We start from the raw sequence: 142,390 nt of genomic DNA, 5'->3' as shown, positions 1-142,390 counted from the left end.
AACAATATACAATTGTTCAAACACATTAGTACATTTTCATAAATCACAAGATTTCACCTTCAGTTTTTGGTTTCATTTTTGATGATAAAATACTTCAAACTTTTATCAAAACAGGAAGAAAAAAAAATACATGGACGGTGCTTACCAGTTCTCCATTCCAAAGTTTTTCCACATGGCTGTCTTGCAGGGAAAACTCTACAAGCATTTCAGGACAAAGGTTGGAGGCAGAGACTTCCATGGATATCCATCCCACAAAAAATATCTCAAATTTTTTGGTAACGAATCAAGGCCACCTGGAAGGCTTACAGATTTAATTCCCTTGTGATCTCGAAAAGCAAGTAACCTTTGGTTTGGCATCTTTTCAAATGTTTTAGGGCTTAAATTTATATGTCTAGATTCTGTAGCATCTAAAAATATAGCTTCCACGATCTTTGTTTCCTGAAAAATAAAAAAATAAAATATGAATGTTAGTACTTAGTATTTCTGTAGTAAGCAGCATAATCTGTATAGAAAATATGTGTTTAGGAAGGAAAGTCAGGGTATCATTTTCATACTCTATTATTTTTCAATACATCATAAACTTCCTTAGGATCCCACAATCTACTGCATTGTCCGCACTGATTTAATATTTTTGTCATCCTATCCTTTTTGTCCTTTGAAAAAGCATGCAATGTCCAGAAATATGTTTTTCTCTTTATCATCTAATTCATTATAACTCCATCTCATTATCCTATCGATTTCTACATTGGGAATTTCCTTCAGTTTAGCTATAATGCACAGTTCCATTCTATTTCACTTTTGCAACAAAGAAATGATCCCAAAACTTTTAGAGCTAAAGGGTTGCGTTTGGCGTAATCAATCACTCTTTCTGAGAGATCCACATATCCCTCCTTAAGTAAGACTTTGTCAAAAGCATTCAAGGTGAAAAGATGGACGGAGTTTTGAGAGTTCATTTCTTTTAACTTGATGAATTTTGTCAATTCCTCCACTAACCAACACATGCTAATCCCTTGTCGTTACAATGATTATGCAATCAGCTCCTAGCCAACCATTCCCCACTCCAATCAAGTTTTGTAGAAGTTTTGAAGTATGAACATTATCAAGTACAATGAAAGATTTCATGCGTTTGAGTCTTCTCATGACCATGGATGGTATAACTTTGGTAGTGTCAATATCAAAATCTTCCTTTAGTAACTTAGAAAGAAGTTTATTGCATGTGAAATTGATTCCATATGCCTTTTTGATACTTCTGTCACATTTTCTAAGAAGCAATTGCCTTCATACTTGAAAGAGACCCTTTGAAACAAAGCAGCAGCAAAGGCTGTACCTATTTTATGCAGTTAAGAGTCTTACCTATATGCCCCCCATGCCCCAAAGTCTAATGGTTTGAACTTCTATTGAATCAATTTTTTTTTTATTAAAGACTGAATGCTGCAATAGTTTTCAATTACATGTAAGCTCATTTGTGTACTTGTGATTCAATTTTCCCTATACAACTCTGGTAATGTCTTTAATCAAGTCAGGTTCAGTCCTAACATATGTAAAAAATTATCAAATACAGTAGTTAATACATATATCAAGTGAATTGCATGCAAACCAAAGATAAACTTCAATTCATCATCTGAATCTTAAAATTAAAATATTTGGGAAAACTAACAAGTATTCATACATCACACGAGTCACTTTCATATTAATGAATGTTCAATAAACAGAAGAGCAATAGTCTTAAATTAACATAGCAATAGTCATAAACAATAGGGTAACCAAGAATATAATATACGTTGATTTCTACATGTTTTAAGATGGCATATATAAACAATTAATTATTTGATCAAACCAAAATTATAACAAACGTAACACTAATGATTAAAAAGGTAAAACACATAGTAAATAATACAGTGGTAGAATGAAAACCAGATAAATTAGCTGCTTCAAAAAGAGCTTTCTTCCAATTTTGCATCATCTTATGATCATTGCCTTGCTTCACAGTTTGATTGATTTGGCCAGCTCTCTTTTAAATTGGTTATATTTATTTGGCTTATTTATATGTTTAGTCCCTGTAAATAGGGGTCCCTTGAGTTTTAGTCCAAAAATTTGCTAATCCTTACAATTTTGCCGTGTGCAAATGTTAATCACTTAAGTTTTGGTCCCGAGCTCATAATCTCGTTGAATTGGTAGTGATTTACTGACGTGTCCAGTTTTGACCGGAATAAGTAGTTGTGTGACTCAGAATTCTTGGTTTGAATGTATGAAAAATGATGCCAATGATTTAATTGGATGTAGATTGATCTGTTCTAACAGCAGGTTGGTCTTATATTGCGTGCACTGGGTTTTATCAACAACCGCTTATCCCGGTTTGGACACGTCGGCTAATCACTAGCACCTCAACGAGATTATGAGTTCTGGGACCAAAACTTAAGTGATTAAATTTGTAGGACAAAATTGAAAGGATTGGCAAATTCTGAGACCAAAATTCAAGTGATCCTTATTTATAGAGACTGAACATATAAATAAGCATCTTTATTTAAGGGTCTTGCTAACCATTGCCCTCACGGCAATGGTTAAGGAATCTACAATTATAAATTTTGTCTTGGAAATATAAGATGTTACTTTTGATAAAGTAATGATTGTACAACTTTTCCATGAAAGCTTACTTATTTTAGATGCTTAACCATTGCCCTTAGGGCACTAGTTAGCATTCTCCTTTGTTTAATTATTTTTAATTATTTTGTTTGCAACTTTCAATATAAATTTGAGACATGCGCAATTTTCAATCCATGACACTTCATCCAGTATCATTATTAGTAGGAACCTTTTCACCCATTAATCTAACTCATTCATCGGTTGTTTTAAACTCTTATATTTGGATATTATAAATTTCAAACACTCATTCAACATTTTTATTTCTCTATCTATCTTTTCATATCACATGTTGTTGGGTCATGGAGGCATTCAGGAGGATCACCTACATTAGACTTAGAACAATCACATAAGAAAGTTGGATTCCACAGTTTAACGCAAAACATTAAGACAATCCTATCATTTATAAAGTATTCAAGCTCCATATTTTAACCGATGTGAGCATGAGACTTTTAACTCACACTTCCTACACAACAATTTTATCTCTCAAGTAAGTTTATCAGTTTATCATACTCACTCCTTAAACATAAGAGGTGTACATCAAACATTTTTAAATTATTTTAGATTGATTTAAAAAATATATTTTGGGATCGATTTAGATCTACACGGATCTTTATTATTAATTATATACCAACTACCAACCTTTCTCGAAAGACCCGCTTCAGATGGATCACTTATGGCAAGTTTTGCCATGAAAATGTTGCATGAAAAGTTTTAGTAGGTGTGTGAACATGTGACATGTTTAAAAAATAAGTAACGGCTAATATTTTTTTAGTAAGCTTTCACATGATCATCTCATGTACGTGCGATGCTTCTATAAATATGTGTAGCCCATATGAGCTCTACATCAAAAGTATTCTGAAAGAAAGATAGAAGAAAAGAATCGGGTATGGAAGTAGCCAAGGTACTGCACATGAATGGAGGGGCTGGAGAAACCAGCTATGCAAACAACTCCTTAGTTCAGGTATTTATTTTCTTTTATAGCAAAGTTTAGGTATTTTATACATACTTTGTAAGAGAAATGTTAGGATCACACTCTCTAACACACTTCTTTAAAATGACACATCGCTCCTTGATTGAGGTAAATAAGAATTTGGCAATGACAACTGCATATCATCAATAAAAGATAGTAGAGTTATCCATGTTGACTTGATATCAATCAAAATGATTAATTTACCTTACATTGCTAATGTTAAATAGTATAAGATAAATAAATGACTTTGATTGATATCAATTGAGCATAGATAACTCCATCTACCTTTTATTGATGGATTAATAAGAATTTGTTTTTTTTATTTGTTACTTGCTAACCGGAGTAAACAAAAAAAAATGGAAAAAGAAAGAAAGCATGACATTGAGAGAGTTGTCAGATCTGGATTTTTATCTTCTGACTCCCAAGTCCCAATATGATCCATACCCGATTTTATTATTATTTTACAACATAATTGTTTATAAATTGTTAAATACAATTCAATGGAAAATATACTTTGTTAATGCAACCAAACGGTGGAATATAATTTGCTTCTCCAACTTACAAAGTTTTTATGTCTAAGAGCTACGAATATTTACGATGAAGAAATTCATTTTTAAGTTTTTAAGTAAGTCTTATATGTAGATGTCACTTATTTATAATATTTTAATAATATTTTTTTAAGGGTAATAATAATATTTAATAAGTATTCAATATCTGAAATGTAGCACCCCAATTTTTTTTAAATAGATCTCATTAATAACTTTGGGTCATGCTAAGGGTACATGTTAAAGATTCCACGATTAGCAAGTATTTATTAAGAAAAATTAATAATCAAAATTTTATGAAATAAATATGGTACAATCTCTGATACATAATTTCTATCGTTGATATCTTAACATGTCCCTTTAGAGTACATATTAACATTTCACAATAACTTTATATCATCTATGTCAATAATTATATATCATTATATATATTTAATATTCTAATATTAAAAAAGTGTGGATCAGAGAGAGAAGAGTCTTATTGTAATATCTCATCTCAATTAGTACCTTTTTTCCTTTCCAATAGGAGTACTTATGTACTATTATGCCCTCAGAATTGAAAACTCACTCTTTAAAGATGATCTAACAAAGTTTGGAGGAGATGTACAACAAGTTGCAACAACCCAAATAATAATAAATAAAGTAAAATAAGTTAAAATATATATATCTCTCAAGTCTCTCTATAACCGGTGAAACCGGTTAGTAGGTAACAATTAAAAGAATGGGGTGATGTGTCATCAATAGATCAATGTGTTTAAAGGAGTGTTTAAGAGCAACTTTAGTGCTTGTTCTACACACTGTTCTCTAAGCACAAGAACACAACAATTTTGTTCTATGCATTGGAGGAGGGTGACGTGGATGACAGCTTGGAGAACGGTTCTTGTGGGGGAACTAGTTCTTGCAGGTTCTGCGTCAGAGAAAAGAAAGCAAAGAGAGAGAAAAGAGGAAAAGAAAAGGAAAAGAAGGGTGGGGAGTGGGGACACGCTGGGGAAAGAGAAAGGGAAATGAGTTTAAGTTTTTGAAAAATAATAAGCATTGAAATAAATAAAAATATGTGGGGCCAATTGTGGGACCCTATAATGTAAGTTAAGAACACAAATATTGTTCTTTGCATTGGAGTAAAAATGAAAGGATGTTCTTAATACACATGTGGCACCTTTGGACCCTACCAAAATGCTTCAAGAACACAAATATGGTTCTAGCATTGGAGATGCTCTAAGAATGTGTAACCCTACCATCTCTCAGTTTTGCAAATCTTTACTTCTCAAAGTGTGTGTACATATATACTTTCTCATCCATAATTATAAAATTACTTGCAAAAAGTTGTCTGTCCTTAAATATAAAATCATATATAAATTTTTAGATATATTTATTGCTCTTTTTTTAAAATATATCTCTTATTAATACCGTCGATTTGTTTTGAATGTAAAAAATTAACATTGGATGTATTTATACACAAATGATAATTTAATAATAGTCATACACATTTGAGACAAATTTATTACTCTAAAAACTTTTTTAATACGTATGGTTGTTGTTAGAGTTACCGCAAAAATACCACTTGGATGTGTGTGTAGTGTCGGAGAATAGGAAGGAGAAAAAATAATATAAAGTGTTAATAGTGTTTTATCCCCCTGTAATATAGGTCATTTTCGGTTTTTCCCTCTGTAAATTTTTTTTTATTTACCCCCGTAAAAAAAATTGTTTGGGAATACCCCCTAATAGATCATTCTAAAACGAAAATTTTTGCAAAAAAAAAAAAAAAAAATTGGTTTTTGAATGACCTATTAGGAGTATTCCAAAACAATTTTTTTTACAGGGGGTAAACAAAAAAAATTACAGGGGAAAAACCGGAAATAACCTATATTACAGGGGTAAAACACCATTAACCCTAATATAAAAATTGAAATCTTATATACATAAGGTATTGGTGCTGAATTTTTATCTAAGAAAGTGGACAAACTCTCCCTAAATTTTATAACGTTGTCGGATGCCCAAAGCTAAATTCGAACCCAACTAAACTAAGTTAATATCAGATCAAAGAAGCTCATAGTTGTAATTAGAAAAATGTACTTGTTTGCTCCTAATTTTATGCGTCGATTGTATGTATACAGCGAAAGGTAATATATTTGACAAAACCTTTGAGAGATGAAGCCATAACCAACATGTACAACAACACACTCTCCAAAAGCTTGACAATTGCAGACTTGGGTTGCTCTTCTGGATCAAACACTTTTTTGGTGATCTCAGATATTATCAAGGTTGTGGAAAAGCTTTGTCGAAAGCTTAATCATAAATCTCCCGAATATATGATATTTTTGAATGATCTACCAGGAAATGACTTCAACAACATATTTAAGTCCCTTGACACTTTCAAAGAAAAACTACGTCATGAAATGGGGACTGAAATGGGTCCATGCTTCTTCTCAGGAGTTCCTGCTTCCTTTTATGGTAGAATTTTTCCTAGTCAAAGTTTACATTTTGTTCATTCCTCTTACAGCCTTCATTGGTTATCTAAGGTTTGTTTATATTAACTTATTTCCTTGTTTCTTTCTCATATCATGTGCATTTAATCATAGGAGGGTATAGATATGTGGAGTTAATATAGATATTTTTGTTGATTGGTGATTAATTAGGTTCCCGAAGGTGTAGACAGCAACAAGGGCAACATTTATATAGCCAGAACAAGCCCCTTGAATGTCCTCAAGGCTTACTACAAGCAATTTCAAATAGATTTCTCTCTTTTTCTCAAGTGTCGTGCCGAAGAAATAGTTGAAGGGGGTTGTATGATTATAACATTTGTAGGAAGAAAAAGTGACAATCCAAGAAGCAAGGAGTGTTGTTATATTTGGGAACTTATGGCTATGGCTCTTAATGATATGGTCTTGGAGGTAAAGTATGATACACATTTTTTTTACGGCAAATTTTATTAATAATCAAGTTCCTATAAGATAAATAGAGACCGAATAGCCAAAAACTACAAAGCAAGTGTGTTGTATATAGACGGAACACCTAAAAGAAAACTCATAAAAACACCAATACAGACACCACCTAATTAGCGCTACCATCAACACCAATAAGAAACTAACTACCCATAAAAGTATGATACATCTAGAAATGAAAATATGGAAGGTCACTAAAATGGGTCACAACCTATCCTACATTAGGTCTAACTAGACCCAGGGCCGTTCCTACGAATCCGGAGGCTCGGTTCTGTAAATCAAAAGAGGCTCGTAATAAAATAAAAACGTATTTTTTTTAAAAGAACAATGTTCTATTTAAAATTTTCAAAAGATAAATACAAGGTGCCGTATATATTCGATACACCCAAAGGTGAAAATTACTACCGTATACATGAGGAACCTCAAACCACCCTCCAAAAAAAACACCCACCTAACACCAAAAACAAGAGGACCCAATTCTAATAGGCTAAAACAAGACAACAGAAGAGGAAAAGGAAATCAAATCAGGGAAGAAGAAAAGGAAAGTCCGATGGAGTGATGGTGATGGAACGCGTGATATCAGAGAGAGAAAGATAATGAGGATTTTTTTAATGGGGTAGTACTTATAGTAGTACTATTGGGCTATAATTTTTTTTTTAGGCCCATACCTTGGAGAGGTCCGGTTCCATTGAGCTCCTTGCACACCCCAAGGTCCGGCCCTGACTAGACCTGATGTGAGCATTTCAAACATTAGTTTTGATCTTTTGCCGTTTGTAAATATTTCAAATGTTAATTTGACGATATTAATAAGAATTATGAAATGTATGCTGCAGGGAATCATAAAAGAAGAGAAACTCAATACTTTCAACATTCATATATATTATCCATCTCCATCTGAAGTGAAATTGGAAGTTATTACTGAAGGATCATTTGTCATGAATCAACTCAAGATATCTGAAGTAATTTGGGATGCTCGTGATGATTTTGAATCCGAATTGTCTGAATCACTTGGAGATGATGGATACAATGTGGCACAATGCATGAGAGCTTTGGCTGAACCTTTGCTAGTTAGTCATTTTGGTGAAGGTGTTGTTAAAGATATTTTTAACCGCTATAAAAAATATTTAACTGATCGAAACTCTAAAGAGAGAACAAGGTTCATCAATATCACCATATTATTGACTAAAAGATCATGAGCAAGAACATTTTTGGTCGAGGTTTATATTTTGGTTCAAAATATTCAAAGTTATGTGGTTGGTTCGCATTAGTATTTAGTTAGGAAATTATGATGGAAAAAAAAAAAAGGAATATTTATGTAGAGGCTACTAGTTACTAGTTGTGATATATGCTCTTGATTGTAAGATAAAATTATGGAAAATGCTACTTCTCAAGAAAAATAGCTTCAAGAATTTTTCAAGAAATAGTTGTCAAATTTTAATTGGATGATTTATTTGTCTACTTCCTATTTTTCAGCCACACCTCCTTGAATTGTGGCAAATAGTGCATTGTGATTGGCTATTCTTTATTCTTGAAGAATTCTTGATGTTATTTTTCTAGAGATATAGCATTGTTCTAAAATTATTTATCACTAGCGCAAAAATTGGATTTTAAGTTGGTTTTTAAAGCCCTTTTTAAGCCGGTTTTGAACTAACTTAAGACGTTTTGTCATAGTATACAGTTTATGACAATTTGAAAATCGTCTTCAAATTAAATGTTCGAATCCAGTTTAGTATGCTTTATATTTTTAATTTTATTATTCTCCCAATTTTTTATTTAAATTTTGTTATTCTTAACTTTTTTTTTTACAAAAAATATTTATTTAATATTTTTATCAGTTCATTCCACAAGCCTGGTTGACCAACCCAACCCATAAAAGTCCAATGGTTGATCCAAGAAACAGAGAGTCATTTCTTTCATGATTTTTTACAGTTCAATCCATGCTAAATACATGTCCGGTGTGTCGGTCCCATTTTGACTACTTTAGCTAAAAATGCAATTAACCCTACGATAAACTAGATATGAATTTTATTAAGAGAAACTGAATTGGAAGTGACATTTTTTTGTTTTGAAGATCTAAAACATATAAGAATCGAATATGGGCAAAAAAACATGTAGGTATAGCAAAAAAAATGAATTTAAAGACTCAACTCTAGAAAAATGAATTTTGAGCGAAAAACAATACGTTCTGATCAAGGGTGCGTTTAGTTTGGATCTGTTGAGTATTTGGGTATTGGCTTCATTGTTGATAAAACAAATACTCGTGTATGTTGGATACGATGTTCCAACATCTTGGCACGGTTCAGTGTGTCTGGTTCATGTGGCTTGGTTTACGCAATCTTTATCTCAGTAAGGAAACATCGCCCTATTTCTTGTTCACCAAGCAGCGCGTTATTGCCCAGAATAAACTGGAAGATTTGTTTCTAAAATATAAACAATATTTTAGATTTCCTTGGTGGTGGTTATGGAAGTTCCTAGAAATGTTCCTACTTTTTAGGAGTTACCATATTTGTAAAATATATTTTCAAAACAGATTTTAGAAAATATATTTTCTGGAGAATATTTGTTTCAACATATTTCTGAAGAGAATATTTGATACAAATATATGTTTAGCCTATTACGAAAATGTCCATGCTTTGAAAGGCTATATAAGGAAGACTTGTACCCTAGTTTTATTTACCAATTCAAGAATATTGGATTGAGTCATTAGGGTTTCAACTCGTGCCATATTTGTGAGCCTCTCTTTGTATAACCTTGATGCATCGAGATGGACCTTTAGTTGAGTTGTAATTTATCAAAACCATCGATTTGTAAAAGAATAGATTTTTAGGGTTTTGAGTCGTCTTCTATGTATTCTACTCTTGTATCATGTTGATGCAGGTTTAGAATCTTTACTGTGTTCTTTCTTGTGTCGTGTTAGATACTTGTTTAGGACTGGTTTTGTGAGCATTGATACTCTTGTTCATCAAACCAAAGTTGTGAAACAAGGTTTGGTTGTTTGTGTTGGAAGGTAACTTCTATTTTATTGTGTTTGAGGTCTGATAGGTCACTGGGGCAGTGACTGACCATTAGGATAGTGAGATGGGATCTCAGATCTAGGAGTTCCTAGGTTGAAGTCTAGACGGGTAGGTCCTAGGTCATATAGTGTAAACGAGGAGTTTGCTGAGAGCTATTAAATAAGGACTACACTAGTGGATTTCCTTCCTGGCTTGTTAGCCCCTAGATGTAAGCGTGTTGTGCTGAACTGGGTCAACAAACTCTCTGTGCCTTTTACTTCCCTGTCGTTTATTTTGCTGTTTGTTTATGCTTACTGCCAGAATGATGTTGAAACATTAAACGGAACATCTGCTTCCTGCGGATCTGGATCTGAAACATCACATAAAAACAGCTTATAACTGATGTGCTAAAATTCTATATCTGTTATATTTGCCTTGATCTGTCTGTTTTCTGCTAGCTCGATGTTAAAACATTTTACTCGACATTCTGATCATAACATCGTATAAAACACATGAAAGCTAGCCTTCCGAAATTTCAATTGGTATCAGAGTAGGCACCCGACCTGCTACTAAGTGAGCTCCAGGGAAGATAAATTCTGGACTCTTGGACAGAATCAAGGAAAGAGGTATTTGAATTGTTCTTTCATACATATGCCTATTAAAAATGGAGTAGTATGTTTTTGGGGTGATAGTCTGTTGTTGATGGGGAGCACTACTTTTGACTGGCCTGATGATGTCTTGATACTGATTTATTAAAGTATGGCTGGATGTGGTATGTGTATTATGGTGAACTGATGTCGTACCATATGTTCTAACACCCTACTGTGAGAATTTATTTTATCTCTGATATTGGTTGCTGGTGGGGGTTTATTTCTCTCTGAATTTCTCTGTGAGGCTGGGTTCTATCTCTATTCTGCTGTATATGTCTCTGATGTTCTTAGAAACGCTTCAACATGTCCAACTATGCTTTACTATTATTTTAAAGATGTTCTTTTGAAGTAATGCTGAAGTTTGTTACTCTCCTTCAAGATAAGTTCTTGTGTTTAAATGAAAGAAGAAGTTGGTGTCAAAGGTTCTAACTATGTGTGGAGGAAGGAATTGTTAAAAGAATTTAATGTTGAACAAGAGGTTCCAACACTGGGATATTGTAGTACTATTGAGATTCTGAAGAACACCATGCTGAATAGTGGGATGTTGTTCCTTGAAGGAAATCTGGTGTATGTCTCTCATGTTGTTGACTATCCTCTGAGCAAGAAGTTCCAAAAAGCCTATGTTAGAAGAGAACGTGTCAACTTCTTTCACAACACCATCAGAAAGTTTCTTGGGGTTGAAGAGATCAATATACCTGAGCTAGAGGTGACTGATAATCAGGATTGCTGCAGCAAACTAGTTCCCTACCACTCATTCCACTGATATTGCCACATGGTTGGGTAAGTTTGTTTATGCTATAGGTTCTAAAGGCTAAAATGAATTTTTGTGCTTATATCTTTGAACAAACTATTTAGCATGATGAACCTTATGTTGTTATGTCCCCCATAGCTTTACTGCCTTGTTGAGTAGTATTATTTCAGACCAGCACCTTGTATTAAGACTGTCAATGTTATTGCTAAGAAGAGGGAATCTCCTCTCATGTTGCCCTATAAGTGGTTTTGGTGCGGATTATGTTCCAGACATTGTTGGAACATCTGGAAGTGCTCTTGCTGCAGGTCTGATATCTTCTGAGGTAGATGGTTGAAAGTATTCTGTTCTGTCATTTCTGCATGATAGTATTCTATTTGTGTGCACTCTGGAACATTCATGTTTTTGCTGATGCCATGCTGATGTTCCCAATAAAGTTGAAACATCTCATCTGTCTAAATCTCATTTTGGCTCTTGGAGTTCTTCCTGTAGCATGTACTTGGTCTGTAATCCTTATGGTATTCTGTACTTTGATTGGCCTTCTGGTTCTATGCAATTTTGGACGACATGGTATTATGCTATTTTGTGATCTTCTGGTACCTCCTGAAGTATATATATGCATGAAGAACTTAAGAAAGACTTACATAATTCTTGATCAAGAATACAGAAAAGAAGGGACAGACAAGACTTTGTTTGTCAAAGAAGAAAAGGGGAGACTTATGACAGCCCAGATATATGTAGATAATATTGTGTTTGGAGGAATGTCGAACCAGATGGTCCAACATTTTTTTCATCAAATACAATCTGAATTTGGAACGTGACTTATGGGAGAACTGACTTACCTTCTTGGTATACAAGTCAAACAGATGGAAGACACCATATTTATTTTCCAAAGTGAGTATGCAAAGATATTTGGCATGGATGATAAATGGCACAAGAGAACAACAGTCGCCACTCACTTGAAGTTGTCAAAAGATGTAAAAGGGGTTGATGTTGATCAAATCATGTATTGAAGCATGATTGGAAATCTGTTATATCTCACTTCAAGAATCAAGTCATGTACTGAAGCATGATTGGAAGTCTGTTGTATCTCACGTCAAGCATCAAATCATGTACTGAAGCATGATTGAACGTCTGCTTTTATCTTACTGCAAGCAGACCTGATATAACCTTTGATGTAGGGATTTGTGCCAGATAGCAAGCTGAGCTGAAAGATGAGTCATCTGACTCAAGTGAAAAGGATTCTGAAGCACATCAATGGGACTAGTGACTATGACTTTCTATACTTCCATAGTGAGAATTCCAAATTTATTGCATATTGTGATAATGACTGGGTAGGCAGTGCAGATGACAGAAAAAGTACTCCTGGGGGTTTGTATAGCACAGCAGGACTAAGCATATTGACATACATCATCACTTAATTAGGGATCTTGTTGAAAGGAAGGTAGTAACTCTTGAGCATGACTATTGAAGAACAATTGGCTGACATTCATACAAAGACGGTATTCTCTGGCATATTTTGTGGCTAAAAAGGGGGAGAAAAATGGCAGATGGTGTAAAGATGTTGTCACTGAAGTTGAAACATCTTGAAGTTTTGTTATTGCTGTATGTGAGAGTTTGTGAAGATGTTGTCATTGAAGCTGAAACATCTTGAAGTTCTGCTATGAGAATTTGTTCTTCTCAGACCTTCTGTTGTACATGTTCCCTGATGATGTTCTTTAGAATACAGGAACATGTCTAGAAAGACTATGTGTAGATGTTGGCTCTCATGTTGCAACATCTTGATGGTTTGATAGGTCTTCATGATAATCTGAGAATCTGTTCTCAATAATTTTGTGTTTTGTACATGTTCCATGCTGACATTCTCTGATATGTTGGAACATGTCTATGAAGACTGGTGTAGATGTTAGCACTTGTGCTAAAACATCTCTATGCTTCTGAGAACTCTGGTTTTCTCAGATGATGTACATGTTCCCTGCAAATGCTATATTCAACGTTGGAACATGTCTGTGAGACTCTGTGCAGATGTTGGCACTTAAGCTGCAACATCTTGGTGTAATTCTGAGAATTTATCTTTCTTAGAATTCTTAGTGTACAGGTTCCCTACTACTCTCTTATATTATGGAATCTGTCTGAATGACTTCTTAAAGTCAAAGTTGATGTGTGTGACCTTTGATAGGTCTGCTAGCATGTATCTGCTGATAAAGTTGCTAGTGTGTGAATATTCCTAGAATGTCTTATGCCCAGATCTGCATTAAGAGCTTTTGTACGTCCAGATTTTCTATATGCATGTATTCAGGGGGAGTAATGGAATATTCTTGTAAGTAGTCACTCATGAGATATTATATTCAGGGGCAGTGATACTTCTATGTGTGCTTGTGCTAAGTCCAAGCTGGTTGAAGGATGTTGAGTCAAAGGTTTAAACATCTGCATCTATCACTTGTAAGTTTGGGAACTTGTGTTTCCTGACTTCTGTTGCTGTTGGTGATATGTATCTGAAGACATCCTAGTCTGTCACATGTAAGTATAGGAACTTAGGTTTCTGTGCTTCTATGGTTGGTGGGTGACAGTACTCTGTAGGTATGGGAAATTTATTTTTTCCCTTGCCTCTGTGTGTGGCAGGTACTCCTGTCTGATGTGCTAAAGGATGTTGGAACATCCTTTGTCTGTAGCATTGGAACTTGTTTTTCCTCTGCTCTTGAGAGATCTTGCTTCTCTCCACTTCTGTGTTGGAGGTTATCTTCCTTGACTGTAGCTTTGGAATTTATTTTTCCTCTGCTCTTGAGAGAAATTGGTTCTCTCTTCATCATCTGTACAAGAACTTAGGTTCCCTAGGTGTAGCTCAGGAATTTATTTTTCCTTAGCTCATGAGACTATGCTACTGATCTGATCTGCTGCTGCATGTCTCTGATCCAGTGTAATACCTCTGCCAGCTTAAGTTGTGATTGAAGATCTGTGAGGTATTCTATGTATGCACACTTTGTTTTTTCTTCTAGAGTGATACTATCTGCTACTTATTCTTCTTGAATATGTGTTCGTGATGACTTGAGGAAGTGTATCTATGGTGTCTCTTTGGATTTTGTGTGCTAGCTGTTTCTTCATAGGTGTGTGCTCATGCTTTTGGAGGAATGGTATTTTTTATGTATCCCTCAGTTTCATAAGAATTGGGCTTAATTTGTTTTAGCCAAAAATTTGCCAAAGGGGGAGATTGTTGGGTATTTGAATTGACTGCATTGTTGCTAAAACAAATATCCATATTCTGTAAGTTGGAACCAATGTTCTAACATGTAGATAGCATCCCTGCAAGATGCTGATAATGTGCTGGATGATGATACAACATGTTGTTTTATCTTGGTTTTCGGGTGTCAAACATTGATTATGTTTGGACCTTTTTAACCTTTGATATCTCATTTTTTCTCGGGAAGGGAAAAAATAAGCAAAACCCTTGAGAATCGAGGTCCGGGAGTTGTTTTCGCTACGGGAAGGTGTTAGGCACCCATAACGACTATAGTATCCTATAGGAACCGTCTTTATTTTCTACGCGCGCGCTTTATTTTTAAATGCTATTTGAAAAGTGATATTTGCACCTAAGAGTTTACTAAGTCAAGAATTGGAGGGAGAAGAAAGTGTTTGAATTTTTATTTTATTTGAATTGAAGGAATTTTGATTCCTTGCCTACGTACCCGGTTAAGGGATCAAATCCACCGTAATTCTCTTCCAAAAAAATGTTTTTGTTTTTGTTGGTTGATTTTAAGTTTGAAAATTGGAATTTTGAAGAATGGAGATTGAGAGGCTTCATGAGCATTAAGATTTAAGAAAAAGTGGGGTTTGATTAGTGATTTTGGAAAAAAGTCAAGTATGATTAATTTTCATTGAAATTTGATTAAGAAAATAAAGAGAAAATGCAAAGGAGTTTTGACTCCTATATTTTTTGGAAAAGGTTTTCAAGTGATGTTGTTCGAGTTTTTTTGGAAAATTGATTTTTCTAAGTGTAAATCCTAAGCATTCATATAAACATGCAATCCTAAACATACATCTAAACATGCATAACCTAAGCATACATCTAAAAATATCTATGTGATGTGTGTGCATGTGTCGGTGCTTGTGTCGGTGTACATCATTAGAGTCCATTGTCCTTTACATCATGCCCTAGATACATGCTATGGCTTTGCAAGAATTTAAAAGCATAAGAAAAAATTACAAAATTCCTAGGTTTTACATTCTAATCTTGGCAAAATTTAAAGTGCAAGAAATAAGAGATGAAAATATGATGTGAAACGCTATGGAAATGAGACATGAAAACAAAAAAAAGGTTAGTAGCATAAGTGAAATAGAAACAACATACTAAAGGCATAGTAAAGTAAATGTAACTTGAAAATGAGGTAACAAGAGAAATTAACTAAAAGTGATAAAAGAGACTTGTCGTTTTAATACTATTCTAAGGTATGGTTAAAGGCCTAAATCCTCATGATATTAGAGAAGTTTTGAGTGACTTAGTTCAAGGAAAAAACATGAGAATTGGGGTCATTAACTATACCAAAGATCATAAAGATTACAAGTTCTTTATACACCTTATTTCACAAGATAGTTTCACATTATTCACCAACATAAAATTCACACAAAACAACTATACCAAGACAGCAAGCATACACCACATTTAATAGGCAAGCTCACTCCAAAGATTACATATTCAAGGTCACATTTATGCACCAAAATTCAAGAATAAAATCACATCACAACTTTCACAAGAAACATAACAAAAAGTGCACAAATTAACAAAACAAGAACACATATATTTTGGAAGCAAGTTTCAATAGGTAATTACATTCCACAAGCAGGTATCAAATGCCAAAAATTGATCACAACAATCACACAAAAAAAAACCTTTAGAGATCTTTATCAAGATTTGAAGCAAAATTAACACATGGAATTAACAAAAGATCAAAATATTTTTCATATGTTGTGATCAAGATTTAACATGCAAAATACACCAAAATTCATCAAAAGACACAAGAAAATTATTAGAAATTTTGTGGAATTTTCAAGAAGCTTTGAACATGAGCAGAGGTGTGAAAATCAGTTTGCGATATACAAATAGCAAAAAAAATCACAAAAATGAAATTAACAACACACAAGGGCCCAAGCCCAAAGGAAAACGGGTTCTGGATCATCCAAACGCACCAGGGGCGTTGGATTGATCCAGTTTCCTCCTAACTCTAGATCTAACAGTTGAAAACAAGAAGGAGCATGGTAAGATCAAGGACGTGCACACATGGAATCAAAAGGGAAGGTAAGTAGGACAAGATGCATCACGTACAGGAAACAAGCACAAATCAACAAGTCCTTCTTTCTCTTCTCACGTATTACCCTCTCTATACTTCTTCTTCTTCGTTTTCAGAAAAACCAGTCCGGCAAGTTAGAACATTCCGACGCGGTGGCCGGTGACGCACCGCCGCGCCGGAATTTCGAATCAACTCCTCTTTGAAAACGAAATTAAAATCCGAAATCCTTTTTTACTCTGAAATCAAATCCGGCGCTAATTTTTCCAAAGAAACGCGAAACAGAGGCTAGATCTACGATTTGAAAACGAAAATTGCTTTAACGGAACAAAGAAAAAGAGACGAAGTGAGAACGTTACCTTTACTGCCTTTCCTTCTTCCAATTTCGAACCAGTAGTATTGCTGGAACGTGTTCGAAATCTTCGAATCTTGCTTCTGTTCCTTCTCCCCTTTATTCTCTCCTGAAATTCGATTTGAACAGTTCGCCTTGGATTCCTCGCGAGGTTCGAATGTTGTGATTCGGTGTTGTTGTGAAAACGGCTTTGATTTGGTTCCCTCTGTTCTTGGCTGCAATTCACGGGTTGACAGTGATAAAACACCTTTTCTGCCATTTGTGTTGTTCGCGGCGTGAAGATGATAGTGGTTTCGGTGTGTAATTCGGATTTGTGAGGATTTGTGAGAATTCGGATTTGTGCGGATTTGAATTTGTGAATCGGTGATGAAGGTTGAGGGTTTTGGTAGTGGTGATGGTGAATTTTCTTGAGGTTGAAGATGATGATGAAGATTTGGTTATGGAGGATTCAAGGTTTTGGTTATGGAGGTTGGTGGTTGAAGGTTTGTGTTGATTGAAGATTGGTGATGATGATTGTTGAAGGTGAAGGTTGGTTTATGGAGATTGAAGATGAAGTTTGGTTATGGAGGTTTTGAAGGTTTTTGTGGTGGTTTGTGGAGGTTGAAGTGAGGTTGTTAGGGTGGTGGAAGTAGTTTGTTATGGTGGAGGAAGTTAGTTAGAAGGGAGGGAAAATTGAGAGAAAATAATTATGGATTTTGTGATTTTTTGTGGAGTTTTTGTGTGAAATGATTAGTGTCTTGACCTTGACCAATGGGACCCCTTATATAGGCTAGCTCATTGGCCTTGGGCCAATAGGATAGAGACATGTGGCACTTGAAAAGTTAGTTGGACTAAAAATGGACCAAAAGGCAAATAACAAGACTCTAAGGACTAAAATGTAAAAAAAATTAACTAAAATTGAATTAAAAGAGTAATTTGAAAATTAACGTAAAGTGAAACCAATTAAAAACACAAAAAGGACTAAAATGAACCAACTACGTAAATGAGGTACTTCAAAGTAACCTCTCTCTGTCAAAATTTTATGTGAAAAGACCAAAACGCCCCTGGGGACTAAAATGACTCAAAACGACTCAAATGCAATTTAAAAATGGTTTTTTAGCAGGGAATCAAAGCAAGAGTTTATACAAGCAAATTAAAAAGACTCAGAGACAATTTTTAGAGATTAAAAGGAATTTGAACACAGGAAATGACTAAAATGCCCCTAGGGGCTAAACTAACTCAAAGTGACTTCGAATGTAATTTTTGAAATGGATTTTGACATGAGATTGAAACAAGGACTTAGTCAAACCAATTGAAAAGACTCAAACAATTTTTAAAGACTAAAATGAGTTTGAATGCAGGAAATGACCAAAATACCTTTTTCATGAATTTTGTAAATAATATTGAAATAAAACGCAAAGAAACATGCAATTGATCAGGGACAAATTCCAATGACTTGAAATGCAAGAAAAGAAGAATTGAGCTAGTATTTTTAGGTCCAAAATTAGGGTATAACACATGTCCATTTGCAAATGTGATACTTTTCTTCATGGTTGCGAATGAAGAAATGTATGTGTGGTATCTCTCTACCTTGTTCTAAATGGTCTCAGGTTGTTTTAACAACAAAGGGGGAGATTGTTGAGTATTTGGGTATTGACTTCATTGTTGATAAAACAAATACTCATGTATGTTGGATACGATGTTCCAACATCTTGGCACGGTTCAGTGTGCCCGGTTCATGTGGCTTGGTTTACGCAATCTTTATCTCAGTAAGGAAACCTCACCCTATTTCTTGTTCACCAAGCAGCGCGTTATTGCCCAGAATAAACTGGAAGATTTGTTTCTAAAATATAAACAATATTTTAGATTTCCTTGGTGGTGGTTATGGAAGTTCCTAGAAATGTTCCTACTTTTTAGGAGTTACCATATTTGTAAAATATATTTTCAAAACAGATTTTAGAAAATATATTTTCTGGAGAATATTTGTTTCAACATATTTCTGAAGAGAATATTTGATACAAATATATGTTTAGCCTATTACGAAAATGTCCATGCTTTGAAAGGCTATATAAGGAAGACTTGTACCCTAGTTTTATTTACCAATTCAAGAATATTGGATTGAGTCATTAGGGTTTCAACTCGTGCCATATTTGTGAGCCTCTCTTTGTATAACCTTGATGCATCGAGATGGACCTTTAGTTGAGTTGTAATTTATCAAAACCATCGATTTGTAAAAGAATAGATTTTTAGGGTTTTGAGTCGTCTTCTATGTATTCTACTCTTGTATCATGTTGATGCAGGTTTAGAATCTTTACTGTGTTCTTTCTTGTGTCGTGTTAGATACTTGTTTAGGACTGGTTTTGTGAGCATTGATACTCTTGTTCATCAAACCAAAGTTGTGAAACAAGGTTTGGTTGTTTGTGTTGGAAGGTAACTTCTATTTTATTGTGTTTGAGGTCTGATAGGTCACTGGGGCAGTGACTGACCATTAGGATAGTGAGATGGGATCTCAGATCTAGGAGTTCCTAGGTTGAAGTCTAGACGGGTAGGTCCTAGGTCATATAGTGTAAACGAGGAGTTTGCTGAGAGCTATTAAATAAGGACTACACTAGTGGATTTCCTTCCTGGCTTGTTAGCCCCTAGATGTAAGCGTGTTGTGCTGAACTGGGTCAACAAACTCTCTGTGCCTTTTACTTCCCTGTCGTTTATTTTGCTGTTTGTTTATGCTTACTGCTAGAATGATGTTGAAACATTAAACGGAACATCTGCTTCCTGCGGATCTGGATCTGAAACATCACATAAAAACAGCTTATAACTGATGTGCTAAAATTCTATATCTGTTATATTTGCCTTGATCTGTCTGTTTTCTGCTAGCTCGATGTTAAAACATTTTACTCGACATTCTGATCATAACATCGTATAAAACACATGAAAGCTAGCCTTCCGGAATTTCAGGACCACCTAATGTTTTGGTCCAACTTACACCAATTTTTTGTAGCTTCATTCAAATGAGATACATGGATTTTATAATAGTCTTAGCACACATAATTACTCTCTTACTCTTTCAATTTCTCACACCATACACGTTCTCTCTCTTTCTCATTAGTTCATTTCTCTTTCTGCCTTTCTTCTTCTCTCTCTCATCAACACAATCTTAGATCCAACCTCACCATTTCTACAATTCAACCATAAACCACTACCACTCCACTCCTCAAGTTCTTCTTCCTTTTAATCTTTTCACTGTTGAATTAAACTTCGAGAATTATTATTAGATTGAATAGATCCTTCATTGGTTGAGACTTTGAATTTTCAACATTATTATTGGATTAAATTTCAGAAATTTTCAGTTTACTACCAGCTTGAGAATCAATATATTGACTAGCTTATGTTTCTAGAGATCAACCAATGGCAAGGATGTCTAATATGGATGTTTATACTTCAATATTTTTTTGTTTTTTTTAGATTATATGTCTTCCTGCATTACCCAGAACAAAAGACAATTTTGTTGTTGTGGATGAACCAAAAGAAACAAATTATTAAATTTTTTTTTTGGGTACAAAAGAGGGCCAGAGGCCCAAAAGAAAACTAAGAAGCTATCCGAACATTCCTAGGCATAGAAGCGCCAGAGATGTCATCAAAAAGAAGTCTACGGAGCTCACTGGATGGATTCTCCATTATGATACAATTAAAAGAGTCTAGAGAAAAGCTAAAGTTAGCCAACCAATCAGCACATCGATTACCCTCCCTCCAGGTATGACGAAATCGGACTTGCCAATCCAAAGCCAGGATTTTTCGAATGCGTTGCACCAATATGGGAACTGAGCCACTAAACTTGCAGTTTTCTGTAACCATGTCAATCAAGATTTTAGAATCACTTTCAACAATGAGTTGCGGAATTTTATCTCGCCAAGCCATCTCCAAACCAACATACATGCCCCACATTTCAGGATGAAGTGCATCACAAACTCCAATCTTTCGAATGTAGCCTTTTAGCCATCTCCCTTCAGTGTCGCGAAAGAGGCCACCACAGCCTGAATATTCTCCAATTCCTTTGCAAGCACCATCACTATTGAGTTTTATCCAACCTTCATGGGGTTTCTTCCAACCTATGTAGATTGTCTCCTTCATTGGAAAATTGCGATGAAGTTGTTGATTTGAACACAAATCTATCTTTTGAACGAAATTTTGGATCACCAAGACAGGGTTATTCGGTTGTTGAAAATTCTCTTCAAAATTAGCTTTGTTTCTCCACGTCCACATGAACCAACAAGTGGTCATGAAAGTTGTCTTCCAATTTGTACTATGACCACCAATACCCTCCTTACTGATGTTATCAAAAATCCAATTCCTGCAATCAAAAGTAAAGAAATCAGTCATAAAGTTAGACGGAACCAAACGGAGCCATACCTGAGTAGCGTAGACACATCCACGAAGCACATGAATGGTAGTCTCATCATTTCTCCCACATCTAGTACAAATTGGAGATATACCCACTCCCCACTTGCTTCTCCGAAAGTTGGTAAGGATGCGCTCCTGAGCTGCCAACCAGATGAAAGTTTGTATACGGTGTGGTCCTTTCCAATCCCACAAAGATTTCCAATTGCCCTCTGGAGCATGGATATCCCCATGTTGCAACCTATAAGCACTTTGCAACCTCTGGAACAATGAATCAAGGAGATTTTACATCTAATTAGATTACTTGAGTGCTTCCTCTCACAATTAGATTTTACACTTTTAATTGAGTGATAAAACCTGTAAGTTATACCATTACACCTTTAATTTAACAATGGTTGGTGAAAGAAAAACATACTATGAAGAACACCATAGAGAGTAGGAAGAGATGAAAGAAAGAGTGTTTGCAATGAGACTATGAGAGAGAAAGGGTTGATGGCTTGTATTTTGTGTGGGTGAACCACAATAAGATATGGTGGGATGGTCAAATCTAATGGTGAAAAAAAGTGGTCCAACTTGGACCAATACTTTAGGTGGTCCAATCTAAAATCACCCTCCGATCAATATCTACCATCGAATATTACATTATGATATAGATGGCTGCTCTTTTGTTCCCCACGAATGCGTAAACCATTCATGATATAACTTTCGAATAAGGGGTAATTTTAATTTGGACCACTTGAAGTATTGGTCCAACTTGGACCTATACAATGTAAGGCATTGATTTATTAATAATATATTCTAACATACAAGATTGAACGCGGAGGACCTGTACAGCAGGTTGCAAGTTCATCTATACCCACATGCCTTTGCTTGTACTGGATAAAAAAAAATCACATGTAGTTGGGCCGGGTTAAATTTTGCTGGAAAAAATTAAGGGGTCAACATATGGGATGAATAATAAAAGAAAAAATAAAAAAAATAACTGGATATGTGAAAATATAATGCACATGTAGTAAAAAAAAATTCTGGGCCGCATAAAATATGCAAGGTCCGGGGTTCGAACCCTAGCCACCACAAAAAAAAAAATTTATGGGCACAGTAATAGGCGTAGATATCCCCCAAAAAAAAATTAAAAAAAGAAATGAATTGAGGTCACCCATCCTAGTACTACTCTCGCCCAAGCACGCTTAACTGCGGAGTTCTGATGGGATCCGGTGCATTAGTGTATCCCCAAAAAAAATTAAAAAAAGAAATGAATTGACATATATATTAAAATTTAAGAAATTATTCATTAATACTTATAATTTTTTCTTGGTTGATAAACAAAATGACAATACGTACTTGAAAACTCTCACACACGCACATAAGTGAAGCAGTTGGTGTTTGAATGGAACCCCGTCACGGTTAATAAATATTTAACTATAAATGAATTTTATTAGTTTTGTATGGTTTTTTTTTTCGGGTTGAATAATATAATTTGAAATTAGTTTTAAATATTGGAATTGTTTTTAGATAATGATGGTTATTGTTTCGATGATATACACAACCTGATATATGAGCATATAAAAAAAATTGGGAGTGAATTTTTTTTATAAATATAAATTTTTAGAGTTTAAGTTCAAATTTCTTGTAAAAAAAATTATTTTAGACACAATGAGAATAATTTTTTTTTTTGAAGAAACAATGAGAATATTTTTCTTAGTTCAAGTTTTTCGGAATTAAATACTACGCAGATTTTAAGTTGAACAAAGAAACTTGAACTTTGTGGAAATTAAGTCTTTTATATATTTTTCATAATACTTGATGACACACATGCTCTCGATTTTCAGAATATTTTATCAATTCAAACACAACACCCTAATTTAGACGGGCCCACTTATACAATAACGTGCTTTTCCAATTTAGATTGAATAACATGTACAGAAGCCACTGTTTTATCTTATGGTGTGGTGAGAATCTTTTGTACCGGATCTAAACCTACAGTGGCAGGTCATTTCAATGGTTCAAGTTGGACCAAAATAATAAGTGGTCCAAACTAAATGGACCCTTCGAATAACACATTTTTTATGTTTTTAAAGACTTCGGTATAGAAGATAACTTCTAAACAATGTTTTTCACATCAAAGAGCATATCATATAGGGGTGAAAATAGCAACAATCTAGGATATATACACGAAAATTGAGCTCTAAACGGCCCAGCCCATTTCCATTCTGTTCCTCCCTCCTTCACAAATCTCTGCAACTTCAAATTCCATCATTCCCAACAACAATAAAGCTTCAATCTTTGAACAATTTTTTGCCTCCTGAGCTTAGCACTCGCATTCAAATTTCATTTTCACCTTCTTCATCCAGATCTCATACAACGGTGCCAACAAAATCTAATTTTTCATCTTAATTATTTCAAAGCCCCGATTTTGATTTTGATTTTTATTTTGATTTTGATTCATTTTGTGTAGATAAAGATGAATCCAGACGCTGTAAAGTCAACTCTCACTAATCTCGCATTTGGAAACGTAATTGCAGCAGCTGCTCGTAATTATCAAAAGGTAAATTTTTTAATTCTGAGCTTCACAAATTCATACCTTTTTCATAATTGGGTCAAATTTCCCTTGTTTGTTATTTTATGTAGTAAAAATATTATCTTTACATGATTTTTTATTCACTTTGTATCTATTCATTTACTAAATTTTATATTTATTATTAATGCTATTGTTCCGCTATACGCATTAGCGTTGTAGTGTAGTGAAATTTGAACAAACCACTATTTTCTGTGATCTGTGATTGACAACATTGATTGGAAGTCATTAGCACTATATGTTTAACTAATTCATGAATTTTGTTACTGTTTATGATATTATTAACACCTGTTATATGATCCCTGTAGGAATTGCTTAGTGAAGAAAAGGCAGCACAATCTAGTTCTGTAAATGAGGAGGTTGATCTTGATGATTTGATGGATGTATGTTTCGTAAACTTCTGAATCTCATCATATATGTATGTGTGCTAGTATTTAGGACCTATGTATTTTCATGAGCTATGCATATGATTGTTAATGATTTAATCATTTACAATGTCTCTTATTTTATATGGAATGTATATGTGCACGAAGAAATCAAGAAACATCTAAATACAGACTATGATAGAGGTACTTAGGACCTTTATATATGCAAGTGTCATTTGGTTGACTGGAAATACTAGATGGTCTCATCGGTATGAATGAAGTTTGATACGTTTTCTTTGCAAGGAAATTCAAATACTTTTGGTTTGTGATAAGTCCTTCTTCAGAAGACCATGTTTCTTAGAATTTGTTTGCTCGCCACCTATTTAACTTCTGAATTTAAAATTGAATTCTAATTAGGCCACAAACTAATGCTTCCACCTATAACTTATATAGGCATGGTTGCAAGCAAACTTATTTCCACATTACTTGTGCTGTTGACTACAAAGGGAATTGTGTCATATTCTGCCGATAGCCCATTTGCTTTACTTTGTTTTGCTACATTTGTAGTTTGCAGCCTGTACACTTCCTTGGAAGTCTTGAATCACTTTGAAATACCTGCATCATAAGCCACTTTTACACATCTGACCTTTTGTGTGCAGGCAATTAATTGCATAATCTATGATATTAGTTGGTCATTACTTTAATGTGTAATTACTCTACTGTCCTTTTCCAATTTGTGATTACTGCAGTGCGCAGACATTATTTTCTTCTATTTAATTTTTTGGTTAGTGTTAATTTATATGATAGTCTATTCATCCTTCAGGGAGTAGTAGGCTAGTAGCAATTGCATTTTGTTCTATTTAGCTATGCATTTAGTAATGATATGGATTTGATAACTTCAATTGCACCAGTCCTCCTTTGTCTTGTTGGGAAATTCTTATTAATTTGTTTATCCTTATCTTATGAATAGAAACAAATATTAGATGGGTCAGCATGTAAGGGTAGATAGGTCACTCGCTGAACGAGATGTTTGCTTCATTTTTTTTTTCATAAGGTCCCATGTCTAGTTAATTAATCCTAGAAAAAATGTTAAATCTGATATAGATAAAAATACGAAGATTTGTGATGAAATGGGTTTCTATTTCTCATTCTATTCTTGCTATGTATTTTTTAAACCATTCATCAGCTGCTCTAGTTGATGAGATGCACTAATTTCTATAGATTCATATGTTTCCTTTTGTGACCCACAGAGCTATAATCCATTGAAATCACCTTAATTGCAAACTGAAAGTTTAACTTGTAAATGTGGCGGGTAACCCTGTAACAATCCCCGTTAGCAGAAACAGTCAAAATTGAAAGGTACTAACACACCCTTCGCGTTAATGTGTTTGAAACTTGTGAATGAATGTCTTTCTTATGGAAGCATGGATCCCATCTTCCTGTCAAACACTTCTCAATCTCAACAATAGTCTAATGAACAGAAATATCACAAAAAAGGTGCACAGAAATATTACAGAACAACCTCATGTGAGAATAAACAAAAATAAATGTGAAAGATTGGATTATTGTCTCTTTGACTATAGTCTTGTGTGAGACTTTCAGAGCAAGCTTGACCTTTCTGCAAGAGATCTGTGTATTTTGCCTTTCTGTAGACAGAACAGGCCTGAAGAAATGCAGCAACATGCTGAAAAATGAAAGGATCCATATGTCAGCGTGTATTTCTACATAGATTTAGGTTTTGAATTCACCATTACGGAAAGATTTGGGAGAAGGGAATACTCTGGATAGCCATGTGTTTGTGTAAAGAGGTGTATGTGGCTTTGAATTATTATGCATTGTGTGTGGTTTTCAAAATGTTATTTCATCGATCTGGTAATCATGGGGAGAAGAGCTTATACATAGCAACGTAGATATCTATTTTGTTGAACTCACTTGAGCTAGCCTGGTGGTGTTGGCTTAGGACTTTGGAGTGTGTTTCTCTCAAGGTCTCAAGTTCGACTCTCCCCAGTGCCAATTTCGGTGCACTGGTTTGGCTTCTTCAGAAGAAGAAAAAAAGATATCTATTTTGTTGTATTTTCAATTGGGCCTTCTTTTGATAAATTTTTTACGGGTCTTTAAATGCCAGCTACTTGCCTTTGGTAAAGGCCCAGATAGCGCCAAAGCCTGTTTTATGTGAGTGTTATTTTATGGAAAAGGCCCAGATAGAGCTAAAGCCTGTTTTGCATGAGTGTTATTTTATGGAAAAGGTTTTGCAGTTGTAGAAGTGTGTTGCGAAAGCTAGTGAGAGTGAGCTTGACACTTGTAAAAAGTTAACCCAAGAATGCCTTATATATTGTATATTGTATTTAATATAGATATAGACATGTATAGAATTATAGATATAAATATGAATATAGATACCCATTATTCTGATTTAAGGTTTATGTACAATTGTGATGTCAGGATCCTGAATTGGAAAAATTGCATGCAGACAGGATTGCAGCTTTTAAGGTAGTGACCTCCATACATACAAGGATGCATCATGATATTTTATTCACTTTTCTGTTTTTACACCTTTTATATATAGAATACCTCGTTATTCATGATTATATTTGTTTTTGAGTCATGCTATTGCTAACTAGAATACCTTTTATGCTATTGCTAACTAGAAAAGAAAAAAAGAAAATTTTATATTGGAAACATCATTTTTTACACTTTTAAGACTTTGACTACTCAAGTTCCAAGATATTCATACTATATTAGTTTCCTTAACTAATGCCCCAGGGGCACTAATTTTTCTTTGTTTTTTTTATAGAGAGAAGCAGAGAAACGGGAGGCATGGAAGAAGAAAGGTCATGGTGAATTTAGAGAGGTAACTGAAGGGGATTTCTTGGGTGAAGTCACTGGAAGTGAAAAAGTGATTTGTCATTTCTATCATAAGGAGTTCTACCGATGCAAGTATGCCCTTTTACTATTGTTCGTTGAATCTAACATCTGACTCCATCCCTTGACATGTGAAGTAACAATTTCATGTGAACCTTTGTGTTGCATCAATATATGCTTTCAGGATAATGGATAAGCACTTAAAGTCCCTTTCAACAAAGCATATTGATACAAAGTTCATCAGGCTTGATGCAGAGGTCAGCATGAACACTTACATAGATATATTTAGTGTTTTCTCAGAGTTGAGTCAATGCAACTGTATAATTTTACATATGATTTTAATGCAAATGTTTGTCTTAGCAATTCAGTAAAAATGTTGACTATTGAAAATGAAATGCAGAATGCACCGTTCTTTGTTGCAAAATTGGCAATCAAGACTTTGCCTTGTGTCATACTGTTCAGGTGAGGACTAAAATCTTTTACTTCTTGAATTTTTCGGCTATTTAAGTGCTTTCTTTGTTAAGTCTAAAAAACAGATGAGTGGATTTTAGAATCCTAAAGAGAATATTTAATCTTCATACTGCACCCCTTCTAAATAAAAATGATATCTTATCGTGTGCATTGAAGCTAATTGTTGCTTCATGGTAGTGGTTAGCCTGGCTAAAATAAAACGCTACTTGTTAAATAAGGATATAGTTGATTTGTTATATCAATTTAATTAACTAGGGTGTTTCTTTTTTCAGACAAGGAGTTGCAGTAGATAGATTGGTAGGGTTTCAAGATCTTGGAGCGAAAGACGATTTTTCCACAAGAGCACTGGAGGTTCTGCTGATAAAGAAAGGTACTGTTTCTGTATGTCCTCCATTCCTTTTCATTTGTTAGTGTGTCTGGAAAGTTTTTTTAACTGTCATTTGACAGGTATTATTGCCGAGAAAAAAGATGTGGATGAAGAAGATCAAGAATACGATGAAAGTAAACGTAAATCCGTTAGATCTTCGGCGGCTGCTGATTCTGATTCTGATTCTGATTAAAATGAATCATCCGGCGGCATCATGAAAGAAATAGAGTGGAGTTTGTTTTGTCCAATATCCTTTTGGATTTCTGGCTTGTATAATCGCTGTTACATTTTCTTGTTTGCTTATAACTTATAAGGGCTTTTTAATGTATTACATTCCTAGGTTTGCTAAAAAATGTATTACATTCCTAGGTAGAGTGTAACACCACTTCTGTATGAACCTCTTTAAGGTTGTCAAATGTTGGAGAGCTTCATTTGTAACGAAGGAGGCTTTTTTTCTTCCTTTCAAAAATTGATCTATTCAACTATAAGTAAATTTTAGGGTGTCTCCTTTAGTTCAAAATATAGATACTCAATTTTTAAAATTTATCAAATTTAGTAAGATGTGGAAAATTCAGTCTTTCTTGTCTGTTAAAAAAAAAAAAGACTCTGGAGAAGTCATGAGTATTCATGCAATGTGCTAAGTTTCTTTTTAATTCAGTTCAGTTAAGTATTGAAAACTTATAATTGAGTGTACGTATATAGCCAATTTGCAATGACAAACAAATATGGAATAAGTATGCAGCAGATACAAATGCAAACTCAAAACAAAGTGATTCTTACATACTCAATTCATACCACAATTGTGCTCATTTTGCACATGAAAGAAAGACTATAAAGAGAATACAATCAAATTGATTATATATTTGCACATGAAAGAAAAACTATAAAGAGAATACAATCAAATTGATTATATAAAATATTGATGTATTTACTATTATCATAACTACAAAGTGAGATATAGCATTTTTTTGAGAGGTATAAAGTGAGATATATTGAATTGAGAGAAATGCGAATAATTAGAAGCATAATTAAAAAAAAATATTACATTAAAAATTAAAACAATAATTTTTTTCTTTTCAAATATGTCAATTGGTTGTAGGATATAGGAATGTTGTTCTTATACTCTCCATCTCTTATTAAGTGTCTTTAAAGATAATGTATATGCTTTATGGAAATGATTATTTATATCAATTTTCAATGGAAATATATTAATACTAAAAATTTCCTCATTGCAACCTAGTGGTTGGTTTTGTTTGAGTTCGACCCCAAATTTTTACCATTCCTCATCCCCATGTGCACGTTTGTGTGGTCACTAAACCATGTATCTATAAAAGAGAAAAAATAATAGGAATAAAATATCTTTTAATCTCATTCATAATTAAGTTGCTATTAGTTTTGCTAAAAAAAATTGCTATTAGTTATCCACCATTTTTTTTATCTCAATCTTGTTCTCTCTGATCTTATTTATAAACAAAAATAAATATAATCCGGTAAAACAGAGTCTTGTTCTCTCTTATCTTATTTATAAACAAATACTTCCTCCGTTTCAAAATGAGTGTCGCTTTAGCCAAAAAAATTGTTTCAAAATGAATGTCACTTTCAGTTTCCAATGCAATAATAACTTTTTCTTTTCAATTGTACCCTCCAATTAATACTCTTCACACTACTTCTAAAGTATTACTTTTAAAACCAACCAATAGTTAATAAGGATAGTTTGGTAAAATAACCATTCTATTTCTTTTAATCATTGCATTTCTTAATATGTGTGTAAACACCTAAAACGACACTCATTTTGAAACGGAGGGAGTAGTAATTATAGCAGTTTAGTAGCCTTAAATATAAGGAAAAGTCGTCAAATCCAACATTGTTAAATATCCTTATTCCAAAGTTACCCTCATTAACTCTCATATTTTCTAAGATGAAATCATAGTCCCAGTGTAAATGTAATGTGGTGATTATTGAACTAGTAAATAAATAATAGTACTAATTAAAACTTAGTTCTTTTTACAAAATCAAGACTATTAAAATGATAGAGATTTCTTTTGTATAAGGACAATATTCTCAAGGAAGCTCTTTACAGTTTTAATTAAAAATGAACAAAAGAAATATTTTTATCCTGATTGTATTCTCTTTATAGTTTTTAAGAAATCTCCCTGTAACTTGAACAAAGAAATTTCTCTATAAACAATATACAATAAGGATAAAGTGATTTTTTTTTTTGTATAACATACCCCTCCATACTCGTTTATAAAGAAAAATATCCGATTTCACGTTTGTTAAGAACAAATTATGATTTTTTTCTTGATATCATATGTTAAAAAGAAAATACATTTATTAACCTACCCTTAGAAAAAATCTCCTTCACACAAAGTAATTTCAAATTAATTTATGAGTATTTTTGTAATAATAATTTCAAACATAAATAAACTAATTAACATTAAAATTGTTTTATAACAATGTTTATGATTGAGTCTTAGTGTAGAAACTATTACGACCTTGATAAGGATGCAAAAGCTCTCCTCAACATTCAACATTGCTAGATTCTCTAGTTAAGCTGAAAAGAACTTGTTGTGTAAGTGTAAGTTTAGACATTTAGTTAACACTTCTAGAATAGAGAATTTATATGAAACAAATATTTTGAAAGGTGCGTGGAAATTGGTAAGACATCATAATATGAATGGAATAACCTTAAACTTCGTAACTTACATGCATGTCTGTCATTGTGACTAAATCTTCTAGAATTAGCAAAAAATGTCTGAATGAATGAATTAACATCTATGTATGTATGACTTGGTCATTGATGTCGTGGAAGCCTCACTGTCTTCAAAACAAATGACACTATTTTCAGAATTGCATTCTCTTCTTATAACTTGTCTCTTTTTCTCTTTCCACCGTCCTCTTCTCTTTTCTAGAGGTGCCATTTTTTTTTCTTCACCTTCTCTTCCTTTTTGCACTTACTTTGTAATTCCCAGTTTCATCTTATTTTCAGCTTTTGATTCATGTTATGTTATGTTATGTCCCTATTTCTTATTTTAATTTCACAATTGTTTGTTTATATTACAAAACATCTTTTTTTTTTTTTAATAATATATCATTCTCTTAGATAAGATAATTACTTGTTCTTAATATTCTTAAATCAATGTTAATGTTATCAATATACCAATTCTATCAAAAAATTTAAAAATGGATCCTATATAGTCACAATTGTAATTTAAAACCTCGTTATAAAACGAAGGTTTTAAATCAATGTTGCGGTCATTGATATTGTGAAGAATTACAGTCAAATATTGTAGAGAATTGCGGTCAAATGCGGCTGATATAGTCTCAATCGCTGTCGCATTGTGATTGCATAGACATAAAAAATCTAATGTCAAAACCAAGATTGTGGTGGCGAATCTTTATTTAAAATCTTGTTTATAATTCTAATGTGTTTGTATGGTTTTAATATGGATTGATTGTTGTTATTATTGTTGTTGCATGGTGGTTAATTGAATGTGAATTGTTGGGGTTGCATTGCATGCAGGGCATTTGGGAGAGCATTGTTTCTCTCTGCAGTTGTAGGATGAGACGTTAATTCTCCTGAATACGAAGCAGAAGCGACAACTAAAAAGACTAAACACAATGTCTATGTCTGATATTCAATCTCCCAAAGGTTTCGTCTCAATCCATATCTCTTTCTCAAAAAACATGCCTCTTACAAAATCTTTATATTGTATTCATTGTTTGAATATATTGCAGCTCTTGACAAGATTGACCGTGTTGGATCGTTGAAAAAGATGCTGAGGGATTCCCTCACAAGGAGGAGTAGGCGTAGCAGTAGTAAGGTTATGTCAGTTGAAATCGAGGATATCCGCGACGCTGATGATTTGAAAGCCGTTGATGAATTCCGTCAGGCTCTTGTATTGGATGAATTGCTCCCTGAGAAGCATGATGACTATCATATGCTGCTCAGGTCATTTCACTTTTTTTCTTGCTCTCTTTGAAACTGATTATATGTTATCATACCAATGTGCTACTGATTATTTGTTAATAAGTTGAAAATGGTAGAGGTTATTCATCTTTAAGAAATGCTAGCTAAATATTTTCCCAAATATTTTTTGGTACCGCATGTATTTGAGTGTCTCATCAAATAAGGTCAGACACTATTTAAGATGTGTTTGGTTAAACAGCTTAATTAGGCATTTGTTAGTAAGTTGTCCTAGGGAGATTATGTAAGGGCTTATCTGTAAGCTAACCTAAAGGATATTGAAACAGGCTCAAAACATGTGATATCGTGAGTTATTTTTATTAAGTATACATAAACACTGATACGGATGTTTGATTTAATCCTCAATGATGTAGTCTAGCCATATGAAATAGGACACTGAAGGCGAATTGAGGAGAACCAAGGGTTTGATCACCGCGGTTAACAGATCCTTCCCCCTAACAAACTAACCGCTAGCATTTTCTCATGAAAACAAATTAAAATAGATATTTGTGCAAGGAAATGAGACTAATATGTTCTTTCAACCTCCCTTAACAAGGAGTAAGACCGCATAATTTAAAGAAACCTATGTAGATATTGCTCAATAATACAGAGTATGTTAAGAAAGGGAAGCATTTTGTGCATGAGTAATAAGGATAACTAAGTAAACCTACTTGTTCAAAAGAAAATCTATAAGAATATTCTGATATGTCTATGCTTTTTTTTCTGAACAGATTCCTTAGGGCAAGGAAATTTGAAATTGATAAATCAAAGCAAATGTGGTCTGACATGCTTCAGTGGAGGAAAGAGTTTGGAACTGATACCATTGTTGAGGTATATGTATATGTTCATAAATAATGTTTTCCACAAGACTTAAGGGGATTCAATCCCCAGTTTTTTTTTTTCTTCATATATCTATACTTATTTTTGTGCCTTTTATTCTAGGATTTTGAATTCGAGGAACTTGAGGAAGTGTTGCAATATTATCCTCATGGAAATCATGGAGTAGATAAAGAAGGAAGACCAATCTACATTGAGAGGTTGGGACAAGTTGATGCCACCAAGTTGTTGCAAGTCACAACAATGGATCGATATATCAAATACCATGTCAAGGAATTTGAGAGAACATTTGATCTCAAGTTTCCAGCTTGTACCATTGCTGCAAAGAAACACATAGATCAAAGCACCACCATTTTGGATGTGCAAGGAGTGGTATGCAGATATGATATTGATTATTTCTATAAGCCAAGCAGCAGTGTTGTTAAATAGCGGCTATAGCAGCGCTATAGCATAGCATGATTTGAACAAATTGCTATAGTTCTGCGTTATGCTATTTAGTAAAAAGTATTGTCAAATAGTTACTATAGCAATGTCATGTAGTGGAATTTGAACAAACTGCTTAAAATATTGTTCTAATGTCACAGGGGCTTAAGAACTTCAACAAACAAGCCAGGGAGCTTATCACACGCCTTCAGAAGATTGACGGTGACAATTATCCTGAAGTATGTATTTGATCTAATTCGTTACTTTAGATTTCGAGAATTTTTTTTGTTGAAATTTTTTTATGCAAATAAATATTGTGGATTACTACCGAGTTGTAATATCATAAAATTGCTTGATTCACTGCAGACCTTGAATCGCATGTTCATCATCAATGCAGGTTCTGGATTCAGAATGTTGTGGAACACTGTTAAATCTTTCCTTGACCCAAAGACCACCGCAAAAATCCATGTGAGAAGATACATAGATCATATCTTAATAAGTTTTGCTTGTATTTCAAGAAATGGAATTTTGTTTATCTAATTGAACTTATAATTCATCAGGTTCTTGGCAACAAGTACCAAAGCAAATTGCTTGAAATAATTGATGCAAGGTGAATATAATTTATAACATCGAAGTACTTGATTTCCTTCATTTCATCACTATTTTCAATTATTTTCCTATTCCACACAACTTTCATGTTCATTTGTTTTGCTTTGCCAGTGAATTGCCCGAGTTTTTAGGAGGTACTTGTACCTGCGCTGATCAAGGAGGCTGCATGCGTTCTGATAAGGGTCCATGGAAGGATCCAGAAATAATTAGGGTGAGCTTGCAAACCATCTTTTTATTTTGCGATGATTCTCACCCCGCTCAGCTACTAAAAAAACTCACATATTTTCAGAAGTGTACTTCCGGATACAATAAAATATCGGAAAGTTTACTTCTAGCGGACACAAAAGTAGTGTATTTCCGGATGTGTACATCTGAAATTATGTTGGAGGTGGAGAAACTTTTCCCCTTATTGATTTCCGTTGATAATTGTGTTATATATGAACTTGCAGATGGTTCAGAATGGCGAACACAAAACCTCAAGGAAAATTGAGGCTCCTATCGTTGAAGAGAAAACTTCTGAGGTGTGGCATCTTATTTTGAGCTCTTTGTTCAAACATTTGGACTTTTATTTGTTTTTTTTTTAATACTTTTCACTTCTAAAAATCAATTTCTTATTTTTTGTATGTATAGGAAAGCCAGGCTTCCAAAATGGAGGCGGTTTTCACTGCACAATTGTCTACTGTCTATGCCAAGGTATATTAGTATATACTCCGTAACAAAACATACGAAAAAAGTAATACATGTATTTGGTCTAAATTTAGACATATACATGTACTTGTTGTAATGAATAAAAATATTATTCCAATAAAAACTACATGTTATATTGATATGTGAGTATCTTCTTTTGGTATTGTGTGCAATTTATTTTGATAGTTTTGTTTAATGTGGCCATTGAATCATAAAGAAGACAACACATTTTGGATGTTTCATTTTTATATACCATTCCTATGTATTGTATGTGTTTCTTAGCTTACTCTTGAGTACAAAATTGTGGATAAACTTAACAGGCCCCTTCTTCAAAAGCTTGCAACTATGAGGATTTGGTCCCTGTGGCTGATAAAACTGCTTGGCAGATGGTGGAAAAAACGAAGTCATTTGCAGTACCAAAAGGTACATATATGTAGATATGCATGTCTTTCTTTGTTAGTTAACTCTATTTTACATTATCTATTGTTTCCTTTATTTTGGTTTTTAACCCTCCGATTCTTAGAGGAATAGGTTATGGTTCGTCTTTCAACATAACTATTAAAAAAGTCTCGGATATAGTTATTTTAAACATTACTTCGTTTTGTGAACTGAACTGTGTGTTTTTGCGATCCGTTTGACAGCTGAAGTAGAAGCTTTGACGGTGCCTGATTCGTGCAAGATTCACGAAAAAGTGAACTCACAGATTTTCACCGGCATGATGGCCTTTGTGATGGGACTCATAACCATGGTGAGAATGACACGAAACATGCCGAAGAGGCTCACTGATGCCAACTTCTACTCAAATTCTGCTTACTCTGGTGGTGACTTTAAAAGTGAAGACTCTAGTGACCATTTGACCAACCCTACCATTTCTGCTCAAGAGTTTATGACTGTTATGAAGCGAATGGCTGAGTTGGAAGATAAAATGGGCAACATGAACACAACTACTTGCATGCCACCTGAGAAGGAAGAAATGCTTAATGCTGCTATAAGTCGCGCTGATGCTCTTGAGCAAGAACTTATGGCAACCAAGAAGGTAAGTAAACAACCATTAACTTCTAATATGATTTTTAAGATCCTTTATCTCTTATTGCACATTTGTTTTAAATTAATGCCACGGTCGCTCTAATATTGAATCTTTGATATTGCAAAAAAATATAGACAAATGTGGTTAACGTGATCGCAATTTTAGACTCGATACCATTGCAAAGACTTCAAAATTCTTTAAGTTGAGACCACAATTGTTATGCAGCAATTTAAAAGATCTAGATTGTGTGCTGTAAAAAAAACATTGTTTACTCGTAGTAAACGATCACGGTCATTAATTTGAGATCAGACAAATCAAATTACACAATAACAAAATCAACTATAAACAATCCCAGTCGTTAATTTGAGATCAGATAGTCATATTATGATTGGCTTGGTAAATGCACCAAATCCAAATTTAAAACTATGATTGCACTAAATTATACAATTTTTTTACTATATCATAAAAATAATGTTCAAATATGAAGTGCCATTTTGTTAGTATATATAATAATGTTTGGCCTTTGATAGGCTTTGGAGGATTCACTTGCCAAGCAAGAGGAACTTTCAGCTTACATTGAGAAAAAGAAAAAGAAGAAGAAGTTGGTACGTATACTATGCATACTCATATTAATTAATAAACATTGACTTAGCTTAATTATAGTAGTAATTGTTTATTTTATTTAATTTAATTTTGTTTGATATATTTTGTATTTTTTTTAATGCAGTTTCAATGGGCATGAGCTCTGAATAACATTGGGGATTAAATTATACTTTCAACTTTCCAAAGACTTCCCAAAATGCCCTCCTCCTATGTATAATGTTCGAAATATTCGAACTCATTCATTAATAATAGATGTACCAGAAATTAAATTTCATCGTGAAGTACTATAGTCTAGGGTAGGACTTGCTCTCTTTGTATATAAAAAGCTTGATGCACATTGTATGCAGAAGCCAGTTCTATTTTGGACATACGGTACACGAATGAATATTCTATAGTATTAAATTAGATAGATAGCATTTTTTATTTTATGGATTGTTAAAAGTTATTCTATTGTGTTTATTCTTTAAAATTTTATGCATTATTTATTTATTTTAATTGTTTGATTTAATAGTAAATGTGATTGAACCGGTTAAATCATGATTCAAAAGTCTCGTTTCCACCTTCACTCTTTTACAACAAGACAACATTGATTTTACTCTTATTTAACAAAAATGCAACGTGACTAGAAGTTGAGTGTAACTAATTCTTTGTCATAAAAAAAAAAAAAAAAAAAAAAACTAATTCAGATCTCATGCCACAATTATTTTACTACTGTACTTGCTTATAGGGAAGAAAATAAGCTGAAATGTTTCAACATGTAGTTGGTAAAAATGGTAAAATAAAATAATTTCTTTCATTTTGACTCATCTGTATATAATATAAGATCTGCAGCTCAAAAAGCTTTTCTGACTTAATTTCTGGTTAGCTAAAGCATATACTACTAACAAAATGTAAAGGGTGCTGATCTCTTAGCACAACTATGAATAATGATGCGTAAGAAAGAGGCACAAGACACAAGCCTAGTGCTAGTGCTGGTCTCTATTGTGTTTTTAAAACATTTCAAAAGTTACAAGTCTCAGATATATTATGGTTTATGGTTTTGTGAATTTTAAGTCTTTTAACCTTCTATGAAACTTGTAACTTTTGAACTCCTTTAAGATGTTCTAAAAATTATGTATATAAGGACTTAAAAGCTCACAAAATCGTTCTAACTGGGACTCGTATAACTTTTGAATATTCTAAAACCACAACATTTTCTGCTACTTAACTTTCTTGTAGTGGCCTCTCCCAAAAATTAAACTTTCTTGCATAATGGGACTAAGCCTCCTCAATAGGTTAGACAACATAATGAATCAATGTTCGAATAGAGACTAGATTGGTACCACATTTAGTGTTTAAAATGCATAGAATATAATTAATTACTTTCGATTGGAGAAACCTATGAAAAAGGTTCTAAATTTGTGTTTTACTCTCTCAACACACTTATAAAGTGTCTATTTAAAATTCAATTTAGACCTAGAAATATATGAACCACAACCCTAATAGTGGCCTTCCTTCGCATCAACTTCATTTATGAAATTCTCAACCTCTACCTGCCATATGAACAAGAGAAATGATATTTGAACATCCATTTGGTGACAATTTTCTTTTTCATACTCACATTATTTTTTACTTTATCTCTCTATTGCTATGGTTTCCGTGTCAATGCCTACTTTTACTTTGTAAATTATGGTTGTCAAATAAGTTGTCAACCAAATTGGTTGTTCAAATAACACTCATCTATGAACAAAGGGATTATAAGTCTGCAATAACCAGAAATGAAAAAAAATTGTTTAATTCTTCTAAATATTTTTTTTTAGGAGTTTTTCTAAATTTTTTAATTACTCAAATGTTTTATGTAAAATCAGAAAAAACATACTATTTTTTTTTTCAAGTGGTCTAGTGGCTAGAAATTCATCGTTTTAAGGTGAATAAATAATGTGTCCGAGTATCCGAGGTTAAAATAAGGTGGATGGATTGAATTCAATCCATTAACTATTTTTTTTTGGTAGATTGATTGGATGAATATAGATTTGGTGGATTAAATTGCCCCCGCTAAATCAAACCGACCCCTGAATAAATTATACAATACCCCTGAGAAGCTCATAGGGACGAAAGACATATACTCTAATCTTCATAAAGAAGTGTAAAGGGCCAATCTTAATCTTAAGTCATGACTGGCTAACACCAATGTTACCAATTAAGAATTAACAATACAGCAAGACCAACACAAATGTGGCTGTAGTTTAGTGGTAAGAATTCCACGTTGTGGCCGTGGAGACCTGGGCTCGAATCCCAGCAGCCACACATTTTTTCACGTCAACGCGGTAGTAATCACTTATTTGAAAAGAGCTTATGAATTTGAAAAGAGCTTATGACAACAGAACCCCATTTTCATCACAACAGCGAGTGTGTGAGCAGAATGGGAAGTGAAGGTGAAATTGAAAACCGAAAATGGCGTTACACATGGGAAGCACAATCACACACACCAAACCTCCGTTTACTCCTTTTCCCATTCCCAATCTCCAAAACCCTAAACCCCTCTCTCAATCTCACCGTTCATCTTCATTCTCCACCATCATTCCTCACTCTCACCTCAACCACCCTCTCCCTTAGGGTTCCGATTCCCAATGTCTTACTCGACGCCGACTTCCCTCCCACCGTCCGATCATTCACCGATCACATCGAAGTCAAATTGCTTCTCTTACTTCCCGTCGATCACCCTCTTCTCTCCGCACTTCATCAAACCTCGCCGCTTCCTCAACCTCTCTTAATGGATTACGGTAAATAACCTCCTCCAAATGTTGTTTTTGATTAGATTATTATTTATCTTATTTTTTTAACTTCTTTTTTGGTTTAGATGTGGATAAATTGACTGTAGCTGGAGAAGTTGAATTTGTTTGTAGAAGTTGCCAATACGGTTTGACCAAAAAACCTATCAGGTAATACTATCTCAATATTTGCTTTTTCTTCGTTTAGAGACACTGATACACGAACACAGATAATTAAATGTAATTAGACGTGTACTGCGGATAGCGGACATGTGTCGGACACTAGACATGTATTTGATCAGAAGTGTGGGTGCTACATAGATTATAGATTAATAATAACTTGAGTTTAATGGAGATGTTCCTTAGTAAAAATTATTTTCACACATACACCGACATCTAATGAGAATTCGTTATTTTGTAATTGTGTTGTCACACAAGACAATCTTGTAGCTGTATTTTAAAAATGACTACAAAATACTGAATTCTCATTAGATGTCAGATGTAAAATTTGTGTACAATGGGGAGTGCATGTCTCATTTCTTATAACTTTTAGTAATTGAAATAAATTTAGGCTGCTTCACTTTAGAAAAATCTTCTTATTTAAAGATGTTCAGTTGGAAATTGAGAGAGCTATCAAAATGAATTTTAGATGCTGGAATTAATTTCAATTTTGTATGGGAAATGGTTATTTTTAAAATTAGTTACTGAAAGTTTTTTTTTTTTTTTTAATTGTTCAGAGTTTTTTGTTTTCCAACACTACAGTGTGACAGCATATACAGTATATAATAAAAGTTCTCTTTTTTATTATTTGGTTTTTACGCCAATTTTTCAGGAATTTTGTTGAAATGCCTTCGGCAAATTGGAGGGAGATCGCTGACAATTGGTTTGGGACTTGTTGCTGTTCATTTGGAGGTATAAGTGAGAAGCTGGTGACGAGGTATGTGAATTCTTACACTTGTGCACAAGGAATGTGCCTATTGAGTTCAACATCTGTCACTTTTTGCAAGGATGATCTTGTGGAAAGTGAATTTCCTGAACGGTGTGGACAGGTGCATGAGTGTAGTTATGTAGCCGATGCTGTTAGTGAAGACACTGGAAATTTTGGGCTGAATGAGAAAAGAACTTCAACCTGCAGTGATGCTGGTGAAGCGAACGGTGCTTTTGATGAAAATGCAAGGGTTGCCCATCATGAGAATGGACAGCTTTCTGTGAATTCCAATGAAGTTGCTAACAATGAACCTGATTGCAGTGACTTCGCTCGTATACGTCTAGATTTGAATGACAATAAAGATGTGACCAACATTCATAGTTGTTGTGCTCATACGACAAGCACTCTAGTAGAGGAAGATGGTGAACATAATTTATCTACAAATGCTAGGAAGATTGAAACTGTGGAAATGGTGGGTAATCAGAAGACTTTCCTTAATGGTTTTCTTGAAGATGTTTTCATGGCTAGATCATCAAATCTTTCAAAGGATATTTATTGGCATGAATTTACATGCCCGCAATGCACGACTGTCCTTGGAGCCTACCCATGTTGTGAGGGTTGTGCGCCTGTAGATGGAGGAGTACGATTGTACAAATGTTACATTTCAACCTGCGTGCCAGTTTTAGAATCAGGAGACATTTTCAGGTTAGCAAAGAATGACTAAATTCACTTTTATTTCCTGTTTAAATTTCTTTATCAAAGAGAAATGGTGACTTGGTTTGTTTTATACCCTTATGACTCGATTGCAGCTGACTGTGAAGACATATGGATGCAGTAAATGGATGCAGTAAAATATGTATATGCTTCTAGGACCCAAATAAGTGAATTAGTGTCTCGGGGGATAATTTGAGTCAGCTTGTTGGCTATATTTGGGAATAATAAGGATTATGGTAAATAATAATTGGGTCGTAGATATGTAACATATGGGTAAAAAAAATATATTAATTCTATGTTTCTTACAAAACTTTATGGGAAAGAAGCGGCACTGACTGTGAGTTGTCAACTTTATGGTAAATAATAGCTGGGTTTGTGTGCGAGTTGGTTTTTAGAGGGGAGGGCTTTGGAGGGCTATGACTATATTTTGATATTTTAAAAAAAATTAAAAGAACATCATCATCATACATGAGCATATATTATAATGTTCTTTTTATCAAATATATATCAAAATATAGACATAGCCCTCCCCTCCAAAAACCAACTCGCAGACAGACCCTTAAGGTCTCTTTATGTGTGCGAGCTCTGAATGCTTTTAGGGAAGCAAAATAAATATGGCTTAAATAAAGATGGGCCACAGTTATGTCTCTACTCCCAGTAACTATCTTTTGTTCTTCTATACTTCTAGTGTGTGCAAAGGTTTTACCGACCAATTCCATGCATTTTTTATACGGAAGAGTAAATAGACTCAGAAGACATGGTTCTAACATTCTTTAAATTTTGTGGTTGGTTAATTATCAAATGTATATAGGAAAATACTGATGATTCAGTAATTTATATGCAGCACACTGTTTGTTCTTTACCCTGAGTATGTAAAGGCATGACAACATCCTGATTAAGTCATTTGCATAGTGATTTTTTTTTTAAATATTTTATGTTTGATTGCTAAATACGGATTCACAGATACACTGAATAAATTTAATGCATTATGTTTGTCACCAGCAAGTACACAGTGGAGAAAATGTTTGCAAATCGGTTGATGGAGTGTGCAAACGATGAGTCAACATTTCGGTTTGTTGTTAGAGATCTGACAACCAAATCTCCTGTCCTGCAAATCATTCTTTTGAATCCAGATACTTGGTCCTGTTCGGGTAATTGCTCTAGAGCAGAGGACATAGACCCAGAAGATTCTAATTTACAGCTACGGCCGGTCATCAAGGTCCTTTTTTCTGACTCCGAAGCTGCAACAGAATCTCAATTAAGGTGAGTTATCAAGTTATCTATTTATTATACCTACTCTATTAATTGGTAAATCCTATACAATAGGTAAAGTTTCTCTACTTTTCGTTTTTTGTCTGAGCTGTAGATTTTGGATAATCTATTCTCTTTCATGAATGAAAGACCAAAAAACTTACCAAATTTCCGACTCCTTTATTTCGTTTATTACCCTCTTGAAACTTGAATGGAGTTTATCTCCTACCTTGAGAATTTTAATATAACCGCTTAAAAATTGGGAGAAAAATGAACAACTGTGTTTCTTTTTTGAATAGGAAAGGGTAGGGATTATGACATGATGATTAATACACCATGGATAATCAATAGGTTTGCATCTTATTTCTTTCTGCCATAAAAATTGGAACCATTTGTGCAGGATGATAGAGGAATGGGCAGCAAAGAATTCAGCTGAAGACATTTTCATGCTAACTTATCAAATACAAGACCTGGTGGATTCATTGATGTCAGCGAAAGATACATATCCACCTTCATGTGCTTCCCTTCATGGTTTAATTTTGTCATCGTTGCAACGTTAGTAAGATACGACTCAACAACTCATTTGGTAACCAAAACCAAAAGTGACCGACTAATCAAAGCTTAGCAGAGGACAAATGATTAATTTTCTGTATTTTTTAAAAGAAAAAGTTAGATAGGTTAACTTGACAGAATAGGAGCCAAAATGAATTTGATATTGAAGATTGGATAGAGCGACTGGTCTTAATTTTTCTTCTTCAAGCATCGCATCACTCTTTTTAGTAGTTGTCTATTTTAGCATGATTAAAAAAATTACACTGTTAATAAGTTTTAAAAAAAATTATATTAAGATTGGTATCCTAAATGCTTGTACTTGTTTTTTCAATATTTTGTTTGCATCTTTTTATTCTCTTTGTTTATTACAGAAGACTATATTCGCTGTTTATGTGATTCTGAGTGTCAAACATATGAGTGTGAGTTTCCTCTTAAACCGAAGTGTAGTATTAAACAATTTCTGAAAGGGTCATTTCAACTGTCTCCGATGTGGATGTAATTGAGCAATGTGCCCATAAGTTTCTTCTAGGAAATTCCACGACCTATTGTATTGTCTTGGCACCTAATAATTTGTATTTCTTCTTTTTGTATTTTCATGGACATTGTAGTTATAGATTTTATACTCTAAGATGATGGTAATGAAATGAAACGTGACAACAATATATTATTTAGATTGTATTCTAGCTTTTACTTACCTCTTTGTGATTGATGAAATCATAAAAATCAATGAACACAGTAAAAATCTTAAGATATGAACAACATCCTAAAGAGTGAATATGAAATGTAGGATGAAGGAGACTAATCAATTGGTGGAAATTTCACAAAGAGATTTTTTTTTTTTCTATTGAAATTCCTTATTTAAGGGTGGAGATGATAAAATTGCTAAGCAATGGAAGTAAATATTAAGAGTTTCAATTATTTAAGAAAAGATGCCTAGGAGAATATGTTTTTCTTGCTAGAGCCTTCAATACTGGCACAAATTTTAACATCCTAGCATTGCAAGCTACTTGTATTGAGATGTTATGGGAGCCTTCGAACGTGATTTTGCGAGTACATGTCACAATGAGAGAAGGTTCCCTCTTGATTTCAAATTAACTAGCTCTCAAAGCGAAATAGCCAAAATTTGTGAAAACGGGATTTTTTTTTAATTCTAAATTGATTGCCAAGCTTGTCGAAGATACCTATACGATATCATTTAACACAAAACCATGATATTACATAATAAACATCGAGAATCATGCACAAAAAAGTACTACGAAATTTGAGGTGTGAAACTTCGTGTAAAAAATATGTTCTTTCTTAATGTAGAAAGATTACCTAGATTGTGTTTGGTATGACGTTGGCATATGTAAAATCCCGGTAGAAAATTGATATTAGAGACGCACGTTTGACCCATGCACCGCTAAACCAAAACATGCAACTAATGGATTAATTTGATAAGGTCTACATGTCATTCCCTCAATCCAAAACATATGCAAACATCTCTAAAAAAAAAAAAAAATGCAAACATAAAAAACCAACTTAGAACAACAAATGACTAACTTGATAGGTAAATAAAAGTTTAAATAAATTTTTGCTCTAGAAAAAAAAAAAATCAGTCCCTAAATTCAAAAACTGATTTTTTTTCTTCCTTATTTCACTTTTTCGGAATCTTGATTCCTCAATTTTTGAGTCATTTTTTTTGACGATAAATAAAATTTCATTAACAAAAGTCTGGCAATAAATCAAAAGCCAAGACTGCGGAAATACAAGGTGGTGTCTCTTCAATCCATATACAATCGGGATTATGAAGAGAGTATTGAGCTAGATAATGAGCAGCTTGGTTAGCCTCACGTCTAACATGCAAGAATCTTAAACTACGAAAAAAGACATTAAAATTAATGCAATCTCCAATAATAGATCCAACATAGTTGGGATGTTGTTGATGAGTGTTCAGCTCCCGAACCACATTAGAAGTATCTGATTCCGCTATAAGATTCAGAAAAAGTATGTCTTTTGCAAATTCCAACCCCTTCCGCATAGCTAAAGTTTTTGCTACCTCTGAATCTGGTAATGAAAAGACTTGACAACAACTATCAGCAACCACAATACCTTCATAATCTCTCTCACAACAATACCAATACCCCACTTACCTCCCTCTATTGGACCTGCTGCATCAACATTTGAGTCATTTTTATGAGTAACTTACTCATTTATGACATGACATATTAGTTCACGCTAAATATTTCATGTATGTGAAAAAATGAAATAGGGAAAAATGGGCTTTTATCAAGCCAAACACTCCCCTAATGCCTAAAAAGCTAAAACGACGACAAGTAAAGGGAACTAACCATAATAAACGACAATACTACAACGAAGCTGGAAGTGCCGTTTTGTTCGTCCCTCTGCAATGCAATGAATTTCACTGTAATCGTTTTCTGAATCTAACCTCTCTTCCAACAAAATGTGTCACTCCACAACGTTAACTGTTTTACTCCTAGGTATGTTGTCGTTTTGTCATGTTCTTCTCTTTCGTTTTAGTTACCAAAAAGCTTGATCTAAAATCTTTTTAATTTACGGTTTTTTAATTCAATTTTCGATTTTTCTTCAGGTTTTCTCTTACAGACATCATGGGTTACTTCAATTTCGATGCCGAGTTCGAATTGTTACGCTTTCAATAATTCAAGTCGAATTGTTGATTTCGTATCCTTCATTTCCACATGCTTCAAGTTTTAAACTTTATTAGGCATTGCATTTTAATGTTACTAATTGCAAATGGGTCATTATTGGATTCTAATTTTAGTATATTATGGATGCTTTTTAATGGTAACTAGTAGTTTAGTTAAACAGTGGTTATAGACGCGCGAAATTTGATCAAATTGCTATTGCTCCATGATACATTATTTAGTAAAAAAATATTGTGAAATGGTGACTATAGTGGTGCTATAACACTGTTGCATAGCGGAATTTGAACAAACCACTGTTTTCTGTGATCTACAATTGGCAATATCGGTAACTAGTTGGTGATATCATTGATATGGTTAATATGTTGCTTTTATCAGTTATGCTTTTTAATTTCCTTTTTTAAGCTTGTTTTTACTTGACCAATTAAATAGAGTGGCTGGAGTGGTTACCCTTTTGAGTATGATGAGAAGGTAATGCTCTCATTCACATTATTCATTATTGTTATGTTTATTAACTTATTTCTTTATTTTTGATCAAGTGGGGAATCCTGGGTTTGATCCCCGACCCTGCATATGACATTGCAATGTCCCTACCAACTGAGCTATGCTCACAGGGGCTAATTTATTTATATCTTCGTTTGTGGTTGTAATATATGAAGGATTTTGTTTATGTGTTCAATTTTGGTCTGATCTACTTGGAATACTGCTAAGTTGTTCACTTTGTATTGATGCAGCAAGGTTCTGATTTGGTAGTACGATTTTGCAAAGACGTGGAGAGTAGATCGCAAACGGTAATTTATGTTACCTTTCTTCTAAGCATTTATTTATAATAACATGCTATGCTTCCATTCGTCATCCGTTTAGGCTTGTGATTTGAGTAGTCTTTGTGTAATCTGATGAAGAACTTTCTCAGTTTTGCATTTTTTGACCCTATGAGTATATTGAATATATTCCACTTCAAGCTCCTAGGCACTATACAAACCATAAATCACTTACCCTGGGGAGCAACAGTGTAAATATTGAAATGATTGCTACATATATTTGTTGAACAATGCATTCATATGCTAAGTCGATAACTCACAAGTTGCAAATATGTACTACTGAATAGCTTAATTTTTGTTACTTCTATTTGGGTTTCTGCTTCTGGTTATTTGAGGGCGATTTTTTAATAGATTTGCAAAGAGATAAGGATACGTTTGAGCTTATTTATTTTTGTTTCTTGTGCCTCACTTCTACCCCCTATTTAAAAAGAAGATTTTAAGAAGATTATTGGTTATTTTTTTGTCTTTTAATTTGGGTTACAAGGTTAATGCCCCGAAGTACTTTTGTTATTTGTTATTTGTTGTTAAATTAGGTTAAGTTGCAGAAATTGTGGACATATATGTCAAGTGTATGTGGCAGAAATTTACTTAAGTTTGAAATCCAATCAGGACATATAGGTCAAATGTATGTGGTGGGTCATTATTGTTGGGTACTTGGTTTTTTCTTTTAGTTTCTTTTTTTGTAGTTTTTCTATGAAGATGTGGCCATATTCATTTGATGTAATACATTCTTCACTTCATCAGCTGATGCCCAAACCTATATAGGGATATGTTGATTTTGGTCGATTTGATAAGTTCAACTACTTTGTTGCTGGTTCTGGCAAATATGATTTTGTACAAGTTCTCTATTCTATATTTTTAGAAGTAAAAACCATGAGTAAGGATACTGCTTAGGTGTAAAAAAATTCGGAAGGAAATTTGTTTTGATCATTTTATTAAAACTTCTTATCTGAGATGTTGCTAGTGAGAAAACCTAGCAGTGTCAAACACAAAAAAATGTTAAGCATTTGAAATTTGTAGCCAAAGATTGAACACAGAAACTGTGAAAGCAGCTTACTCATTTTAATAGTCACCTAAGCAGTATATTAATTTTAAGAAAAAAAATTATGTGCTTCTATTAATTTTAAGAAAAAAAATTCTGTGCTTCAAAGAAGATGTTGCAATCTCCTTTGTCAATGTGAGACTGCATTGGCCTCTGGAGAGAGTAACAGGTATTACGTAAGTGCATGTAGAGCCTCATGACACTTGAACTAAAAAAAGAAACACTATGTTTCAAACTTGATTATACATTTTTCTTCCGATTCTCGTTATCTCTCTTTACACCTTTTCTCCTATTTTCCATGCCATTTTCTCAATGTGTAGGAGTTTTATAATGGTGATCTAATGGGTTGCGAACAAAGCTATGACAAAATGGGACGAACAGCCCAGGTTGGTGCTACTCTGAAACTTCCATTATTTTATTAATTGTTCTCGAGAGTCCCAAAGACAGATGGATGGGAGGAATGGGAATAGGGTAAATCTGATGAAGAGGTATTACTAGGTTTAGCTGCAAGAAGTGCAGTTTTGTATATAATCATTAGTGATAGTGATGTACCTTTCTCATGTTACATTCATGTCTTTCAGGTAAATATCATATGTGGGAGTTGTCCAAATGGACAATGTAAAGGTATGACTATCTTTCGGTTGTTTAGAAGCACAGTTTATTGGAATGTATTGAATAAAAAAAGATGCTGAAAATAGAGGGAATAACTTTTGTGGGGCTTATAATAAATCACTGAATGATATATGTAAAGCAAAATTTCTCTATGGTGTTTCTCATTAGTTGTCTTAATACCACATTGAAATGGCTTTTGCTACTTCAATACTGTTTCAAAGTAGCATATCACATGCTTTTGTGTTTTTTCAACTTGCAGGTCGTCCTGGATGCATATGTCATGTCACATATGAGTCGAACTGCAGGTCTTTTATACTTTACTCTGCTCTCAGCTGTCTTTTTTAATTGTAAAATGCAAATGTATAAACTCATCTGGTATTACTTTAACATTTTGGAATGTTAGTTTGTGATTCAAACCCAAGATTGCTCTCTACTTCAAGTTTAAATTTTGGGGGCAATAATACTTTACTCTGCTCTCAATTTGAAGGCTCCCACCCTCCCTTATGAAGGACTGGTTCATATAGTTCAGTTATTAAGATATTACTCCTTTGGTTGACTAAAATCCAAGTCACTTAAAGCAAAATAGTACACACAGAGAGACATATAGGACCTGTAAAACTATGTGTAAATTATGTTTGGCTACGATGAGATCACACACCTTGTATTTATATTGGTTTTATAGTAAATACATTGAATGCTTGATTAGTAAACACTAGCCTAGGAAGTTGTATACTCTAGGAGTAGTAACAATCAATCTAGGAAGTTGTACAATTAAAGGAATATCTATATATTCTTAATTTTAACACCCCTCCTCAAGCTGGATTTCCATACATGACATATGCACCAAGCTTGTTACAGCAAAACACAAGTCACCATCAAGCGATCATCAACGGGAAGAGAAGGCACCATTAATAATCATATGTGGGGAATGTAGTCACTGAGTCACCACCGGATTGATCTTCGATGTGAAGAAAATGCACCACTAATATGATCCATATGTGGGAAAGACAGTCAGCACCGGAGTCCGGATTGATTGTCGATGTGAAGAAAAAGACACCACTAATATGAACCATTGGGAATTAGGGTCCAAAACACTATTAATATTTAAACATGTTTTTATTGCGAAATATAAAAAGAACAAGGGTATAGTTTTAATATTTTTCTGCTACTCTGTCTTAAATTACTCATATTGATGAAACATTGCAGTTAAACAAATAGTTTTAGAACCAAGTTGCATTATATATTGCATGCTCTATTCCAAGGTTTCATGAAAGGATCAAACACATTGATATTGATGGCCGTTTTGTCCAAGAAAAGCTTTCAATCAAAATTGACTCGTAGCCCTTTGTTATGAACTAGATAACCATGTTTTTTAACTACTCTATATGTGGTGTTACTGTATATAATATTAAATACCAGATTACAAGTGTGTAATAGACACTCCTTCAGTTTTTAACATGAACAAGGGAAAGAACATAGAAATTGTTTCTGAAGAGATTATAGTTGATATCATGGTGGTTTTCTGGTGCTTTTTGATGTTCTTGATTTACCATGTTAACATTTGAAGTGTGAGTGTGTGACCTTTGAATATGTAAAAGTCATGTCAATCTTGCTGTCTTTCAGGGTCTTAATTGAACTTGCCATTTCATGTGATGAACCGGGCCCACAAATCTTCACAGGCTTCACTGTTGGTTTTCATCCGCGATCATGGGAACTTGTGAGCAGCTCTAGCATTCTCACTTTTTTCATTTATTTTTTTGCTTGATTAGAGTATAGATAATTCGAGGCATGCTCTTAACTGACGATGCCTAACTAAGAGGGGGTGGCCCACTTTATTCCTTAGAGTCGTCTGATGTAACTTGTAAGCTTTCTTAATTAGGGACCTGCTCCTGACATATTGACGTCGGTCTAATCGGTCGTAAAATGATACTTCTTTGGTTATTGGATATTTTCAATTTAGCCCCAGGAAATAAACTTCTAGACTATTTTATTTGCAAAAACTTCTTGACTATTTTGATGTTCATGATCCAATTTGATGTATATATTCTTTTGTGGACCAAATTATTTTTTGATTTCTTTCAATTTTCAAGGACCAAAATTGAGTTCTTTTTCAATAATATTATCATACTAATTTATTTATTTGTTTATTTTTTTATGAAATTGCAGGTCTACAATGGCATGACACAATTCGGTTTTGATAAACCTCATCGTGATTTTAGGTCAGGGTTTCTGTTGTTACAGCTGCATGTTATAGTTAATCACCGACATTTTTATTTTATTGCTTCAAATAGTTTTTACTAATAATGTATGCTTCTGTTTGCTTTTACAGCTTTCAGACAGCACAAACTCAAGTAGTCCTGTTTACTAGTGCAGTTGCTTCACTCTCATCCTTGGTTCAAAAACCTATTTTGAAGGTACTTTTATAATTGGTTTAGTCTCAAGCTTTGATTGGGAAGGAAAGGGAAGGAAGGGCTTAACAAAATTCCCCAAACCCTTCCCATTGTTTGAAAATCATCCCAAACAATGGAAGAGTTAATCATAACTCTTCCCCTTCCGTCCTAAAACCCCTCCCAAACAAACCCACGGGGTTACTGTTATTGGCATTTCTCAAATTCTAGGTAGTTGGAACATGATCATTGTTGATTGCTGCTAATTAGGTTCATCCAAATAAAGGCTTGGGAGTTAAATTGTCTGGATCCGCTGCTAGTGGGATGCCTCCGACAACTTTGTCACCCGCAATGTTGATTGTTGATTGGAGATGTAGGGTACCACTTATTTAAGAAGCGTTAATGTCATGCATTGCAGAGTTGTCTTTGTAGAATTTTCATTTTTTCAACTCTTTTCCAGGTGAGGTAGCCCGTGACACCCCATATGTAGTTAACATCACAATCCCAGTTGAAGGATACGAGCCAATTCAGTTTGTGCTTACAAAAATGTGCGGTGAGTGCTACTATCTTAATCTGAAAACTGTAGACTCATTCCTCGTCCTTTCTCTGCAATAAATTAATCGGAAGACAAAGCAATTATAGGGCTTTTGAAGTTATGTCAATGATATTGTTATTATTTTTCTAAAAAATCTTCTTTATATTTTAGTTGAATGAATGAGTCGCTCTGTTTATTCATTGTTGCAGACTATAAACAAGGTCAAGGAGGTGGTGCAACAAGAGGATGGGCAATATTTGGAGTAGTCTCTTGCATGTATAGAAACTTTCTCTTATATTTTGTTTGTGTTTTAGTTATGCTTAGTAAAAGAACTAAAACCTAGAACTACAGGCTCAACACTTTGTGTTCATAAAACTGCGACTTCTCATTATCTTGTCATAAATAATTAATTTTACGTCATTGTTATTGGGCAGATTCTTAGTCTCATCGACACTTTTTTGTTGCGGAGGGTTTATTTACAAGACGAAAGTGGAGCGCCAGGTGAGGGTTGTCTCTTTCATAACAACATGGTTGCTAAGTATCAGTTTTATTATATCTTGAAAACACATCTTAAGTATCTGTTAACCTTTTGCAGCGTGGAATTGATGCATTGCCTGGCATGACATACCTATCTGCCTGCTTAGAGACGGTGAGTTTAGAGCTCCTATTAATATTTATTGTTTTATTGGAACTGATGACATAGAAATGACTCAATAATGGGTTAATTTTAAAACTTTTTGACGAATGTTGTCGATGTTAATTATCAAGAAATTAGCCTTATTTGGTCGGAGCTTTGATCAAACTAAACACTGGACATAACAGTGCTAAACTTATTGCGATATTTGAGAAATCGTACGCAGATGCGAAGTATGAGAAAATGTGTTACAGTTGTAGTTTTTACACTGTCCAAAATGGTAAAGAGAAATTGGGTGAGACAAAACTAGTCTAGAGAAATAAGAAAAGCAAGTTGTGAGAGAAAATTGATTTTGATATTTGAATGTTTTATTTTTACATTTACATTATCCTCATATATATTTATTGGTCTATTTGGGCAAACATGTGAATACAAATTCAGTTTTTCTTCATATGGGACAAAATGTTAATGTGAAAAATACTCTCCCGGTTCTCTTCATTAATATCTGAGTTAGGTTCTAGTGAAATTGTTTGTTTTTTATGAAAACAAAATAGAAGTGAAATTGTTTGCATTAAACAAATATGCAGTGTCGCATATATTATTACCTATGGCATTTTATGTACATAGCTTGAACTGTACTGATATAACCTCAGATGCATCATGGGTTAGTTCCAAAAAATTGTAGTTAGTTTTTTTTTTCCTTTCAAAAGTTGCAATTTGAAAGTGACGTAGGACTGGTTGTTACCTCGTTTTGCTTACTAAACTAACATATGTTGTATGTATCATGAAAATAGGTTAGTGGCCCCGGGCAAGGTTACTCACGGCCAGAAGACCCGTACATCGGCGAAACCTCTGCCTCTGCCTCTTGGGAGCGCCCTCCCGGTTCTTCACAATCTCAAGCTTCATGGAGACCAGCCGAGAGAAAATATGGTGCCATTTGAATTTTGAACGTGTCATGCCACTCATTTGTTTCTGCTTTGTACCATCATTTTATCGTATGTTGTGGGAATTTGTTCTGCTAAATGTTACTTGGATTAACTCATACAATGGGATTTTGAAACCCCACTCTGATGTATTTCTTTGTAAACAAAATTCACAGGTAAAAAGTTAAGAAGATATAGTTAGTTAGAGCGTGAATTGCATTTAATGAATAGATTCAAGAAAATATACTTTATTTTTCTCTATATTTGGCCACCTCGTAGAATTTCGGCTAACTTCATCACTGCTAGTCATATTTCATTTGTGAATTTTGTTTTAAAATGAAATACAAAGTGCCATACTACTTATGGGTAAATAAAAAAAATAATCACTCCCCTCAAAAGAAAAATAATGACTCAATGATTAATAATGGGTCACAAATAATACCCACGTAAAAACAAATATTGAAGGTATGAGGTACTTAGTTGCTTCAATTAAAACAAATATTGATTAATTATTTTGATCTAAAAATATAAAAAAAGGGGGTTTATGCACTACTATCTACCGTAAAATGTCTTTCTTTCTTTCAAAAAATAAAATCTACCATAAAATGTGTCATAGAAAAGGGCTCAGTGTTTCTCAATTGTTTGGTTTATTTACCGTTGTTGTCTTTGCGAACGTAGTATCTCTAAAAATTGGATTTAAAAGCTTCAGATTCTAGCTTCACCAGTCCCCCTTAAAGTGACGTAAATTTAATTTTTTTTTTTTTTTTTTTGGGTTTTCTTGTGGTCTAATGCATGCATTTCACCTCTCAATATACTCATTCAAACAAAACTTGAAAGGAGAGGGTACATACCTAACCAAGTTTTAAGAGTACTACATCATTTTAAAATACCTCTAATTTTTCTCTAAAAAAAAAAAAACAATACCTCTATTTTTAAATAGTTTTTTTTTTCTTCTATTATTACATAAAAAAATCATTTTGGTTTTGTTAGTTTTGGGCTAAACCTAAAAGCCCAGGTGCGTAAGCCCATCGAATCGGGTATGAAATAAGAAGCAGGCTCACAGGGTTTCGTTTTTCATTATCTGAGTGAGCGAGAGAAGAAGGTAGGTTTCAAGTTCGTGCGGCTACACTCTCCTCTGCAACTCCATCACCATGGCTGAACAAGTAACTTCCTTCTTCACACTCCTTCGTTCTATCTCTGTTTTTTTTTTTTTTTGGATCTTCCATTCATTTATTTTACAATTTCTTTGTTACAGACTGAGAAGGCTTTTCTCAAGCAACCCAAAGTGTTTCTATGGTATATTAAATGCTCCCAATTTCTGTTTTTTTTTTTACTGTGATTTTGATGAATGATTGTTGATGCATATTTTGTTCAATGTTGTTACAGTTCGAAGAAATCTGGAAAGGGGAAGAGGCCTGGAAAAGGTGGAAACCGCTTCTGGAAATCAGTTGGTCTTGGATTCAAGACCCCCAGAGAAGCCACTGAAGGTAATGTCAATCACAATCACAATAGTAACAGTGTTTAATTTTAGGGTGTTTTGCAAATTATGTTCTAAACTTACATATGGGGTATCCCTAGGAATGTAGGGATAAACAGCATTTTGGTCCTTGAGTGTATTTGTTTTAGTTAGTCATTTTAGTCCTCAAATGTATTGGATTTGGGGATTTGCGTTTGTAATAGAGCCTCACATTCGAGGGAGCATAACAGTTGTTACCTAAAAAAAAAATGTAGTCTTTGGAATGAGACGAGATAAGGATAGAAACATTGGAGAAGAATACTATAAGACACTATTTCTTTTGCATAGTGGATTGCTAGTTACAATCATATATTTATGTATGTTTTGATACTGGCTGAGCGTCTAGCTTTGTATTGGTGTGTTTGTCTGAGATTCCTCTTGGCAATATCAGGTGGCTATGATGTGTTCAAATTCACAATACTTATTCTATGATTATATGATAAATTGGAGTGCCTGTTGTGTTTGTAAATAAGCCTGTTGTGTTTGTAAATAAATAATAGTGGTTACGATGTGTTTAGAGATTTGCAATACTTATTCTAATTATTGGCTGTCATGATTAATTGAAGTGTCTATTGTGTTCATAGATAAGCTTTTCTAATTTGCATCAGTATTGAGACATGTAATTTTTGGTTATGGTTATGTTATGTTATGTTACGGTATCCGCTTGAAAGAATTGGTCTATATAATGTACAAATGTAAATGCTCCTATATTATGTCTTGCAAGTGTTGTTGGGAAGGAAATACTTGTAAATTGCAAACAGTATAATGTTCTCGAGTCCAGTTACTTTGAAAGTGAAATTTTTATCAGCTAGAAGTAGAGCATTGTTAATAGCTCTATGTATGGTTACGGTTATTTTATTTCTGTTTCTAATACAGAAATGGCATTTTTTTTTTTTTATAATACAGGAACCTACATTGACAAGAAGTGTCCATTCACCGGCAATGTTTCCATCCGGGGTCGTATCTTAGCCGGAACTTGCCATAGTGCTAAAATGAATAGAACTATTATTGTCAGGAGGAATTATCTTCACTTTATTAAGAAGTATCAGAGGTATTGGTTTCCTTTCATACTATGGTCCCCATTTTTTATTTGCACACTTGGAAACATAATTTATAATTCCCTTTTTTTTTTTGTTACTTCTCTATTTAGGTATGAGAAGAGGCATTCAAACATTCCAGCTCATGTCTCACCTTGCTTCCGTGTTAAGGAAGGAGATCATGTTATTATCGGACAATGCAGGTGAGACTTTATAGGAGAAGCCTTTCTTTTTCTTTCTGTAGGAGGTACTGTTATTTAAGTATATTATTATATAGATATTGATATCTATGTCTGTCTAAATTGCCTTTATTTGTGCCACTTCTTTAGGCCACTCTCCAAGACTGTGAGGTTCAATGTGTTGAAAGTGATCCCAGCTGGATCATCTAGTGGTGCAGGAAAGAAGGCTTTTACTGGAATGTGAGATTTGAATGACTTTTGTAGTATAGAGATCTTATCATCTGTGTTGAAAGTAATTCTGATTTCTGTATGGTGAAGTTCTGATCAATTTTGGTTTGCTTTTGAAGTTATGTACTGTGATTGGATAAGATTTTCGTTATGTTTTTTCTTGGGACACAATGTTATGATGGTTATTAAATACTAGTTTCAATTATTTTGAATTTTGGCGTCTGAAAGGAATTTTCTCACGTATAGAGAGGGTATAATACAACATCTCAATTCTTTATAAGAAAATGTGAAGTATTGAGACTAGCAGATGTTATCCAATGTAGAATTGAACATTAGTTTACAAACTTGAAAGTTGAATGGAAGCCTACAAATATACCTGCTCGTCAGTTTTGTTTCGTTTTTTAAGAGGGAGTGATATATTCAATTTTCGAAACTGCAACGGCAAATTTTATTTTTAGTAGTGATATATTCGATTTTCAAAACTACATTACACACTTGTTCAGCAATGTTGGTTTGCTTGCCTTCTCTTTGCTGTGGCGTTAAAATCTCACTTTTTGTTTGTTTTACTTGATCCCTAATACTTAAATGTTGGTTGAGGGAATCTGAGTTAGTCTGCTCAGTTAATTAATTAGTGGCTAATTAGAGAAATAATACATGTTTCCTATAAGTGTGATGGAAGCTTTACATTTCGCAGAATTAGAGAACCTTTGGGAGGTAGCAGAGTGTTTGTAAACAAGAGTGTATTGTGAATTTTTACTAAAAATTTACTAAAAAAAGAAGAGTATGAATTTGGACTGTCCATTTTTTTATGGAAAGATTTATATTTCAACTGTCCTTTTGATTTTTTTTTTTTTTGAGGGAAACTGTTCTTTTGATTTGTTTTGCGAATCCAATTAATATCGGACTATTTAGATTATGTGATTGTCAATGCGGGTGATACAAAAGTTAAGTTAACTTGGACACGGTTTAAGCATTATTTTGAGGCTTTTATGAATCAAGGCATTATTACGTACAATGGTCAAAGCCTACCAGAAATATAAAATGCTGAACCAATAGAAGACAACTTTTGTTGAAGAGTCTACTATTATCCTTAAAACAAGTAGGTCACTGAACATACCTAATCCTTCACCATATTTCATCACAAAATTTTCTATTATTCAATTTCCTTTACTATTTGTTGAACTGTTCACATACTCTTAACATATTAAAGCATATAGAAAATTAGACACATTCTCTTTTTAAGTTAAAAGGCTTTGAAGTCAAAAAGTGATCATGTCTTTTTGTATAAACAAGTGAATATCAAGCAAAGGGAAAATATGGAAGAATTGCTTTTGACAGATACAATACAACATAAATCCAAGGATTCAGGGAATAAATTTTATCTGGCTTATGAACCATTCTCACATTTTAGAATTTATTTTAGTAAAAACTTTATTATTAGAAGTCAACTGAGCAGGTGAGTCCACACTAACTTTTGTGAGCAATCCCTATAATAAGACATAGAGCATAATTAACCTGGAGATTGACTGAGTTGCCATTTGATATTGTCATAATTATCTGGAAGCAATTTAGATGCAAGACTCACCTAATTAATCAACAAGCAATTAGCCTTGAGTCTTAAGGTTGTATGTACTAATTGATCAATACTCAATACTTGGGGTGTAATAAAAGAAAGTGTATATAGAAAATGTACCGTTTGATCTTTTTTTGACTCGTGAAAAAAAAAAAAAAAAAAAAAAAGGCAACCACAATTTGGCACAAAACGATTGGACCTTATGCTCGCGTTAATTGTGACTTGAGTTTGAATCTCTGTTGGTAGATTATATGCAAATTTTATTGTAGACTCTCGTTGAAATTTGTGGTTTTTGCTAACTTTGCATGAAGTGTGTGTCTTTTAATCTCAATCTTTAGTTATAAATCAAATAGAAAAGCATTAAGAAATAACAAAGACCAGGATATCCCAACCTGCTGAATGAGTCACCAATGCATGTTTGCTTTAAGCTACAGTTAAAATTACTTGGCTTGGACTTAAGCTTCAAACTATTTGCCACCGCATCCTCTTCCTTACTCCGAAGTTTCCAAACACCTTTCAATCTTACATGTTACTGTAATTTATTACTACTATTTTTTTTTCTAACCTATTTTATTTAGATTTTTTTTTGCTCTTGGTAAAAGTTCCTAAGTATTCTCACGATTTAGGTCATTTGAATCCACTACATAAATAATCATCGATAACGAAACATCTGGGTTTTTTTTACCATCCTGAACTACATCCCAAATTAGCGACTCTAGAAATCAAACACAAGACATATAGTTATTTAATTTATTTTCAATGCTAAATGTTAGTATTGTTAGGGATTGGTCACAAACCGTATGAAAGTGCAACCCAACCGTATGAATATAAAATAATCTAAAGTGCTTAGTACATACAACCTTATGTTACGGATTTGACACATGTATGGTGTATATTGTCATTTGATATACACCATACATGTTTATTATTTTATAACTTCATAAATGAATAACTTAGAGATGTGTCTATGAAAGTGCAACCCAACCGTATGGATTGAGACGTTGAAGACTTGTTAAGAAGGAAGTCCATATGATTTCTCCATCTTTCGGACAAACTAACCACTAACATTTATCTATAAAACTAAATAAATAAATAAATAAGCTCAAAATGTTCCCAAACTATTATTTTCAACCATAGAACATGAATGTATACCATTTTAATTTCATTCATAATATCGTATAATAAATTTTTATTATATCTGAACCATTCAGACTAGGTGATTTTTTTAATAAAAATGCTACTAACTCCTCCATTCTTCTCTTCCACTTTAACATGGATTTTTAAATTAGATAGTTACCAACTCCAACTTTTTTCATTCTTTTTTTGTCATGCAATTACTTTCTCCCAAGCTCTTCTCTATAAATACTATTTTCCAACACATCACTCATACAATCAACTTTGAGAACTTCTCTTCTTCAACTACTCTTTTATATATCTTCTCTGAGTGATATTGAAAAAACAACAACAATGGCAAATTCTTTGAGCTTTCTCATGCTTCTTTCTTTACTGGCATTTGCTCCTTTTTGCCTCTGTCATAAGAAAATGGGTTCTTACCTTTATCCACAGTTTTATGACTATTCATGTCCACAAGCTCAGAATATTGTTAAGTCCATCCTTGCCAACGCTGTTGCAAAGGAACCTCGTATAGCTGCTTCACTTTTGAGACTTCATTTCCATGACTGTTTTGTCAAGGTATGTGATATTATCATTATTGTAATGACCATGTGATATTAAGTCGTGGCCGTACCGAAAACTTTGATGTTGCGGTGATTAAAAATGCATTATATGTATGTAGCCTCGACACTTCAAATTGAAGACGTGTCCAACATGTGTCGGTGTCAGATACCAACATATATGATTACATTCAATCATGTCTATTTTTTATACTAAGAAGTTGATCATGTTGCAGGGTTGTGATGCTTCAATATTGTTAGATAACAGTGGAAGCATTATTAGTGAGAAGGGATCAAATCCTAACCGTAATTCAGCTAGAGGATTTGAGGTCATTGATGAAATTAAATATGCACTAGAAAAAGAATGTCCTCATACAGTGTCTTGTGCTGACATTCTGGCTATAGCTGCTAGAGATTCAACTGTTCTTGTAAGTATATAATTTGCTCTTATTTTATCTAATAAAATTAATCTTTTCACTATAGAAACAAATTATGACATGTCCATAAATTGTGTTTCGTCTATTTTCATAACCTCTATTTTATCTTTTGTTATAGAAGTAGCTTATACATAAACACTGATATGATAAGCGCTTATGCTATAAACATTTAATTTAGCCGAAGCCTTATATTCTTACATTACTACTCCCTTTTATGTGTAGGCTGGTGGACCAAACTGGGAAGTGCCTCTAGGCAGAAGAGACTCACTAGGTGCAAGCTTAAGTGGTTCCAACAACAACATTCCAGCCCCAAACAACACATTCCAGACAATCCTGACTAAATTCAAACTTCAAGGACTTGACATTGTTGATCTTGTTGCTCTTTCTGGTACACTCCTTGAACTTGTCACATAAATTATTTTATTTTCAATATAATTTATATATTTATAATTTAAATCATTGTTTATCTCTTAATATCCCTATATCTATTTAAAATCAGACTACTTTTCACCTAATACATGTGCCTCAAATTCAAATTTATATATGTAATTTTAAATATCTTTATTTTTTTATTTCTATTTTTAGAATTTAAAATACCACCTAAATGTGATGTGGGTAATAGTTATTTTATAATATTATATTATTCTCCATGGACTGACATACACCAATGTGATAAAAGTTAACACAATTTATATTTTATTTTCCTAAAGTTTAAGCATCACTTGCATTTTACTCTAACTCACAATATTCCGTAGCTAAGTAAATAGTCATTTTGAACTCTAAATATGTGCGTCAATGTCGCTATAGTCTTTAAATATATCACATTATACATAGCTACATACTAAAACAAATTTCGTGCAATTGTAAAGGGAGCCACACTATAGGAAAGTCAAGGTGCACCAGCTTTAGGCAAAGACTCTACAACCAAACTGGAAATGGCAAGCAAGATTACACTCTTGATCAATACTATGCTGCTGAATTGCGCACTCAATGTCCAAAATCTGGTGGTGACCAAAATCTGTTCTTCCTAGACTATGTCACACCAACAAAATTCGACAACAATTACTTCAAGAACCTATTGGCTTACAAGGGACTATTGAGCTCTGATGAAATTTTGTTGACAATGAATCAAGAATCAGCTGAGTTGGTGAAATTGTATGCCGAGAGAAATGATCTTTTCTTTGAGCAATTCGCGAAGTCTATGATCAAGATGGGAAATATATCTCCTTTGACAGGTTCAAGGGGAAACATTAGAACAAATTGCAGGGTGATTAATACTTGGTGATCAAGCAATATATCATTGCTTTATAAAAATCATACATGAAAATTGCATATGAATTATATTTTTATGTTTACTTTTTTTCCCTTGGTGAGTTGATTATCTTGAATCCATTGCTAGTGTGTCCACTTTGGGCAATATGACTTTGGATAATATTCTTGTGTGTGTCTCATGAAATTATTGTACCCAATTCCATATCTTTTATAAAGAAGTTATTGTTCTTCCACAGTCCACAATCCACAGCATGAGAGAATTGATTTCTGCTAAATATAATTTTGTTATTTAGGATTCTGTTCAGAATTCCTTTTTTTTTTTTTTTTTTCTTTTTACTGTAATAAGATATTCAGCGTTGTTTTTAACATGTTTATTGAGATGTCTAATATGGACCTGATACAAAGGCGGACCTTTTTTTTTAATTAAGAGGATCCTTGACCACTTTTTTTTCCTCATAAAGAGCCTAAATATGTTAATTATCATTAAAATATCAGCAATGCTATATTTCCCGAGACATTTCATCCCGAATGTCTCAAGAATTTCCATCAGCCAATTAAAATTTGCTTTTGACGGAAAACACGGAGGTAGTGGTGCCATTTTTTTTTTGTTGCAACAAGCAATTTCCATCGTGAATATGTCGCTGGAAATTTTTTCGGGAAGTTTAGCAATTTTCTTAAAATATTTCTTATAATAAACACCATTATGGCTATAAATAAGATCATCTGAAAACATTTGTCCAGAGTAAAATTTGAAACACATCTTGACCAAAAAAAAAAAAATTGAAACACATCAATATTCATAAATTTAATAGAGATCTAGCAAATATAAACACGAACAAGAATTATGGCAGTGTACGAGCTGAAGAAATGTTTCACCATAGCGATGATGATGTTAATGATTATGCTCGTTGTGACCCAAGTATGTGATGCAAGTAGTACTAAAGAATATTGTGATAACTGTGATGCGAAGTGCAGGGCAGGATGTGCCTCTTTCAAGTACAGGGTACAACATGGTCCTTTCCGTTGCTTCGTTGATTGCATGAATGCGACTTGCCGGTTGTTGCCTTTTACGTTCCCCTGCTTGCGTATAATGATGAAAGCATGGAGGATTGCAACAAAGTCCTTACTATTGCAAAGTGTTAGTCAAATACAATGTTGCAGCATTAAAAATACCAAAAAACTTTGATGTTGCGGTGATTAAAAATGCATTATATGTATATACCCTCGACATTTTAAATTGAAGATGTCGTGTCAGATACCAACACATATGATTACATTCAATCATGTTTATTTTTTGTATTAACGGTGTCTATATGTCAGTTGTGTCTAGTGTTTGTGTCTTTTTGTTTGTCAGCGATTCATATAATAAGTAATTAAGCTTTTTCAAATGCATAATTATAAGAAGTTGATCATGTTGAAGGGTTGTGATGCTTTTTCATTTCATTTTTTTTTTACCATTGGTGTCGTTGTTGACACAAAGATAACTAAAATTATTCAAATCAATAACCTCACAGAACCAGCTCGAAAAACAATTTACATAATGGGATATGGAAAATCCTGCATCAAAATCGGATCCAAATTAGAGAAGCCATGGACAGATCGGAAGGTGCAAGGAGGTTTGGGATCTAGATCGTTAATAGCTAGTGTATGAGTGTCTCTACAAATTCCTCATAGAACTATTGAGTGTTTTTGTTGCTACTACACTCAGCGGCGAAGCTAGCGCTATTTTTACGAGGGGGCCAAATATAAAGAAGAAGAAAAAAATTAAACACTAATATACGAAACTTATTTAATTTTACTTATATTTAATGAAATTGCAACAAAGAAAATAAAAGCTAACGATAGTTATTTATAAAAGTTGAGTTCTAAGGAGTTTTTAGAAGTCAAATTTATCCATAATTGACACTAAACTAAATAGATTATAATATTTTTATAATATCATCTATGTTTTAACCAACAAAATTGTTTGGAGTGGCCAAATAATATCTTAATAAGGTAGCTACATATATACCTAAGTTAAATATTCAAGATTTTTTTTCTTTTGGGGTAGCCAATGCTACCCCATGGCTGTGAAGCCATTCGCCCCTGGCTACACTAAACTTAAAACTAAGAAAAAAAATTGTTCTAGAAATAGTAGATGGTGTCGTTAATTATAACTGGAATGTGTTAAAGGATGTGGCCCTAACATTTGTCTCATTTTCAATATATACCCTTTTTTTTTATCATAAATGAGGATTTTCATAATGATAAACACACCAACTTCTTCTTTTTTTTTAAATATCTACGAGCTATTATATATCAAAATCTTTTATTGATCATCACTAAATTATAAAAATATAAGTTTAAATGAAGTTCAAATGCATAGTACAAGTGCGAGTTTATTCTAATACATATGTGTAGATACGCAAAAATTTTAAAATTTATGATACGATACAACTAAGATAGGTATACGTTAACAATTTTTTATAATAAAACTTAAATTCGTGTAAAATACTCTAAAAGAAATATGCATTGATTACTCTTCATTAATATATAACCATAAAGATCACAATTTACAATAATACTTGTGAAATAAAAGATATATAGTTTTTGTATAGATCATATTTTATTTTCATTCATATGTTATGATATCAACAAAAACAACACTTAAAGAATTGAAAACAAATTTTGTTTAATGTTGACAGATTCTGTCTGCTCTCTCTCTCATTACTTTCATCCAAAAAAAAAACATAACTTTTGAGTTTGGTTTAGTGAGAGACAATTCTACTAAATTCACATCTTAAAGTGATTCATAAACATCTTTATGAAATTCTCGCAACATTGTTTCACTGGTTCACCATTCATTTATTATATGTGTGTATATGTGTAGCATTTTATAAGTACCTGATAAAATAATTTTTAAAATTAAAAAAAAAATATATCATGATACATTGTGGGTACATATCCACAAATATCCACAGAATATTGATATCTAATATGTATTCGATTCGGATACGGTTCCGTACTGTTATTTAACCGTCCTTAGTGATAAAAATGTGTAAAAGATGTACTAATAATTTGAGTTTTCCGTTCCTTTAGTTTAAAAATTCTTAGTTACTACACCGGTTTGTAATTTCTCTCGCGGTTAGAGTGGAATCTATCTATATCTATATCTATATTATACTATATTTAAGGGTTTTTCAAAAATGTATTTATGGAAATCCAAAAATCACAAGAAATGATCGGCACGTGGCACCTTAAAATGAGCCAAGTTTTCTCATGCATTTGATATTTAATGCTATTCTAAATTGGTTTTTGTAATCTTTTATATTTTTTACCTTTATATTCTCGCAAGAATATTCTCACCACATTCATCCTAGCCTATTTAGGTAACATCATCTATACGTGGTAGTTATTTCAAATGAGCATTAAATATCTTTCACTAAACCAATTATTTATTTTAACGTTAAAAAATTTAAAATTATTCATATTTGGTAGTTATTTCATAAACATAGTGTACCTTTCACTATATTATTTCTTTTAATTATAAAATTCAAATTTAAAGAAATTAATTATGTGAAATATGATTTGAAAATGTATGTGAGCGAGCATGCGCACACACTGCATATATACTTTATATTATATGTAAAACCAAACATATTAATGCATCTATATAATATATAATATGTTGACTTAATGTCCAGAAAACCTAAATCTTCACTAACTTTGTGTGACATGTACTTCAAATTAATTAATTTTCAATTTAATTTAAAATGATATTTTTTTATTAAATTTTTATAAGTTGCTTAGTTAGTTGAAATGATAGACCTCTGGTGGTAACCTTGACTCTGCCAATGCCACAAATGGCTTAGCTTTAGTGGTACCACCATGTGATTCACAAAGGTCAATGCTAGAACGATCCAGTGGCACACTCCAGGTGAAAGAATGAAGCATCCTGACAAATAATATTAAAGTCATCGAAGTCCCAATGACGAGTTTGGGACACCCACGTCTTCCTATGCTAAAGGTTATTGCATTTAAAGTTGGATATCCCAAATCCAAGCTAGAACCATTAGTCTTAAGATGTCTTTATGGTTTAAATTCGAGTGGTTCTGTCCAGATTCTTGGATTCATACCAAGTCCTTCTCTTCTGAGTACCACATAACTACCTTTGGGGATATAGTAGTTACCAACAATTGTATCTACCATTGACATATTTGGTAGGTTGAAATCACTGATCGGGTGGCGCCGAAATGCTTCCCTAGCACATGTCTTGACATAATCAAGCTTTGGAATATCACTCTTTTGGACAAACCTTCATGTCCCAACGACTTTATCTAATTCTTCTATGACTTTTTGAATCATCTCAGGCTGATTAATCATTCCTGACAATCCTCACTCGACTGCATTTGATGGATTGTCAACTGCCACAAGTGTGAGATCCTGCAATGCAAAAAAAAAAAAAAAACAACAATACCAAGGAACACTCGTTATTTGTCTAGTATTTTTAGTAGAGTTCCGAAGCAAGTTAACCAAAAATCATTTTGACTTGTAAATTAAAACCGTTCCTCCCCATGTTCCAAATAACCTATTGTCTCCTTCATGTAGGAAATAAGAAGACAATAAATATATTATTTTACTCAAAACAACAAAATATATGAGAAAACAATAGATTTCAAAAAGTATTGAATAAGTGTAAAAATGGCATCTAATCAATAAATGCACGTTAAATATTGTATATTTGTCTTATATTTGGGGCCAAAAAAAGTTTCAACAACCCTCTTATATTAAAGACAGGGGTGCAGCTATGTCTTAGGAGAAATTATGTGAGCGAGCGTGCGCACACACATTGCATATATACTTTATATTATTTGTAAAACCAAACATATTAATACATCTATATAATATATAATATGTTGACTTAGATGTCAAAAAACTTAAATCTTCACTAACTTTGTGTGACATGTACTTTAATTTAATAATTTTCAATTTAATTTAAAACAATATTTTTTTATTAAATTTTAATAAGTTGCTTAGTTAGTTGAAATTATAAACTTCTGGTGGTAACCAATTGGCTCTACCAATACCACAAGTGGCTTGGCTTTAGTGGTACCACCATGTGATTCACAAAGATCGATGCTAGAACGACCCAGTGGCACACTTCAGGTGAAGGCATGAAGCATCTTAACAAATAATATTAAGGTCATCGAAGTCCCAAGGACGAGTTTGAGACACCCACGTCTTCCTGTGCTATAGGTTATTGCATTTAATGATGGATATCCCAAATTAATCCAAGTTAGAACCATTAGTCTTAAGATGTCTTTATGGTTTAAATTCGAGTGGTTATGTCCAGATTCTTGGATTCATACTAAGTCCTTGTCTTCTGAGTACCACATAACTCCCTTTGGGTATATAGTAGTTACCAACAATTGTATCTTCCATTGACATATTGGCTGGCGTCGAAATGCTTCCCTAGCACATGCCCTTACATAATCGAGCTTTGGAATATCACTCTCTTGGACAAACCTTCATGTCCCAACGATGTTATCTAATTCTTCTATAGCTTTTTCAATCAGCTGAGGTTGATTGATCATTTCTGCCAATCCCCACTCGACCGCATTTGATGGAATATTGTCAACCGCCGCAAGTGTGAGATCCTGTAAAGCAAAAAAAATAAAAAATAAAAATAACAATACCAAGGAACACTTGTTATTAGTCTCGTTTTTTTAATAGAGTTCCGAAGCAAGTGAACGAAAAATCATTTTTGTAAATTAAACACCCCCCCCCCCCCCCCCCCCCCATGTTCCAAATAACCTATTGTCTCCTTCATGTATAGGAAATAAGAAGACAATAAATATATTATTTTTACTCAAAACAACAAAATATATGAGAAAACAATTAATTTCAAAAAGTATTGAATAAGGGTAAAAATGGTATCTAATCAATTAATGCACATTAAAAATTGTATATTTTCCTTATATTTAGGGAGAGAAAAAAAGTTTCAACAACCCTCTTATATTAAAGACAGGGGTCCGCTATGTCTTAGGAGAAGTTATGCGAGCGAGCGTGCGCGCGCACACTGCATATATACTTTATATTATTTGTAAAACTAAACATATTAATACATTTATATAATATATAATATGTTGACTTAGATGTCAAAAAAACTTAAATTTTCACTTACTTTGTGTGACATGTACTTCAAATTAATTAATTTTCAATTTAATTTAAAATAATATTTTTATATTAAATTTTTTATAAGTATGTCAATTTCCCAGCAAGCACAACCACTATTTCCCAGCACAGGCACCACAAAAATGGAAGATTTGTGTGTCCATAATCTGCTATTGTCCCACTCGAGGATGTTATTATCCTGATCCTGCTCCCCCCGCAACTCAATCTCTCTCCATCTCTCCCGCAGCATCTTTATCTCTCAAAAAGAAGTGGGCAGTGCAGTGGTGCCCTCCCTTGCACCTGGAACCTTCCTTTTTGTTGTGCGGCTCCCGCAGCATCTGTCGAAGGTCCCACAAGCCCCGGAACTATTTAATAAAATAATATTATTATCTAAATATATGTGTTTGTGTGATAAATTAAAAGTTATAAGTGTGATAAATTAAATGTAATAAAAGTTGTCGTGATCCATATTGAATCTATAATTCACTGGATCACTTCAAAAGTGTGTAATCATTCTATAAGCTTAATATATACCCCTAAACCATTTTCGCATAGTTTGTTTTTGTTTAATATATGTTAAATTGTCAAATAAATCAATTATTGTGAACTGAGACACATGGAGTAACATTTGCCTATAAAGAAAGTTCCCAATTAGACTCTCTTTGCCATACAAAAAGTAAATACAATTAACAAGAATGAGAGCCGATTTTAGAAGCTAAAAAAGAAAGTAACCAAAAAAAATTCCCCGTATTTGACACGGGTATCATACTAGTACTAAACAAAGAATTGGGTAAGGATTTGTTCATTCTTTTATGACATTTTTATATTAGTGAAGACCATTCTATATGGAAAAATATTAACATACTTTTAAACACACTTCAATAAACTTTTTTGATTTGCTCTAAAAAAAATTGCAAATATACGTTTGAATCTAAATGTAAGTTTCTGACTGCAAAGTGCAAACGAGACATACCTTTAACTTATAACGACCAACCTTTGCATAGACACAACTCCAAATTACATAGGGGTACCACCAAAAACAGACCACTTGTGGCATTGGTAGAGCCAAGGTTACCACTAGAGGTTTATCATTTAAACTAATAAACAAGTCTATCATGGTCACAAACCCAAATAAATTTTATTTGGGTATACATACATAAATGATAAAATTCAAAAGAAAATTAATTTAATCATATTACTTAGTATTATATCTCTTTTAAATTTTATCACCCCAAATAAAATTTATTTGGGTTTGTGACCATGATAGACTTGCTTAGTTAGTTGATATGATAAATCTCTGGTGGTAACCTTGGCTCTGCCAATGCCACAAGTGGTTTGGCTTTCGTGGTACCACCATGTGATTCACAAAGGTCGATGCTAAAATGACCTAGTGGCACACTCCAAGTGAAGGCATTAAGCATCTTGGCAAATAATATTAAAGTCATCAAAGTCCCAAGGACGAGTCAGGGATACCCACGTCTTCTTGTGCTAAATGTTATTGCATTTAAAGTTGGATATTCGAAATCCAAGTTAGAACCATTAGTCTTAAGATGTCTTTCTGGTTTAAATTCAAGTGGTTTTGTCCAGATTCTTGGATTCATACTAAGTACTTGTCTTTTGAGTACCACATAACTACCTTTGGGGATATAGTAGTTACCAACAATTGTATCATCCATTGACATATGTGGTAGGTTGAAATCACTGATCGGGTGGCGCCGAAATGCTTCCCTAGCACATGCCTTGACATAATCGAGCTTTGGAATATCACTCTCTTGGACAAACCTTCTTGTCCCAACGAAGTTATCTAATTCTTCTATCGCTTTTCGAATCAGGTCAGGTTGATTGATCATTTCTGCCAATCCACACTCGACCGCATTTGATGGATTGTCAACTGCCGCAAGTGTGAGATCCTGCAAAAAAGAAAAGAAAAAAAAACAATACCAAGGAACACTCGTTATTAGTCTAGTTTTTTTAATAGAGTTCCAAAGCAAGTGAACCAAAAATCATTTTGACTAGTAAATTAAAACCATCTCTCCCCATGTTTCAAATAACCTATTGTCTCCTTCATGTATAGGAAATAAGAAGACAATAAATATATTATTTATACTCAAAAAACCAAAATATATGAGTAAACAATAAATTTCAAAAAGTATTGAATAAGGGTAAAAATGACATATAATCAATAAATGCACGTTAAAAATTATATATTTTTCTTATATTTGAGGGCAAAAAAAAAGTTTCAACAACCCTCTTATATTAAACACAATGATGCACAGCTATGTCTTAGGGAGTGATAGCTTTGGCTACCCAAACAATTAGTTTTCTATGAAAAATGCTAACTAGTGTCCCAGATGTACTAGTTAAGGTGGATAATATAGTAAAAAATTCTTGAAATCTGTATAGTCAAATTCTTAAAAGTGTAAAGAATTTTGGGTCATGCTAACTAGTGTCGCCAAGAAACTAGTTAAGGATAGAAAAAGTATAAAATATTGCATCGAAAAGAGTATTTTTTTACACTTTTAAGAGTTTGACTATACAAGTTCAAAGAATTATTTACTATGTTAGTATTCGTCTTAAGGACACTAGTTAACATTTTTTATAAAAAATAAAAAAATAAAAAATTAATTGTTGGCTACCCCTCCCTAACACATAGCTACGCCCCTATCTTTAATATAAGAGGATTGTTGAAACTTTTTTGGGTCCCAAATATAAGAAAAATGTTCAGTTTTCAAAGTGCATTTATGGATTAAATGTCATTTTACCCTTATTCAATAGTTTTTTAAAAATTATTGTTTTCACATATATTTATTGTTTTGAGTTAAAATTAATGATGTGGTACCTTAAGTTATTTGTTGGATACATTTTAGTCTTATAAGTTATTAACGTTACAATTTGGTCCCTTTAAATCGTCTTCCGTCAACCAAATAAATCCCCACTATCAAAACCGTTAAGCCAATGTCTAAGGTGGATACACATTGCAAGTTGTCACGTCACCGTTCACATGTGCCTATTTAACATTTTGGCAAAAGACTGACGATGAGGATTTATTTGGCTAACAGATACTAACTTAAGGGACCAAATTGTAACGTTAATAACTTATTTGAGCAAAATGTAACCAACAAATAACTTAAGGGACCAAATCATTAATTAAGCCTAAAATAAAATATTTATTGTCTCTTATTTCCTATACATGAGGGAGACAATAGGTTATTTGCAACATGGGGATGGACGATTTTAATTTACAAAAATAGAGAGTCAAAATAATTTTTGGTTGTTAGCTAATCCAATAAATTTATTTGCGCAAAGTTAAGAGAAATAAAATATGCATAAGATTACCATTTATTTAATAGATTTATTTTATCTTATTTTGACATTTTCAGTATCTTAAGCAATTAAAAAGAGATTTGTTAACAATAAAAATTGTAAAGATAAAACTAACAAAATAAAATTACTTAGTTGTTTATGTCGTAAGAATAGACAAAGTCGGTTGTAGATGAATTTGACTCCATCGTAACTAAAAGAAGATGGAAAGGAGATATACATACCAAAATAACAGACTTAATATCATGCTCAGTCAATAGGGCATTGTTGTCTGCGTCTTTGAGGGATATGAAAATATCAAGCAAATCTGCCTTATCTGTCTTTTTCCCGTTCTTCCATTCGCGAATTCTCTTCTCAATGATGGAGTCATGGTATTTATTTGCAGTCTTATAAGCATTTTTCACAATTCTTTCACGACCATCCAGGTTATAGCCCCTCAAACATGGAACAAAGTCGGTAACAGAGAAAGCATATAAATATCGTAACATTATGAAAAGTGCATCCACGTATTCAACCTCCTCTAAGTCGGGCCCACCATCCCCAATACCTTCTCCAAAGTACCTCAAATTTAAAAATAATCTCCTTATAACATTTGCAGCATAATGTTGTGTAGCAAATCTCACATCGACAGGTCCTTTTCCTCCACCTTTGAGGCATTGGTTGTAAACAAATCGCACAAGATTGTTAACTTCTTCTACTCTCTTGCCCTGAAGCCATTTATGCCTTAATGTTGATGCTAATTCATTGATGATGATCTTCTTCATTTTCATCCGTTGTTCTTCATAGGGAGTGAGTGTTGCGCTTAGATATCCACGAGTAACATACTCGGTAGACCAAGTGATGGGTCTTGAAGCAAAAGCAAAATCTTGTTTTTTCAAGAATTCACGTGCGATTTCAGGACTGCTAATTAAAATTACATGAATGTTTCCTAATCGAATGCATGCAATTTCAGTGTTTAGTTCACTCATCATCTTTTGTATCCATTTTAAAGTAGGCATGTTTGCTATCATTTCTAGGAGACTACCTACAATTGGTCAAGGTTTAGGCCTTGGAGGGAGTGTAAGTTTTTGTCATATATGGGTGTTATGTTTGATCAAAAATTTGATGATAAGGGGTGTAACAAGTAATGTGAGTATGAGGGAGTACCAAAGTGCTGGTGGTGGCTTCTGGTGCGAAAATAGAGGTTCCATGATTATGAGGTTCAAGGTTGGGAAAATTGTTTCACCAAAATGCTGATAGTGGCCATTGATCAATTCATCAATAAATGAGATATTAAATAATAGGACTATTTTTTTCAAGGGTATTGGGTAAAATATTACACCAAATAGGTCATTTAAGTTATTTTGGTCACAAATAAGTCGTTTAAAAGTGTATATGTTTTCAATTTAGTCCTTTTTAAACCAAACGTTACAGAAACAATGATGTGATAGTTAAGGGAAAAGGATTGTCTCCCGTGGCTTTTCCTCTAGTTTTATCCAATGAGCTAATCTCAACCATTCATTTTTTTAATGTCAAATCAATGGTTATTAATAAAAAGAATTAAATACATAAACTTTGTCTTATTACTTCCTTCCTTCCTCGTCAGATCCCCTTCCTCACTCATAAACCCATCTTAATGATAACAGCCGTGGAGCAGAGGTGGTACACCACAACAACGATGGTGTTCTTCCTTCCTTCTCTATTTTCCATCCTTTCTTCAGCAAATTAAAAGACAAAACTCATCAACCTTAAAAAAATCAATTGATTGCTGAAAAATTGACTTCAAAAAATCACATACTTCTAATTCTTCTTTTTCATTTTCGTTTAATTTTTCAGCAACAATTGGAACACCATACATTTGATTGGAAAATCAATTTGGAAGTATAGATAGTATATACATTTCTATTTCAATTGGAATCCATAATTTTCGTTCAATTTATGGGTTTTGGAACACCACACATTTTCTATTTTCCACCATTTAATTTAATGAACAATTGGAACCTGATGGTTGAGCTGGGTTTGTGAGTTGTGAGTGAGGGAAGATGATCTCGCGAGGAAGATGATAAGGAATGAAAGGAAAAAGACAAAACCCATATGATTTAATTCTTTTAATTAATAGCCATTGATTTGTCAATGAAAGAAATGAATGGCTGAGATTAACTCACAGGAGAAAACTGGAGGAGAATCCACCGGAGACAATCTCTTCCCATAGTTAAGTGTATGATGTTGCATGTTGATGGACAAAACGAGACGTTCTTTAAATCTTACGTGGTTAATGCCATCTTCTTCATTCTTACACACCATTTTCCCTCAATTTGATCCAACTTGTTAAAATCCAACTATATTTATATAAATATGTAAATGGTCCCTGTAAGTTCGCGCATTTTTGGTTTTGGTCCCTGTAAGTTTTTTTGTTCTAAAACAAACCCTGTATTTTGATAACCTTTTGGAAAAGGTCCTTGCCATCAGCTTCCGTCAACAAAAACGCTTTGGTGGCTAACGGAGGCCTACGTGGCAGGTTCTGAGTTGGCAAACGTTGATGAAATGGCATGAGAGGGACTAAAACCAAAAACGAAAATTGACATAGGGATGAATTTAAAAAAAGTAAACATCAAATTTCGAATTTTAAAAATCAAACTTTCCATCTTCTTCCTCTCACTATTCTTTGTTTCGTCTTCCTTCTTCCTCTGAAATTTTCCCCAATCTCCCATTACCTTGCGCCCTTGAAGGAAAAACCCATTTCCTCCAACAAGATAAAATATGATCAGATTTTAAAACTTATAAAGCTTCTCCATGTTGCAACAAAGTATAGTTATACACATCCTAAAGAGTATCATCACTTTTAAACTGTGTCGTGTTATTAAAACCTTGATTATAACATTGCAAACAAGCCTTTTGATTCCTGTTAAGCTGTTTAAGTATTACATTATACAAAGCTACAAAGCATGTACGCAACAAAGGCCAGGAACTCTTAATAAAGCAGTCAAATTTACAAATGCCTATGTTTAAAAAAGTCCTATATTAGATACAGTGCTTAGCTTCAACTTCTGCATAATTTACAAATGTTTATGTTTAAAAAAGTCCTATACTAGACACAATGCTTAGTTCCAACTTCTGCATAATACTAGCCTTTTGTCCATATGCATTAGCCATGGTAGATATCTCATGAATTGTGGCCAATTCATTCCCATGAAGGTGAGTTCCAATTCATGTCAATTCAATCCAGAATTCCACCAATTAATTTAATTGCAATCCATGCTAATTTATCAAATTCACATTCCAATTTATACATTGTTGTTTTGTGTGTCTCCTTATGTGTCCTCATCCTTCTCAAAGCCAACACATCTCGCATGAGCACCATCGCAGCTTGTCACAACGGCGACACTACAAATCGCCATATGTACCCTTCAAATGATTACTCTTCCAATTATTCATCGCCTGAGTACCATTCCAATTTATAACAGACATATTCAGCTAATTAAAATGTGCGAAAATAAGAAAACAACAAAGTATTACAACAGCAAACTCACCATATAGGTTGGGTATTTCCAATATCTCCTTTTAGGGTTGTCAAGTGAATTGGATATGAAAATTCTCATAATTTTGTTGCAACCACACATAGGTAACTCATTGGATGATGATTGAGTAATGGAATTAGAAGACATTGTTGAAGGAGATGGGTTTTGGTTCAAGGGCGCAAGGTATGGGTGAGATTGGGGAAAGTTTGAGAGGAAGAAGAAGGTTGGTATTTGAGAGGAAGAAGAAGACTGAAAGTTTGGTTTTTAATTCAAATTTTGATGTTTTCGTTTTTTAATTTCATCGCTGTGTCAATTTATGTTTTTGATTTTAGTCCCTGTATTCTCACAACTTATCATCTATCATGCCATCTCATCAATTTTGCCAACTAATGACCTGCACGTGTGCTCCGTTAGCCACCATGGCGTTTTTGTTGACGGAAGATGACGGCAAGGACCTTTTCCAAAAGGTTATCAAAATACAGGGTTTGTTTTAGAACAAAAAAACTTACAGGGACCAAAACCAAAAATGCGCGAACTTACAAGGACCATTTGCATATTTAAGCCTTTTTTTTTACAAGTCAACGATATGAATTTACCTTTAGATTCTTTTTATCGTATGGATCAAATTCATACCATAAAAACTTATGTAAAAATATATAAACACATAAATGATAAAATATATATATATATATATATATATATATATATGAGAATGTTTACTATGAGAATGATTATCTTATATGAGAATGATGAGAATGATCATTAACCATTAGATCAAAATTAATTGGTTGAGATTAAAAAGTCACATATATATACCTCACCTTATTATATCAATTCTCATATACTCATCATTTCCTTTTTCATCTTCTTCTCACCACAATCATGATTTCTGCTACCATCTCTCTTCCGACAACCACCTCTCTTTCGGATGGTTATCGTTAAATTTCCGGTGAAGATTAATTCTTCTTTTTTCTCTGCCTTAAAACAAATCAAATTCTGCTTACTCTCTTATCTCCTTTGATTCATTTATTATAACATTTCTTCATGTCCTAGATCTCACCCTCGTGAATATTTCCAATTTTTAAAATATGTTTAACTGATTCATATCCCAATCCTATTCATACAAATCCTTATATGCTTTTGAATACACTATATGCAAATCCTTATATTTTTAAATTCAGTTTAATCTTTGAATCATTGTTTAAAAGTGATTCTAACAATGAAATGCACCATGTCCATATTTACTATGTAGGATGATTTCAATCACGTCATCAACCTCTAGCACAACAATGATTATCACGACCAGACCTCCCAAATTAACTTTTTTTGCAATCAAATTCATTTAATTAGATTGGAATATTAATTTAATTTTGTTTAGCTATGATTGTGGGGAGAAGAAGATAAAAAGGGAAATGAGTTTATGAGAATTGATATGCTAAGGTGAGATATATATGTGACTTTTTAATCTCAACCAATTATTTTTGATCGAATGGTTGATGATCATTCTCATCATTCTCATATAAGATAGTCATTCTCATAAAAAAAATTATATATATATATTAAAGGAAGCAGTAAATATTTTTATAAGCGTAGTTTATAATTGTTATAATTATCGACTTACACATGTATTTCTCAAAATAAAAAAAAGTATAAAATATTTAAAGTTTAAGCATGCCGGAAAGGCTAAGAAGGTAAAAACACCTTACCGTCGTCTTCGTTCGTGTATAGGAAAATTGTTGTTGACACATTTGGTTTGGCTGAGAAACACGAGTAAATTACTCAAATGCCTCTCGGCAGTTAACTGCCGAAGTTTTCTGGAACCGGCTGCAGTTAACTGCCGAGGAAAACTTCGGCAGTTAACTGCCGAGGTTTTGTTATAAGAACAGAACTGACATAGGAGTTTCCAAAACTCCATTGTTACGTTTTTGATTCTCCAAGGTGCGATTTTCAGTCATTTCAAGCCATTCCAAGCCAATTTCAATCACAAAAACAAGTATGTGTTTTGAATCTTATTGCATTGTTGTTTGTTGTTGAATTGTTTGTTTGTTTTTGTTAAATTTTGATTATATAGGTTTTATTGATTTTATGATTTTATGATATGTTAGATTTATGTTTAGGTTTTATTGTTTTGACGATTTGTTGTAGAATTGTTAAAATTGTTAGAATGGTTAGGTTTATGTTTTATGATTTTAGGATAGTTTAGGTTAGGTTAGAATTGTTAGAATTGTTTAGGTTTAGGTTTAGGTTTAGGTTGTTATGAATTGTTATAATTGTTATAGAAGTTTTATTGAATTGTTAGGTTTAGGTTTTGATGAATTGTTGTAGAATTGTTAGAATTGTTTAGATTTAGGTGTAGGTTTTGATGATAGTTTAGGTTTTGGTTTAGGTTTTGATTTTTTGATTTTATGATTTTATCTCATTGTTGTTTAGTTTAGGTTTTGATCGTCAATTTTTTTTATGTAGACATGTCTCAGAATCAGAACCAGGGTAACGTTCAGGGTGATGAGAAGAAGAAAGAAAAATCGCCTATGACATGCCACACAATCACATGTGATGGTTCCATCAAAAAGAAGGATTCAAAGGTACCGGTGTACAATCAGTCAAGGTTGAGGAGGAGCGGGAGGACATGCTACTTTGGTCCTCAACCAAAAGCAGGTGCCGCAGGGACTGTAGCGGGCAACCCGATTGACTTGTGTGACGATGAAAATGAATGAATGTAATGGCTTGTAATGCCTAATTGATTTGGATCTTTTTTAAGTTTTTTTAATATGTCGCGCACATTTTGCTACATTTTCCTTAACATTATGGTGCTTTTGAATAAAAATCGCGTTTTGAATAATTTCAATTAAAGTCCTGTTTTGAATTTTGAATAATTGCGTATTCGAATAAAAACTAATTAAATCTAACGTGAATTCGAATAATTAAAATTGCGACAGCGTGAATTTGAATAAAAATTGCGACAACGTGAATTCGAATAAAAATTGCGTATTGAATAAATTCGAATAAAAAGGTGCAGTACATTACATTCGGGAATGCACCTTCCAACTACAACAATTGTCTTACCTTTAAATGGGGTAAATTCAAACTTGCCAAACAGCAGGACTCCAGCATTTGAACTGCCAAACCAAAGTTCCATTCAAAAGATTAAATTATTGTTAGACTTGGTTTAAATAATGGTATTGAAGTGTCAAAAGAATGAGGTCCATTCCTTGACACTTCAATACTTTTATCTAAACCAACCTAACAACAATTTAATCTTTTGAAAGGAACAATGGGAATGTCGGTCGAATGTTGGAGTCCGGCCGTTTGGCAAGTTTGAATTACCTCATTTAAAGGAAGACAGTTGTTGTAGTTGGAAGGTGCATTCCCTACCTAATCACGATCTTCTGGCGGAATCAGACTCTTGATGATATCTTCAGTTGATCTCAGCAACGTTACCCGCATATCGATCCACTTGAACATGTTGTGCTCCCAAAACATGCTCGTCACGTTTTCGTCGTTCTTTAATTCCACCCAAGTGAATGATACTCTCCCCTCGTCGAGTGTTGGACGTTTATACCGAACGTCTTGCACCCTCCTTGTGTCTCCGGGGTTGACTTCTTGGTTGAATTCATCCAGTTCATCCTTGAGACCTCTTAACTTTACACCAAGGCACCGAACCTTCAACCTTTGAGGTTCTCCGCCGTTGAATTGTGCATGAACGTCGATCCACCCAGCCATTGTTTCAAATCTACACAATAAGAAATTGAAAACAATCAATGAAAAACTCATTCAAACATTTCATCAAACACTTGAAGTGTAAATTTTACATAAACCCTAAAAATCATAAAAAATAACCCTAAAATGTTTTACCCTAAAAAAAAACATAAAAATAATGTAAAATATAACAAAATTATTCAACTTATATCTAATCTTAAAATAAATCGTATACTCTTACATGTAAATCTACTTAAAAACTAAAATAAAAAAATAAATATAAAACACCAAAATAAAAACTAACCCTAAAATTCTAAACTATAATATAAACATCATGCAAACATTTTAACTAAATTAATCAACTAACATCTACTCTAAAAATGAATTATAACATACTAATCTACTAAAAAAAACTAAAATAAATTAAATCTACTTAAAAACAAAAAAAATTACATTTATAACAACTAAAATGTAAGTTAATAGCATTATGATTACTTACTTGTGATTTTGTTGAATAAATTTGGTTGGGTTTTGTAGAGAGATTTTGAGAGAGATTTGAGAAATTTTTGGTAAAATAAGAGTAATAATGGATGAGAGAGTTTATGCCAGATTTGTAGCAGGAACGCATCGGCAGTTAACTACCGAAGTTTTCCTCGGCAGCTAACTGTCGAGGGGCATTTGAGTAATTTACTTGTGTTTCTCAACCAAACCAACCGTGTCAATAGCAATTTTCCGTGTATAGTAGGATTTATGCACGAAAATCAATCACGAATTTGACATCACCCAAAACCATGAAAAACAGAACAACACACTAGTAACATTTTTCCACCACCGTCAACACAACAATGAAGTTTTCACGTTTCCTACAATTCTCACATCTCTGCAAAACCCTAATTCAAAACCCTAATTTCCTTTCTCACCAAATTCCAAAAACCTGCACCCTCTCCCAATGCAAATCCACCTCCATACGCCGCAATTACACCACCGATTCACCGAATCCCGAAAAAGTATCAGCAATCGTCGACGAACTCGCGGAATTAACGCTTCTCGAAGCAATGGATCTCGTTGAAGTGATGCGAGAGAAAAAGGGAATCAACGAGCTTCCGATTATGATGCTGATGGTTCCTGGAATGGGAATAAGGGGAATGCCGAGAGGTGTAGGTGGAGGGAAAGGGGGTGGTGGTGGTGAAAAAGGGGGTGAGGTGAAGAAAGTTGAGGAGAAAACTGCGTTTGATGTGAAGCTTGATGGTTTTGATGCGGCGTCAAAGATTAAGGTTATTAAAGAAGTTAGGAGTTTTACTAGTTTGGGGTTGAAGGAAGCTAAGGATTTGGTGGAGAAATCGCCTACGCTTTTGAAGAAAGGTGTGACGAAGGAAGAGGCCGAGGGGATTATTGCTAAGTTGAAGGAAGTTGGTGCTAAAGCTTCTATGGAATAATGAGGTATTAATTTGTGTTTATGTGGATAATCAGAGATTAATTTTGTATTTATATGTGTGTGTGTGTGATATATAATCTATGTTTTCATGTTTGCTATGTTTCTATACTACGCACCTATGAAACAATGACAATGACAATGACATCGGACATGACATTGGCATATTGTCATGGAGGCACAGAAATGATTTAAGAAAATGATTGTGTTTGAATGTAATGATGTGTGTTTGTGCTAGACATTGGTACGTGTTGAATACTAGAGACGCGTTCAATCTGAACTTCTAAAGTGTTCATGTTACATAATTGCCCATCAAATTGTTGTTTGTGGTATTGCGAATTTTGTTCAAGATGTGTCTTTGCTAAACAATTTAATTAAAGGCGTATTATAAGCTATTTTGGAGAGTTTTGGGCATGTTATAAGTTCTTTTTACATGGGTATCCAAACACTAATGTAAGTATTTGTAGCATGTGATAAGCTGTGGTAAACTGTGAATAAGATATTCCGAACTCTTTGCTGAGCTGATATAGAACAGCTAGTGTCACTGAATTCTTGTTACTGTGCTTCAACATATGATATAATTTATAGGAAAGGGGGTTTCGAGATATATAATAAGGAATTAACAAGTATCTAGGTAGCTTGTAAAATCAAAGATGAATTTTATGTACTAAAACCATTGCTTGAGGCTTATCTCAGAAACTATTTGATGTAAGATGCTGAAAATGAAATCAACATTAGGGAGTGAACTTGTTGCTTATGTAAGGTGAGATATCCTCGTAGGTATTTGTCATCTACACTCGTTAGCCTCAGGTGGAGTGGTTGTGTTTAATTGAATAGACATAGGGTGGGAAGGTGGATCTTACTCGAGTTCTATAGCTAGATACACACATTGTCTGAAGTTTAGGATACTCTTGCATCTGTATAGAAATAAATAATTTGAAAGTAACACAAAGAGCTGTGCTCTTTTTTCCTTGACTAAGGTCTGTGGCTCTTTGACATAGTTATACAATGACTACCTGTAGGGGAAGAAATGAAAAGAATGCAGCATTGTTCTAACAACAACCAAAAAATATTGAAGCTCTTAGGTTCAGTGGGGTGAGCTAATCCTAACTATGTCTATCTTTTTTGTATTTGTATTTTTACAATGTTAACCTGTTCCTGCATAATAGTGTGACGTTTACTTTAAACAAGAGGAGTTAAGTGTTGGATGATTGGTAGTCATTGTTGCCGAGCAATAGTTATGTACCGAAAACTGTGACAGCATAAAGTAAAATTTCAAATTTGCTATGTGCATTACAACTTACAATTACAAACAAACAAACATTTGTCTGCCATGTGGGAACATAAGCATCTCATCTTCTCTATTTTTAAACCTTGCATGTTCTCTATGTTTATATGCATGTCTTGAATCTTGATAATAGGGAATAAAGCTATCATATATGTTTATAATCATCTCATGTTCTTTGTGTTTATGTGCATATGCTAAATATTTTTGGCAATTTCAATTTCTAATTGGCATTTTAATATTTGGAGTTGCCTAGGAAAAAGCCGGGATGAAAAACAAAACATGGCGAAGAGGTTTCGTTTTTGTAGCAGCCAGTGCCTCTCACCCAAGTTTCCATTGTCACTGAAGGTCTTTTCATAGTGCAGAGCTGTTATATTTTGTTGTATTTGAAAACTTTGTTCAGCTCGTTATACTCCTACGTCTCCCCCTTTTTCATTTTTATTTTTCCCGTGTATCAGGCCCTTTTTGCCCTAAAATTTATTGATAGCTTTTTAACCAATGTTGTAGAATTGATTTATGATGGTGGAGTTTTAGACCCATTGGATGTCGACTGAACTACAATAACCTCACAATCATGTGTAATGAATGAGCAACTGGAATAGGAGTTGCAACCTACAACCTGATTACAGTCCCCTTCTTTAACTTCTTTTGGTTGTGATCAATTTGTAAAACTGATATTACCAGACTTTTTCACTGTTCATGTTGCACCTCATTTCCGTTTAATCCCATCCTTTTCATGATTGTTGATCAAGCTAATGAAGCACTGGCGTTGTATGAGATCATAATGTCTATTTACATTAAAGTATATGCATTCTTTCAAAAAAAAAAAAAATTAAAGTATATGCATTAAAGCTACTAGCTACATTGTACCTGGAAGAAAGAAAAAAAAAAAACTAATAGCCACAGCAGCAATTGTGATAATATAAAGTATACGCACGTCTTGTAATATCAGACACATTGTCCTGTGTTGCCAATCCCCTTCATCTTCCATCTCGTTAAACCATTTCATTAAAATACACTTTAATATTTTCTCCTCGAAAACGTTAATATCCCCATCTTTGCAGTTTCCATCCCGTCAACTCCCATGAATTGAACCTTGTCATCGACAATCACCACATCCCGTCAACTCCCATGAATTAAAGTATATCCCATAAACAATTCACGTGATAGAGCAGACAGGGTAATATGAACCCTGTCTGCTCTATCACGTGAATTGTTTATGTCAAAGGAACTTTGTGGTTGTATGTGGAATATATCAAAAATTGTTTATAGAATAAAAAATCTTCAATCCATGGGAGAGTCATATTTCAAAGTTGATGTTGCATCAAGGATTCCGCTTGGTAGATATTTCAAAATTTTATTTATAGAAGTAAAAAACTTTCTTAAACAAAAATAAAGTTGCACAAGTAGACCAATCTATGGTAGATCAAATAGCCTAAAAGCTACCGTGAGTATGATCAGATAAAAAAAATTTCTTTCAATCAAACTAAACTTTTTCAAAATTATTTTATACATTGTTTTTAAAAATAAAACAGGCTAAAACAAACAAATACTAACTTTTTTAGTAGCAAGTCAAAAGGCAATTTATGGATTTAAGCATTGCTGGGTGAGTCGAGTTTCATCTGCATCAGACCCCCGTTTTTTTGCTCTGGCATTATAAAAGATAACAAAGCTCTTTCAAAGGTCATGTGAAAACTACCACCATGGCAGCACTCATGGATAATTATACCACACACGGCTGCTTCCATAACTAACCTGTCTCACTTTTAACCTATGGGATCAGACTTCATGTGTTCAAGGAAAATCACACGTATGATTTGAGAAAATCCAAACAAAAAAAATACTATGATATGTCTATTTCCTCAGTTGATAAAATATGCAAAAGAAAAAACTACTCTTTGTCTTCAAGGATCTGAAGTACAGTACAAGGGTAAGTGCCAAAACAAAAGTAATTGCTTGGCGGAACTTAGAAACCAAAGAAGCCAAGCTCACTGGCTTTTTCCTTCTCAAATGTTTCAAAGTACTGATAGATGATCGTTACTGCAAGCAAAATCCCTGTCCCTGAACCTATTGCTCCCATAAAATCTGCCAACACTGTCAGAGCACCAATACAAATGCCTCCGAATGCTGCAGCAGTGGGGATGTATCGGTTTAGCTCTTTCTGCAAGTTTGATTCACGGTGTCCAGGCATCACCATTTGTTGTTCCTGCAAATTCAAAAACATGTATCAGTTCAAATTTGAAGACCTAATATAGCAGATATTACACACTCAGATGAACTTTTTAATACAAAGATGAAATTTCCATATTAATAAAACAGAGTTCCCAGCAACAAACTCGGTTTCAAAATCGAAGTTACACAAACTATTGAGACCTAACTCTGAACCAACATCAAAAACTTCATAAAACAACACAGATAAGTGGCATAGAGGAAGAAGACATTGTTGCATACACTATGGATAAATAAACAGACATATTGGTTTCTTACTTTAAGGATCCCAAGAAAAATTTGGAACAGAACTCGAATCAGTAAAAGCTAAAGTCGTTAACTAGTGCCTGTTCTAAACTAACCAACTCATATGCTTCTTATTCTGGAATACTCCTGACAAAGCATATATGAGATAACTTGCAGGAACATGTTTAACTCCAGCAACAATGACAGACTGTAACTAGACATGCACCTCCAGCGGGCCAGTCAATGGCCCAGCACTGGCCCGGCTACAAGTATACTGGCCTTTAAAGTTAAATTATAAACTTATACTAGTCTGAAAGTTTCTTAACCCAAAGTATTATTGGTTTCTAAGGAATGCTTAAAACCCAAGTCTAGCTAATATTTTGCTTCATGTAAGTATTATATCACGTTAACAGGGAAATTCCAATGGCTAAAAGCATCATAAATGACCCTGCTTATCACCAGGTTAATCTTCTCTAATAATTAAAAGCACAAATATTGGAGATAACAGGCTCATTAGACATTATATTGCAAATACATTATAGGTTTGGGAAAAAATAAAGGCAAGTTGAAAAAATAATTGCTAGTTAGTACTTAGTATACCTTCAATTGCTTTGCAACATCCCTAGCAGATGAACCAGAGACCTCAATCCAAGTTTTAGAGAACAAGGCACATGCAGATAGCATAAACACAAGATAGAACAAAGCATGGAAAGGATTGGCTGCCATATCAGCTAAACTGCAAAATATTTGCAGCAAAAGAATTATATAAATGGTGGAAGCTTTATACTAAATTAGTATACAATAAAAGGCATGTGAATTATCATAAGTATAATTTGGAACATGTCTCTTACCTGGAAGGCGCAGTGATATAGTATGCAATACCACCAACGGGAATTGAGTGACCACCTCCATATTCAGATTCCTTCCATTTCCCCAACAGATTTACGATGAAGTTTCCACTGTACTTACGGTGGAGAAGCTGAACAATTACAGTAAGATTAGATTGTTACAACATAAAAACCAAAAATGCTAAGCCCAACCTATCATAAAACTATTATTACCTGGGAGATAAAGTAGAGATTGGAAACAAGAGCAGACTGAAGAATAATGGGCATGTTGGAGGTATAGAACAGTTTGATTGGATATGAACCCTGCTGTCCACGAGCATTCTTTGACCTTACAGGCAAAACCACACGGAAACCTTGGAAGTATATCACAATTAGGAAGATCAAGACAGTAGCAAGGAGATTTGTCACATTGGGAAGATTCTGCCGGTAAAATGCCTCACGAAGAGCACGAACCTTGTCTGTTCTAGTTATCAACAAATGGAACAGAGCAATAACAGCACCTTCAAACTCAGCTCCACGTCCACTGTTAATGGTGGTGGGACTAAATGCCTTCCATATAATGTTTTCACTGTAAAATAACAAGAGAAATTCTTCTAAGTTTTAGATAAAAGGTAATATGCCCTGGTGGTTAATAGTTGCTAAAAGACAGCAAAAATTTCAAAGACTAAAGCTGGATATATTTTTATTAGCAGAGACTAAAAACCTACCAGATATTAGTCGCTATGAATAGGGAAATTCCCGAACCAAGACCATATCCTTTTTGAAGAAGCTCATCTAAACATATCACAATAATACCTGCAAAAAAGAGCTGGACAATGATGAGGATAGCATTTCCCACTCCAAGTTGGCCCACACTACCATACATCCCTGAAAGAACATAGGCAACTGCCTCTCCGACAGCTATCAAAATACCAAGTAGCTTCTGTGCTCCGTTTCTGCCATAGAAAAGGTATTTAAATCAATATACAGTTCATAACAAAACCAGCCACCCTAAATAGTGAAAACCTCATAGAGACAAAAGCAGATACAACACGACATGTACCAGATAAATTATATTTTATACCCCTTTAAATGAAGGAATGCATGTCAAATGGACAACCACTGCTAGCAGAAGTGTGAGAGACTAAGTATGATTTTATCACATTTTCTGATTTTAAAAGTCTATTTATAGACTAAAGCTCTAACTAGAACCTAATGTAAACACATAACTGATTCTGTTGAATAGATTCAATTGAGCATGCTCAGCAATCATGTGATCACTGTAACAGGTAAACTACACCTGACTCATCTAGATATAACAGCAATAAACCATACACACGTGTGATAAATCCTAGAGTAGGATATACTGTGATAACACATGTAAAACCAGCTAAAACTACTGACGTTTGGTGAGGAAATATAAGATGTTCATTTAAAGAGTAAAAGTTGTACAAAGAACGACACTTACAAAAGGGCCCGATCCTCTCGCACATTGTTGTCCACTTCAATAATCTTTGATCCAGCCAAAAGCTGCATGACCAGCCCAGAAGTGACAATAGGAGTGATTCCAAGCTCCATGACAGTTCCACGGTTTGAAGCAAGGATAACACGCATCCAATAGAACGGATCTGCACCTGTTGTCGAGTGTATCCCATATAGAGGAAGCTGACTACAGACCAAGAAAATGAAAAGAGAGATCACAGTATATATGACCTTCTCTCTAAATGGCACTTTCCTGTCAGCAGTCTGAACTTCGGGAAGGAACGAGAGAAACGGTCTTACTAAGTGAAGAACCCTAAACCCACCACCCATCTTATCAAACTATGTCAATTCAACCTGCATCACACATCAAAATTCAAAATTCATACATTTAAGACCCAGTTATTTCAGATTTTTCATGGAAATCTTATTTTATTGAACTGAAAAACATCAATTTCCGATGTAAAGTTCCTCAGATGAACTGAAAAATTTTCAAGACACTGATTTAACCTTAATAGCTACATGCAGTGAATTAAATTAACATAACGTAATCAAACCAATCTAATATGGATTTATTCATCAGATTATTCAGATGCTAAACAATATAATCGCATGCAATATAGGTAGATCTGGATTCAAACATTCAAGAGCAAAAAAAAAAATTGAAACCCTAATTTGCACATGCAGAGAGATTGAGAAAAATAGAGAAAATGAAAACCTGAAAGAAAATAGCAGAACGGGAAGACGACGAAGATCCCGGTGAGTGGAGAGATATCAGAAATAGTCCCTCCTTTTCCTTTTAATTGTAGTCAACTGTTATAGAAGAAGAAATAAACTGAAAAGGAAATTATATTAAAATTAAATATGAAAAATAAATTAAAAAGGAAATATTTTCGATTGCGACAAACATGTACTCCAATCTAGGCATGGCAATGGGGCGGGGTGGGGACGGGTTTTACATTCCCCATCCCCATACCCGATTCTCATATACTTACCTGTTATCCTACTCATACCTAACGGGGATAAAAAATTGAACCTCATCCCCGTCTCTGACGGGTTCGGGTATCCCCGCCTCATCCCCATCCCCGCATTGAATAATTTTTTTTAATAAAAAATGGAAGTTTTTTTGCAATCCCTAGAGTAATATTGTAATGCATTATTCAACAATATGTTCACTTTAACATTTGTTAGACCGATTCATTTAGTTGCTACTTTAAATATCAATGGTCGTTTTTATAACACGGCAATTATCAAACAAAATAACATGGCATATCAACATAAAGTATTTTTCTGCATTCGGGACGCGTTTGGGTATGGGTTTGCGGTGGGTACCTATATACCCGTTACCCGTCCCATACCCATGTTTTGAAATCGGAGAAAACCCAAACTCATACTCAAACCCAGTCAAAACGGGGAAAACCCGTCAAATTGGGTTTGGTTCGGGTGGGTAACCACGGGTATGGGTTTTGTTGCCATGCCTACTCCTATCTTCTATCTATAGGGGTGTTCAAATCCAAACCGATCCAAAATAAAACCGCAAACCGATCCAAAAAAACCGAAAACCGCAAAAAACCGAATATATTTGGATGCGTTTGGATGTTGTTTTGTAAAAACCGCTAAGATCGGATCGGATTTCGGATCACTTTTTCAAAACCGAACCAAACCGAACCGAACCGCAAAAATAAATATTAATACTTATTTATTCTTTTATTAGTATTATAGATTGCATTATTATGTTGTTTGTTAAATTTTAATCTTATACATTGCACTAATTTAATCTATATTATTATTACTTCATATGTTTCAAAAATAATCGATAATTTTCATACTATAATTTTATTTTTTTAATATATTTTGCATCAAACCTATTATTTTACCGTGTTTGTGTAATATTAATATTAATAAAAAAATTATATTCTTCAAAAAAGAGTAAATAAAAAAATATATTTTGCATTTTGGACATCCAAAAACCGATCCAAATTAAACCGCATATATTTGGATCGGTTCGGTTCGGATTTTTTTAGAATACTCATCCAAACCGAACCGAACCACATGTGATTTTTATTTTGGATCGGTTGACATTTTGCCTCAAAACCGATCCAAACCGCACCGCGAACACCTCTATCTATCTATACTATATACGAAAAAAATATCTTCTACACTTACGATATACAAAGAGATATACAGAGAGAATACGTAGTTTTACGCTGATTTTTATTAATTAATTAAATTCTTAAACAAATTTAACTATAAGAATAAAAAATTTATATTATATTTATTTTATTGTTGTATTATTGAAATTGAAAAATATAAGTATAGTTTGCTACAATATTAAAAAAAATCAGTTTGTTATAATATAAAAGTGTAAAATATATATTATTTACACTATAATTTTAATTAAAACCAAAATAATTGCAAACAAAAATTTATAAAAACTCATGTTTGTATTTTACGGGCACTAGCGAAAAGATGGTCGTGTCCGTCTTTCCACTTTTTTTATTGTGATAATGTGCGTAAATTATGAACAATATTTATATGAAATTTTGATTTTGATTAAAATTATAAGTATAAATATTTGTGACTTTCAAATTGTAAAAAACCCAAAAAAATCATGTTTATCTTTTTCAATAACAACAATAATTTAACAAATATAATATAAATTCATATTTTTTTAATACCACCAAAATATAACATTAATATAGAAAAATGTGTTTAAGGGTATAATTGAAATTATAAAAAATCCAATCCAAATTCTATATCCCCTTCATATATAATATTGATAATATTGTACTTTATTACACAAATCAGCTCAAATACATTAAGCATGTCATTGTCTTTTTTGTTTCTTTTTTTAAGGATCTTTTTTAAACTAGTTACAAAATTGCTCTTCTATTTAAAATTAATTAAAATATAAACAAAATGGTGTTTTAGTAAATTATAAGTGGGTGTAGCTTGCTAACTTGCACCTTAGTGTATTTAGGTGGGTGTAAGTTATATATATATATGGGGGCTGTTAACTTGCACCCACCTAAAAACACTAAGGTGCAAGTTAACAAGCTGCACCTACTAGTTATTTACCAAAACACCCATGTTTTTCTATTTTAAACAAATATTATTTATGCTATTTACAAAAATGTCCTTTTAATTAAAATAAAGTTTAATAGAGACAAAAGGGTGTTTTAGTAAAGTACAAGTAGGTGCAGCTTGTTAACTTGCACCTTAGTGTTTTTAGGTGGGTGCAAGTTAACAGCCCCCATATATATATATATATATATATATAAGGTGATCAACATAGACCAATCTCAAAACATTAAAGTCTAAATTAGCAAGTTTGTGCCTTTTTATTTGGATAAAAGTATCCATTTGTTATTATTCAAACAAATTTTAATCCTAAGTTGGCTATTGTACATCTTTTCGTGTTATTTAATTTTGATGTGTAAGAGAAAATGTGATACCTTGAACACAATGTGGTGATTACTTTAATAATAATTTTTTATTCTATAATTTTTTTTTCTCAGCTACAAAGTGTCTTTCAAAGAGTATTTTTGAAAGAAAAAAAGTTCTTTCAATTTGAATATTTATGTTTTTGGGTTTAGGGTGTCACGCTTGCTCGCTCGTTCACACACAAACATATGTATATAGGACATGAATACATGATCAATTCACATCGTTGTGTCAAACTTAATATACGACACCGACGATAATCAATATCATCATATATTAAGAAATCAATATGCCAACGAAATTCCTAAATTAACCTTCTACACCGCATCAAACTTGAGGGCTTAATTGATTTCTTTTTAACAATTTTAATGATTTCTTAGTTGCTTATAAAAAATTAAAAATTTTACTTCCCATTTTTTTAGAAGTGGTTTGAAGATAACTTACAATAATCTTTCAATACTTATAAAAAATTATAAATATTACTATTTTTCAATAAAATATTATTATTATTATATCTTTTTTTTTATCTTATTTTCATTATTGTTACTTATTATCATTGTTATTACTTTATTTATACATCTGAAAACAAAATATGATCCATTTTTCCTAGCAATAAAAATTGAAAAAGGAAAACAATGAGTATTTGAACCGAAGCCTTTGACTTCATTCTTCACCAACCTGAAAAGAAAATGGCATTGTAGCACCAACACACACAAAATTGTTGTGAAAATGAAAATGATAAATACTGAAGCATTTGATGATTTCTATGTGTTACTCCAACATGCCGCAACAACTCGGGATATGGTTTCCAAATTTGGATTCTTTGAAACTGAAAGGGAAACCTAGAGTGAACATGTTTGACTTGATACCAACGAATTGGAGAGGGTCTGTTACTCCATTGGTTGTTAAGTTTTAAAATCATCATTTTTCGTTCTTTGAAAAAAGTACTTTAAATTTAAATATTTATGTTTTTGAGTTTAGGGTGTCACGCACGCTCGCTCACGCACACATGAATAAACCTTGTCTCTGTCAATGCCACAAGTGGCTTGGCTTTCATGGTACCGCCATGTGGTACCTAACAGTACCCGACTTGATTTATTACCTTCACTGCTAGCAATTAAATTTTTTTACTCTGCCATTCTTATTTTATTTACTTTTTTAAAGGCAAAATGAGATTTTTTTTTTTTTAAATCAAAAGGAAGATTAAAATAAATAATAAGAAAGAGATACAATGACTGGGGGGACATCAAACCTGACCCAGGTACAACTCAAACGGAGATACAACAATATAAATCAGACCTAGTGGATTCACCCTAATCTATCTTAACAAAATTCATTAATCACGGGCGCAACCCAGCGAACCCACGTACGGGCGCGAAACCAGGTTACAAAAAATGCGAAAAATGAACATTGCGAAGAAAAATAAGGGTTTAAAGTTCGGCGAATGGATCGACCGCCAACACGGTAACAAATCCAAGTGCCAACAGCTCTCTGAATAATACAGCAAGCATAAAAAGCTCTTTCGAGCATGAAGTACCCGAGTGTCTCTGCAGACAATACTACTTGAAACCTGCAAATCTCAACAGATCTGGAAACATCAGAGAGTCAGAATAGTCAAGCCACTAAACACAACAGGTTTCAAAAACACAACGGCAAAATGAAATTTATTCTATAGATAGAATGAAAAAAATATAATTAGGGAGAGGTACAAGAGTTGGAAAACCATTCATACAACAAACAGGTCCCCCATTTTTTTAAGTCTCTAACCTCTCGTTACTATAACATTACTAAACGATCATTAAACCTTCTCTCGTCAGATGCCACCAACGGCATTTTGGTACTCCCTCATACTCACATTACCTGTTACACCCTTCGTCATCAAATTCCTCATCAAACATGCCACCAACGGCATTTTGGTACTCCCTCATACTCACATTACCTGTTACACCCTTCGTCATCAAATTCCTCATCAAACATAACACCAGCAAATCACAAAAACTTACACTCTCTCCAGGGCCTAAACCTTGGCCAATCGTAGGTAGTCTACCAGAAATGTTACTTTAAGATGGATACAAAAGGTGATGAAGGAACCAAACACTGAAATTACATGCATTCGATTACGAAATATTCATGTAATTTCAGTTAGCAGTCCTAAAATTGCATGTGAATTCTTGAAAAACAATATCTTGCTTTTGCTTCAAGATCCGTCACTTGGTCCAGCAAATATGTTACTGGTGGATATCTAAGCGCAGCACTCACTCCCTATGGAGAACAGTGGATGAAGATGGAGAAAATCATCATCAATGAATTAATTTCACCAGTAAGGCATAAATGGCTTTAAGGCAAGAGAGTAGAAGAAGCTCTTGTGAGATTTGTTTACAACCAATGCCTCAAAGGTGGAGGAAGAGGACTCGTAAATGTTAGAGTTGCTACACAACATTATGCTGCAAATGTTATAAGGAGATTAATTTTAAATTTGAGGTACTCTGAAGAGAGGGTAGTGGGGATGTGGGCCCAACTTAGAGGAGGTTGAATACGTGGATACACTTTTCACAATGTTACAACATTTATATGCTTTCTCTGTTACCGATTTTGCTTCATGTTTTAGGGGCTACAACCTAGTTGGTGTTGAAGGAATTGTGGAAAATGCTTATAAGACTGCAAAGAAATACCATGACCCCATCATTGAGGATAGAATTCAAGAATGGAGGAATGGGAAAAGACATATAAGGAAGATTTGCTTGATATTCTCGTATCCCTCAGAGACGCAGACAACAATGACTTATTGACTAAGCAAGAAATTAAATCTATTATTTTGGCATGTATGCATATCTCCTTTCCATTTCCTTTTAGTTACCTAGGCATAGATCATTCCACAAGAGTGATGAGAATAAGAAGAAATATATTATTTATTAGATGATTATAAGAGGATTGTTGATCTTTAACCAACGGCGAAGATAGCGAATTTTGTATGTGGTGATTACTTTATTAATAATATTTTATTCTATAGTTTTTTTTTCTCCGCTACAAAGTGTCTTTCAAAGAGTATTTTTGAAAGGAAAAAAGTACCTTCAATTTAAATATTTATGTTTTTGGGTTTAAGGTGTCACGCTCACTCGCTCGTTCACACACAAACATATGTATATGGAACATGAATACATGATCAATTGACAGCATGGTGTCAAACTTAATATACGGCACCGGCGATAATCAATATCATCATATATTAAGAAATCAATATGCTAACGAATTTCCTAAATTAACCTTGATTAACCTTCTACACCTCATCAAACTTGAGGGCTGAATTGATTTTTTTTTTAACAATTTTATTGATTTCTTAATTGCTTATAAAAAATTTAAAATTTAAAATTAATGTTTTTAACAATTTTATTGATTTCTTAATTTCTAATTTTATTTTAACAATTTTATTGATTTCACATACACATGAATAAACCTTGTCTCTGTCGATACCACAAGTGGCTTGGCTTTCATTGTACCGCCACGTGACATCTAAATGTACCCGACTTGATTTATTACCTTCATTGATAGCAATTAATTTTTTTTACTCTGCCATTAAGGAGAGGTACAAGAGTTGGAAAACCATTCATACAACAAATAGGTCCCCTGTTTTTTTAAGTCTCTAACCTCTCGTTACTATAACATTACTAAACGATCATTAAACCTTCTCTCATCAGATGCCACCAGCAGCATTTTGATACTTCCTCATACTCACATTACTTGTTACATTTATTATGTATATACTTAATTATTACTTGGTACTACATAAATTAATCAATTACATTTATTATGTATATAATTAATTATTACTATAACGAATAAGCTAACATAGACATGCCATGTCACTTCCACGTCTTCAATGCAAGTGACAAATCACAATAATTGTTTTTTTTTATAAAAAAAAATTAGATGAATTTCTAACCCTTGCCCTACACAAATACTATTATGTCCAAAGTTTTATATTCATCAAAAACACGGAGAGCTATAAAGTTTTATATAGTATTAGCATCATTTAAGTTCAAAAATTTATATTCCTAAAAAACACGGAAGACTATAGAGTTCAATGTTTTATATTCATAAAACACACATGAAGTTATAGAGTTTCGTACAACCTTGATATAATTAAATTCGAAGTTTTATATTTCTAAAAAATACGGGGCTATCCAACTTTAGAGAATATTCGTCGTAGATAATTTTTAGAAAACAAAAATTAACACCACATTAATTTATCATATAAAAAATATAAATGGTTACAAAAATCAATTTAAAATAGTATTAAATGTTAGATGTATGATAATTTATCTTTTTGCTTAAAAAAACAAAAAATAGTAGTATTTCTGTTTGTACCACGTTTTTGTTGTGAAGGAGGCAGCACGTGACAAGAGAAGTTGAGAGAGAGAAGTGATCCCAAAAAATACAAGCTTTACCTTCTTCACCTTCGCGTTCTTCATTGAATTGAACGACGTCGTTTCCTACCAATTCAAATCTTCACATATGTCAACGGAACCTTCCAAGCAGTGGCAATGGGAGAACGCCACTGCCGGCGCCGCCGCCGGATTCGCCACCGTCGCTGTCATGCATCCCCTCGACGTTGTCCGAACCAGGTTTCAAGGTTCTCTCACTCTTTCTCATATCAATCAATTTTTTTCTTCCAGATTTTCCATACCTTCTATTCAATTTTTTTTTGAAGCATTGCTTGATTTCGCAGTTAACGATGGTCGAGCCTCTCATCTTCCCAGTTACAAGAACACTGCTCACGCCATTTTCACCATTACTCGTATAGAGGTTTGTGCTTTTCTGCACTTTTACAATCATCAAATCACTTGTTTCGGTTCATAGTTTTTGACTAATCACAATATATTACAATTTTCGGAGACAAATTGTATCAAGCTAGGAAAGATGTGTAGGACATGTATACAACACCACATTGACATGTAACATAATAAACACAAAATCTAAGTTATAATGAATACTTTGTTGTTTCATAAGTCAGCATTAGTCATTATAAAGTACTATCTTTTTATCAAATAACGGGGTATACCGCTTATACTAGTACTGAAATTTAAGCATAATTGAAATATGTGTTGGAACTAAATTAACACGACGCATACGCACACTTAGATAATCACTCACAAGAATGGGAGAGACTTATTGAAAATAAGCTTTGTATTATTGAATTGATTGTGGTGATATTGAAAACATATCACACACATGTATTTATACTAGTCCTAAGCCTCATATTGGATAGCACCGAGTCAGACACAAATTAACTAACTAACTAACTACATACCTACCATGTATAACTACCTCTAACAACCACTAATTAACTGAACTAACACTATTAACACTAATTCTGAATTAATCTACAACAATATGCAGGCTAGAAGTATCCAATATGATATGTGCCCAACACAGTGTGTTTCACAAATCACCGGTGTTGTGTCTAGGCTGTTAGTCGTGCCCTTTATTGTGACGCTCATTTGTCCTTGTTGGTTAATGAATGTTAAGTCAAGTCTTTAGATTTCATTTTTAACCTCATGCTTGTTCTTATTTTTGTGAGGGTCACCTTGTGTGTCAGTAGTTGCTATGTCTGTTGCTAGGATCATAAGCTTTGATGTCCTCTGTTTACACTTTATAATTGACGGGTTTGGTGTTAGTAACTTGATATCTCTTGCAAATTACGATAGGAGACTGTTAGTAATATGACTCACATCTTAAGGACCTATGTTAGAAAGAAGCCTAGAGATACAATTTGGCTTGGGGGATAAGTTATATAATAGTAGTAATTTGTTTATTTAATTTATTATAGGCTGCTTGTTTAGTTATTAATAACTGCTATAGGAAGTTAGAATAATAAATAAAGTTGCAGAGGAAAAGAGGGGCATTCAAATATTTGAAGCTTGGTTGGTAGGGAGAGACTAGGCTCTTGAGTTCCCAGGGGATTCTTATGATTTTCATCATTTCCTTTGTAATTTACAGTCCAGTGTAATTTATTCCTCTATTGTAAGGATTGCTGAAGTTATACCAATAATTAAGAAGCCTTTTCTGTGTGTTTAATTTAAATACCAACCAGTTCTATCGGAGAGAAACTTCTGCTCTAGGTACTTTGTGTATGTCATAGAAGAATGTTCTACTTATGTACCGTGATTTGTCTTGCAGGGATTAAGAGGGCTATATGCAGGCTTTCTTCCTGGGGTTCTTGGGTCAACTTTATCATGGGGTTTATATTTCTTTTTGTAAGTACCAATTTTAATCCTCAAAGATAATTGTATTGAGTAAAATTCTAATCTCTCATTTTTTCGCTCGGTTTGAGAGAATGATATTATATTAGGATACCAGACTCTATTTTTGCATCCGATGTTTGTGCATGTAGTATGCCATCTTCTCTGTTTGTACAATGGGACCTTTTATAGAACCTGGTAGTTTAATTTGACACCATTTTTTGGGGGAAAATCACAATTTTTTTTTATTATATCAAAGGATTGTCCCTCCTCCTCTTTTTTCACTTCATTGGTTAATTTCCTAGAAGGTCAAAGTCATCATCCCATTTTTTTTTTTTTACAACTTTAGCTATGACAAAGCTAAGCAAAGATATGCTAGGAGCAGAGAGGAGAAGTTGAGCCCAGGTCTTCATCTTGCCTCAGCTGCGGAAGCAGGAGCTTTGGTGAGTGTTCAAAAATACAATATTATGAATGTACATCTACACTTATAATTCATAATAAGATATTTGGATAGATAATATGTTGTCCAGTCATGCTAGCATTTTGTTGTTATTTGTTGTTTCAGCTTTTAGTAAAGTTTCAGCATCTCTAGATTTTGCATTTCTTATTTTTGTTTATGTTGCGCTCACGGGTGACAAGAAATAATACATTGAAGTGCTTTTCGCAAACTGTATTAGACGTATTTCCCAATGATAATTGTTGCTTAAATAGTATGCGAGGATGGAACTAACATGCTTAAGATTACTACTTTCTTATCTATGCGCATCTATTTAAGATATTGCTTAGCTTTCATAGTTGGATGTGTAGGAATCCAAAACCAACCGAACATACTATTCCTGAATGGGGTCAAGACATGAACCTACAATCATTTTAATTTCCTTCACCTATTGTCAGGTTTCCTTGTTCACAAATCCTGTTTGGCTAGTGAAGACAAGATTACAGCTTCAGACTCCTATTCATCAGACACAGCCATACTCTGGGCTATATGGTGTGCTCTCCATCTTACACTATCTTTATATTATGAACTGTTCACTTTTGGGTTAATTTTCATGTCTTTTGTACTCTGGCTCTAGAGGTTAGCTATAATTTAATAGCTTAATAGTTATCTTTTACACGCAGACTTTCCTAATCTCAATCACCTTACCCAAACTGAGCTACAAATTACTATTTATATGTTGAAAGATAGCTCATTTTCACTACTGACTGGTTCAATTGGAGTCAGAGTATCTTGTGGGACATTTACCCTTATCCAAAATAGATTGTGGGAGAATTTACATTTGCGGAGTGCTAGCAAAACACTTGAACACATATACTTTCCAACACACTCATTTATTGGTTAAAATTCCTGTGGGTTCTACAAAATCATGTCGACACACATAAATTTGGTGGAACCCCCATGAACTTTGACAAATAAAAGAAAAAGTATTGAAAAATGTGCGTTAAAGAGTGTGTTGCTAGCATTATTCTTTATATTTGTATCAATACTATGTATTAAAGCATCTATATTCAGTCACTAATTACTACCCGGTATTAAGCATGCTCATTCATCCCACCCTTTTCATGTTTCAACCACATAAAAGCTAAACCATGATAGTCACAGTGAGTAGTGCTAGCAACACTCTCTTTTCAACACTCTCTCCAACACTCACTTACTAATTGGCTTAAATCATGGTGGGTCTCACACTTTAGAAATAGGTTCTACTTAAAGTGGTGGGTCATACACTGGTTTTATCCAATAAGAAAATGAGTGTTGAAAAGAGTGTCCCTAGCATTCCTCACAGTGAGTAGTGCTAGCAACACTCTCTTTTCAACACTCTCACAGTATATTTTGCTTATTGTGGTTATATTCGCTATCATACGATTTGCTAACCAGCCATGACATTTTTTTATCTGTAAAATAAAATATCAGATGCATTTAGGACCATAATGAGGGAAGAAGGATTTAGTGCACTTTACAGAGGGATTGTTCCTGGTCTATTTCTGGTATGTTGCTGGCTTTTGTTATCTTTCTTCTCAATATTGGCACTAAAATTATTAAACATTTTAACATGTGGAGTTGAGCTTAAATAAAAAGTAAACGATCTTACAAGGAAAAAAAAGTGAATTACTGTCAAGTTACAATTGGAATTAGTTTATCTTGTGATTCACACGATCACTAACACCTGTTAGCATAATTTGTCTGTTGTGCTGAACTGGTTACTATTATTATATTATAGTACACACACTCATCATTATACAATTTGCTAACCATTCACAAAATTTCATTTTTTAAAATTAAACAGTCATGCATTTAGGTCCATTATGTGTGAAGAAGGATTTTGTGCACTTTACAGAGGGATTGTTCCTGGTTTTTTTTTCTTTCTGGTATGTTGCTTGCTTTTGTTATTCCTGTCGACCTTGGCACTTAAAATTTATTGAAAGATTAAATATAATATGCGGAATTGTGCATAGATAAAGGTCTTTCTTTTCCAATCTTCATTTAAATGAGACATAAGAAACATCACAGTGGATCCTTCATTCATAGACACCAGAAATATCACAGCGGATCCTTCATTCAGTTTCTGTTAAATGAGGGATAATTTATTTTCATGTGATTGTCTCGTGATCACTAACACATGTCATTGTATGACTTGGTCATATCGTATCCAACAATCACTCATATTGCATGTTATAAATAGATTACACACTCTACAAAATATCTCTCGATATATTTGGTAACAAGATTTTCAAAAAAATTAAAAGTCATGTGAACAAGCTCGCGACCTCTATCATTATCAAATATCTTGTTAGAGATGCAAAACCATTCATGAACCTCCCCAGCCCCACCCACCCAACGATTGAAGATTTTAGGAGAGTTGGTCCGTGACATGGAATTAGAGCCTCTGATATCAAATAACATACACTATAGAAATCATATATGTTTTTAAATCTTGATGGCTACTGACTGTATTAAGTATTGACAAAATCATGTATGTTATTGTCTTCCTGTTGTTTATAGAGGTCTTGCTTGATTTTGTGCTCTTCAGCAGGTCTCTCATGGTGCTATTCAGTTCACGGCATACGAAGAGCTTCGTAAAACTATTGTTGATTTGAAGAGCAAGAGCAAGGGAAGTGACAAACAACGTCAAAACCCTGATCAACTCTTGGTAAGTTAATGGACCTGATAACCCACATGTACTGGAACTGGGCTATTTACATATCTTAAATGATTGTATGGTGATTGGCCTTTTTGGTTAGTTGTATAGCCGAGTTCTTGTTCCCATACATCATTGCTCCAGATCGGTAGAGCAAACTGCATATCTTATATTTCATTTGTGACAAGCTCATGGCTTTTTAAGACATACACCCTCCGGTCACTCTTAGCATCCTGCCATAGGGCTATTTAATGCTTATTATTTCATTTGAATATTATATGCAAATGCAATTATTCAAGGTCTTTTCCAAGATTTGCAGTTGCAATGTTTTGATATTTTATTCGTTTCCCCAGAATTCTGTTGATTATGCTGTTTTTGGAGCAACATCAAAAGTTGCTGCAATACTCCTAACCTATCCATTTCAGGTAGGACTCTCTTCCCCCCCTTGTCTTTTGAAGGAGAAATATTTGGACTCTAGTGTCCTTGAACATAATACATCAATCCTAAAAGGAGTTGCTTTCTCATATGGCATACTGCCTTTTTCCCTTTTTTTCAGGTTATACGGTCTCGCTTGCAGGTACCAGAGTGTGGTTAGAAGGATAGGGATACTACATAATGCTTATCTTTTAATTGTTTATCTTTCTCAGAGCTGAAGTGAAACTTCTTTCTCTCTGCAGCAACGACCTGCTGGTGATGGGGTACATAGATATATGGACAGTTGGCATGTTGTGAAAGAAACTGCGCGGTACATGTTATTTAAAATAAATTCAGATTTATTTTGTTTCTTTTCATTAAGAATGATATTATGATAAATGTTATTGATAACTGCAGTTCTTAGACCTTGACAACACAATAGGTTGACTCTCGTGTAACACTAGTACCAATAAATTATAAAGATTAATTTTATTTTTGTGTATATCATAATCCATATTTGATACACTCTTTATAGTTTCGAATTGAGCCAATCTTTTGTGTATAATTGATTATGTTCTGTTCTTGCAGATTTGAAGGTGTCCGAGGTTTTTACAAGGGAATCACGCCAAACCTCTTGAAAAATGTTCCTGCTTCTTCAATAACATTTATTGTTTATGAAAATGTTCTAAAATTACTTAAACTGGCTAGAGGGAATGACTGATTATTTTCCTTTTAATTCATGATTATTCTTTCTCTCTCTTTTTTGGTGTTAGTCTCCTCTGTTTTGATATTTATAGCATTGAATAATCAATAATTTTTCCCATCACTTTTTAACGATTTTGGTTGCTACATACTATGTGATCCAATAATGTGGATACTTATAATTTTATCAACGAAATTTCTTTACCTTTTTTATCTGATCTTATTCTCACGTGTTATAGGACCTGAAGTTACCTTATATGGGCAACATATCGTACCGCATTTTAACCTTTATAGGAGAAATATTTCATTCCCTTTGAGAGTTAGAGCAGCACCTCCAATGAACTCAACCAATAGTTATTTTGTGGGTTCCATTGCACCACATCATTTTTTACTTCAATGGTAAACTCTAACGGTCTGTTTGTTTGAAGAGAGATAGAGGAGAGAGAGAGATAGAGGAGAGAGAGAGGGAAGAGAGAACATATTTCTACAGTTTGGAAGAGCAGAGAAAAAGGGGAGAGAGACCAAATATATGTGGGCCCCATAGCTATTTTTCTTCTCCTCTAAACCGCGAAGAAATGCAAAAGAAACATCCACTCTTTTGCTTTTCCACTTTTACCCTTCTTTCTTTGCAAGCTGTGCACGCTGGCCACCTTGTCTTGAATTGGTATTGCTGTGTGTTTGTTGTTGTTGTTAAATTGGTAGTGTTTTTTTTTTTTTTTTTTACTTTTACGGGTGCTTATAGTTAAGTAATATTATCATCATCAAATTAATTATAGTAATAATTATGGAGCAAAATGGATAGCAGGTGTTAGTTTATTAGATAGATAGGTAGACCAGCAATAGAAATAGTTTTTTTTTTTAAACAAGCAATGGAAATAGATTTATGAGTTGATTTAGTTAACTAAATTATTATTCTTTATACCATAACTAAATTATTTAAACCGTGTCAAAAAACTAAAATTAATTAATCTAATCAAATTATAAAATTGTGTTAATTTGTTAGTTTAATAAATTAATTAAATGAATTAACATACATATATAAATTATATGTTGATCGAAGGATTTATAATTTGGTGTTATAAAAAAAAAGGATTTTTAAGTTTGGGCATTTTGGTATTTTCAAAAGTATCAACACTTCTTTCTTCTCTATTTCTTCTATCTTCCTTTTCTACCAAACAATCCATCAAATCTACCCTATTTCTTACCTATTTCTCACATATTTCTCTCTTCTCACTCTCTCTCTCACCTATTTCTCTCTTCACAACTTCTCTTCCGAACCAAACACACCCTAAAGAACTTATATTGAGTCTCATAATTTACCTCGCATATTAATATTTTATTCATATACAATTTTATTATGACTTAAAGAGTAAAAGTTATAATATAATTATTTTTAATTATTATTAATGTAAAACATTAAAAACAAAATGAAAGTAATAAAAAGATAAAATTTTCAGACAAAAATTAATTGTAATATTTTTTCTTTTGAGAAGAGAAATTGTAATATTTTTAAATGAGCGTATCTTGTAAGTGGATAATCTTCAAAGTTAAATAAAAACAACAAAAAAATATCTGCATGTTGTAAAATTTTAGTAGAACGATGACAAGATTTATGTTATTTTATTCCGTTTTTATTGCATTTGAAAATTTTCCACCCCATTACTCATAGCTTTCCGCCAATCATACGAAAGTATTTGAGGTTTCATAGGCTAGTAATGTACAACCAAACAACCTTGACGTTGTAACCAAAAAAAACAACCTTGACGTGATTATTACACCGGTGAAAGGAGCTAATGACATTTTTTACTCTTTTATCAAATGAAATTGCATCTCCATAATCTTGATAATCATGTCTACCTTTTACATCCATCTAAAATACACTTTTCACATGATCCTCATCATCCAAATCAATTGCATAAAAAATCTTGCATTTTCTTCTTGCATAGACATAAAATACTTTAACAAAACATTTGCATCTCCCGATTCTAAAATCAAATGGCGATCTTTATCTAAATAATTTATGAAGTCTTTCTTCAACAACCAATGTTTTCATATCCTCCATGTTGTTTGGATAATATGGCATACATTTTGGCTGTTCTCACTCAAATATGCTGCAAAGTTTTAATATAATACTTTTGGGCATTGTTGATTTCTATATATGACAAGGAAAATAATGAGCTGAAAAAAAAGGAAAATGTTAACTTGTGCCCTTAAAGCACAAGTTTAGAAGCCAAATATAGAAACTTATTTTTGAAGGTTGTGCATTCAATGTCTTGAAAAGTTAAAAACTTATTTTTTCAATACAACACACATGTTTTAATTCTTTTTTTAAATCCTTAACTTGTGCCCTAAGGGCACAAGTTAACATGACCCAAAAAAAAATCATGATTGCGATCTTTAATTAAGCTTTGAACAAGTCATTTATCATCTTTTTCCAAAAAAGAAGTTTTATAATCACAACTATTTTTAATACAGAATCTAGCCTCACACTCTACCTTCAAACAAGGACTTTGGTTCAATACACTGCTTTTGAGCTTTAATGACTCCTATATGAAAATGAAAATAATGAGCATATAATGAAGAAAAAAAAAACTCGTAATTGTGATATTTAAATGAAGCTGTGAGCATTCCATCATCACAACTTCTTTTAATACGCAAACTAGCCTCACACGCTACTTGGTCAAGTAAAATCTTAACTCGTCCATCATTGGTAGAGCATTCACAATGGTAGTTCCCTAACAAGGACTTCTTAAATGGACCCCACGTGACACATTATTTATTTATAATTTTTTAATAAAAATACATATTAAGGACTCAATGACTCCAATGGCAATACACTAATAAGGACTCTAATGAAAAGTACTAAAATATGTCCCACTATCTTTACATATTAAACAAAAATAATTTATCTATTACTCATATTTACAAGTGGGACCAAGTAGTACACATTTTATTACTCCTTTATGCAAGTGGGACCAAATAGTACACATTTTATTACTTTTTTAAACGTGTGACCCGTTAGTTACCTAGGAGAGAGAGTCCTTATATAGTTGCCCGTTCCTTAACGGAGACTTATTTTTTCTTCCTCCAATAGAGGGTCCTTAACGGGGAGTGGTCCTTGTTAAGTAAGAACCCCCCATTGGAGATGCAAAATAGGTTTTTCCTTGTATCTCACAATCTTGCTATTCCAAATTTCACAAAAGTTATATGTGACGTCATCCAAATTTAGACCAATAATAACTAAATTATACACATTGCCAAACAATACCCTGTAACTTTGTATCCTTCCATTGCTTGATCAAGTTATTCCATATATGTAATGAAAAATGAAATTATGGTAAAATGGTGGCTGAAAGATTAATTGATTTTGTATTTCAGCTTACTTTCATAATATACACTATTACAATTTATATATATGTAACTAACGGTACTAATAATATATAAGGCAATACTAGGTGCCTTTATAATTATTATTACCAACGGCTATATATATTTAAGGCCATATCAATGAGAGCCTTTATTCAACATTTTGGTTTGACATAAACCCAACGGTAATAATACTAATACATGTATATCAGGAAATATCACTAGGAGCTTTTATGAATATTATTTGTCTTCACTCCATGTATCAATGCAATGCATTCAGACAAATTACTTTCCAATGGTTTGTTTGATTTGTCTTGATTTGATTCATTAATTGATGAGTCTTCATTATTCTTTACAATATGCAATACAAAGTTTTTATGATAGCCATGTGAAAATACTTCAATGCATGTAATAGTCTTTTAAAGACGAAACAAACAATCATGACAACAAAGTTAAAAATAATTTGTCAAAAAAAGAACAAAGTTAAAAATAAAAAATGAGTAGTCAATATTGACCAAATAAGTTCAACAGTTTCTGACATGAGCTACATCAATCCCTCACATTTTCCTTTTGTTCTTCGGGAGCAATAATTGAAATTTTTAGTTTGAGTTATCAACTGAATTTACCTCATCGAGTTTATCAATCTTTTCATTATGAGGGAGTAAATAATGCAACAATATTAGCAACACACTCGTGAACTTGTTCTAGATCTAGTTTGTAAATGAGGAGCTGCTGAATGTAGTTATCTCCTAGCTTTTGAATGTAATTGTCCAACAAAAAGATTTTGTTAGACCTAACACAACTCCATAAAACCAGCTTGTAAGTTGAGGATTGTCCCAAGATGTGAGACTCTTAACAATTTCTTTGACCTATTTCCTCTGATTGCTCTTTTAGATTTATAGTTTGGTTGTTTTTGTAATGTAAATATAATTTTAAACATATATTAAAAAACATATTTTGGTAATTAGTAATTACACATCTAAAAAACAATTTTGATGAAAACTAATAAATATCACTTTCAGTGTTATTTTATTCAAACATAAATCAATCTACTTTCAACTCGTTTTTAATAAAATCTAGGAAAATGCTAACAAGTGTCATATGACATTTGATAAGAAGTTTAAAAAGTAATTTTTTCAACTTAAAATTTATCAATTGTTACAACTATTTCTATTACACTTTGATAAAACTATTTCTACCTGGAGTCAAACTCTGATCATCAAAATCACTTGCATCTAAAAACCAAAAGATTAACACAAAAATTTTTAAAAAAAATCAATTTTAATGGTTGCATAGCCAAAACAAACACACACTTTAGAGAGTGAGTATGTAATGTGACCTACAAGAGCAAAAACATCCAAATTTCCAAGCTTCTCTCGTCAAAGGTTGATGGAGTGAGAAAGAGAGGTCCCACGTGACAGGAGAAAGTGCAGTTATTGATTCTTGCATGAAAGTGTTAAGTGATAGCGACGTGACGGGAGAGAGTGAGAAAAGTACAGATTCGCGTTCTCCATTGTTTTTCTTTCTATTGTCAACTTTGAAACTGAAATCACTCTCTTTCTCCCCTCATACTCATAGTCATGAATGAGTTGCAATGGGAGTACCCCGTCGCCAGCTTAACCACCGGATTCGCCTTCATCACCTTACAGTATCCCCTTGACGTTGTCCAAACTAGGCTTCAAGGTTCCTCTATTTCTCTTTCACTCTTTTAATTTTCATATAATATAATATAACCTATTTTACTTTACTTTTTACTATTCAATGATCGATCATCTTGCATTGCAGTTCACGATGGTAGACTCTTCTCTCAATATCCCAGATACAACAACACTTCTCACGCCATTTTCACCATTGCTCGTAAAGAGGTTTGTATTTTTCTTAGCTAGCTCCCCTAAACCTGACTCATAATATAAGAGGGAAGACTAACTTGAACCGAAAATAAACTTGTAAATATCACTTTTATTGGCTAATAACGTTAAAATGTCAAAAAATAATTTAATGAAGGATAAAATTGAAAGAAAAAAAAATGTTTAAGTAAGATTTTTTTTTCTTCCAATACTGGTCCTATTTTTGTAGATAGTTTCTCACTTTCTCTTATTGTTGTGAATTGTACCAATTTTAATGTGATTTAACTAATTATTTACTCACTCCGTTCTAAATTATGTCATTCTAGCCAAAATTATTTGTTCTAAACTATATGTTACTTTATCGTTTTCCAATTCTTTTACTTTACGTTTTCCATACAATTAATGAAAAATATTTTTGTAAAACAAGTAACAATTACTCTTTTCTATACAACGTTAACTACATTTCTTAATCTATGTGAAATTGTTAAAGTGACATATAATTTGAAACGGAAGAACTAATTAATAATTTAAATAATATTACAAAAGTGATAAAATAGTTTAAATAATATATGATGTAGGTAATTTCTCAATCAAGTACACCCTTCGGTCATAAATATAAGCAAAAATCCATATTTTAGATTCATTCAATAAATAATGTATGTTGTCTACAATAAAGACCACATACATTATTTATTGAATGAATCTAAAACATGAATTTTTGCTTATATTTGTGATCAGAGGGTGTAGGTTTTTTTTCTTTCTTTTGAATGACAAATGTTTAGTATGTTAATTGTTATGTTAGATTTTTTTTCCTTGTTAAGACTTGAACTATGGACCTCTAACTCAAACCAATTGAAATACCCAAGCCCGCTCTTTCAAGTAGTTACATTAATACTTTCGCATGGTGACAGATAATAGTACTTTATCTTGATTCAATTATAAGCAAAAAAAAAAAGTATTTTCACACTTATTAAAGACATTGGTTTTTTGTCCTTGTGAGGTTAGCTCAGTTGGTAGGGACAATGCATAATATATGCAAGGTCTGGGGTTCGAACCCCGGCCACCACCAAAAAAAGATGTTGGTTTTTTTTTTTTGGTTACAAAAAGTTTAGGTGGGTTCGGCTCCGGTAACCACCAGGGTCAGGGCAGGCCTCAGGGCTCAGAGGAATCTCTTCCCAAGAGCGCTTATAGAGGTACTTACAGATCACCCACCAATCCCATCCTCACATCGGCAGCGGGAGTCGAACACACAACCTTCTGCAAGGAAGTGGCCCGCTCCTTTTGCCAACTGAGCCAATGTGGATTGGCAAAAAAAAAAAAAAAAGATGTTGGTTTGGTAAAAAAAAAGATGTTGATTAAGTGCATTTAATTTTTTTGATTTAAGTGCATTTAATTTTTTTGATTTCATGTAAAAAATTTAAATTCATTCACTAACTTACCCTAATTGATGATCATCTCTTCCCACCATTAATTTAAGGATATTTTTTGAATAATAGTATTAAATGAGGGTAGATTAATTGCACTTGCTTATATCTGAGTTCAGCAACTTTAGATTTTTTTTTCCTTATATTTAAGTCCAACAAATTTAGACATGTTTTTATTTTTGCCTATACTTAAGTATGAAGTATTAACGATGGATTAGTCCAAGTGGTAGGGGGCTTAAGCTCCTTAATGAAATGATCAAAGGTTAGGTTCGATCTCTGACTTCTACGTAGGAAAAAAATCCAGTCGGGAAAGGAGAACCCACACTGTGTGCTCCCACAGGTTCCTCGAAGAAGATTAGTCAACATTAAAACGATAGTGAAAACTTCGTACTGATGCCATTATAACCAAAAAGAAAATTGAATCTAAAATATTATGAGACAAACAAATATTCAAAAAATTTTGCACTTAATAGAACATACACAAAGTTAGAACTATGGTTTCTGGTATTTGTGATGATTGAAGAGAAAGTCAGCACTATGGTTTGTAGACTTGTAGTATTGGTCAGTATTGAAGGAAAACTGAATAGCATCCCAGAAACTTAGTGATATGAATGCGAACTGAGTTTTGGTGACAAATTGTATCAAGCTAGGAAGCATGTGTAGGACATGTATAGAATAACAACAGCTCATTGACATGCGGATAGGACCAATTGTATATTCTACAAGACATAATGAGCTAAGATACAACGTGCAAACTTAATATAATGCTAACATAAAAATACAAATTCTAAATTATACGACTAAAGACATCATTGTTTCTTAAGTCAGCATTAGTCATTATATAATACTACAGTATATTTTTTTCAAACAATTGTGCTATCCCAGTACTATTGATACTGAAATTCAAGCATGATTGAATTGTGTAGGTTAGAAGCATCCAATATAATATGCTAGCTGTTTTAGAGTGTCTAGGCTGTTAGTCATGCCCATATTTGTGAGGGTCACTAGTCCCTGTCGGTTAATGAATGTTAACTCAAGCCTTTAGAGTTCATTTCTCACCACGCGCTTGCTCTTACTTTTGTGAGGGTCATCTCGTGCATTAGTTGGTTACTATCTCTGTATCCAGGATCACAGGCTTCCGCGTCCTTTGTTTCCACGTATAATTGACGGACGTGGTGTTAGTAAATTGACGTATAGGAGAGAAATTTCTGGTTTAGGTACTATGCGTATGTCATACTAATTACTAATAATGTGCTACTTACATGTTGTGACTTGTCTTGCAGGGATTGAAAGGGCTATATGCAGGCTTTCCTGCTGGGCTTCTTGGCGCAACTATTTCATGGAGTTTATTAGTCTTTTAGTAAGTAGTTAAAATTTGAACCTTTCATTTTTACAACTAATACTCACTTAGAGAGAATGATATTATTTATATTAGGATGGCAGACTCTTTATGTTTGCATTCTGATGTTTGTGCATGTAGTATAGTATGCATCCCGTCTGGTTAAATTTTAACTTGTTTCAGTGAGTGTGATTCTCTCTCTCTCTCTCTCTCTCTCTCTCTCTCTCTCCCACACACACACACACACATGACACTCACTATTCATTAGTAGCTAAGGACTACTTTGTTAGGGCATGCTTGTTTTTCATGTCGAAGGATTGTCCCCCCTCCCTCCCCATACTGTTAACTTCACCACATTACTAATACTTCTGATGCCGTATTAGAAATTGTAAACTATCCTAGAGAGATAACTTGAGAGAGATGACTATTCTCTTTTCCGAATTTATTCTTTCTATTCTATCATTGTTCCATTGCAGTTGAGAGTGGCCTATTTATAGATTCACCTATTGACTAAGGGTCTGTTTGGGAGTTTGGAGGGGAGGACTTTGAGAGAAGAGGAGGAGGGAGAATTGAAGAGAAATCTTCAACCTTATTCGAGAGAGTGGTTTTGAAGAGAATGAGAAAAGAATGCTTATGATTAATATACTGTTAATTTCGAAAGTATTATAACAACATAGAAAAGATTTGAACAATTTTCAAAGTCCTCCAAAATCCCCCTCCAATACTTTTTTTGAGCTATATTAGGGAGATTTTGTATTATGAAGAAAAATAAACTCTTTCATTCCTATTTCTTTTTTCCGAAGCTCCCCTCCTAAACCCTCAAACAGACCCCAAGATATCTAACTAACTTCAGTTAGTTAGTTACATGGGGATTATAGTACGTTTATGGTGTAGCAAAAGCTCTCATGAGTTGGAGGAAACATACTCCCTTGATAATTTTTGAATTGTTGCTGGTCCATCTTTTTGCTTTCCTAGAAGATCAAACTCATCACCCCATTTATATTTTATTTTTTTACAATTGTAGCTATGGAATAGTTAAAGACAGACATGCTAGGAGCAAAGTGAAGAAGTTAAGCCCAGGAGCTTTGATGACGGTGAGTGTTCAAAAATACAATTTTATGAATAGATATCAACATTTATAATTCATAGTAAGATGTTTGAATAAATTACATGTTTTTCAGTCTTTCTAGCGTTTTGTATTTATTGTTGTTGCAACTTGGAGTAAAGTTTCATAATCTCTGTTGGTTCGAACCGAAGGAGTGGTGAGAAGTGATACGATTAAATGCTTTTGGTATGTATTAGATGAATGAATTCCCTGATGAAAATCGTTGCTTGAATATTGTGTGAGGATGGAACTAACATACATCACTACTATCTTATCTCTGTGCATATATTTGAGATATTTCTTAGCTTTCAAAGGTGGATGTTTAGGGATCCAAAACCAACCAATCATACTGTGGCACATTCATGAATGTGTCAGAACTGAATTTACAATCATTTTGGTTTCCTTCACCTGTTGTCAGGTTTGCTTGTGCGCAAATCCTGCTTTTGTAGTGAAGACAAGGTTGCAGCTTCAGACGCCTCTTCATCATGCACGGCCATATTCTGGGCTATATGGTCTGAACTCCATCTTACATTAGCTATATATTTTGAACTCTTTACACTTGGTGGGGACGTTTATCCCTCTCACCCAAATCATGCTGTGGTTATATTCATCATTATACCAATTGCTAACCTGCCATGATGTTATTTTATCGGTATAATCGAATATCAGATGCATTTAGAACCATAAAGAGGGAAGAAGGATTCAGTGCATTTTACAGAGGAATTGTTCCTGGTTTTTTTCTGGTATGTTGCTTGCTCTTTGTATTTTGCCCGTCAATCTTACCGCCTTCAATATTAATGGAAGATTACATGTAATATGTGGAATTGTGCATGGTTAAAGGTCTTCCTTCTTCAACGAACATAATACAGTAACACTTGTTGCAACTAGCCGTTAGGAACTTGAATCCACCAGTTAAATCCTTAGACTATCAGAAACATCACAGTGGATCCTTCATTCAATTTCTGCTAAACGTTACAGAATTTATTTGTCATTTTGTTGTCATATGACTACAATACATGATCAACTTTATACTGTATTCTCCTATTTATACAAATAGCCATATAACAACCTCAGATAACTAACTAACTTCTATAATAACTCTTTTAAGTACCGTAATCAACCATTATTCTATATCCTAACAATACATCCCTCCTCAAAACAACCTTGTCTCAAGGTTGACATTTACTGTATTCGTGTAGGTTTGATGGTTGAATGTCCTCATTATTGCCACATGCATATCCTGCCAATGTAGTAAGGAATAAGTGCAGGAACGGTTTTGCAACATACTCTCATTTTAATTGCCATGACTGCTGCCACTTGGATCCCACAAATGCAGGGAGTAAGAGCTGTCACCCCTGGGTCCCACTGTTGGAAACTCACATACCCAATATTATTTGAATTATCTGAGGAACAACTCTTTGATTCTTCGTTCTCCTGATCAGGTGTTGTCTTCCATCGTTCTTCAGTCAACATCTCATTCTTTTGTTGTTTCTGTCCTGATGTTAATAACACTATCAGTTTCTTGTGAATTTCTTGCATTGGCTTCTCTGCCTGAGTCCCAAATCTTCTAATCAGAGCTTTGGAAAATGACTTCCAGTCTGCATCAAAGTCTTCTTGGAACCAAGAACTGAACCAATGCATGGCTTCTCCCTCCATGCTCATGAAAGCCCGTTGCAACTGATCGAACCTATGAATTTCGTGCACCTCAAAAATCTTTTCAGCCCTTGCAAGACACCCTGCCCACCCAATGGGGTTTATCCCTGTAAAAGTTGGCATACTCCCCATTTGTGATACCTCCATCTCTAAGAACACTGACATTCCTCGAAGATCCGGCAGGTCGGACCAATTGTTAGGAACCCAAATACAAACACAAATACAAACACGAATACAAACACAAATACGAACACAAACACATTGAAACATAGACACTGATAGTGTCCAAAATATAGGATATTAACATGATATATATTTATCATGAAAAGTTCATGGAAAATTACATTTTAAGGACCACTGTCCAAAATATTTATAATCTAGGAACATTTTGCCTTAGCAGTGTAATTAACAATCTATAAAGCACTTTCAGAATGGGATGGTGTTCAACTTTCGAGTAAATGAACAATCTTCTTGTCATCTAATGCCATTCATTGGGTGGATTTCACATTTATTTGTATTTGATAACATGGAATTCATGGATGAAAATTTAATTATATAAGACATTACCTTCTGATAATTTTTTGTTTAAGTGTTTTAGTTTGTTATTTGTCAAGCTTTTATAGATTATTTTATATCTAATGACACCATTATTTGTTTTTAAATCTTGATGGCTAGGCTACTGGCTATATTAAATATTAACAAAATTATGATCTTAAATGTCTACTTGTTGTTCATTGAGTGCTTGCTTGAATCTGTGGGGTTTAACAGATCTCTCAAGCTGCTATTCAATTCATAGTATACGAGCAGCTTCGTAAAACTGTTGTCAATTTGAAGACCAAAGGAAGTAAAATACAACATCAAAAACCTGATCAAATCTTGGTATGTTAATGGACCTTGGATCTATTTACTTCTGAAATTTCACTTGTACTGGACTATTTACATTTCATAAATGATAGTCTGGTGATTGGCCTTTTTGGTTACTTGAATGACATTGAGTTCTTGTTCCTATGCATCATTACTCCATATTGGTAGATCAAAATGACACATCCATAATCATGATCCTTATGGACATGGTTGCTGCTTTTACGTGGATAATGGATACCTGGGCTGGAATTACTAGATCATAATCTGTCTTGGTCCTGATATATTTAAGCTTATATTATTTGCGTCAGTTAGCTTAATCACTATTTTCATGCGTAAAGTTTCATTATATAAAGGTCAATTGTCAATGAACTCCAAATTGTGGGGTTATGCCAAACTGTTAGAAGGTCTTAGAATTAAATAGTTTGTCATTAGACATGATTTATGATAGGATATTCTTGTCACTAGAACTATGCAGTTAGGTTCACCTTGTGGGAAAGGCTTTGTTGTTGTGAAATATAATACTTGTACGGCACATATTGGCTCTTCTACCCTTGCGTCAAACCATTTTGCAATTTTTTTAGTAAGTTCAGATTAATGCATTGAAATATTAAACCAATCATTCCTTCAGATTTTAAGGCTTTGTTAAGTTGTTAATACGGCTATGTTGAATTCTGGGACATTTTAAATGAGACAAAAGCATATATTTGAAATGTGTGACAAACTCATGACTTTTTAAGACATTCTGAGTCTTGTATTGTATTCTTAGCATCCTGCTATTTTATGCTTACAAATATTTTCTTTTGCATGTTATATTCAAGCTCTCAAGGTACTTTCCATAATTTACATATGTAATGTTTTGATATTTTATTCGTTTCCCCAGAAATCTGTTGATTATGCTGTTCTTGGAGCAACATCAAAAGCTGCTGCATTACTCTCACTCCATCCAATTCATGTACAACTCTCTCTCCCCTTGTCTTTTAACAGAGAAAATTTGGATTCTAGTGTCCCTAAACATAATATATCAATCATAGAAGAAGTTGCTTTCTCACGTGGCATGCTGTTTTTTTTCATCCTTCTTTTTCAGGTTATACGGACTCGTTTGCAGGTACCAGAGTGTGGTTACAATGATAAGGATAATACATTAATACTTAGTTCTTACCTTTTAAATTTTAATTGTGTAACTTTCTGAATCTCAAAGCTTCACTGAAACTTCTTTCTCTTTGCAGCAACGACCTGGCGGTGATGGGATACCAAGATATAAGAACAGTTGGCATGTTGTAAAAGAAACTGCACGGTACATATTAAAACTCATTAAGATCTATGTTGCATCTATCTCTTCATTAACAAACAAGGAAAGGTGAAACTGGTTTAAAATGATATACATGTTATTGATAATTGCATTTCTTAGACCTTGGCAACAAAATTACATGACTCCTCGTATAACACTGTCGATCAATTATAAAGATTATTGTTACTTTTGTGTGTATCCATAATTCATATTGGTATGCTGTAAATTTCATTATGAACCATTATATTTTTGCATTGTTGATTATGTTGTGTTCTTGCAGGTTTGAAGGTGTCCGAGGTTTTTACAAGGGAATCACCCCAAATCTTCTGAAAAACGTTCCAATTTCTTCAATAGCATATATCGTTTATGGAAAAAGTTCTAAAGTTACTTAAATCAGCTAGAGGGAAGGACTGAATATTTTATATTTATAGCATTGCATAACCACTCAATAATGTGGATACAATTTTTAGAGATCAGAAGCATTCTTGCCACAAGTTCATGTTCAATATCTTTCATGTCATAGATTGGATACTGATAATTTGATCAACGAAATTTCTGTACTATTTGACCCTTTTGTAATCTAGAACTTGACCTTATATGGGCAAAAGATCGCACGTCATTTTAACCTTTATAGGAGAAATATTCCATTTCCTTTGAATATTTAAGGTGAATACTTAGTATTTTTTTCGATGCGGATGTAGCTAAAATAGCTTCGAGAGATCAACCTTGGACCTCCCGCTTAACACTCATTTACTGGTCTCAAGTGACATTATTTTGTAATTCAAATCAAGGAAACCATGATATTATAGCCAATGAAAAGCCAGTATCTTGTAAATTTTGCAAGCATTGCACTAATGATATCAAGTGGGACAAAACTAATGTGAAGTGTTTTAGACTTTTAGGTTCTGTTTTTACTTTTATATTTTATTTTATTTTTAACAGCAAACAAAGAATTAATATTGATAGAGGAGAAAAATATAAGCGGTACTAGATCCATCAAAATAGACGAAATACAAGTAGTACTCTATCCAACCAACAAAGAAAAATGTCTAAACCAACCCCAAATACAATCCCAATGATTTGAAAACCGCTCGTTAAAAGACACGAATAACCCACATTTTCACCTACTAACCACTGCAATGACAAACTCTTTATATCCTCCACCACCTGGTCCACCTTAGAGCTCTATAAGCAGAAAAAAGAGTCATTTCTTAATTCCAAATTGATCATAAACAATGTATGCCAGATCAATAACAACATTCTTCTTCCCCTTTCTTTCCACACTTGGAAACAAAAGCTTTCTAACGAGCTAAATAAACATCCAAGAGTTACGGTTACGGAGAGTACACCAAGGCACATAAAAATTGCATACCAAATATCCTTTGCAAAGTCACATTTGACAAACAAAGTGGTCTTCTTTCTCTAAAATTCCCAGACACCATACACAAGATGGTTCTTCACCACCGTCAAGCACCCTTTGTTTGAACATATTATTTCTCGATCGTAGGTAAACGAACAAGGATAATTATTAATTTGTCAAGAAAATATAACCACCTTTAACTGTGCATAACTCTCCCATAAAGAAGCCATTAACTTCCTCTTTTCCACCAGAAAAGAAGAAGAATGGAAAGAGTTTCTCAAATAAAGATTTAGTTTCTAGATCACAACATGACGAGTGGCTCTTAGTTATTTAAAAGACAAACATCCAATTGTCTCCAAAGTATCTTCCCCAATGTTGAAGTTTTTTTGGTTTCACAGAAGAATAAAAAAAAATACATTGTGGTAGATTGGGTGAAACTTGCTATTATTTCCTTTAACAGAATATTAAGGTGCAGTGCTAAGAGAATTTGCTACTAAAGACAATTTTTGTAGTAAACAAGAGAAATAATAATAAAAATAAGGATAAAGTTTAGCTGCATTTCTTAATTTAAAATACCCTTTTTGTAGATATACAAATTTTGAGAAATTTATAGATTTGAGTAAATTATGAATATTTAATAAAGAACCATACAACTTTTTTTTGTTGAAGGAGAATCATACAATTTATAAATACAACTCAATTGATACAATGACATTTGATACATTAAACACGGTTCATACCAGAAAATTCTCACTTCTCACCATTAAACTATTGGATAGAAAAAGAATTTAAGAACAGTACAAAAAAAAAAAAAACACATAAATGCACGTAATTTTAGAGTTTGTTAGACAGTTAGAGATGTGTGTGTGATCAAGCATCTAAATCTCTCAAGGTTGAGAGAGAGAGAGAGAGAGGTTCCACGTGCAATTACTACTTGTTAGTTGTTACTTGAGAGTGAGAGTGAAACAAGTATAAAAACCATGCATGCTTCCAGCTTCACCATCTCTCATTCTCCATTTTTCTCTTCTCAAATCTTCCCACATGTCAACCGTACCGCCCAAGCACAATCGGTTGCGATGGGAGAGCACCGTCGCTGGAGGTGCCGCCGGACTCACTACATTAGCCATCAAGTATCCGCTTGACATTGTCCAAACTAGATTTGAAGGTTGTTCGCTCTTTCATATAAGTCATTCAGATTATTTTGTCTACCATTTATTCTATTTTTTTTTTTTTTTTGCAGTTAATGATCGTCGACTCTTCTCTCAGTTTCCTAAATACAACAGTACTGTTCACGCCATTTTTATCATTGCTCGCACCGAGGTTTGTGTTCTTTTCTTTTTCTGCACTTCAACGATCATAAAATATTATTCATATACGTCCCTCATTCAATTCTTGAACATTTAATATGAATAGCTGAGTGATTTTTTCCTTACAATTTAACTTTCCAAAATAATCGTCATATATCAAGAAAAATAATAAATGAATTGGATAAATATAACAATTTTACAAAACCGGTTCTATTACCTATTGGCTATTAACAAATGTAATAAGTCATAACCGCTACGTTACCCTCTCTTGTTTAGGGGGTAATTTACCCTCTCATGATATTAACCAATCAAAATGTAATATGCATAGACAACATTAAATGTCAAATATATGAATCAATTTTTTCTAAAAATAAAAAAGTTCATCTTAATCATAAGGTAACTTTTAATACTTTTAATTTTTATTTAGAGTAAATTACACTCTCCTCCCCTCTTATGTTAAAATATACACTTCCCTCCCTTTAAAAATAAAATCTACACTCCTCTCCCTCTAAGATGCTTGAATTACAACCCTCTCCCTTAATAATTAAATATGTACTACACTTTAATCTATTTTAACATAAATAAATTTTTTTATGATATATACTAATTTTGAACCACCATTTAAGAAAAATAAATTCATTTCTTTATAATTTAAATATCAATGGTAATTAAACTTAAATATTTTGCTATTAAGTTTATAATTTATAGTATAAAACTAATTTTTATATAACCATATTTTATTGTATTTAGTAATTATTGTAATTTTATTTTTTGGTTGTTTCATATTTTATAATAGGGTTTAAAATTATATGTTAATGTAATTGTGAATAAAAAATAGCGAAAAATATGTATTCAAATTTTGATTATGTTAAAATAGACCCGCGGTACTTTTTTTTAAGTGTGTTAGATTATTTTATTTTATTTTTGCTAGATTATTGAGGAAGTAAAGTGTAGATTTTAACATAAGAAGAGAGAAGAATGTAATTCAAGCTTATCTTAAGGGAGGGGAATGAAATGTTTTCTAATATGTTTGGAATAAGAGGGGAGGGGAGTGTATATTTTAACATAACAGGGGAGGGGAGTGTAATTCAAGAATCTCTGAGGGGAGAAGAGTGTAATTTACTCTTTTATTTAATTATATTAAGGTGTTCAATCTTAATTAATTTACACTACAAGACTTATAACAAATAAAATTTTTACATCAAATTTCTTTCATCTAGATGTCCTTAAATTCATCACTTACATTCATAAAATTTCTTCCATTCTACAACCCCGAACGTGAGAACAAAAACATCTCCTTCATTCAAATTTCTTCTTTATTCTTCCCTATTGATCAATTCTTGTTTCTTTTTCGTTTTCTTCCCATTTTGATTGTTCAATTTTGTCGTTCCAAACTGCTGCAGTTTCAAATTATAGTGAGAATTGTCGTTGTTTCTAGAACCGCGTCAGGTATCGTGACTTTTTTTTTATTTAAGTAGCCAACCTAATAAAATTTGCTAACACGCATAGACCTGCCCCACTATCAGCCAAAGTCTTTAAGTCCAAACAAAAGAACAAAAGCCTCGTGACATAATCATTTCAGCAGCAACCGAAAAAAATGCTAGCAAACTCCCAAAACATCACAACAGCAACACCTGCTAGCAATCCTTAAAGTATAACAGATGACTTACTCAATTGTTATAATTAACTACCTCACAACCAAGAAAAATCAAATCAAAAAGAAAAATCAACTCACCATATCTGACGTGGTTCTGGAAATAACGGTAATTCTCACGATATTTGAAATCAAACGAACGACGACGATTCTCACGAAAATTGAAAAATGCGGCAGTTTAGAACGACAAAATTGAACAATCAAAATGGGAAGAAGAAATTTTATGAATGTAACGGATAAATTTAAGGACATTCAGATGAAAGAAATTTGATGTGAAATTTTAATTGTTCTAAGCCAGTCTTGTCGTGTAAACTAATTAAGATTGAACAACTAAATATAATTAAGGCAAGATTACATTTGGGGTCCTTTATCTTATTTTTTTGTAACAATTTGGTCATTTATCTTTATTTTTTCCCGTTTAGGTCCTTTATCTCTCTTAAAAGCTCATATACATCTTTTTTCTCATTTTTAAAAATACATAATTTTATTTCTAAAAATATATTTTTATTAAAAATGAAAAAAAATTCAGAAATATGATGAAGATGTTCATCATCTTCATCTTCTTCCTTTGAATCTTCATCATCTTCTTTAAATAAAAAAAAATCTACTAAAATATATCTCCAAATATCATGAATTAATGTTATATTCACCTCAAATATTCTTTTAAACACAAAAATCAAAACCTTAATTTCACAAATGTTGCAAGGCGGATGGTGGAGGCTTAGTCACTGGCGGAAGGGTTAGGTTTTACAAAAGTTAAGATTGTTCCGAACAACAAAATTGATGTGCAAAGCTGCTCTAAACTTTGGGTTTATTTTTATGCCGGGTTTGAATATTGAGTTAGAAAATAATAATAATATACGGTGTGACAATTTATATAACTATTTTTTTTTTTGTGATGAAACTAAATCTCTTTTCTATAGAGTTTTGATTTTTGTGTTTAAAAGAAGATTTGAGGTGAACATAACATTAATTCATGATATTTGGAGATATATTTGTGTAGAATTTTTTCTGATTCAATGAAGATGATGAAGATTCAAAGAAAGAAGATGGAGATGATGAACATCTTCATCATATTTCTGGATATTTTTTTCATTTTTAATAAAAATATATTTTAAAAAATAAAATTATGTATTTTTTTAATAAGAAAATGAGAAAAAGGATGTATATGTGCTTTTATGAGAGATAAAAGACCTTAACGGAAAAAAATAAAGATAAAGGACCAAAGTGTTACAAATAAATAAGATAAAGGACCTATAATGTAATCTTGTCTATAATTAAATAAAAATTAAAAGTATTAAAAGTTACCTAAAATTGATTTTTTTTTATATAGAAAAAATTTACTCATTTATTTGACATTTAATGTTGCCAACGTATACTACATTTTGATTGGTTGATATCATGAGGGGGTAAATACCCTCTAAATAAGAGAGGGTAATCTAGAAAAAACCCATAATGAGATATACTGATTTGAAAGTTGTAAAACAACACTTATTTTCACAATTCGAAAATTGATAGACTATAATGGCAAGTGTCAATGCATAGTAGGTTTACCAACAAAAAAAGAAAATGTTTAGCATAGTATGAGTCCAACACAATTTGAAAATTGACACTTAATAGGATTAGATTTGCTTATTCTTGAGCTCATGCAAAACAATTTGTGCAAATAAATAAACTTTTATGTATTGTTATCAGTTTGTTAAGGTAATTTATGGAAATACAGCTTATAAAAATACAACTTTCGTTAGTGAGAATTTATAAATTAACATAAAAGCTTATGTATTTGCATAAGTTATTCTTCATAATCTAAAAAATAAGTCACGGATCCAAAGTCAGAACTATGGTTTATTTCTGGTATTGATGAAGATTGAAGAGAAACTGAATAGCATCCCAGGAACGGAGTGATATGAATTTGAACTGAGTTTTGGTGACAAATTGTATCAAGCTAGGAGAACTAGGAAGCATGTGCTTGCTCTTACTTTTGTGAGGGTCACCTTGTGTTAAACTAGTTGTTAATATGTCTGTAGCTAGGATCATAAACTTCATATTCTTTGTTTCCATTTATAATTGACGGGTTTGGTGTTAGTAACTTGACATCTTTTGTGAATTAATATAGGTATAGAAACTTCTGGTTTAGATACTTTGTGTATGTCATACTACTAGTTTTAACACTTAGAAATTACACACATAAAACTTTATATCTAATACTTTATTATACCATATCATAATATACGTATAATTTGTTATATTATATCTAATATAAAATATAAGTATTATGCTACTTATTACATGATGTGATTTGTCTTGCAGGGATTGAAAGGGCTATATGCAGGCTTTCTTACTAAGACTATTGGGTTAACTATTGGGTCATTTATTGCATTGAGTGCATATCTCAGTTGGTAAGTAGTTAAAATTTTAACCTTTCATTTTTTACATTTGATGCTCACTTGGAGAGAATGGTATTATATTAGGATGGCAGACTCTTTATCTTTGCATTATGGAGAAAGAATTTGAGAGAGACCAGAGATGAATATCCTCTTTTCTGAATATTCTTTCTATTCAATCATTGTCACCATTATAATTGAGAGTGACCTATTGTAGATTCACCAACTTAGTAGTGGTCTGTTTGGGAGTTTGGAGGAGAGGACTTTGGGAGAAGAGAGAATGAAAAAGAGATCTTCCAAAATTCGAAGATAATAAGAAAAGAATGATTACGAATCATATATTTTTAAGATGAGGGACTACCCTTCCTTCTATTTCCCTTTCCTCCTTCTTTTATCCAAAGTCCTCCCCTCCTAAATGTTGATATCCTTTTTACAATTCTAGTTATAGCAAAGCTAAACAAGAACAGGCTAGGAGCAAAGAAGCTAAACAAAGTGATGCCAAGAGCATAGAGGAGCCGTTTAGGCCAAGTCTTGCCGCAACTCTTCAATCAGCAGCTTTGGTGAGTGTTCTAAAATACAATATTACGAAAGGATATCAACATTTATAATTCATAGTAAGATATTTGGATAGATTATATGTTGTTCAATCCTGCTACAGTTTTGTATTTACTTTTTGTTGAAACTTGGAGTAAAGTTTCATAATCTCCCTAGTGTTAGCGCAACTATGTATTACTTGCGTTCTAAGTAATCTATAGAAGAATGATTAAAGATGAGAAAATGCAGATGAATATCAGAAAGAAATTATATGTGTTGTAACTTATCTCATTAGTGAATGAAAGGAATGGTTACAACTTATATTTAGGGATTACTTGTTAGTTAAGCAACAAACTTAACCAACTAACTAGATTGAAACAAACTCCTATTATTATGGACTAATATTCAACACCTAGGTTTTGCATTTTTTACTTTTGTTTCTGTTGGGCCCAAGGAGTGGTGAGAAGCGATACAATGAAATGCTTTTATGAAAATTGTTGCTTGAGTATTATTTGAGGATGGAACTAACATACTTTACTACTTTCTTATCTATGTGCATATATTTGGGATATTGCTTAGCTTTCAAAGTTGAATGGCGTCGAAATTGAACTTATAGCCATTTTGGTTTCCTTCACCTGTTGTCAGGTTTGCTTGTGCACAAATCCTTTTACGGTAGTGAAGACAAGATTGCAGCTTCAGACACCGCTTCATCAGGCACGGCCATACTCTGGGATATATGGTCTGCTCTCCATCTTAAATTAACTATATATTCTGAACTGTTCACTTTTGGGTTAACTTTCATCATGTTCATCTCTTTTCTACTCGGATCTAGAGGTTAGCTATAAATCAATAGCTTATTTATTATGTTTACGCAAACATTCTTAATCACCTTACCCAATCTGAGCTAGAAAATATAAAAAGGTTGTGGGAAATTTTATATTTATAGCACAATTATATGTGCTGTGTTTAAATGTCTATATTCAGTCATTAATTACTACCTGGTAACGTATTAGCGTACGCATTCGTACCATTTCTTTCAAGTTTCAACTACTGTAAATCTAAAACATGATAGTCCCAGTATATTTTGCTTACTGTGGTTATATTTATCAATATACCAATTGCTAACCCACCATGACATATTTTTATCTGTAAAATTAAATATCAGATGCATTTAGGACCATAAAGAGGGAAGAAGGATTTAGTGCACTTTACAGAGGGATTGTTCCTGGTCTGGTATGTTGCTGGCTCTTGTTATTTTTCCTGTCAATCTTAGCACTGAAAATTATATAATTGAAGATTATAATGTGTAGAATTGAGCTTAAATAAAGATACAAGTCTTAAAAGGAAAAATGATCAATTGATACTTAATTGGTTCTAGAAGATTGGTGACTCACTAGTTTGTTAGGAAGGATCTAGAATAACTTTGCCTATATAATATCTTGTATTTTCTCTATTACAATCATCAATGAAATTCAGTCAATTCTCTTCTTTATCTCTAAATTCTAGGAGTGTGATCCCTACTCAAATTGGGTCATATCAATTGCGGTGGCTACCACATCAGCAATATTGCGGGACACAATTGTGAGTCACCAATCGATAGAGAGCTTGCTTGACTTTGTAAGGTTTTGCAGTTCTTTGCTGCTCACATCATAGTATACGAGAAGCTCCGTAGAACTGTTGTTGATTCCAAGACCAAAGGAAGTACAATACAACATCAAAACCCTGATAAAATCTTGGCACGTTATTGGACCTTGGATCTATTTAACTCTGAAATTTCACTTGTAATGGACTATTTACATCTCATAAATGACTGTCTGGTGATTGACCTATTTGGTAACTTGTATGGCACTTAGTTCAATGAAATCCAAATTGTGGGGTTATGATATTATTACTTATGTGGTTTGATCATGTGTATGGAAGAGTTATATAATTCCCATTAAGTAATATAGAGCAATGGAAAGCCAATAAAAACTATAAGCTAAACTGTTAAGAAGGATTTAGGTTTAAAGGTTTTGTTGGAAAGGCTTTGTTGTTGCGAAATATAATACTTGGGCGGAACATATTGGCTCTTTCGCCCGTGCATCAAACCATTTTGCAATTTTTTTCATAAGTTCAAATTAATGCATTGAATTATTATACCAATCATTCCTTCAGATTTTAAGACTTTTGTTATGTTATTTATACGGCTATGTTGAATTATGGTTTTTTTTTAAGACAAATGCATATCTTTTAAATCTTATGTGACATACTCATGGTTTTTTAAGACATGTTGAGTCTTATATTGTACTTTATCATCCTGCTATATTATGCTTACAAATATTTTCATTTGAATGTTATATCCAAGTCCTGAAGGTATTTTCCATGATTTACATATGAAATGTTTTGATATTTTATTCCTTTCCTCAGAATTCGGTTCATTATGTTGCTCTTGGAGCAGTAACAACCATTGCTGCAACACTACCAATCCATCCATTTCATGTACAACTCTCCCCCGTTTTCTTTTGAAGGAGAAAAATTTGGATTCTAGTGTCCTTTAACATCAATCATAGAAGAACTTACTTTCTCATGTGGCGTGTTGTTTTTCGTCCCTCATTTTTCAGGTTATAGGGACTCGTTTGCAGGTACCAGTGTGGTTACAACATAAAAGGATAAGGATACTACATAGTGCTTATCTTTCAGTTGTGTATATTTCTGAATCTCAGAGTTGGACTGAAACTTCTTTTTCTCTGCAGCAACGACCTGACAGCGATGGGATACCAAGATATAAGAACAGTTGGCATGTTGTGAAAGAAACTGCACGGTACATATTAATACTTGTTAAGATCTATTTTGCATCTATCTCTTTATTTACAAACAAGGAAAGGTGAATCTGAGTTAAGAATGATACAAGTGTTTTTGATAATTGCATTTCTTAGATCTTGGCAACAAATAGGTTGACTCTCGTATAATGTTGTCGATGCATTATAAAGATTATTATTACTTTTGTGCGTATCCATAATCCATATTGGTGTGCTCTTGATAATTTCAAATTGAAGCAATGTTTTTGCATCGTTGATTATATTCTGGTTTTGCAGATATGAAGGTCTCCGAGGTTTTTACAAGGGAATCACTCCGAGCCTCTTGAAACATATCCCTGTTTCTTCAATATCATTCGTTGTTTATGAAAATGTTCTAAAATTACTTAAGCTAGCTAGTAGGAACGACTGAGTATTTTCCTTTTACTTTATGATGTTTCTTTCTTTCTCTCGTTTTTGGTGTTATAAAATATGTGATCCAACGATGTGGACGCAATTTTTTAATATGACAGCATTCTTTCTACGTGTTCCATCTTTTTCATGTCCTAGATTGGATACTGTAAAATTTGATCAAAGAAATTTTTGTACATTTTTTAAATCTGATATTTTCCTCACATTTGTCTTATAGGACTTGAATATAGTACGTAATTTTTTTTGTTACCTTTGTATGATAACGAATTCATTTTCGCTGAATCTTAATCGCAAATACTTAGTAACGGTATTTCATTTGTGTCAACATAAAACGAATAAGACTATATTTATTTAGGACCTTATTCTGACAATATTAAATTCATATTATAAACGAAAAAAAATCTTGACAATTTACATGCAGTTGACTGTTTGCCAAGAAACTATGATTCAAGTTGCTGCTGAACTCCAGTGACATTAGTTTGTAATGGAAACCTAGATAGTAAAGCCGCTGAAAAATCAGTATCTTGCAAACTTTGCAAATATCACTAATAATAAAAAAAAAGTAGGACCAAACTTATGTGAAGTGTTTTAGTTTTAGGTGCTGTTTTTGTTTTGAGAGATCACAATAAGACAAGCGGCTTTGAATCTTGGTAATTTAATACACAAACATTCATTTCTCATCCTTCAACAGCCCACACAATGTCTTAACTCTGATATATGTAAACAATTCACTTGTCATGTGATTTGACAATAGTAAAAACAACACATAAAACATTGCATATAAATTTTGTATATATATTTTTTGTGCCACAAACTAGACAAAGGGGGTTGACAATACTTATAAACTGAAAGTGTTAAACTGCTGAAGATTCCTTAATCCAAAGATAATTTAGGGATGAAGGAAATGATTTCCTTCGAAACTTGTTGAGCTTTCTTTTGATGTATATAATGGTGGCCATCTAGTATAACCACTTCAAGGTTGGGAACAAGGGGATTAGAGGCTAGGATTTGTCAAATATCTATAAGAACCTACTTCAAATCATAGTAAGAATTTGAAGTACATAGCTTTGTATAATTGATGACGAATAGTACAAACAACTGTTTCATGGAAATTTAGCAAGATGCTTATGTAGCTTTAGCTGAAATCCATAAAGGGCGTTTGTGGTGCGCATCAAGCTGACGTTCAAATGAACTAGGTTTTGAAAAGATAAAACGTATTCTGGCCTACAATGGCTAAAGACTGTTTGAAATTTGCTAGAGGTTGCGAAAAATGTCAAAAGCATGACAATGTTCAACATGTGTCAGTAGATGAATTACACTCTATCATCAAACCTTGACCGTTTTAAAAATTCATAAATATTTAGATATGAACTTATTCAACAATCTGAAGGGTGCAGCTGACATAAAAATAGAGAGAAAATATTTGAATGACCAGAGAGTGAGAGTACAAAACCAGAGTTGATTCACTTCACATTTGCGTTCTCCATTTTTTACACTGAACGGCGATTGACGACGCTCAACTTTTCTCTTCTTTGAAACTCAAATCTTCCAACATGTCAACTGAACGGCCCAAGCGCGATCAGTTGCTATGGAAGAAAGCCATCACCGCCGCTGGAACTCTTGTTGGAGGCTTCGCCGTCGCATTTGCCGTTCAGTATCCCCTCGATGTTGTCCAAACTAGGCTTCAAGGTTCCTTTTCTATCTCTCTATTTTTCATATAACCCATTTTACTTTCTAGTATTCAATATTTTCATTTTTCAACCATTACTTGATGATTTCGCAGTTAACGAGGGTCGACTCTTCTCACAATTTCCCAAATACAACAACACTGCTCACGCCATTTTCTCCATTACTCGCAAAGAGGTTCGCGTTTTCTTTCTTTCTTTGTCAATTACAGTTCTATTACCTTCATCATTAAATTTGTAGGATATGCTCATGATCATTTCAAATTGAATCAATCTTTTTTGCATTGTTGATTATGTCATGTTCCTGCAGATTTGAAGGTGTCTGAGGTTTTTACAAGGGAATCACTCTGAACCTTTTGACAATTTCTGAACCTTTTGGTAATTAATAGACAGTCATTCATTTCAGAACCCCCACAGCACAAACTATGTTTTAAATCCCATATATCTAAAATCAATTCACTTGTCATGTTGTGATTTGTTAATAGTAAAAACAACACATAAATTATTACATTTAATAAGAAAAATCGCATCTGTGCGCCACAAGCTAGACAAAGGGGTGGACAATACTTTTCTCAAACGAAAATTGTTGAAGATTCCCTAATCTAGAGATAGTTTACGGATGAAGGAAAGGATTTCCTCCGAAACTTGTTGAGCTTTCTCTTGATGTATATAGTGGTGACCATCTAGTATAACCACTTCAAGGTTAGGAACAAGACTCTGGAAAATATCACCTTCCACAAAATCTTTTGTACCCCCATTTTGAAAACCAACATCTTTGTCTCCGGCAATAAACTTAGTTGGAACTGTTATCTTTGATCCTTGCCATGGTGCTAGAAGTTCCCAGCTTCTGTAACCATTGAGTGTGAATAAATGGATTGTTGTATAAAAACTAAACAAAAAAACATAGGAAAAATGGTACTTACAGGTCCATTGCGCGATAGTAATTGAATGCACCGGTGAAACCAGACTCTTGGAATTTGTCTGCAAAAACCATGAGTTCTTCCTCGGTTATCCACGACGGCAAAACCGAAGGAGTTGGCAAGAAATCAACAATCTCCATGCCAGGAGGAGCTGTTATAAAATGTGTCCATGTAATCAGCAAAAACTTCTTCATCACTGTCAAACAATCATATCTAGCAAAAGCTCTCTCTGCACGACCTGGTTCCTGCCAACCACGCAATTTCAATGAAAATTAGTCTCAAGTATAGTTCTTTGATCTTTAACTTTATCAAGCCATAAAAGGGTAATCTACCTGAAATTGGCAAACATGAGCTCCATCTCCGTATACTTTTCTTATAGTTTCAACAGTTTTATCTGTTGGAGATCTTGGAAAGTAAGGAACACATAGAGCAACAAACCCCTTCACTCTATCAGGCCTAAATAGACTTAGGTGCCATCCAATGTTTGCTCCCCAGTCAGATCCTACTACATATGCCTTCATTCAAATGGGATAGAGAGAATAAATTAGGAAATTAGGAAAAAGGATAGTTTGAGGACCAATTGCGTACAATTATATTTCAATAAATATCTACACGGTAAAATATAATGTTGATCAAGCCTAAATTAAGACCTAAAACGATATATGTAAACTTGAGGTCTTGGTGTTATTGACTCAAACATATGGTCTTGCAATAATCAATAAAGTTGACTAATGCATCATGAAAATGTCATGTTGGACATGAATTTTGCCTACAACATGAAAAGGTTCCCCATTTGTAAAAACCTAAAGTTGTTGAATATGACTCATTCACTCATAACTCACAAGTGGGTAGGCGCTCGAGCATATCGAGTGGAGTTGAAAGCGCAACAAACTTATCGGTACAATGGTAAATTGTAATTTGGACTATAATATTTAGACAATGCATGTACTCTATTGTCAAAGTAGCCATGATTGACCGAACTCTATGGTAAATCGTTTGTGTTTTTGGGATGGATTACTTATCTATTTTCTTTAGAGGTGGATTTGTAGTTCTAACACAAGTGCTTGACCCTTGAGACTCGCTCAGATATAATTGAATAATTGCATAGTTTCTTTTTCACAAATGTTTTGTAGACACCGAATTTACTCCACATCTACGGCATATCCTTAATCTCATGCAAATTGTGGTTAATTCAGTTGAGTATATGATTAAATTATATCAAGTTGAATATTGTGGTTAACCTTATAGTTGAATTGACCACAATTTTGACTGTGACTTGAATTAACCATCTACTCAGCTAAATTAAACATATCTTTGAACGTGATTAATTAGGCGTCGCATGTGTAGAATGTCAGAATATCGTTTTGTTTTCTTTTTATATTTGTAAGTGTACAATTATTAAACTAAAAAAACGTGGAGGCTCAAGAGAATTGGTTTTGACATACATACCTTTTGTTCACCAAAATGATCAAGAAGACCAATAAGGTCACCAACAATATGTTGAAGAGTGTATGAATTGGGGTTGATAGGAGAATCGGAGTCACCATATCCTCTTAGATCAGGTGCAACAGCATGATAACCATTTTGGGCCAAGTAGTTGAGTTGGTGGCGCCAAGAATACCATATTTCTGGGAAACCATGAAGCAGTAGAACTAGTGGTCCTGTTCCTTGTTCTGCTACATGTATATTTATTCCGTTGGTTTTGATTCTTTGGTGATTCACTTCAGTCATGAAGAACATGGTGCCTAATAAGTTGTTGTGTATCGTACAAAAGATTGAGCTAGGAGATGATCAAAGGAAAGAAAAATATATACACGAAATCAAAGAGGTTGATAAATGTCAAAGCTTAGTTAAGAGCAAAATTTGACTTGGTATCTTTCAAAGAATTATAAATTACTACTTCTTCTAGATGGGATATTCCCATAAGCATTGAGAATTTAGATGAGACATGTTGTCAATTGTTTATCATTTATTTAGATTATCTTTTAGTTGAACATTAATTATTTTAGTGGAATATTATATACCTTCTTTGAAAGAATGGATATGTTGCATTAGCAGACCATATGGACGCAACATTTAAATTATTGATTTAGCAGCCCCATTTATTAATAATTTTAAAATCAGTAACAAACAATGGTAAAGATAGTGATATTTGAACTATCATTTGAGTCAATTTTTGTGACAACTTCATTTTTTTCGGTTTTTATTGATAAAAAATAATAGAGAGAGAAAATGAAAGAAAGAATAAGAACATAATGTAACAACTCATTTTTTTTCGGTTTTTATTGATAAAAAATAATAGAGAGAGAAAAGGAAAGAAATAATAAGAACATAATGTAATAACGAGAGATAAAGTTGAGATAAAGTTGTCAAAAAGTGACAGTGTACAGATATAATTTCTCTTTTGTAAAAGTTTTGGTGACAGGTTTATAAGTTTGATAAAAATTCATTTAAGACGCGAAAACGCATATACCTTTAGCAATGTGCTACACACATTAGGCCTCTTCTCTTATTTGAGCATTAACTAACATCCTTTTTTTTTTTTTTTCCTCTTTTTGATTCACTTGATTACCACTTATAAGACTTTGGTGTTTCTCTCTAATAACAATTAAGAATATAAAATTCGATTTATTTATTCACTTTTTATTAACCGAACCTCTTTACAAAAGAGATAAAACAAATGAATAAGAAACAAAATTCATCAAGAATCAAAATATTTTTTATTCTTTATTTTTTTTGTATGGAATATAAATTTTGTGCTAGGAGAAATGCTTATTATTGTTAATATATTCTATTTTGATTTGTTCAAAAAACAGTAGCATAAAGGTTTAGGTTATTGTTTATCCAAACGCTCTAAAATGTGGCATTTTATCCCTATTTCTTAAAATAGTTTCAAAATACTATCGATATTTCTATCTGTAGCATAATTAAAAAAATATAGGAATATGCTAATTAGTGCCCTTAAGACACTGGTTAAGGAAACAGAAAATGATAGGTTTGCATTGAATTCAACAATTTTTTAATTTTTCAAAAGTTAAATCTATCATTTTTCACCATTTTCCAATACAACATTTCTAAATTTGTCCTTTTAACCAATGTCTTTAGGGGATTATATCCACTTTAAAATCAAGGTGCAGGTTATAGTGGGAAGGGTTGTTAATTTTCCCATGATGGGAGAAGCTGAAGTGACCGGTTATTGCCAGTACTGCCAGTTTTTTCAGTTGTACAATTTTCACCCCCACAAAGCTAATTATCTAATTATTATATTTTTTTTACAAAACTTCATTTTATTAAAATCTTTATAACTAAAAATGCTTCTCTTTGTACCGAAAATCCTGATACCCATTTCCACTGTCTAATTATCTAACGCCTATCTCTTTGATTCATCACTCATCCATTGTATTCATTATTTCTTAATTAAATCCTGATACCTTAATTAAATTATACTAAACATTCTCTAAAAAAAAATTGACGGGTAAACCTTCTCTAAATAACAACCAAGTTTAAGCACAAAGGATAAATTTGTTATTGGTTTAGACTATATAAGGGCAAATGGGTATTTGAAAAAACTCAATCATATTCTGTGAAAAAACTCAATCATATTCTAGACATTTTTTTTTGTTGTGGTGGTCGGGATTCGAACCTCTGTGAAAAAACTCAATCATATTCTAGACATTTTTTTTTTGTGGTGGTCGGGATTCAAACCCCGGACCTTGCATATATTATGTATTGTTCATACCAACTGAGCTAAGCTCACGAGGACATTCTAGGCATTTTATTATTGTTGGTAAAACGGAAAATTTCATAAATAAGTATCACGGGCATAAGTATATTTAGCATGCCCCTGAAAAAACATTATATTGGCCACAATTCTCATACCTGTTTTCCAGAAACCTATTGTAATCAAGATATACATATATGTTGGACATTTATAAATACTCCGTCCGTCCCTATATTTAAACACCATTTTTACTAAAAAGTTGTCTCTAAATATAAATCTATTTTCATGCATTTATTATTTTTTTCCTAAACATACTTCTAAATAATAATACTAACTTGTCTTGATTTTTTTTAGGGAAAGATAGCTCATTCATTTCATCCAGAATAATAGAGTCAATACAATAGGGAGGATTGAAAATACTGAGACTAACATGTAATATAGACGCTCGAGCAAATTATGAATGACTCTATTAGCTTGTCTTGAAATATGAAAAGTCAAATTTAATACATATACAAACAAATGACAATTTAGTAATATCAACACACAAAATAGATACATTAATTGCACTAACTACTTTTCTTAAAAATGTGAAAAATGCAAAGGGTGCTTATAGAAGGAAAAATGAAAATTTGACACAACAAATTTCCTAAGTTGTAGGGACACATTTATAAATAAGCATAAATAAGCATAGTGTTTGGTACAAAAGGTACCCATTCTTCAATCATAGCCATCAAATATTTTAGCAATATATCAATGGTGAATTAGAGCTTTTCCCATGATGGGAAAATTAGAGAGTTTTTTTTTGAGAGAAAGTAAAGCTTATAGCATTTCATTAGCAATTAACTCGTTTATACAAAGCGATACATCATTATAAATACGGAAGCTAGATGAGGAAGTAGCTGCCTGAGCTAACTCATGGGCAACTGCGTTCGCTTGCGTTCGCTAGAGAGTTCTCCCACCATAAATGCCACCTAAAATCAATTGGACAATGAATACAAGAAACTTCTATATCACGGTTGACTTGTTTTTTTTTAGAGGACATGGTTGAGCAGGAAGTTTCGACTTAAAAATCGTGATCAAATTACTTAAAACTTTTCTTAAAAAAATTACTCAGAACTGAATCGGGGACATTTCAATTGACAGTGTGAAGCGTAAATCACCCCACCCATTTCGTTTTCTAAAAAGTCATTTTTGCAATTCTTTTTTCACCTTTTTAGCGATAAACTATTTTTAGAACATTAAAACCTAAAAAAAATTATAAAAAAATAAAATGGTCAAACCTTCATATGAATGCACTAATTTAGCTCAATACCAGACTAAAATAATTTTGAAAGCCGTTTTATTTTTAGCACTTTTTAATTAGAGAAAATGAGATGGTAAAATATCAGTGTAAATTTGTTTTACATTTGACAAATATAATCAATAAAAATCAAGTATTTTTTTTTACAATGGAAAAGGAAACAAGAAAAGAAACTAAACACTCTGGAAGACATATTCCAAATCTTTAAATATCGTTAGAGGAAGCTCCAATTTTCGCAAGTCAGTGGGCAGATTCATTTCCCTTCCTTAAAGTATGTTGAAAAGAAATGTTCTAATCCCCTATATAAAAATGACGAATTTTTTGGATGAGCAGAGCATAGGATGGAGAGGAGAAGTTCCATGAGAAGCAAAGTCAACTAACAAAGTGGAATCTGATTTAATGATAATATTTTTGAATTCTTTAGCTTGAGCAATCTTGAGACCATTTAAAATTGCATGAAATTTGACGCATAAGGAAGTAGAGATTCCAATAAAGTCGGAAAACCTAAGTAACTAGTCGCCATTGTTCTTGTGCAAGATGCCCCCAAAGCCCGATCTTCCAAGACTGTGGAAAGAGCTTACATCCATATTAACTTTAATGGTGTCTTCAAGAAGATGAATCCAAGTAACCTCACACGTCAGTTTTTGAATGGTAGGAGTACCTAGGACCTGCTGAAAAAGGGTTACATAAGAATGAATTTTGTTAAGACATTGCCAAATAATACATTTACTGTCGTTGAACACTATGTCATTTCGAGTCTGCCAGATAACCTAACGAGTGACTATAAACATAATCTCATTAGAAGATGAAGCATGGTCAACAAACCAATCCAAGAATTGTGCGGTTGGCATGAAACCCATCAAGTATTTGAATCTGAACACTATTTTATAAAACAAGCTTATGTGATAATATGATGACTTTTTAATGGATGCAATTGAAAAATAATTTTACACAATGCACCTCTTTAAATATTTTTGTTATAGTAGTGATAATTTCATGTCAAGTGTAAAAATAAGCATTTTTTTTAAAAGACAAGTTTAAAAATAAGCTTTTGATATAGAGTAATGCATGAAAAGAAGATCTACAACGTCGATATTAAGTCGAAAGCTTTCATCTGATTAAACTCAATTTTGTATGAGTTTCAGATAATATTTGTCACTTTTTTTCATATACAATAAGAATCAAGTATGATCCTTTCAAAAAAAATTTAAAATAAGAATCAAGTATTATCTCATTAGTAGAATATACTACTTTCTTTGCTACAAAATCCACCGATCTTCTAATCACATATCCAAACCACATAAGCATATTTCAATATCTTTTCTACTATAGGTCTCTTGATGAAATTGTCATTTTTAACTCTATCATGCTTGGTCTTGGTCATATCCAACAAAACATTTTGTTTCATACAACATCGGCGATCTTATAACTGTTGATAAACAATTTCCTACAATTTTATCATTACTTTCGTATCACATAAGACACTTGGGATTTTTCTCCATTTCAACCATCTAAATTGAATACAGTAATTTATTTCATCGTCATTTTGTATCATGAATCTAAAATTTATTTATTTTTTGGATGAATTCAAGATATACAAATTGTGTAACTTTTTTTTATCATAAAAATTGAGAGGCAAATAATAAAAAGAGGTCATTTTTCTTTAAAAAAAATAAATAAACAAAAAGAGGTCATTTAAAAAAATTATAAAAAAAAAGAAGGCGATAATAAGGAAAAATAAATTGGAGTTGCATAAAAGGAGATAGAGTTGGTGGCGGCGATATTCATCATGAGAACAGGTACCTCGGATTTTTTCACACAAAAACTCTTCCCTCTCAACACCATCACCACCAACACAAACCTTCGCATTCAACGCACCTCACCCTGTTTCTTTCTCCAATCCTATCGAATGGCTGAACCCGCACGAACCGATAACATACCCGCGCCGCACCCGATTCAACCCAAACCCAATTCCACCGCCGAGAAGAAGGAGATTCCTCCTCCGCCGGAGAAACCCGATCCTGGTGATTGTTGTGGTAGCGGATGCGTCAGATGTGTTTGGGATGTTTATTATGATGAGCTTGAAGAATATAATAAGCTTTATAAAGATCCAGATTCTAATTCCAAATCAAAACCCTAATTACAAGGGTTTCTTGTATATTTGATATTTGTTGTAATACTATATTTCTCATAGTCACATTACCATGAATTGATTCATTTTTACTTATAATTATACATAGTTTTTGTTCTTCTTTTTATTATTATTATTTGATAATTCCCAATACTGCAATGGATTAGATTTTTTTGAGAGAAAAAAAAGGCATGAAAATGAGTTTGTTTAATTGCTATCATCATGGGCATACACTGCTTTTATGATATCATATGTAGGATGGTTTTATTCGTTGGAATCATGAAGATGATTTATGGGATTTAAATAGGTTTTTGATTGAAGCACAGACACTGAACACGACACTGACATCAACATGTCGAAACCGATAAATTGTCCTGTGCTGTGCTTCAATCTTCAATGTAATCACAAGTGTCGGTGTCGTGTCTATGTCGACTCCAAGACACACACCTTCGATCAGAAGTGTTCGTGCAACAACTTTTGAGCATTTTGTTTTAGCATTGCTTTACTTGATTGATCTCTGGCTCAATACATATGGGTTTAGTGGATTTATGTCAATGCTTATACAAATTATGAAGAGTTTTTAGTTCCTTAGAACTCATTTATAGTTCTTGGGGTTCGGGAACTCTTACAATTCTCTATCACATTATTGTTGAATATATCAATTTGTGGCAATACTGTTTGGACTAACTTTTAACTTATAAAATGTTCTTGACTCAATAAGATTATGGCTCTTTATTTAACAAGTCTTTGAAAGTTTATGGTTTTGTAAGTATGAATGGATTTAGCATTGCTTACTTGATTAATCCATGACTCAATACATATGGGTCTAGTGGATGCCTTTGTCAATGCTTATATAAATGATTGAGTTTTTAGTTCCTTAGAACTTTTATAGTTCTTGGGGTTCGGGAACTCCTACACTTCTTTTACATACTATTGTTCAATATCCATATATACTGCAATACATTTTGACATTTTGGTTTAGTTTTTAACTTATAGTTATAGAATGCTCTTAATTGATTAAGTTTATGGTTCATTTAAAAAAGTCTTTGTAAGTTTATGCTTGTATAGGTAGGAATGATTGATGTTATGGAATTTGTCAATTCCTGAGCCATTGGCATTTTGTTTTAGCATTACATACTTCTTTCCCTGGCTCAATACATGAGTTAAGTGGATACCCTTGTCAATGCTTATATAAATGACCGAGTTTTTAGTTCCTTAGAACTCTTATATAGTTCTTGGGGTTCGGGAACTCCTACACTTCATTTCCTTCTGCATATGTTATTGAATATATGCTTTATTGGTTCATTTTGGAAGTTTATTTGTGTATGTAGGAATAATGGTGTAGTGGTGTTTATGATTTCTGAACCCGGTGCATTTTGTTATAGCATTGCATACTTTTTTCCCTGGCTCAAAACATATGGGTTAAGTGGATGCCCTTGTCAATGCTTATATAAATGATTGAGTTTTTAGTTCCTTAGAACTCTTATATAGTTCTTGGGGTTCGGGAACTCTTACAATATTTGAAGGTACCAAATATTTATCTCATTTTTGCATTGCACCATTTGACACACAAATAGCATGATGCTAAATAAGAAGTCTACTACATAGTTTTCAAGTGGTACTAATGTAAAAAAGTGGCACAAACCACTTCTGGTGAATTGCTGGTTCTGAATGATCCAACAGAATAATTAGACAACATTTTAAATCGACAAACTACAAATTCTGTTACTTCCTCAACATGTATACAGCATCTATTCTGGCGTATTACTTGAATGATACATCAACTGATGGGTATCATCATGTTTTCAGACAACTATTCTGCCATCAAAGGTCTATAACGTATTGAAACCAATGTCACTGCATGTGCTCTGCTTGATTGAAAATATTCATCTTAGATTGAACATTAAGAGTTGGGTCGCCAGTGTCCTTTCTTTGCACAGAGTGATCCCTCTTGGTTTTTGGAGGTTTTGGAGGTTATTTCCCAATTCAGAGATTTCACCAACTTCTCCACTTCATCAATGACACTAGTTTCATCACGGACAACCAAATGACCCCCTGGTCTAAGTATTCTATCAACCTCTGCTATAACAGGAACAAGTTGGCACCTGAGGAGCCAAAACAATATAATAACGTAAACCAAATTTGCAATTTCTTAACCCTCTTGAAAAATAGTGTGAAAATATATAGCAATTCTTTCATTTATACCTGGTCTTTAGATTTGAGAAAAGATGATCAGCATGCAGGAGATCATAAGTTCGTGGATATGTGCTGAAGGATTCACACCAATCATGGTATATTCCAATAAGACCTCTCTCATAGATGATAGGCAGCGTGTCAGCAGCATCCACGTTCACCACATTGAATACCCAAACAGGAAGATCCTTCAAAGCTGCTGCAAATCTACACACATAACATGACTTTGATAATAACCCTTCATGATCAATGATTCAATAATGTTGCTAATATTTTTTTAAGACCCTTTATTAGGACTAATAATACTAAAAGTAATTTAAAACATGCAATAGTTATAGTCCAAGTGGAATGCTTACCCTCCATAGGTGGCTCTCATGTCCATGACATTTCTCACATCTGACCAACCAACACCCATGTTGCTAAGCTCATCTACAACATTGTATTTCCAACGTTTACCATCAGCTGCAAAATCTTTAGAAGATGGTTTTTCACCCTGTGCATCGTTTAACCAATATGGTGCTTTTTGTAGTCTCTGAGGCCAAGCATCAGGCCATTTAGCTCCTCTCTCAGTGTTGTCAGCAGGCAACTTATGCATGCAAGCTTGTAGAGGTACATACCTAAATATTTGATAGATAAAAATAAAAAAATTGTTACAATGTACTTCTCTCTTGTTTTCATGGTTTTAAATTAGTTCTACACATTAGGCCACATCAATCGTACGTATCCTGTAATTCAAAACCATTTCATGAGCTACTTATCCATGCACCTAAAAGATTCCAACAGTTGAGTTTACCAAGCATTATTCGGATCATCATCATCTTTGCACATTGGAGGTTGGCTTTGGTCTCTCTGCTCATAACATTCATTAGAAGTGGTTTTTCTGAAGAAGGCAGCACCAACTTGATTCAGAGTATCATTTTTTATAGTCACAAGATCCCAACACATGGACTTGGTTAACGCGGTCATTTCTGAAAGAAAATAACAAAATATAACCATGTATAAAAAATTCCAAGTTGTTATTATTCATTACTACATAACAAAGATAAGATATGTATTTGATTATATATTATTATATATATCTTACGCTTCCATATCTCCACATCTTCCTCTAACGTTTGGTACACAGGAGTGGCAGACCATACAAAAAAACCACCTGGTCTAAGAACCCGGTTCAATTCCAAAAGCAACTTACCACCTATAAAAAGAGTAACACATTTCTAATTAGCCATGATCAATGCAAACTAAAATAATCAATGACAAGTTAAAAGAAAAATGTGTAGTGAGATCAACCTTCTTCATGCCAAGGTACTCGACATCGCGCACAATGTATGAGATCGAAGACGCGGCTTGGGAATTGCAACCTTTGAGTACCCATGACAGCAGATATAGCTGGTATTCCTCTCTCAAGTGCAAACTGAACTTGTGCTTCATGCTCATCTTTTGGGGCAAAAGACATAGCAATAACATCTCTTTCAAATAGGTAACCTCCAAAACTACCAACACCACAACCAACGTCCAATATAACCCTTGTATGCTTCCCCCATGCAATATCTGGTTGAGCCTGTGCAACAATCAACCATTCTTTTCAAAAATCATGTGTGAAATTGTTGGGGTTCGAACAATGAGTCTTTCCCACAAGCTCAGTGTTGCCTAACCAACTAAGCGAAGTTCATTGGATTACTGTGCAGTATCTACAACATTTGGTCTATTTAGGAAAAATAATTATTACCTTTTGAAGAAAATCAATATAATGGAGAGCACCATGAATGAACTGAGTGCCACCACCAGGGAATGTCAAAAACTCACCCATCAACTTCACCCAATTTTGATGTCCCTTCACCTCAGCTAGCTTAATGTGTGGTACATTGTGGTACCATATCTGTTGCAACACAAAGTTTTCAGTTTTGAGAAACTCATGTGCATATTTTTTACTAAACTCATGTGCTAATATATAAACATTTGCTATTCTGTTTGAGAGAGCTTATGAAAACAATTTATTATGTCTTTTCATAAGTTCACCATGATAGCTTATAAAAACAGTTTATAGCTTCTCAGCCCTATTATCAAGTTTGAATACAATGGAAGAGTCGGATTGTAACAAAAAAAGAAAGCTTCTCTTTTGTAATAGTCTGGCTCCTCCGCCGAGTTCAAACTTGACCATGGGACTATACTACATAATTGTTACTCAAGATCCTTCCACTGCCATGCGAGTTTCAACCTTATGTGGAATTCTAAGTCTTACGTTATTTGTTGTAGAAATAGCTTATACATAAACACTTATTATATGATAAACATTTATTTCATAAGCATGGAATTAAGTTGTTTATAGCCTTACTCTAATAAAAGAAGTATCTTAATTTTCAAGATATATATAAAAGAGCAATATATATTAGAACCTTATCTCTACTACCAGGCCATGGAACATGTGTTTTGTATCCTTTAGGAAGTGAGACAAGGCAAGTTGGTGCATCCTCAGGACAATGCCTCTCTCTATGTTCATAGTGTTTTCTATGTGAAGTCTTTAGATACTTTTCATTGTCCAAACATGGAATATAATCAGCACCAGCTGTTACATTGCAGATACTCCACTTCAAATCTTGCACTTCTTGATCAACAACACTATTGCTACTACTACCTGATTCATTGATATTTTGTGTCTCCTTTTCACCTCTAGATTCATCTGCTTGTGTCGACCATTGTTTCTTCGATTCCTTCTTCGATGATTTCCTCCTCTTCTTCTTCTCTGGTTTCGGCTTCTCTACTACTTCCTCATGACTCTCGTTTTCTTGTTCTTTTGGTTCTTCTTTGGACATTTTCTTTTGTTCCTTTTCGATGATCTCATTTTCGCCTTTGTTGTCTTTTAGTTGTTCATTCACTCCATCTTCATTGTTCTTAGGCCCTTGATCATTATTGTCAAACCTTTGACCATCTTGTTGTTGATCACTCTTTGCATTTTGGTTTTCACCTTCTACAACATCTTTGTTGTTATTTCCTTCAGACACTTGAGTACTTTGTTCATCTTTCTCAGAAACAATATTTTTCTGATCATCGTTTGAACTTTTTTGTTTCTGTTTTTGTGAAAATGAACTTTTTTGATCTTGTTTTGGTTGGTCATTGTTGTTGTTATTAGCAACATCACTTTTGATAGCATCATCCGGTAGATTACCAGGATTGTCTCCATACACAGTAGTAGTATCCTTTTGATCTTTGCTCTTTGTGTTGGTTTCAGATGTTGATCCATCCGAGTTTTTCTCGTTGTTTTTAGTTTCTAATGTTGAATCATCTGAGTTGTTGTTGTTGTTGTTGTTGTTGTTGTTATTGTTGTTGTTGTTGTTGTTGTCGTTGTTGTTTGTGGTTTCTGACGTTGATTCATCTGAGTTATTATTGTTGTTGGTTGCGCTTTCAGACGTTGATTCATCTGAGTTATTGTTGTTGTTGGCGGTGCTTTCGGATGTTGAATCGTCTGAATTATTATTGTTGTTGTTGTCGTCGTTGTTCTTGTTGGTTTGATCAATTCGGTCATCATTGGAAGAAAAATCGTTGGTGATGGAAGCAGAGTTATCAACAGCTGAACGTGTTTTAGGTGAAACAACAGAGTTTGATGTTAACATCCATACACCTAAGACACATAGTGTAATAAAGACTAATGTTGTTATAGTTGACGTGTAAGATGTTGTTGATGAGGATCTTCTGCTGTTACGTGACTTGTTTGGAAGTGCCATAGATTATTTGATTTTGTTAAGGTTAATTATGAAGAAGGTGGTGATAGTGAGAGTGAAATTGATTGTTGGAGAAAAGAGAGGTCTTTTTTTTTCCTTAGTGAAGTTTGTGGAGGAAAGAAATGTGTTGTTCTAAATTTAGAAAGTTGGAAATTATCAATGATCCAAAAGAGACGGAATAGGGAATTTTTTGTTCAAGACAGAATTGGTTACCATGTGGAGGGAGTAGTAGACAATACAAAGTAAAAACATATGGTTGATTTTGGTCACTTGATCTTTTGTTTCATCTTTCAATGCCCGTCTTTGCTTCCCAATATTTTGCTTCCTAAAGTATATGGAAGAGTATAAAAGAAAAGAAGTTTCATCCATTTTAGTGATACTCATTGATCAATTTGATCATGTTTTTTCGATGAGAATGTTCTTATGTTAATTGTTACATAGTTCAGTTGGCAGGGACATGCATATGCAGGGGTTGGGGTTTGTATTCCAGACACCTCACTTATTTACTTTAAAAATATATGAATTCTAGTCATTAAACTACTTGACAAAAAAAATAATAAAAACGTTAAATATTTTTGGGACAAAAAAAAATAAAAAACGTTAAATATTTTAGGAAAGCAAAAAACCAAAATTTGTTTATGGAACGCCAACCCAAAACATAACGGGAAATACTTCCATGACATTGCTTGGGTGCCATTGGTGCCATTGGTGCAATCCTGGCCGTTGATGTGTGTTGATGGGTGTGGGGATGTGTGTATGATGTGTGTGTGTGTGGTGGAGATGGCACCAATGGCACCAATGACACACAACTATGGCACCAAAGTGGAACCCAAACATAACAAACCCACAATAACCCTATAATTAGATTCCCAACATAAAACTTACCTTATACCCCTACATTCATATCTTCACCCCTACAAATTATTATTTTGTTAGCAACTCACCCCTGCAAATTATTAATAGTTAATATTTTACCATTTTTGTCATCTAACTATTTATACCTTCAATTTTCACTCTCAATTTTAATATTTTCAAATTCAGCATTAGTTCACCTCTATATGGTATTTAAGGTATGTATTTTCTTGATATATGTAAACTATTCCAAAATTCATACAAAAATGCATACAATTAAGTACTACTAATTCTTTCAAAAAAAAAGTACTATTAATGGTTTCCGATAAGTTTATAAATTGAAAATTTCTTTTCTCACATACGAAATTGCTTAAAAACATATGAGAATGACGACCTTCAACAGTAGTTAACTATTGCTCTGTCTTTCCAACGGCGATTAACTACCGTTCTACTTATACAATTTGATAAAAAAAAAAAGAACAAAAATAAACTCCAACGGTAGTTAACTACCGTGGAGCATGGATTCAAATTTCAATGCCACTTAGTATATAATATATCCTTCAATGTGCATGGACTCTAATTTCTATCATACATTATCCTTTCTTTCCTCTCATCCCTGCTTAACGTAAAGACAAAAAGCTAGGAATTACACGTGCAATTTATGGATTAATATATTTAAGTTAGGAATCACACGCTTTTAATGTACGATACTAATTGGAATTTTCATGCTCCACGGTAGTTAATTATTGTTGAAGTTTTTTTTCTTTTTTTTTAAGTTATATATGTGGAATGGTGGTTAACTATCATTGGAAAGAATGAACGGTAGTTACCTACCATTAGGAATAAAAACGTCATTTCCATGTATTTTTAAGCAAATCCACGTGTAAGAAAAGCAATTTTCTTATAAATTCCTAACACCGCCTTGAGTTCAACAATTGACAGCCATACATTTTTTTGACCATAAACCGGCAAGTTGGGAAATTTCTCTTCGATCCCCCTTACTTGCTCACACACCCCTTAAAATTCCAGAACAGCATTTGATGGGATCGAAATAGGGGTGGGAATAGGTTAGGCTGAACTAGGCTTTGCAAGGCCTAAGCTTGGCCTGCCAATTTTTTTTAAGGCCTAAGCCTGACTTGCGGCCTATCGTAGGCTTACTTTTTAAGCCTGAGTCTGCCATTCTGAAAGCTTGATAGCCTGTTTAAAAGCCTACTTCATATGAACATATTTAAATAAGTAATGTGATTTAAGTTTAAATAGACTAGTGAACTAATAGATCAATTATATTAAACTCTTTCTTGATGATCAACATGAGTTTTTTGGGAATTTGACTATATATTGTATCATATTTCAATTCTAGTTTATAATAATACATTTATATATGCAAAAAATTAATGTATATTAATAAACTTACATTACTGGAAAAGTTAACAAATTTTTATATTAATTCAAAGTACAAAATATACTATAATAATAAATAATATTATTCATATTTAATTAAATAGCCCGGCCTACTAGGTTTAAGAGGCTTTTTGAATGGTTTGTGGCCTGTCCTTTTAAACTAAATAGGCTTCTAAAAAAGTCTAGGCCTTCTCTGTTTAAGAAAAAAGTCTGGCCTGACCTAGCTTGTCGTAGGCTAGGCCGTATGCCCCTGTAGGCCGATTGACCTATTCCCATCCCTAGATCGAAAGATATATCCCACTCGCTATGCATCGACAGATATGTTCCGATCTATTTCGGAATAACATCATAGCATAAACATTGTTATCATATTGTATGGTTTAGTTTCTCATAATTTAACGATAGTCTATTCTTGTCTTTTTAGTTGATGTTGTAGAGATTCAATTCCTCGAAATGTTGTTTGTTGCTTTATGTTTTGTTTTTTCATTGATGAAAAAAATATTAACTTGTTCATGTGACACTCTTTAAGGTTTTTAGATGATAATTTTTATGAAAATTTGTATAACCAATATATTGAAAATTAAAATATTTGACTTTTAATAAAATAATTTCTTATTTTTAAATCCTTAAATAGTGTCCGGGAATATTCGTTAGCAAGACAGAAAAATATTAAAGTAAGGAGTTCGCTATTCATTTGATGGGTCATTTCTCTTTAAAAAAAAAAAGAGAATTGACAGGTCATTTCTTATTATCAGTGAAAGAGAATTCTACTAGATCCTCGGTCTTCCTACCCCATAAATCCATTGAAATTATGAAATAATCTTGTGTTTGCGTTCAAGTGATTGAAAGCTCTCGACATTTGTTTCTAGAAAGAAATTGGATTATGAAACAAAATAAAGCAGCGGCTACCTCAAGGAACAAACTTAGAGGCTCTATTTGCGAGTTTGAAGGAAGGGGAGGGTAAGAGTTTGTGGGATAGAAATAGAGAAAAATAAAGAAATGTTTCATCTTTTTTGAAATGCTTCATAGAGTATTATACCAACTTAAATTGGATTTGAAGAAATTATCTAAACCCACAAAAACTCTTCTGCAAAACATTTTTTATTTTCCATTTTATGATAATTTTATATCACAAAAAAAGTAAAGCTTTCAAAGTCGTCCACTCCAAAACCATTCATACCTTCCACTTCTTTGTTGCTTTTACCCAAATATTTCTCTCTCTTCTCCTCCAAACTCGCAGCTTAAATTTTTTTGTTGCTTAATGCTTAAATTGATTTGTGCAGAAGTTATGAATCTTGCACCAATCAATGAACTCGCGCCCATGGAAAGGCCTCATAACTCTAGCTCGACGGATTGAAGCTACCGCAAGTGACAAACTCCAAGCTTTGAACTGGATCCATCTCCATAATAAATAGTTAAATAGTTCCTTAAACCCTATAAAAATATATTTAATAGTTCCTGAACTACATGAGATTTATCATTTTAGCTCCAAAAGTGTATGTTAATAATTCAATTTAGTCTCTAATATTTTAATACTAGAGATTAAATTTGTTGATATTCTCTCTTAATTGGTGGTGGTCTTTGGTCAAGTACATCAAAATGATTCCAACACATGGAAAAGGAAGATAGAAATTCCAAGGTCTTGGAGTCTTTCTTTGAACCTTGAGACTACGTACGCATTTAAACTTAGAAAATGTGAAGATGTTATTTACAACGGTTCTTGTAAATTCAAGCATTGACTAACCATTATCTCTCTTGAAGTGTTTGTGCAACATTCTTCTCGTATAAATAGGAGGAATTGTGAGGAGTTTCATAATTCTAAGAGTTGCAATCCAAGAGTGATAGTGAGATATAGAGTTCTAGAAATTCTCTTCGAGAGAAAGAGTTTTGTTTCCATCATAATTTGGTAAGAATTGAAAGATATCCTCTTGTATCAAGATAACTATAATTATTATAAAGGAAATGTTAACTAGTGCCCCCGGGGCACTAGTTAAAGACTTTAAATGGTAACATTTTTGTGAAAACTTGTGTAATAAAGTGCATTGGAAATTGAAAACTTTGACATTTTTATAGAATACTTACTTTATTTGGAATGCTTAAAGAGTGGAGATATTTTACTCTTCTATAGTGGAGATATTTTACTGAACTTGATCCTATGGTTTTTCGTTTAACACTGACAAGGTTTTCCACATAAAGGTTCTTAATGTGACTTTACTACTCTATTCTCTTTGTTTTTGCTTGCTTAGTGTCAATTTTGACTTCACATATGAAGGGAATTTTGCATGCATTTTCCAACATTTTATATACTCTACGTGTTACTCATTATATTTATATTGTTTAAAAATTAAAGTAAAGGGAGGATGATAGTTGCCAGTGGAGGTTTAGTTAGTTGGTAATGAGTCAACTCATACCGCATAAGGTGTGGGTTCAACTCCGTTGTAAACGGAGGACCGTTTTAATGGATAATCGGTAAGTATTTTTGTTAGTATCCGTAGAACTTTGAGACCTGCATTGACTGTAATAAGTCTCTGAAACCCAACTTACATTAACTTCTTTTTATAGAGATTATGACTAAAGTGATTGTTTACTCAAATATTATTTATATTTAATGGTTAATACTATAGGTTTATGTATGTATTGCTTTTGGATATGAAGTATAATTCTCTCAATGAAACGAAAGGACCCTATCTTGTATACTCACATCCAGTAGAGAATCGAGATCGAGCTAATAAATTCATAGTGATGTGAATTTGTGACACAGCCATATATCTGGAGTATGTGGTTTTTGCAATGATTTCCAACAAAGCTTAATCCAGTGGGAAAAAAAAGTTAGTTTAGATTCTTCTCTATCATCTTTGCTTTCTTTCTTAGAGCATCTACGATGGATACACTCATTTTTTGGTTCTTAAATGGGTCTCACGTGTACACATCACTCATTTATAATTTTTTAATAGTAGTACCTAATAAGCATTCAATCACTCCAACCCAGATTTCACCCGAAGTTCTTAAATGGGACCCACTAATCAACTATCAACAACTTTATA

At 33.2% G+C, this 142,390-nt stretch overlaps 13 protein-coding genes, 2 long non-coding RNA genes, 1 other non-coding gene and 3 pseudogenes across 21 annotated transcripts in view; 13 read left to right on the top strand and 6 right to left on the bottom strand.

Annotated features, from left to right (window-relative positions):
- LOC146900772 (uncharacterized) overlaps nt 1-2,480 on the bottom strand; it is a 3,486-nt gene extending 1,006 nt beyond the window's left edge. The window contains exons 1-2 of the long non-coding RNA XR_015021171.1: nt 555-2,480; nt 146-438 (exon numbers count right to left, since the gene is read on the bottom strand). This is a non-coding gene — a long non-coding RNA (uncharacterized LOC146900772). The remainder of the gene's footprint in view (nt 1-145; nt 439-554) is intronic.
- Nucleotides 2,481-3,401: 921 nt separating this feature from the next.
- LOC146900771 (S-adenosyl-methionine 4-1-methyl-2-pyrrolidinyl-3-oxobutanic acid methyltransferase-like) lies at nt 3,402-8,457 on the top strand. Its single transcript, XM_085731640.1, has 4 exons — nt 3,402-3,604; nt 6,273-6,677; nt 6,795-7,049; nt 7,934-8,457. The coding sequence occupies exons 1-4, from the start codon at nt 3,530-3,532 to the stop codon at nt 8,294-8,296; spliced, it is 1,098 nt and encodes a 365-aa protein (XP_085587766.1). The 5' UTR covers nt 3,402-3,529; the 3' UTR covers nt 8,297-8,457.
- A 15,231-nt stretch (nt 8,458-23,688) lies between these two features.
- Nucleotides 23,689-28,605, top strand: PLP3B (thioredoxin domain PLP3B-like protein). The gene is made up of 9 exons (XM_085731639.1): nt 23,689-23,860; nt 23,952-24,041; nt 24,380-24,454; nt 26,879-26,926; nt 27,231-27,373; nt 27,483-27,555; nt 27,699-27,760; nt 28,042-28,139; nt 28,217-28,605. The coding sequence occupies exons 2-9, from the start codon at nt 23,958-23,960 to the stop codon at nt 28,327-28,329; spliced, it is 696 nt and encodes a 231-aa protein (XP_085587765.1). The 5' UTR covers nt 23,689-23,860; nt 23,952-23,957; the 3' UTR covers nt 28,330-28,605.
- Nucleotides 28,606-30,993: 2,388 nt separating this feature from the next.
- LOC146900769 (phosphatidylinositol/phosphatidylcholine transfer protein SFH12-like) lies at nt 30,994-36,758 on the top strand. Its single transcript, XM_085731638.1, has 15 exons — nt 30,994-31,050; nt 31,660-31,788; nt 31,875-32,088; nt 32,835-32,934; nt 33,046-33,312; nt 33,525-33,602; nt 33,730-33,831; nt 33,924-33,973; nt 34,084-34,183; nt 34,422-34,493; nt 34,603-34,665; nt 34,980-35,082; nt 35,301-35,695; nt 36,217-36,291; nt 36,414-36,758. The coding sequence occupies exons 2-15, from the start codon at nt 31,758-31,760 to the stop codon at nt 36,426-36,428; spliced, it is 1,665 nt and encodes a 554-aa protein (XP_085587764.1). The 5' UTR covers nt 30,994-31,050; nt 31,660-31,757; the 3' UTR covers nt 36,429-36,758.
- A 1,745-nt stretch (nt 36,759-38,503) lies between these two features.
- TRNAH-GUG (transfer RNA histidin (anticodon GUG)) lies at nt 38,504-38,575 on the top strand. Its single transcript has one exon. It is a non-coding gene; the product is annotated as a tRNA-His (tRNA).
- An 89-nt stretch (nt 38,576-38,664) lies between these two features.
- On the top strand, nt 38,665-42,815 carry LOC146900767 (HECT-like ubiquitin-conjugating enzyme (E2)-binding protein). Its single transcript, XM_085733880.1, has 5 exons — nt 38,665-39,051; nt 39,129-39,210; nt 39,872-40,672; nt 41,684-41,944; nt 42,333-42,815. Exons 1-5 carry the CDS (start codon nt 38,691-38,693, stop codon nt 42,490-42,492), a joined length of 1,665 nt encoding a protein of 554 aa, XP_085590006.1. The 5' UTR covers nt 38,665-38,690; the 3' UTR covers nt 42,493-42,815.
- Nucleotides 42,816-44,807: 1,992 nt separating this feature from the next.
- Nucleotides 44,808-52,315, top strand: LOC146900766 (G-protein coupled receptor). The gene is made up of 17 exons (XM_085731636.1): nt 44,808-44,964; nt 45,075-45,166; nt 45,580-45,618; nt 45,882-45,938; nt 46,734-46,808; nt 47,331-47,396; nt 47,592-47,634; nt 47,882-47,927; nt 49,246-49,339; nt 49,789-49,841; nt 49,952-50,036; nt 50,280-50,382; nt 50,470-50,562; nt 50,754-50,820; nt 50,979-51,045; nt 51,140-51,193; nt 51,973-52,315. Exons 1-17 carry the CDS (start codon nt 44,928-44,930, stop codon nt 52,117-52,119), a joined length of 1,218 nt encoding a protein of 405 aa, XP_085587762.1. The 5' UTR covers nt 44,808-44,927; the 3' UTR covers nt 52,120-52,315.
- An 862-nt stretch (nt 52,316-53,177) lies between these two features.
- On the top strand, nt 53,178-55,273 carry LOC146900765 (small ribosomal subunit protein uS17). Its single transcript, XM_085731637.1, has 6 exons — nt 53,178-53,264; nt 53,357-53,397; nt 53,488-53,588; nt 54,524-54,668; nt 54,768-54,857; nt 54,984-55,273. The coding sequence occupies exons 1-6, from the start codon at nt 53,253-53,255 to the stop codon at nt 55,075-55,077; spliced, it is 483 nt and encodes a 160-aa protein (XP_085587763.1). The 5' UTR covers nt 53,178-53,252; the 3' UTR covers nt 55,078-55,273.
- A 2,749-nt stretch (nt 55,274-58,022) lies between these two features.
- Nucleotides 58,023-60,251, top strand: LOC146900764 (Peroxidase superfamily protein). Its single transcript, XM_085731635.1, has 4 exons — nt 58,023-58,326; nt 58,544-58,735; nt 58,967-59,132; nt 59,614-60,251. Exons 1-4 carry the CDS (start codon nt 58,102-58,104, stop codon nt 60,027-60,029), a joined length of 999 nt encoding a protein of 332 aa, XP_085587761.1. The 5' UTR covers nt 58,023-58,101; the 3' UTR covers nt 60,030-60,251.
- A 3,554-nt stretch (nt 60,252-63,805) lies between these two features.
- Nucleotides 63,806-70,557, bottom strand: LOC146900763 (phenylalanine N-monooxygenase CYP79D16 pseudogene; annotated as a pseudogene).
- A 6,857-nt stretch (nt 70,558-77,414) lies between these two features.
- LOC146900762 (Ribosomal protein L12 family protein) lies at nt 77,415-80,037 on the top strand. 4 transcript variants are annotated; one of them, XR_015021169.1, is made up of 3 exons: nt 77,415-78,123; nt 79,138-79,210; nt 79,657-80,037. XR_015021169.1 is itself a non-coding variant. In XM_085731634.1 (2 exons), exon 1 carries the CDS (start codon nt 77,529-77,531, stop codon nt 78,117-78,119), a length of 591 nt encoding a protein of 196 aa, XP_085587760.1. In that variant the 5' UTR covers nt 77,415-77,528; the 3' UTR covers nt 78,120-78,123; nt 79,138-79,211. The 4 variants fall into 4 exon arrangements, 3 of the variants coding, with proteins under 3 accessions (XP_085587760.1, XP_085587759.1, XP_085587758.1); XM_085731634.1 differs by lacking the exon at nt 79,657-80,037 and having other exon boundaries at nt 79,138-79,211; XM_085731633.1 differs by lacking the exon at nt 79,138-79,210 and having other exon boundaries at nt 77,416-78,123; nt 79,649-80,037.
- A 1,156-nt stretch (nt 80,038-81,193) lies between these two features.
- On the bottom strand, nt 81,194-84,980 carry LOC146900761 (uncharacterized). Its single transcript, XM_085731631.1, has 7 exons — nt 84,879-84,980; nt 84,150-84,517; nt 83,410-83,637; nt 82,916-83,270; nt 82,706-82,833; nt 82,455-82,590; nt 81,194-81,606 (listed from the first exon to the last, which is right to left on the bottom strand). Exons 2-7 carry the CDS (start codon nt 84,491-84,493, stop codon nt 81,367-81,369), a joined length of 1,431 nt encoding a protein of 476 aa, XP_085587757.1. The 5' UTR covers nt 84,494-84,517; nt 84,879-84,980; the 3' UTR covers nt 81,194-81,366.
- Nucleotides 84,981-89,500: 4,520 nt separating this feature from the next.
- On the top strand, nt 89,501-90,524 carry LOC146900760 (isoleucine N-monooxygenase 2 pseudogene; annotated as a pseudogene).
- A 1,437-nt stretch (nt 90,525-91,961) lies between these two features.
- On the top strand, nt 91,962-98,217 carry LOC146900759 (folate transporter 1, chloroplastic-like). Of its 2 annotated transcripts, none has more exons than XM_085733111.1 (11): nt 91,962-92,234; nt 92,331-92,407; nt 93,782-93,858; nt 94,193-94,286; nt 94,738-94,831; nt 95,753-95,826; nt 96,873-96,989; nt 97,331-97,402; nt 97,534-97,554; nt 97,655-97,722; nt 97,980-98,217. In XM_085733111.1, the coding sequence occupies exons 1-11, from the start codon at nt 92,117-92,119 to the stop codon at nt 98,110-98,112; spliced, it is 945 nt and encodes a 314-aa protein (XP_085589237.1). In that variant the 5' UTR covers nt 91,962-92,116; the 3' UTR covers nt 98,113-98,217. The 2 variants fall into 2 exon arrangements, with proteins under 2 accessions (XP_085589237.1, XP_085589236.1); XM_085733110.1 differs by having other exon boundaries at nt 91,963-92,234; nt 96,870-96,989.
- Nucleotides 98,218-102,925: 4,708 nt separating this feature from the next.
- Nucleotides 102,926-111,639, top strand: LOC146900758 (folate transporter 1, chloroplastic-like; annotated as a pseudogene). Its single transcript, XR_015021587.1, has 11 exons — nt 102,926-103,142; nt 103,245-103,324; nt 106,014-106,090; nt 107,094-107,163; nt 107,593-107,686; nt 107,844-107,917; nt 109,596-109,706; nt 110,572-110,643; nt 110,776-110,796; nt 110,918-110,985; nt 111,260-111,639. The product of XR_015021587.1 is annotated as a folate transporter 1, chloroplastic-like (transcript).
- Nucleotides 111,640-113,331: 1,692 nt separating this feature from the next.
- On the top strand, nt 113,332-121,534 carry LOC146900756 (folate transporter 1, chloroplastic-like). Its single transcript, XM_085735970.1, has 11 exons — nt 113,332-113,504; nt 113,580-113,659; nt 117,611-117,699; nt 118,127-118,244; nt 118,864-118,957; nt 119,384-119,451; nt 119,850-119,954; nt 120,625-120,696; nt 120,819-120,839; nt 120,951-121,018; nt 121,293-121,534. Exons 1-11 carry the CDS (start codon nt 113,381-113,383, stop codon nt 121,423-121,425), a joined length of 972 nt encoding a protein of 323 aa, XP_085592096.1. The 5' UTR covers nt 113,332-113,380; the 3' UTR covers nt 121,426-121,534.
- LOC146900757 (uncharacterized) lies at nt 114,746-115,469 on the bottom strand. Its single transcript, XR_015022971.1, has 2 exons — nt 115,382-115,469; nt 114,746-115,292 (listed from the first exon to the last, which is right to left on the bottom strand). It is a non-coding gene; the product is annotated as an uncharacterized LOC146900757 (long non-coding RNA).
- Nucleotides 121,535-123,482: 1,948 nt separating the features above from the next.
- On the bottom strand, nt 123,483-125,811 carry LOC146900755 (alpha/beta-Hydrolases superfamily protein). The gene is made up of 4 exons (XM_085732940.1): nt 125,479-125,811; nt 124,362-124,544; nt 124,033-124,274; nt 123,483-123,956 (listed from the first exon to the last, which is right to left on the bottom strand). Exons 1-4 carry the CDS (start codon nt 125,767-125,769, stop codon nt 123,707-123,709), a joined length of 966 nt encoding a protein of 321 aa, XP_085589066.1. The 5' UTR covers nt 125,770-125,811; the 3' UTR covers nt 123,483-123,706.
- A 6,889-nt stretch (nt 125,812-132,700) lies between these two features.
- LOC146900754 (putative methyltransferase PMT24) lies at nt 132,701-137,194 on the bottom strand. The gene is made up of 8 exons (XM_085731630.1): nt 135,771-137,194; nt 135,104-135,253; nt 134,665-134,935; nt 134,459-134,569; nt 134,168-134,342; nt 133,731-133,991; nt 133,387-133,581; nt 132,701-133,286 (listed from the first exon to the last, which is right to left on the bottom strand). Exons 1-8 carry the CDS (start codon nt 137,094-137,096, stop codon nt 133,085-133,087), a joined length of 2,691 nt encoding a protein of 896 aa, XP_085587756.1. The 5' UTR covers nt 137,097-137,194; the 3' UTR covers nt 132,701-133,084.
- Nucleotides 137,195-142,390: the final 5,196 nt, after the last annotated feature.

Source organism: Medicago sativa, chromosome 8 (genome assembly GCF_051527215.1).
Source record: "Medicago sativa cultivar Bolivia chromosome 8, Bolivia_mono, whole genome shotgun sequence".
NCBI lineage: Eukaryota > Viridiplantae > Streptophyta > Magnoliopsida > Fabales > Fabaceae > Medicago > Medicago sativa.
The sequence above is the reverse complement of the archived record's forward strand: the minus strand, read 5'-3'. Positions and strand labels throughout refer to the sequence as shown.

Bases quoted from the DNA above. Each gene is read 5' to 3' on its own strand.
- LOC146900771 (XM_085731640.1), top strand. From the start codon at position 3,530: ATGGAAGTAGCCAAGGTACTGCACATGAATGGAGGGGCTGGAGAAACC. The intron at 3,605-6,272 runs GTATTTATTTTC...GTATGTATACAG, and splicing joins CAAACAACTCCTTAGTTCAG to CGAAAGGTAATATATTTGAC. The intron at 7,050-7,933 runs GTAAAGTATGAT...TGTATGCTGCAG, and splicing joins TTAATGATATGGTCTTGGAG to GGAATCATAAAAGAAGAGAA.
- PLP3B (XM_085731639.1), top strand. From the start codon at position 23,958: ATGAATCCAGACGCTGTAAAGTCAACTCTCACTAATCTCGCATTTGGA. The intron at 27,556-27,698 runs GTCAGCATGAAC...AATGAAATGCAG, and splicing joins TCATCAGGCTTGATGCAGAG to AATGCACCGTTCTTTGTTGC. The intron at 28,140-28,216 runs GTACTGTTTCTG...GTCATTTGACAG, and splicing joins GGTTCTGCTGATAAAGAAAG to GTATTATTGCCGAGAAAAAA.
- LOC146900769 (XM_085731638.1), top strand. From the start codon at position 31,758: ATGTCTATGTCTGATATTCAATCTCCCAAAG. The intron at 33,974-34,083 runs GTGAATATAATT...TTGCTTTGCCAG, and splicing joins CTTGAAATAATTGATGCAAG to TGAATTGCCCGAGTTTTTAG. The intron at 34,184-34,421 runs GTGAGCTTGCAA...ATGAACTTGCAG, and splicing joins AGGATCCAGAAATAATTAGG to ATGGTTCAGAATGGCGAACA.
- LOC146900767 (XM_085733880.1), top strand. From the start codon at position 38,691: ATGGGAAGTGAAGGTGAAATTGAAAACCGAAAATGGCGTTACACATGG. The intron at 40,673-41,683 runs GTTAGCAAAGAA...GTTTGTCACCAG, and splicing joins GAATCAGGAGACATTTTCAG to CAAGTACACAGTGGAGAAAA. The intron at 41,945-42,332 runs GTGAGTTATCAA...CCATTTGTGCAG, and splicing joins GCAACAGAATCTCAATTAAG to GATGATAGAGGAATGGGCAG.
- LOC146900766 (XM_085731636.1), top strand. From the start codon at position 44,928: ATGTGTCACTCCACAACGTTAACTGTTTTACTCCTAG. The intron at 44,965-45,074 runs GTATGTTGTCGT...ATTTTTCTTCAG, and splicing joins GTTAACTGTTTTACTCCTAG to GTTTTCTCTTACAGACATCA. The intron at 45,939-46,733 runs GTAATTTATGTT...AAACCTATATAG, and splicing joins TGGAGAGTAGATCGCAAACG to GGATATGTTGATTTTGGTCG.
- LOC146900765 (XM_085731637.1), top strand. The intron at 53,589-54,523 runs GTAATGTCAATC...TTTATAATACAG, and splicing joins CCCCAGAGAAGCCACTGAAG to GAACCTACATTGACAAGAAG. The intron at 54,669-54,767 runs GTATTGGTTTCC...TTCTCTATTTAG, and splicing joins TTTATTAAGAAGTATCAGAG to GTATGAGAAGAGGCATTCAA.
- LOC146900764 (XM_085731635.1), top strand. From the start codon at position 58,102: ATGGCAAATTCTTTGAGCTTTCTCATGCTTCTTTCTTTACTGGCATTT. The intron at 58,736-58,966 runs GTAAGTATATAA...TTTTATGTGTAG, and splicing joins CTAGAGATTCAACTGTTCTT to GCTGGTGGACCAAACTGGGA. The intron at 59,133-59,613 runs GTACACTCCTTG...GCAATTGTAAAG, and splicing joins TGATCTTGTTGCTCTTTCTG to GGAGCCACACTATAGGAAAG.
- LOC146900762 (XM_085731633.1), top strand. From the start codon at position 77,529: ATGAAGTTTTCACGTTTCCTACAATTCTCACATCTCTGCAAAACCCTA.
- LOC146900761 (XM_085731631.1), bottom strand. From the start codon at position 84,493: ATGGGTGGTGGGTTTAGGGTTCTTCACTTAGTAAGACCGTTTCTCTCG. The intron at 83,271-83,409 runs GTAGGTTTTTAG...GTTATTTTACAG, and splicing joins TTCATAGCGACTAATATCTG to TGAAAACATTATATGGAAGG. The intron at 82,591-82,705 runs GTAAGAGACATG...AATATTTTGCAG, and splicing joins TATATCACTGCGCCTTCCAG to TTTAGCTGATATGGCAGCCA.
- LOC146900759 (XM_085733110.1), top strand. From the start codon at position 92,117: ATGTCAACGGAACCTTCCAAGCAGTGGCAATGGGAGAACGCCACTGCC. The intron at 93,859-94,192 runs GTAAGTACCAAT...TTACAACTTTAG, and splicing joins TGGGGTTTATATTTCTTTTT to CTATGACAAAGCTAAGCAAA. The intron at 97,723-97,979 runs GTACATGTTATT...CTGTTCTTGCAG, and splicing joins GTTGTGAAAGAAACTGCGCG to ATTTGAAGGTGTCCGAGGTT.
- LOC146900756 (XM_085735970.1), top strand. From the start codon at position 113,381: ATGTCAACCGTACCGCCCAAGCACAATCGGTTGCGATGGGAGAGCACC. The intron at 120,697-120,818 runs GTACAACTCTCC...CTCATTTTTCAG, and splicing joins TACCAATCCATCCATTTCAT to GTTATAGGGACTCGTTTGCA. The intron at 120,840-120,950 runs GTACCAGTGTGG...TTTTCTCTGCAG, and splicing joins TTATAGGGACTCGTTTGCAG to CAACGACCTGACAGCGATGG.
- LOC146900755 (XM_085732940.1), bottom strand. From the start codon at position 125,769: ATGTTCTTCATGACTGAAGTGAATCACCAAAGAATCAAAACCAACGGA. The intron at 124,545-125,478 runs GTATGTATGTCA...ATTTGAATGAAG, and splicing joins ATCATTTTGGTGAACAAAAG to GCATATGTAGTAGGATCTGA. The intron at 124,275-124,361 runs GTAGATTACCCT...CGTGGTTGGCAG, and splicing joins CTCATGTTTGCCAATTTCAG to GAACCAGGTCGTGCAGAGAG.
- LOC146900754 (XM_085731630.1), bottom strand. From the start codon at position 137,096: ATGGCACTTCCAAACAAGTCACGTAACAGCAGAAGATCCTCATCAACA. The intron at 133,992-134,167 runs GTAAACTCAACT...TCAAATATTTAG, and splicing joins GATGATCCGAATAATGCTTG to GTATGTACCTCTACAAGCTT. The intron at 133,582-133,730 runs GTAAGCATTCCA...TTATGTGTGTAG, and splicing joins ATGAGAGCCACCTATGGAGG to ATTTGCAGCAGCTTTGAAGG.